Source organism: Vicia villosa, linkage group LG4 (genome assembly GCF_029867415.1).
Source record: "Vicia villosa cultivar HV-30 ecotype Madison, WI linkage group LG4, Vvil1.0, whole genome shotgun sequence".
NCBI classification, from domain to species: domain Eukaryota; kingdom Viridiplantae; phylum Streptophyta; class Magnoliopsida; order Fabales; family Fabaceae; genus Vicia; species Vicia villosa.
Window position 1 is genome coordinate 156,950,682 of NC_081183.1, and position 144,179 is coordinate 157,094,860.

Sequence of the window (144,179 nt, forward strand, 5' to 3'; positions counted from 1 at the left end):
TTTTAATGATAATATGATTCACTCAATTTTTGGTGATACAACATCAATATAATTGGAGTACTAAATATATTTGTAACATATTTATTTTATACCAATTAAGATATTGGTAAGTAATTGATATGATTTTAATGTATTGATTCTATATCAATTAAATTATTCCCAACGTACTGATTTTAAGGTATGGGTCGTTAAAAAGGCTTTTATATCTTACAAAGCTAGATAATTTTAGGTAAATCATACAAAAGTACAATATTTACTCAAAATTATATTATTTTTAGAGAAATCGTACAATATTGTAAAAAGAATATAATTTTGTAAGATATAAAAGTACAATATTTTCTCAAATCTAATAATTTAAATATACATATGGTAAGTACTAAAAGAATAAGAAATCAAAAGTTGCAATCACATGCATTAAATCATAAATTAAAAGTTGCAATCAATCGATCAATGATTACTAAAGATAATTATGATATTTAACTTTTTTATAAGTAAATGATTTATGTCTTTTCATTCTAAACTCTTTATTTACCTAAAAAAAATACTGTCTTTTCATTCTATTTATATATTATAATATCTATAATTTTTATAGCTACTAAGATTTAATATAAATATCACTCAAAGATAAAATCAATTAATCAATGAAATTTATTTATTAAAATTTGCAATAATATACCAATTATTTCCATATCAAGAAAATAGGTGTGCTGCTTCATTATTTAAACAAACCATTCTTTAAAATCACGTTCAATTCGACCATAATGCTTGGATTATTATGGATAAGAAGTTAAAAATTGTAATCACATTAAATCAAAAAATTAAAAATAATAAATCAAAAGTTGCAATCAGATTAAATCAAAAATTAAAGTTGCAATCAAGTAAAATGATTATGATATTTAATTTTTTATAGGTAAATGATTTATGTCTTTTCATTTCAAAACTCTTTATTTACCTAAACAAATATAATGTTTTTTTCTTTACTCTTTGATTCTATTTTCTTATAAACTAGTAAAGGACCCGTGCGCCCGCACGGGTCACGTAAAGTCGGTATAAATATTAAATAAATATAATATGGTTATGGTTAAAGAATTATATTAAAATATATATTAATTAAGCGAAATAATTTCTTCAATGATGATTATCATATCAATATTAATTTAATTTATCAATTTGTAGTTGTTTTCAATGATGATATTTATGTTGGATAAAAATTAAAATAATATTAGAGATAATTAATTATTATTGTTGATTACAATTTCTCTGAAAAAATATAGTTCTTGATAAAAAGTAAAAAAATAAATAAAAATTGAGATAATGTAGTTATTATGTACTATCATTATCAACAATTTTTATGGGCTCCCACCCCTAGTATGTCTACCCGCCTTTTTTTCCGCAGACGCACATTATCAACAATTTTTATGGGCTCACACCCCTAGTATGTCTACCTGCCTTTTTATGAGCATGATTCAAATTGCAAATTTAAATTATCAAAATAAAAAATTACAAAAAAAATTATAACATCTATATAAGTCAAGAAACAAAAAATAATGAAATGACATATTATAATTCAATGCAACACATTATGAGATTTAACTTTAAATATATATTTAATTTGATTTACCAAAGAAAAATTTGTACAAAAGATGTATATTATTAATATTAATGTTACTTATCACATATATGTCGTTAATTTCTCATATTTGTGTTAGCTACTCATACCGAATCAAAAATACTAATGTAATGGAATAAAAACAGCAAAAATATTTAATTCAAATTGCATATCCAATAACAAAAATAAATAAGTTATTAAATAAAAAATAACTTATAATTTTATTTATAATCTTGACAGAAAAAGATTTATATACCAACTTTTTCTTTATATTTGATATATTTAATGAAATGAATATAAATTAGAATTAATGTCAAATATTTTTTTTATAGATATCAAAGAAATGAATATAAATTAGAATTAATGTAAACTATTTTCAATGGGAAAGATACAATAATGCGTATTGAAAGGTGTTATATGCGTTTAATTTTTAATTTTTAATTCTATACAAAATCTTTTTTGTATGTTTATTTACAATTATTTTATACTGATTCCTCTATTTGAATTTGAATTATGTCAAGGTACTATATATTTGTTGATATTGTATGGAAGGTAGAGAGTTATATGAATTTCACTTTTTTATGATTAATTAACCGTAATGATTACTTTTAGATATTGGAATTGATTTGAAAACTTGTAGCATGCAAAAGAAATAATGATTGTTTTTAGATATTGTCAAATATTAAAGACATAAGGCATGCTAATATGAGTTGATGATGAAAAACGACAATTGAAGGCATGAAAATCGGATTAAAATATTTGTTTAAACTTGGACATGAAATTAATTTTGGTAGACATCAATTTTCTTATTATGATAGTAGTTATTATAATAGTAGATCAATTATTTCTTAAAAAATATTAATAATTGCAAATGTTAAAAAAGAAGACTAATTATTATCACCTAAAACTACATATTCCCAATGACATTTTCTTCAAACTTCTAATTAAAAAAAGACTATTAATTATTACCACCTACAACTAAAACCTACTACAACTAAAATCTTCCTCTATTGGTATATCAGATCAGTATATCAGATCAATCTATTTTTTTGTCTAACAGGTTCAGTTTAATCAATGACAAAGGATTGCGATAAAATAAAATAAAACTATTTAATATTTTATTAAATAAATTAGGATTGGAAAACAAAAAAAAAGTTAATCGTGTGAATTTTTTTAGCCATAAATAACTTATAGAGATATTATTATTATTATATATTAATTTTAAAAATATTATTATTTCTATGATTAATAATTTGGGACTGTTAACTCAACATAATATTTTTATTAGGTTGATTAATGTATAATTGTTATTAATAAGCTCTTAATGTTGATTATTATGAAAATTTAATGAAAAATGAGACTGTTCTCCCATCTAACCATCTCCACATTTTTTTTTGTTAATGTCCTTGATGCAGTCAAATTTTTTACTCTTTGTCACTGGAAAAAAAATACATTAATAAATAAAAGGCAAGTAAACCAAACGTAGAGGTTGGTGTGAATCATAAATCTACTATAAATCGAAACAAAAATTTGATGAATGAATAGAGTGGGAATTCAAAAGGTTAATTTTCTGTTTCCAATATGTTAATTTCTTTAACCGAGAAAAATTGTTGGAAGTATAATAGGGTTTGGGAAAAGACTTTAGGTCAAATATGATTAAATATGATTAATATTTAAAGTAATAAATAACATTGTGCGGAAGAAATTAGAAAGGACTGTGGTTCAAAAGCGGTGTTTGTGACTCTTCTTTTTTCACGTGCGACATTTCTGTTAAAAAATAATGCATTTAAGACTTGTTAGCTACAATTAACATTGAGAATCAAAAAAATTAAATTGGAAAAAGAAATGAAGCATGCTTGAATTATTTGAAACATAAATATTTGGCACGTAAAGAGTCACATAATAAAAATGGTAATAATTTAATTGGAAGTTTATATATACAGTATGCTTGTCTAATTTATACTACATATTTTATTCGTTATCATTTGGAACTGTAATTAATGATGGTTAAGAAAAATTAAAGATGAATTCTTATTAGCACTAAAATTGTGTTTTTCATGAAAAACAAAGAAGTATATTTAATGCATTTTATAATTATTTGTGTGTAATTAATTTTTTATTTAGATTGAAATAAATAAATTGAAAAATCATATTTAATTTATGAATTAAATCAAATCCTAATCCTTTTTTAACTCTCCATTGAACTTCAGTGAATCATATATTTAATTTATTGGTATTTAAGATGGTCCTCCGAACTATAAAGACACTTTATTTTTGGTGAAATTTTTATATGAGAGAATCGTAGTCAAACTCTCCCGTGAAATCTTATCCTTCCTTTTGAAATTTTACGTGAGAAAATTGCAATCCCAATTTTAAACTCTCCCGTGAAATTCATGTACCAATTTTAAACTCTCCCGTGAAATTAATGTACCAATTTTTTTTCAATTAAATATATTTAAAGTTTTTTTTAAAGAATTAAATATGAGGATGTACACTACTTATATATATTATTTTTATAAATAGTAAATAAATATATAATAGTTGATATCTTGGCATTTTGTTTTAAATATAAAAAAGAAATAAATTTGTGCCTTTCATAAAAAAAATTGTTTATTCATCAATCATAATTTTCTCATGTTTTTTAATAAAAACAAATATATGTATCAACTTTTAGAATAAATGTTAACATCTTATCATAAATAAATGCTAACATTTTTTCATGTCAATTTTATTTTTATTTGTATCATGTAATAATAATAATATATATATCATTTTTTATCAGGTATATGATATTTTTTATTTAAAAAATTTATAAAAGAAATCATACTTAATTGATTGAAACAATTTTTTATAGAAGCAAATTATTGTTGCCTATAAAATTATAGTGTAATGGAATAAAAACAACAAAAATATTTAATTCAAATTGCAAATCCAATAGAAAAAATAGAATATTTATCAAATAAAAAATAAGTTATAATTTTCTTCATAATCTTGTATTATTAGAAGATAAATTATTATTTTTAGACCAACACTTTCCATTTTTAAAGGTTGAAATATATATTGAGACTAATTTACAATAAAATAGATACTAAATAGGCGAATATTTATTGTATTCGTAATGATTGTGTTTTGGAACCTATTAATTAGGAATTATTATTATATATTAAATATAAATTTAAATTTTAGATGATCCACTCACTATAGAATCTCCATTTTAAATTTCTTCCCTTTGATTTTGATTTTTTAAAAATATATTTCATTAATAATAATAATATTAATTGAATGATGGACATATGATATTCACATTCTCATACATGAACATACAATTAAAAATAGTTAATAAATCTACTATAAAATATACAAAGAATAACAATTTTGTGTTTCATAGAAAAATGGTCAATACCAACTCTTTCTTTGTATTTGATATATTTAATGGAATGAATATAAATTAGAATTAATTTCATCAATTTTTTTATGGATATTAAAGGAATGAATATAAATTAGAATTAATCTCAACTATTTTCAAAGTGGAAGATACAATAATGTGTATTGAAAGATTTTATATGCATTTAATTTTTAATTTTTAATTCTGTAATCTTTTTTGTATGTTTATTTAAAACTATTTTATACTGATTCCTCCCTTTAAATTTGAATTATGTCAAGGTACTGTATATTTGCAAATGTTAAAAAAGACAACTAATTATTACTCGCCTAAAACTACATATTCTCAATGACATTTTCTTTAAACTCTCTAAATAAAAATGATGTTTAATTATTACTATCTACAACTAAAACCTACCTCTATTGGGTCCTTTAGTTTTTCACCATGAATATTTATACAACAATCTATATATGTTAACTTATCTAACGGATTCAGCTTAACTAATATATTATGATAAATTTAAAATTCAATGTATTTTGACTCTTATCTCACTTTATTGAAATCATACGTGTATAATATAAACCGTAAAATATAATATTAAAATATTTTGATAAAATACAATTTTAATAATATTGATTATATTTTAATAGTGTTTGTAATGGAAGTTAATATATTATTTTTTTAAAAGAATATCACAAATAAATCAAATTGATAGATGGTTAAAAAAATACTACTACATCCCATTAATAGAATAATTATTTTACAGGGACTCATTTCCCATTATCCCATATCCACCCATTATGTATTTTTATTATAATAATGAGTCTTTAATATTAAGGTTAGAAAAATATTACTACAATCCTTTCATAAAATCAACGTTTAGAAATTAAGGGAATTTGGTCTATCACTGTCTCTTGAAGCCGCTCTTTAATATTAGATGTGTAATTATTCTCAGGGGTATGCAAAACCATCTTTAATTGATTGTGATTAGGGTAATTAAGGGAATTTGGTGGTAATTGATTTTTATATATTAAAATAGATTTCAAAATTATGTATACATTTTTAATTTGTAATATTTTATCTTTATTTTTTGTTTTGTTCGACCTTATAATAAATAAATATCAATAATATTTTATAAAACTAACTTTGTATATATTGATAACCTTAATTTCTTAATTTGACCTAACTAAAATATTCTTTAGTTCTATGAATTAATATAAAATATTATCTTATTTACATATTATAATATCTACAATTTCTATAATTACTAAGATTTAATATAAATATCACTCAAACATAAAATCAATCAATTAAGATTTATTTATTAATATTTGCACTTAAAATATAAAAAATTAAAGTTCATTCTATGAATTAATATGAAATATCATGTTATTAACATAGTATAATATCTACATTTTTGACAAAACTTGCGCAAGCATAACCCAGTAATTTCAAGCAGATTCTCCATTGTATATTGACACCAGCCAACTTGATTTCTACTTCTACAGCTCAAACTTTCGGGACAGTCAAAGAAGAATATTTATTTCAAACGAATCGTATAGACGATGTTTTCTACTGCCTGCACCAGAAAAAAATCCAAAACACATATTAGGACAATATTTAAATTGTTACTAAAAAAATAGAAAATAGGGATTGGAAACAACCCATGTAAAAAATGAATCATATACTATGGAGTGACGCCAATTGGTACTTCAGAATGATACATTACAAATTCAACCTGCAAATAACATGAAACGCCAATTAGTACTTCAGAATGATACACTACAAATTCAACCTGCAAATAACATGAAAGATATTTTCTATCAAGAAAAGAAAGAAAAAAATGTTAAATTTCGGTTTGTCCATGAATAGTCGTGGGAATGGCTATAATTGCAAAAATAGTATAAACCAAAATTTTCCACATGAATAGTCGTGGGAATGGCTGTAATTGCAAAAATAGTATAAACCAAAAATTTCCACGATTAGGTTTGATGAATATGATAGATACTGTGAAAGTATGATGGTTATATATAGTAATGATAAAAGTGTTTTGAAACGTGGAAGGTGGAGGGCTTGAAAGGCAGAGCTTGGAAGGCAGAAGCATTATATGAGGTCATTGGTGCTGTAAGCAGTTGTGAATGTGAATGGCCAGAGAAAGTAAATAATTTGTAACTGCGAGATCATGAGAGGTTGGAGGTTTAAAGTTCAATCCTACAATGGAAAAGGAATGATGTGGAATTTTGTGAGAAGAGAGGCTGATGTGGCATAGCTAAGAGATGAGGAAATGGTAGACTTTTCTTATATGATAGATAGAGTATTTTGAACAATCAATTATCCACAAAACAATGTGCAAAATATTTTAAGACTAGAATAACACTGAACAATATCTATAGATAGATTTTTTTAATTATTTATAAACAATAATAAATGTATATAAATTTATCAAATTATTTACAAATTTAATAAAATGTAGGTTAAATATTTTTTTTGGTGTGTTTGGTTTGAAGTAGAGCGAGGGGAGGGAATATTTAAAATGAAATGTGTTTGGTTCAATTTTTAGGAGGGGAGAGGAAGGGAGGGGAGGGGAGCAAAATCCCTCCAAATGACACTTTTTGCCTTCTCCGAATTTGGGGGATTCGGAGGGGAATATAGGGGATCTGAGTTTTAATATTAATTAAATTATTATATTTACTAAAATATTCTCAGTTTTATTTTACTATTTTAAAAATATTATTTTCTTTCATGTTCTTATTTTTCTTTTTGTAATTTTTTCTCTATTGCTTCCATCAACTTATTATAATTATTCTTCACCTTCAAATTATTTTTATTTAATAAAAATTATAATTACTATAATTTTTTTTATTATAATTTATTTTATATATTTAAAAGTTGTTATCAACGCATAGTTTATTTTGTGTCGAGAGTTATAATACGAATCAAGTGTACTCAATTTTTTTAATATTATGCGATAAGTTATGACATTTTAATCACTTAGTTATACGAATATTATTTCCAAGAAAATATTTATGAAATATTTACAATTGAATATCATATCACTTATATAAAATTACAAGGATAAAATTGTAAATTATTATTAAAATCCCTCCCATCCCCTCGTGAACCAAACATATTTTTAAACGAAATCCCTTCCTTCCCCTCCCCTCCCCTCGTTTGAACCAAACATATATATAATTACAAAAAATCCCTCATCTCCCCTCCCCTTCCCTTACCTCTGAGTCTATTTCGGTTCTTTAAGTTAAAAAAGTTTTAAATTGATCATTTAATTATTCAAAAAATTCACGTTTGTCTTTTCTGTCCACACCGTTAGTCAAAGTCAATGGATTTAAATAGGTGGCAGACACGTGTTATATTTATTTAATTAAATTGTCACCTGGAATATTTCTCGTTGGCCACCTGGAATACAACACTCTAAAATATAAAAATGAAAAGGGGATTGAAATAGAAACACAAAAGTAAGAAAAGGGGATTGAAGGAAACCCTAGCGCAGCAGCCATTGTAGTATCTCCAAGGTTTGGGTGCGAAGCAAATTCAAGTTGAAGCGAAGACAACTTTACTTTTCAGGTAAGTTATATGTATGTCTTTCAAAAGTTATTGTATTTTGATAGTTTAGGTTTTTTGAAATCCATTTTTCTAAAATACTTGTTACTTTCTTCGCTTCTATTTAGGGCATAGTTTGAAATGGATGAATTATTGAACATTACAATCCATCACAGTGGTGAGTTCGTTGATGAGAAACTTAGTGTGTATGAAGGGGTGAGGTTTCCAAATTGAGAGTAAATGCTGATAAGTGGAGCTATTTTGAGTTGTTAGGTGCTATTAATGAACTAGGTTACGAGGTGCCAACAACTAGTCAAGCATCCCAACAGGCAACAAGTGCCTACTCAAGTATCCCAACAAGTGCCTACTCAAGCATCAAAATCAGTTCCATCACAGGCATCCCAATCAATTTCATCTCAAGCATCCCAACCAATTCCATCACAAGCATCCCAACAACCAAGTCAAGCATCCAAGCAAGTGACACCAAAATCCAAGCAAGTGACTCCAAAATCCAAGAAGTTATCAATTAGAAGGCCAACTACCCCTTTCATACCACCTGGTCCAACAACTAGGTTGAATGCAGTCAGAATTGTTATTGGTCCAACAACAAGAAGGACAACTCCTAGTAAGAGATCCACACTAAACTGGAAATTTTAGATTTATGTTAGAGCTGTTAAGTAGTATTTTGTTTTATGTAAGAAATGTTGTTTGGTTATTAAGCAACTTGTTAAAGTCTGTTGAACCTATGATGTAATGTTAAGGTATTTTGGACCTATAATGTAATGTTAAGGTCTTTTGGACAAGTAATGTTATGAACCTAGGTTATGAATTTATGATTGTTGTTGGTATTGTGAACCTATGTTAATTCTGAATTTTGAACATATGATTGTTGCTGGTATTTTGAACCTATGTTATGTCTGAATTTTGAAAATATGATTGTTGTTGGTATTTTGAAACCAACTAATAAATATTGATCCCTTAATTGAGCATAAATCAAACATATTCTTCATTTGAACCAATACTTTAAGTGAAACACATAATGAAATGGAAACATGTTAATTCATAAGACCTTTTGAAACTGATACAATTGTTGCAACATTTTACATACCAACACATTCTAAAACAAAATGCTAATCTGACTCAAACTAATTCAAACTGATAAACTTGTTACAACATTCTAAAAATAACCACAACTAAAATAATACAAAATAATTTCTTATAATTTTTTTCTAGATTCATCATCATCTTCAATTGAATTTGTAAGTCCCTTATTTTTCTCTTCAGCCTATTATTTGCTGACTTTAAACACTCCACCTCCATTTTTGCAGCCTCAAGATCATGTTAAAGCTTCTCCAACCTATTCTTTTGATTGCTCATAAATTGATCTTTCTCATCCTCTGCGTCATCATAGAACCATTGAAAATATCCATAGTCAACTTGTGTTGCACCCTGTGTATTTCACATTGCATCCCAATCAGAACAAAAACAGTTCAACAAACAGATTAATTTCATTTTCCTCTTATAATGACGACAACCTCGTAACTGTCTTCCATTGTTCGTGACAGTAGAAGCTCTTCGAAGAGTAACTATGTCTCCACAGCTAAATTTAGGTTTCCATTGCAAATTCACGTCCAATTGACCACTGTTCTTTACATTGAATTCGTATGTACATTGTCCATAATTCGTTGTTGACGATGACTTCATTTTCCACGATCAATTTCACCCTTGAATGAACTCAGAAACTATGAATCCTAATATTTGGGGATTTTGGAACGAAGAAGAAACTGAGAGCAAATGGAAGCAAAGAAGAAGAACATATAAAAGAATCCACATCACCTGCCACGTAGACTAAATCTAACGTCTGTTTCACCTTATTTGACAGAAAAAATCAACGTGAACCTTTTTGAACAATTAAAGAATCCATTTGAAATTTTTTAAATTTAAGGGACCAAAATGGACCCCTAGATAAACTTATGGAACAAAAAAATATTTTGCCACAATGTACATAATAAAGGTAAAGAAAATAGAAGATGTAACTATCTAATAGATATACATAATAAGGTTAAAGAAAATAGAAGATGTAAGGTTATAAAAAAATATAGAAATCTCAAGAAAATTCAAATCTAATTTTTTGTTCAACTGAATTATGAAATGTATCATATAAGAAAAGTCTCCCTTTTCTTGATCAATGGGACTGTCCACATCAGCTACTGTCTCCCTAATATTCTACATAAGCAGCCTCAACCTTCTATTCTTCCATCCATAACTTCCAACCCATATGGCTTCCAAACCTTTCCCATTAATTTCATTCAATATGTACTTACAATATGCAGTTACCAAATATTATTCCCACAAACCTTTGTATTCCATATTTTGCAACGGTTCCACGCTTCATTATCCCTCTACTTAAAATTACTAAAGTCAGACCATTTTACAGCGATGGACAGTTTGGAAGTGGTAGATGTGTGATCGAAGAATAACATGAAATCAAAAATGGGAATAGGATACGTGCCTGCAATATTTCATTGGTAAATTGTTTGTTTAATTATTGTTCAAAAATTTTACTTTTGTTAAGAACTATTCATACTAACTTTCTGTAATGTTGGTAAATTCTTTGTTTAATTATTGATCAAATTTTACTTTGTTAAGAACGGATTCATACTGACTTTCTGATTGGCCAGAGAATCACAATTTTCAATTCTTCAAATTGGAAATTGAGAAAATATTAATTGGTTTAGTGGTCCAAAACCTATCACTGTGTAATGGTATTTACATCCTAAATCCTAAAATGTAAGTGGCAATGATATGATATTAAAATTAATCAAATTTTATGGATTTACTTTATTTTTGTTTTCATTTTTTTTCTCACTATTGTTCATAGGAACAATCATGCATTATGATATGATGCACCTACTCAGATGGAGAGGAATTTTGAGATCATATCTTTGGTGTGTTAGCGTATGATATGTGATAGCATGATTTAGTTTCTAAAAACTATTTTTTTAATTTTATAAAATTACAAGATCAAAATGCATATTTTAGTGGGTTATTTTATTCATCATATATTATAGCGACATATTATAGCGACGGTTAAATTTATGTATTTTTAAATTATTAGATTTGAGAAAATTATCTAATTTTGTAAGATATAAAAGCCTTTTTAAGGACCCATACTTAAAATCATTATGTTGAGAATAATTTAATTGATATAGAATCAATACATTATAATCAGATCAATTACTTAGTACTCCAATTATATTGATGTTGTATCACTAAAAATTGAGTGAATCAAATTATCCTTAAAAATTAATAAAAATAATTTATCTCACTTGATTTCCTTCAAAATTATTTAATAGAAACTTTCCAAAATAATGAATTTATCAACATAATTTTGAAACCAAATTCAATATCCTTAGAAGATTTTTGACCTCTCATTTAACAAAAGGATAAATATTATTAGATACATATTTTAATAAAGTGTTTTAGGCATATCATTGCTTTTATAAAAAAATGCATAATTATTATTATAAAAATAAAATGTTTTAGGCATATCATTGCCTTTATATATTGTATAAATTTTCTTCATAAAAAAATACAGAATAACTATTATGAAAAAGTTATCACATTATTGGTATTAAATTAAATTACATAAAAGTCGTAAGTTGTAAGTATTTGTTTAAAGAATTCATATCATGGTGAAGAATAATTCTGGTGCAAAATTTGAAGTAAGGAGGTTACACCAAACAAACAATTTATTCTTTGTAATCTAAATGTAGTGAATTTTACAAAATAATTAAGAATGTTTTATATAAAATAATAATTAACATTAATTGAAATTTAAATAATTATAAAATTACAAATAAATAATTATAAATTTCAAATAAGATATTATACTTTTTAAATATTTTAATATATATTATATGATATAATTATTTTAATTATGTAGATTCATTGTGGTTAATTTATTTATATAATATTTTTGGTTCTTATGTACATTATATTAAATATTTAGTAAAATTAAAAGTATTTAATATATAATACTTTTCTATTTAGATAGTTAATAAAAGTATATTTTCAAAATATTTAAATTACAACATGTGCCATCGTCATTCTCTATATAGAAAAACTAACTACTATTTTCTATTTTCACTTTAATAAGATTTCTTACTAATACTACTAAATTATTTAAAATATAAAATCTGAAAGTTATATATATATATATATATATATATATATATATATATATATATATATATATATATATATATATATATATATATATATATATATATATATTAATGAAATATTTTAGAGATTATTAAATAAAATAAATATATTAGATCTATTGACTATTTTTCTTAAAAACATATTTAAAAATAACTATGGGTGTTAATAAGCATAAGTAATCGAATGAAACATAAGTACTGTATGAATAAATAGTAATAGAATGAAACATAAGGAACGTATGAATAAATAGTAACAGAATGAAACATAAGTAATATATGAATAAATAATATCAAAATTGTATGATATTTTTTATTAATCATACAATTTGTTTGTCATTTATAAAATTTAAAATTTTAACCGGACAAGTTCATCAATAATCAATATATATTTATCTATATATAATATAATATAATTGAAATATTACCATTAAAACTTTAATGGGGTCAATTCCATCCAAATACAAAATAATATATTACGGATACACACAGATAATTATATGGTACGCACATATGATACTGATATTAACACATTTAATTAAATCTACTTTTAATATAATAAAGTAGAAGACATATGAAATCCTATCATTATCCCTCTAATTACCAATTTGAGGGTGATAAACAGGGACATAGATGTAATTGCATCTCCCTTAATACTTTAATTAATAAATACATTTTTTAATCATTTGAAAAGAATGAATTTGCAGAGTCATTATTTTAGCCACCCAAACACTCTTTGGAAAGAATCAAAGAGCTTTTTCATAAACCACATTGGAACTGCAAAATCCTTTTCATTATTTATTTCTTATTTTTCTTCATATTATTTAATTCTTTACACTAAACCATTTAATTGTTTCCACTAAAGCACGTATTGAAAACATCACCTTACACTCAACAATTATGACTTTTTCTTGAAAACATTCAATTTTACTTTCCAATTCTCTTTTAATTTCTCAGAGCATTCATTACATTACTTGAATGTGTTACTTTTATTGGGAACACTGAAAAAACTTTTGGACTCCCCCACTTTCTCTTCTTCCATTTGCAATTATTTATTTCCAACTTCTTTAGTGTTCCTATAGAAAGGAAAAACCGAACAATATGGCTTCAAAATAGTTTTTAGGGAAATGCTAACAAGTGCCCCAGGGGCACTCTTTAATAGCTTTAAAAAGTAAGTTTTTCTTGGAAATATGCGTAATTAATGCATTGAAAATTGAAATGGTGAACTTTTGAAAGAATATTTTCTTTATTTAGAATGCTTAAAGAGTGCCCCTGGGGCACTCGTTAGCATGACCCTAGTTTTTATACACTCTTTCCTTTTCCTCACCGAAAACGCATGAAAGATGTGATCTCCTCACCATTCATTTTTCTTTCAGAACAATAGAATCAAATCAAAAGCAACACAAATCCAAAAATTTCTCAACTATCTAAAAAACCAGAACCAATCGATGTGGTTGTGGTGCAAGTTGACCAGGTCTGAGTGTGCGTGAAAGAGGTGGAGCGCGGTGGTACTCTGGCGAGAGAAGTGGTTTTGTATGATGAATATTGGTGAGGGTGGTTAGGTGAGAGGCGAAGGTCTTCAGAGATTCGTGGTCGACAAATCCAACTTCATCTTCTTCTTGCTACATCTGATTGCATTTTTCAAAATTTGTTTTCAATGATTTGTTGTTGTACGTATGTGTCTGTGATATTTCAGTCACATATCCAATTTACTTTTGATAGTGAGATATTACAAGGCTGAGATTTCTCGAATAAATTACAAAGGGGGATATTTCATCAACTAGATTTGTGAAGGTGTTCTCATGGTTAAGCGACATACCATCTATAAAACTCTACCTTCAAACTGATACATCTAAGATGACTTACGATTGGTTTTTTAGGTCTCTCATTTTCCCAAATCAATCATTTTTAGTTGTTCTGAGAAAATTTTTGAAAACTTACATTTGTTTTCCTTTTGCCTGCAGTTTAGAGAAAAGTTACTGTACGATGATTTCCTTCATACAAAATCATTTTCCAGCTACATTTATTATCTTCCTCCATTAATCGTTTTTTTTCTTTTATTAATCCATGAAATTTTCGACTGAACCAATTTGATATTTATGCTAAAAAATCATACATTCACGAATTCTCAAATTGATTCGTTTCAGTTTTTTTAGCTGTCATACAATCGGATCAAATTTTAAATTTTAAAGGTAAAGCTTTGTTGTTATTCTTTTGTTTGCAGTTATGAAATTGGATTTGTTTTCATTTATGTAACAAACTCATATCTTCTTTATCTTTTGAGATATGTTTTTTATAAATCATAAATTTGCAAATACTTATAAGTTATAATTCACTTAATTTGAAAAAGGTAAAAGAAAATTGTTATTCATAAATTTGCAAATACTTATAAGTTATAATTCACTTAATTTGAAAAAGGTAAAAGAAAATTGTTATTATAGTAATAGATTCGTTTTCAATTCTGAAATTGTTGGTCAGTTCTAAATTTCTAATGTATATTTCTATGATTAATAAAATATAAATTTGTGATTTTCTAACTTAAACAACTTATATATCAGGTTATGGTACTAACCGAATTGAATTACTGGAACCATTACGAGAATTTGGCCTTTATCTCCATTTAAAAAATATTTTTATCATTTATGAGACTGCTTTAATTTATTTTCTATATCTTCCCAATGTATCATTATAGAATCTTAATAATTTCATTTTGTTTCTCTTTGCAATGATGAGTTTATTTTTTTCAATACATTTAAAATAGGTCATTCTATATGCCTTTACATTTATCTATTTTTATTAGTCTTTTCATTAAACACTTTCATCCATATTTTTGTGTAGCATTTTGGTCAATCATAAATAGATTGCAACTATAGCATAGAACAATGTATTATGATCCATCATTTTCCTTGATTTTCTTTTATATAAATGTGTATATGTGATAAATTTCTGTTAGTGATAATTATCGTCTTTTTTTTTTTTGTGATAAATGTTTGTTAATAAAAATATTAATAATGTTACTTATTATGATAAATGTATGGTTATAACAATAAAATAAAAATATATTCTATAATCTATCTTTTAATAGGTTTTTAACATTAAAGAAGACCAAAAATAAAAGTAGGTTTTAAATATTCCGAATTTTTTTGTTATTAGGTTGTTGTAGTTATTAAAGAGTTTAATTATACATTCAAGTTTTTTATTTTACCATTATATAGGAAAATAAATTACAAAGAAAAATAAATTTATTAATATGTTAATTATGAGCTATAATTAATTATTATAATTCAATTTTAGTTTGTTGTGTAAAAGGCATCTACTTTAATATTATGAAGTATACTATCAAATTTACGTAATTAATTATTTAGTACCTCTAAATATCATTTCACGTTAAATATTTAATTAATTAAAAAAGTTTACTATAATCATTATTAATGGCTTTTGAATTTTCTTTCCACATTAAAATACAATTTTTTTGAATTCTACCGTATTTCTAAATAAACCCTATCAGACCTTTAATACACCATATTTGTATTTTTATAATTGTTGTATAATGAATCAAAATATCAAACGTACCATGAAAACTTCCTTTAAACACTATTCCCTTTTTATAATTGTTTTATTACTTTCACTTACAATGTAAAATCTTTGAAAAACTTCCTTTAAACATTATTCCCTTTTTATTATTGGATGTACCTTTTAAGTATTCCAAACATGAAATATTATTGGTAATAATTGATGTGCAATTAATTATTCACGGGGAAAAGGAAAAATCCACTCGATGCAAGACACAAACTTATTTCTTTTTTATATTTAAAACAAAAGGTCAAGATATCAACTATTATATATTTATTTACTATTTATAAAAATATTATATATAAGTAGTGTACATCCTCATATTTAATTCTTTAAAAAAAACTTTTAATATATTTAATTGAAAAAAAAATGGGTATATGAATTTCACGGGGAGAGTTTAAAATTGGGATTGCAATTTTCTCACGTAAAATTTCAAAAGGAAGGATAAGATTTCACGGGAGAGTTTGACTACGATTCTCTCATATAAAAATTTCACCAAAAATAAAGTGTCTTCATGGTTCGGAGGACCATCTTAAATTCCAATAAATTAAATATATGATTCACTGAAGTTCAATGGAGAGTTAAAAAAGGATTAGGATTTGATTTAATTCATAAATTAAATATGATTTTTCAATTTATTTATTTCAATCTAAATTAAAAATTAACTACACAAAATAATTATAAAATGCATTAAATTATTACGTGCCAAATATTTACGTTCCAATTAAATTATTACCATTTTTATTATGTGACTCTTTACGTGCCAAATATTTATGTTTCAAATAATTCAATCATGCTTTGTTTCTTTTTTCAATTTAATTATTTTGATTCTCAATGTTAATGGTAGCTAACAAGTTTTAAATGCATTATTACTTTAAATATTAATCATATATATATATAATCATATTTGACCTAAAGTCTTTTTCCCAAACCTTATTATACTTCCAACAGTTTTTCTCGGTTAAAGAAATTAACATATTGGAAACAGAAAATTAACCTTTTGAATTCCCACTCTATTCATTCATCAAATTTTTGTTTCGATTTATAGTAGATTTATGATTCACACCAACCTCTGCGTTTGGTTTATTTGCCTTTTATTTATTAATGTATTTTTTCAGTGACAAAGAGTAGAAAATTTGACTACATCAAGGACATTAACAAAAAAAAAAAAGTGGAGATGGTTCGATGGGAGAACAGTCTCATTTTTCATAAAATTTTCATAATAATCAACATTAAGAGTTTATTAATAACAATTATACATTAATCAACCTAATAAAAATATTATGTTGAGTTAACAGCCCCAAATTATTAATCATAGAAATAATAATATTTTTAAAATTAATATATAATAATAATAATATCTTTAAAACTTATTTATGGCTAAAAAAATTCACACGATTAACTTTTTTTTTTGTTTTCCAACCCTAATTTATTTAATAAAATATTAAATAGTTTTATTTTATTTTATCGCAATAAAGGACCCAATAGAGGTAGATTTTAGTTGTAGTAGGTTTTAGTTGTAGGCGGTAATAATTAATAGTCTTTTTTAATTAGAAGTTTGAAGAAAATGTCATTGGAAATATGTAGTTTTAAGTGATAATAATTAGTCTTCTTTTTTAACATTTGGAATTATTAATATTTTTTAAGAAATAATTGATCTACTATTATAATAACTACTATCATAATAAGAAAATCGATGTCTACCAAAATTAATTTTATGTCCAAGTTTAAACAAATATTTTAATCCGATTTTCATGCCTTCAATTGTCTTTTTTCATCATCAGCTCATATTAGCATGCCTTATGTCTTTAATATTTGACAATATCTAAAAACAATCATTATTTCTTTTGCATGCTATAAGTTTTCCAATCAATTCCAATATCTAAAAGTAATCATTACGATTAATTAATCATAAAAAAGTGAAATTTATATAATTCTCTACCTTCCATACAATATCAACAAATATATAGTACCTTGACATAATTCAAATTCAAATAGAGGAATCAATATAAAATAAGAGTGAAGACCCATTTTGGTCCCTCACAAAAACTACAGAACCCAAATTAGTCCTCCACAAAAAAAAGGACCCGGTTTAATCCCTTACAAAATATAACCGGGTCATATTAGTCCTTCTGGGGATATTTTTTTCAAACCGGTTTTTTCTTCTACTTTTAAACCGTGACTGGACCGCCAAGTCGTATTTTATTTTTCATTTTTCATATTTTAAATACTAAATTGATTTTTATTTTTAATTTTGATTTTATTTTTAAACAATTCAGATTTTAAAATACAAAAAAAAAGATAAGATTTGTTCTGAAAAGGAATCGAACTTAAGACATTTAGGTCACATCCTATGCCTTTACCACTATGCCAACGTACACTTGTGACAAATAATTCGCATGACTTATAGTAATATTAAAAATTCTAAATTTAAAATATAAAATATAAAATTTGTACCCATGAGGTCTCAAACTCAAGTTCCTTCAAATTTAATGATAGTCACTTCACTGTACTGTAAATATGAAAAGTGATTTAAGAGCGGGTGAATCAGTTAGATTAATCGGTATTAGTGAATTTTTCTCTATTATGAATGTTAGCAATATTGTTCTAATTTTTTAAAAATTGTTATAATAGTTTCAGAAAAATCAAAACATTGTTAACATTCATTATCGAGAAAAATTCACTAATATCAATTAATCTAATTCATGCAACCCCTCTTAGATTACTTTTCATATTTACAATAAAGTGACTACCATTTAATTTGAAGGGACTTGGGTTTGAGACACCGTAGGTATCAAAATTTATATTTTTTGTTTTAAATTCAGAATTGTTTAATATTACTATAAATCATGTCAATTATTTGTCATCAATGTGTGTTGACATAGTGGTAAAGGCATAGGATGTGACCTAAATGTCTTGAGTTCTATTCCTTCTCAAAACAAATCTTATCTTTTTTTTATATTTTAAAATCTGAATTGTTTAAAAATAAAATCAAAATTAAAAATAAAAATCTATTTAGTATTTAAAAAATAAAAATGAAAAATAAAATACGACTTGGCGGTCCAGTCACGGTTTAAAAGTAGAAGAAAAAACCGGTTTGAAAAAAATATCCCCAGAACGACTAATATGACCCGGTTATATTTTGTAAGGGATTAAATCGAGTCCTATTTTTTGTGGAGGACTAATTTGGGTTCTGTAGTTTTTGTGAGGGACCAAAATGGGTCTTCACTCATAAAATAATTGTAAATAAACATACAAAAAAGATTTTGTATAGAATTAAAAATTAAAAATTAAATGCATATAACACCTTTCAATACGCATTATTGTATCTTTCCCATTGAAAATAGTTGACATTACTTCTAATTTATATTCATTTCTTTAATATCTATAAAAAAAATATTTGACATTAATTCTAATTTATATTCATTTCATTAAATATATCAAATATAAAGAAAGAGTTGGTATATAAATCTTTTTCTGTCAAGATTATAAATAAAATTATACGTTATTTTTTATTTAATAAATGTTCTATTTTTGTTATTGGATATGCAATTTGAATTAAATATTTTTGCTGTTTTTATTTCATTACATTAGTATTTTTGATTCGGTATGAGTAGCTAACACAAATATGAGAATTTAACGACATATATGTGATAAGTAACATTAATATTAATAATATACATCTTTTGTACAAATTTTTCTTTGGTAAATCAAATTAAATATATATTTAAAGTTAAATAATGAGATTTAAATGTGTTGCATTGAATTATAATATGTCATTTCATTATTTTTTGTTTCTTGACTTATATAGATGTTATAATTTTTTTTTGCAATTTTTTATTTTGATAATTTGAATTTGCAATTTGAATCATGCTCATAAAAAGGCGGGTAGACATACTAGGGGTGGGAGCCCATAAAAATTGTTGATAATGTGCGTCTGCGGAAAAAAAGGCGGGTAGACATACTAGGGGTGGGAGCAGTGTTTTAAAAACCGGACCAGTCATCGAATCGGTGAGGGTACTGGGTCAATGGTTTATCGGTCGAACCATTGGGTCACTGGTCGAACCGCACGACCAAACCGGATTAAACCGGATAACTCGGTTGAATAGACCTGTCATTATATAGGTATAAAACCGGTCGAACCGGATGATTCAGTCTCTAAAAAAATTTAACTAGCTTTTAAATTTTTTAAAAACATCATATCATAAATTCACAATTTCATAACTTAAATTCAAATTTTAAACAAAGGTATCACACATAACAAAATAGTAAAAAATTACAAAATCTAATTGCAAACAAAGTATAATTACAACAATAATAATAGTACATAATAACTACATTATCTCAATTTTTATTTATTTTTTTTACTTTTTATCAAGAACTATATTTTTTCAGAGTTAAAATTCTAATCAACAATAATAATTAATTATCTCTAATATTATTTTAATTTTTATCCAACATAAATATCATCATTGAAAACAACTACAAATTGATAAATTAAATTAATATTGATATGATAATCATCATTGAAGAAATTATTTCGCTTAATTAATATATATTTTAATATAATTCTTTAACCATAACCATATTATATTTATTTAATATTTATACCGACTTTACGTGACCCGTGCGGGCGCACGGGTCCTTTACTAGTGTTGAATAATAACGAGAATAAGTTTACAATTTATTTAAATAGTTTTATAAATAATTCCAAAACAAAAATATTTATATATAGGAATAATTAACTATTGATTCAAATATTTTTATATATGGAATAATATATTTGATTTGTAAATTGAGTTTAATCAATTATATTAAATAGTTATTATTAATTTTATTATATAATTTGATAGAATATTTCTTTATTATAATTTGTCAATTTAAGATTTTTGTTATTATAAACTATTTTAATTATCATCAAATATTTTTAAACAATGTTAAAATTAATTTATTTTTGTTTTAAAAATATCATCAAAATATTAATATTAACAGAAACGTGAAGTTACTGATAAAAAAATTGAATATTAACGGGAACAAGTAGTTATTAATCAAAATATTGAATATTAATAGAATTTTATTTTGAATATTAATGGGTACATGAAGTTACTAATCAAAATATTGAATATTAAAGGCAATATTAAATTACTGATCAAAATATTAAATGTATTGTCTATTAACGGAAACATGAAGTTATTGATAAAAAATGGAATGTTAACGAGAGCATAAAGTTACTGATCAAAATATTGAATATTAACGAGAACACAAAGTTATTGATCAAACGATTGAATTTTAACGGGAAAACAAAGTTATTGATCAAACTATATTGAATATTAACGGGAACATGAAGTTATTAATCAAAATATTGAATATTAACGAGAACATGAAGTTTGTAATCAAAATATTGAATATTAACGTGAGTATTAAATTACAGAGCAAAGTATATAATATTAACGGGAACATGGAGTTACTGCTAAAAATATTGAATAATAACGGAAACATGGCGTTACTAATCAAACTATTGAATATTAACAGGAGCAAATTTGGAATATTAACGGAAACACGAAGTTAGTGATCAAAATAGTGAATATTAACGGGAACATGAAGTTATTGATCAAAATATTGAATTTTAACAGGAATATGAAGTTACTGAATAAAATATTGAATATCAAAGAGAACACGAAGTTACTGATCAAAATATTTAATATTAAGTGGAACATGAAGTTATTGGTCAAAATATTGAATATTAACAGAAAATGAAGTTTATTGATCAAAATATTGAATATTACTGGGAAAACGGAGTTACTGATCAAAATATTGAATATTAACGGGAGCACGGAGTTATTGATTAAAATATTGAATATTAACAGGAGCACAAAGTTAATGATCAAAATTTTGAATATTATCGGAAACATTAAGTTACTGATCCAATTTTTAAAAATTAACGGGAACAAATTTTGAATATTAAAGGGAACACGAAGTTACTGATCAAAAAATAATAAATGTTGACGGGAACACGGAGTTATTGACAAAATATTGAATATTAACAGGAGCACGGAGTTATTGATTAAAATATTAAATATTAATGGGAGCACAAAGTTAATGATCAAAATTTTGAATATTATCGAAAACATTAAGTTACTATCCAAATTTTAAAAATTAACAGGAACAAATTTTGAATATTAACGGGAACACAAAGTTACTAATCAAAATAATAAATGTTGACGGGAACACGGAGTTATTGACAAAATATTGAATATTAACAGGAACATTAAGTTACTGATAATTTTTTTTAATATTAACGGAAACGAATTTGGAATATTAACGGGAACACGAACTTATTGATCAAAATAATGAATATTAACGGGAACACGGAGTTACTGATCAAAATAATGAATATTAACAAGAACATGAAGTTATTGATCAAAATATTAAAAATTAACGGGAAGAAATTTAAAATATTAACGGGAATACGAAGTTACTTATCAAAATAATGAATATTAGCGGGATTATGAAGTTACTGGTCAAAGTATTTTTCTATTATTATGTATTTTGAATGAATCATTATTATAAATGGAGTTTGTAGTGGTTTCTCATTGGCCTACAAGAGAGAGCTAATAGTTTGAGATTAGGCTGATAGTTTGTAGTTATAATTGAGCCAAAATAATTAATTTTCTCCTTAGCTAGCCAAAAATAATCGATTCTCCTTCGTGGATAGTTTGAGATTGGGCTAATAGTTTGTAGTTTAATCAATTATATTATATAGTTATCACTAATTGAATTATATAATTTGATTGAATATTTCTTCATTATAATATGTGAATTTGCGATTTTAAAACTTTTCCTTCATTTTAATTTGTCAAATAAAATATTATTATTTTTATAACTTTTTCAATTTTACCCAAAACTTAATCTTTTACTAATATCTTCTATTTTTCTCGATCACAATACGCGAAAATGACGGGTACTCATGCGAACGCCCGGGTAAGACACTAGTTAAAGTTCAATAATATTAGCATGTTTTGAGTTCAACACTCGGTAACTTTACTATTTTTTAAACTTGCAGAGTTTCGGTATACTTGATAAAATCGCAATCAGGAGGCAGTGATAAAAGAAGTGGTGAAGGGAACCTATTAAATGGTAAGAAGATGAGATTGTTTATCTCATATCCGATAGTGGACAAGTCATGTGCAATGTGCAATGTGCAATGCATTCTGAAGAATGGTGGCATGACAACAGTGACAAGTGAAAAGAATGAGATTGTTTCCATCAGTTATAATAGGGAAGAGGATATTCATGGATTATAAAAAGCAAAACAATGTAATAAGGAAATATAATTTTTTTATATCCTTATTTGAGTTAAATGTTGGGCAAATTGGTTCTGAAGGATGCTAATTTTTTTTATGGTTATTCTAGATATAATTAAATTGATATTCTCTTGAAAATCAAAATAACTCATCTGTTTTTATCACACATTTACTTTTAGAAGGATGTAATTTGAGCTATGGAATGCATATGCAAATTTCAAAGATCCATGATGTAGCATCAATACAAAGAGTTTTTTTTTTTATTTTTCTCTCTTTTCCATGTCATGTTTTATAACAAGAACCAAAACCAAAATAAAAAATAATTGTAAAAACCAAAATTAAATATTATTTTATAAAAACTAAAAGAAAAAGTGATATAGTTACATGGAAAATTTCATATTTAATCTCATTCTATAACAGTTTATGGAAAACAGTCGACAGTTTTAATGGTTTATCATAAATAAATGAATTATGTCTACCTCTCCTCCAAAAATCTCCACCTATAATACATCCTCCCGCAAAAAAAAAAAAGAAACCACATCGAGTACGATGATGGTCTCATTTTTTCTTTTTCTTTAAAAATGATGCAGCACGCAGGAAAATCCGGTCAACTTCGTCAAACTTAGGCAAGTCAGCATCCTTTTCCATATTTTTGGAGTTGAATGATATTTGTTGCAGATGCTCCTCAAAATCATCGGTGTCTCCATCACTTTGCTCAGGAAAATTATTAAATTCATCCAAATAAAGAGGCTTCTCCTCCTTTACCAAATTCTCTGTATCTGAATCTGTCTGAAAGATGTCTGATAATTTATCAGAATATGAATCCAAATCAGAGTCCAGATCTTCTTCATCCTCTGAGCAACCATTGTTATCATTAAACATAGCACCAATTTTATCGAATTTCTCTGATTGGGAATTTGAAACACTGCTTGGTTCAACACTCGCTTTGTCACTTATTTGAATTCCCTCTGTTGCTTCTATGTTACTTTCACCTGTGCTTTTAAGTTGTGCTCGAAGAATTTCAAGCTCTTGCTCAAGTTTGGGAATATATCTCCTCACAGCTCGGAGGCCATCCCTATATTTTGACTTATCCAATGCCTGCATAAGATGAGAGCAAACAGTTTAGTTTTCGTGGAACAAACAATTATCATGAACAACAAAAATTGCATATATACATCCAAGGACTATAAATGTTAGAACTCAAGCATTACAGTGGTTCCGCAAATGATGTTTAGTGTGGAATTGGAAGAAGCAAGTTTTTATTGTACGGAGGCAAGCAGAGAGTGACTATAAATGATGTTACAGTGGTTCTGAAAATGTTGACAAAGTACCTTCTTTCTTGAGAGAGTGACTCGCGGAGACATTATCTCTGTTGGCGGTTGAGAGTAATTTTTCCCTCTGTACATTATTATTGTGTCATCTTCATGAATGTCAAGCACTATGCCTCCAGTTAATCTTGCCAGCTCAGTGGCAATCTCCCTAACCTCCTCTGCTGAAAATGTCTTCACCACCACTTGCAAAGTTTGATGTTTTTTCCAATGTAGATGCATGTTCAAAATTACACCTTGGTAAATTCCCCTTCTACCAACTGGCACGTAATTTTTGCTTTTCAGACCCATTTTTAAGAAGAAAAAGTGCTCTTCTGGTGTCAATATCTCAGGGTCATGGGTTGTTTCTGATGATTCTGTAGGCTCAATCTTCTTCAAAGCTTCGCGGAGTTTCTCTTCTTTTTTTCGAGCCTAAAATGGCATAGAAAGAACTCTATATTCACCAACTGACATAATAAACATAAAATAAACACACCAGCAAACCCAAAATATAGATGTCTTATCTTATGTCTAATTCAAAACAACGAAACAAAAATTGAATGAGAATGCAAGAGCTTTTGCACCCTTGAGGAAAGCAATAAATGGGAACACAAATTGTTTCATGCCGTAACATTGGAGAACATAAGACATGCCATTAGTACAGATAAATGCCAATTTTGATTAAAAAATAGCAGGAGCAAAAATGAAAATATCATAACAGAATTATAAATGAAATTGGCGTCCCAGGGCAAAACATGGGTGGATTGGAAATTGAAATTTATGCAAGACAGCAATACAGTCTTTCAAACGTTGTTAAGAGGGTGTAAAGCCCTAATATGAGGGTTGTTGTTATCCACATAGGTGTGTTTGGGGTAGCTACAAAGAGGAGGAGACGATTGTAGCGATGAGTCAGAAGCAGGAATTGCAAGGTCCGATACGCATATTCACACAAGTTTTCAAAGAGCCTCAGGGGTTACCCAGTAAGAAAGGAAAGGAGCACAATCTCTGTTCGGTGGAGGGGCAAGGTCTACTGAATGTAAGGCCGCACCCATCATTGAGAAACAAGTCGGAGGCATATTGCAGGCTGATACTATTCGGCCTAGTCAAAGCGCTTTTTCCAACCCCATGATTTCAATGAAGAAGGATGAGTTCTGGAGGATGTGTATTATCGACTCTTGAGCCCTCAACAAGGTAACCATTCCCAACAAATTTCATATTCTGGTGATTGATAAAATACTAGACAAACTACATGGTACGCAGTTTTTTCCAAGCATAACCTTAAGTCAGGGTATACCAAATACGCACGAGAGAAGAGAACATCCACAAGACGAGATTCAAAACACACAATGGGCACTATGAGTACTTTGTAATGCCTTTTGGCCTCATGAAGTCTCTCTCAACGTTTCAATCCTCTCTGTAGGAGCATTGCTCTGTGTCAGTTAGGGATACTATTCCTCTCTTAAACTTCATTTCCGTGAATAATACAAATAATCCCTCATCTATCATTTCATTCTCTAATTTACAATTCTACTATCTGTTATCAAAATACTAATATGAAAAAAAACATACATAAAAACAATCAGATTATTTCAACAAATTGAGGGAAAAAAGAGAAGGGACCTTACCCTTAATAGCTTGTATAAAATTCTTTCCTCTGTAGTCATCCTTAGAAACTCTTTCTTCTTCTTAAACCTAAAGAACTTAAGCCATCTTACAACAGCTCTTTTCCCCTTGAGTTTTTTCCTCATTACTTTCACATCACTATTAGCACCATTAGCAGTTGGGGAATTTGGAGAATCCTGAAGTTCGTCTACAACCTTATGATTGAACTTTAAAAATGGAGATGAATGAAAGGTTTGGCAGCCTAGTGTAGAAGGAAGTTTGAAATCATGTTGATGGCCATAAACCTTGCACATTACATAATTCAAGCTACAACAGTGTAAGTACCTTGTTTTGTGAAATAAGAAGAAGGGAGTGAGATTGTTATTGTACAAGTGAAATTTGTTGAGAAGCGGTGATGTAAAAACCCTCCACGCCATTTTTGTCGTCTCCGATGAACCGTTCAGTTTTGATTTCCTCCTCCGCCTAATGACCACCGCGAGAGCGCGTTATGGGCTTATGGCAATGGTGGAGGCGGAACAATGGGGGTGTTAATGGTTTGGATTTTTTTTTTATCCAGACTAAAAAATGGATTGGTTTTGAAATCCGGTTTAGAAAAGAAGAGATAAAATACAGAGCCGGTTTCACAATTGGAATTATTGCAACAAACTGGTCTTTTCAAATTTAATTGTGCAAATAAATAAGAGTAATGCTATTTAGTAGCAAGCAAATTGAAGAAGAAATGCAAGAATGAATATGTGTCACTATTTAAGTGGTGAATTTTAAATTAATTTTAAATTTAATTTCCTTTTTAATAGGGATCATAATGGATGGTTAGAATTTATTCTTGCATTTTTTGTTTTTCCATTTTCTTACTAATAAGCATTTTCCAATAAATAATAACCTTTTGAAGTAATGTTTTAAAAATCAGACCAGAGATTAAATCGGCAAGACTTTTGGTTTAACGTTCGTTTGATTCAACCGGTTAAACTTATGATTGAACCGTTTATTAAAAAAATTAATAACATAAAGCTAAATTTTATAGATAAGTTACATAATCATATTTTTACAAATTAATAAAATAAATACTTACAAACTTAATAGTTAATACTATAAAATTATTGATAGACATAATTACACAATATAAAAATACGCCTAAATAAACGAAACTATAACAATGTTATAACTTATAAATGTGTGTTGCTCTTTTATATTAAAGAAGAGTTTTTCTTTTTCGTGAAGGTAAAATGCTTTAAATATGGATGCTAACATGTTAATGATTTTCAAAAATTTTATTAAAATTGGTCAATGATAAGCATTTTGTTGAACCAGACGATTTTACAAAATTGGCTCGGGTTCTTTAGTTTGAACGATTTTGAGCAGCTCAATCTATTTTTTTTTACTCCGATTTTAAGCTACTTATATTTTTACAAGACTAACCGGACCGGAGTCACCTCCAGTTCTCGGTCCAACCGGTTAAAACAGACAGTAATGTATAATTTTTAAAACATTGCTTTGAATATTCTCAAGGCTAACACATTTAGGATCACTTTGGTGCCAAATTACTATTATTATCATATTATTATATTAAATAATATTTTTTTCAAATAGACCGGTTTGACATATGCATATAAAGCACAGTGTCCCAGTTCACCTTCATCATCGACCATATCATCTAATGTAATCGCACATTACTTCAGCCTTGCAAGTATGTGTCTTGTTATTTGAGGTCAACTTGTGCTTGCTTGACCTTTGACTTCTTCTTGTCGAACTTCTCTTTCGATTTCACTTGTTGGTTTTTCACATAAATTTCTCACTAAATCTATCTTTACATTTTCGATTTAATCACATTCCTTAAGCTCATTTATGATCACGTCTCTGGTGATCACTACTTGCTTCTTCACTAGGTCTAATTACTTATATCCACCAGTCGAATGATATCCTATTATGACCATTTAACTTGTCATCAAGTTTTCTTCTCAACTGATCATGCACGTGTCCATGTGCTATAGATCCAAATACTTTCAGATGGCTTAAGCTAGGCTTGACACCAAACCAACATTCTTCTAGCGTGATTCCTTCTAGCTTCTTCGTTGGATATTTGTTCAAAATGTGTGTTGGTGTCGACACAGCCTATCCCCATAGTTCTTTGGGTAACTGCTTGTCTTTCAACATATTTCTCCCCATGTTCATGATGGTTTTATTCTTCTTTCAGCAGTTACATTTTGTTGTGGAGTGTAGGGTGGCACAATCCTTTCTTTTCACATAATGTGTTGAAGTCTTTTATACATATTCTTCACCACCATCAATCTCAAAATATTGAGCTTTAGACCACTTTGTCTTTCGACCATAGACTTAAATTTGACAAATACCTCAATCACTTCACTTTTCTTTTTGATCAGGTAAGTCCATAGTTTTCGACTAAAATTATATATCAATGTGACAAAGTATCTATTACCTCTAATTGAATCCACCTGAATAAGACCACACACATCATAGTATATGATTTTAAGAACTTCCTTCGACTTGCTTTTTGTATCCTTGCTGAAGTTATTCTTGTGTTGCTTTGCCTGCACGCATTTCCCACACACTTCATTTGGAATGTCGATTTCTGGTAAACCTGAAACCATATTTCTTCTTTTCAAATTTATGATGTCTTTGAAGTTAAGATGACCAAATCTATGAGGCCATATCCATTCATCTCTACTAGTTGCAGTTGCCAGACACTTGTGCTCAATCACATTAAGTTAAATCCCGAAGGTTCTATTATAAGGCATACAAGCCTACAAGATCAACCTTCCACCTGAGTCGATAACTCTCACCATCTTATCTTCAATCGACACTTTGAAATTATTTTCAACCAACTGCCCTATGTTGAACAAATTATTTTTCATGCCTAATATATACAATACATTGGAAATTACTGACCTTTAGCCATATTTCCTCGTAGTCAGACCATCACCAACACTTTCAAAAACTAAGGAGTTGTCATTTGCAAATTTCACCATTTTCTTCATCGAAGGTTTTATGTTGACAGATCAACCTTTCCTACCAGTCATGTGTGATGAGCATTATGAATCCAAGTACCATTGGTCCTTGAATCTTTCTTCATCTCTTGTTGTGACCATCAACAACATTTCTTCTTCTTCATGCTTTGGAAGCTTTGCATTATTTTCTTGATTCTTTTGTTTTCAGGACAATCACTAAAGTAGTGACCATATTTTTTACAATTGAAACACTGAATGTGACTTTTTTCAGGTTTTCGTCCACCACCTCTTCCTCTACTTGCAACACCATATATGTGGTTGCTTTGGTATAAGGGACTTCTTGGATTTAACAAATTCCCTTCCTGCTAGTTTCCTCGACTAGTCAAATTGTTGTAGTCTCCTCTACCTTTGTTGTCGAGCCATTTTTCCTTGCCTTTCTTTTCTCTTGTTGATTACACCAATAGAGCCACATTACTTTTTGACTTGCCTGTAGCTTTTTCAGTCATTCTTTGTTCATGAGTCCCTTGAAGCTCTTCCTTTTTCAATGTTGACAAATCCTTCAATTCTTTTATGGATACATCACGTGATCGAATTTTGGAGCCAATGACCTCAAGATCTTGCAACAATCGATCTTGATGTCAATGCTTCTCCATATACCTTGATTTGATTCATCAGTTTCACAACCCTAGTGATAATGCTTTCACATTCTTCCACCAGAAGCAATTCATACGTTCTTTTGTGAGTTTGTAACCTCACCTCTTTTACCTTCTCTGCGCCTCCAAACGATTTCTCCATAATTTCACATGCTTCTTTCGTTGATTCAACATCTCTCAGCTTTCAAAGTTATTTGGTTCAATACATTGATGAATTATAAAAAGGGGTTTATAATCTTTCTTCTTCAACTCTTATGTGCAACCTTTTTTTCATCCGTCGTGTTTTTTGCAAGTGGTGTTACTCCTTCCTTCACAAGATCCCAAAGATCTTGATAGCAAAAAACAATCTTCATATGCTTACACCAATTCTCATAATTCTCACTCTTCATAATTGAGAAACTCATCGGAAAATGTGCATTTGAATGATTTATTGGATGATTCACCGCACTATGCTTCAGAAGAATCACACAACCAGTGCGCTGATACCAGATGTTGGAATTACACCCAAAAATCGGAGAATTCTGAAGCAATCTTAATGAACATGAATAAATTCTTCCGATTGATTTCGCCATTTATTCTCCATTCTTTACTCTTCACCTGTTGTAAAATGATTGTGAGAGAAGAAAAGAAAAGACAAATTGAGGAAGAAAGGAGAAATTAGGGTTTAGGAGAAATTAGGGTTTAGGAGAAAAAAAGGAAAGAAGAAGAAAATTCTACAGAGTTTCTGTCTCCTTTCAAAACTGAAAAACTTTATTCGACTTTTCTCCACACACATTACTGAAGGATAGAAAAACACTTAGAAAGGGGGGTGGGGGTTTGAATAAGTGTAGCTTTAAAACTTGTAAAATAAAAACAGTTTGCACAATGATTTTTATCCTGGTTTGTTGTTAACTAAACTACTCCAGTCCACCCCCTTGGAGTGATTTACCTCACCTGAGGATTTAATCCACTAATCACACGAGATTACAATGGTTTTCCACTTAGACAACTTCTAAGTCTTCTAGAGTATACTGATCACAACCTGATCACTCTAGGAACAATCTGCTTAGATACCCGCTAAGACTTTCTAGAGTATACTGATCAACAACCTGATCACTCTAGTTCTTACAACTTAATGTAAACAAATTCTTTTAAGAGTTACAATGCTTCTTATAAAGCTATTATCACAACCGTGATTTTCTCTAAAGTTTAAGCTTAGTCTCACTAAAGTATTACAAAAACAATGTAGTGAGGTTGATGATGAAGTTTGAGAGCTTTTTGAATTTTACAGCGTTTCTGTATATTTGCACAAGTGTTGTATTCAGAATTCGTAACGTAGCTTCTCATCAGAACTTCATATTTATAGGCGTTTGAGAAGATGACCGTTGGGAGCATTTAATGCTTTGCGTATTCCGTACAACATTGCATTTAATGTTTCACTCTTTTGTCAACTACCTCGAGCCTTGCTTTCGCTGTGTCCACTGATATTGCCTTTCATAGCTTTCAACGTTCCTTTTGTCAGTCATCATAGCCTACCAGCTAGTACTTGCTTCTGATCTGATGTTTGTGTGAACAACGTTTAAATATCATCAGAGTCAAACAGCTTGGTGCAGAGCATCTTCTTGTCTTCTGACCTTGAAGTGCTTCTGAGCGTGATACCACGAGAACTTCAGTGCTTCTGCTTCTGATCTCAAGTTCTTCTGATGCTTCCATAGACCCATGTTCTGATTCTGCTTGACCATCTTTTGATGTCTTGCCAGACCATGTTCTGATGTTGCATGCTGAACCTTCTGAGTCAGTGCTTTTTGCGCTGATTTTGTGCATACTCTTTATATAATTCCTGAAATGGAAATTGCATAGTATTAGAGTACCACATTATCTCATACAAAATTCATATACATTGTTATAATCAAAACTAAGAATATTGATCAGAACAAATCTTGTTCTAACAATTACAAATGATAGGGTACCTCCTTTTTATAGGTTGAGATTTCTTACTCACTAAATAATCTCTAATAAACTAACTAAAACATACTACAAAACAATGCTAAGTCGAAATTCTGTCGAGGCTAACTATTTCGACATTTTAAAACTTACTTCGACACACTAAAATTCGACAACAGACTCTAACGAATTACATACTTTGATATAAATAATTACATTCTAAACAATAGTTCAATTAAGTTGAATGTCATAATAAAAATATAAAAATAAAGTATGAAAAAAATATTTTTTTTCTTTTTAATAATAAGTTATCATTTATGGTTTAATTTTAGTGTACTAAAGAAACTAGTGTCTTACCCGTGCGTTCGCACGGGTACCCGTCGTTTCCGCGCATTGTGATTGAGAAAAATAAAAGATATTAGTAAAAGATTAAGTTTTGGGTAAAATTGAAAAAGTTATAAAAATAGTAATATTTTATTTAACAAATTATAATGAAGGAAAAGTTTTAAAATCGCAAATTCACGAATTATAATGAAGAAATATTCAATCAAATTATATAATTCAATTAGTGATAACTATTAGCCCAATCTCAAACTATCAGCTAAGGAGAATCGATTATTTTTTGCTAGCTAAGGAGAAAATTAATTATTTTTGCTCAATTATAACTACAAACTATCAGCCCAATCTCAAACTATCAGCTCTGTCTTGTAGGCCAATGAGAAACCACTACAAACTCCATTTATAATAATGATTCATTCAAAATGCATAATTAATAGAAAAATACTTTGACCAGTTACTTCATGTTCCCGTTAATATTCATTATTTTGATAAGTAACTTCGTATTCCCGTTAACATTTCAAATTTCTTCCCGTTAATTTTCAAAATTTTGATCAGTAACTTCATGTTCTTGTTAATATTCATTATTTTGATCAGTAACTCCTTGTTCCCGTTAATATTCATTATTTTGATCAATAAGTTCGTGTTCCCGTTAATATTCCAAATTCGTTTCCGTTAATATTCAAAAAAATTATCAGTAACTTAATGTTCTTGTTAATATTCAATATTTTGTCAATAACTCCGTGTTCCCGTCAACATTTATTATTTTGATTAGTAACTTTGTGTTCCCGTTAATATTCAAAATTTGTTCCTGTTAATTTTTAAAATTTGGATAGTAACTTAATATTTTCGATAATATTCAAAATTTTGATCATTAACTTTGTGCTCCCATTAATATTTAATATTTTAATCAATAACTCCGTGCTCCCGTTAATATTCAATATTTTGATCAGTAACTCCGTGTTCCCACTAATATTCAATATTTTGATCAATAAACTTCATTTCCCATTAATATTCAATATTTTGACCAGTAACTTCATGTTCCCCTTAATATTTAATATTTTGATCAGTAACTTCGTGTTCTTGTTGATATTCAATATTTTGTTCAGTAACTTCATGTTCCCGTTAAAATTCAATATTTTGATCAATAACTTCAAGTTCCCATTAATATTCATTATTTTGATCACTAACTTCGTGTTTCTGTTAATGTTTCAATTTTGTTCCTGTTAATATTCAATAGTTTGATTAATAACGCCATGTTTCCGTTATTATTCAATATTTTTAGCAGTAACTCCATGTTCCCGTTAATATTATATACTTTGCTCTGTAATTTAATACTCACGTTAATATTCAATATCTTGATTACTAACTTAATGTTCTCGTTAATATTCAATATTTTGATTAATAACTTCATGTTCCCGTTAATATTTAATATAGTTTGATCAATAACTTTGTTTTCCCGTTAATATTCAATAGTTTGATCAATAACGTCGTGTTCTCGTTAATATTCAATATTTTGATCAGTAACTTTATGCTCTCGTTAACATGCCATTTTTTATCAGTAACTTCATGTTTCCGTTAATATTCAATACATTTAATATTTTGATCAGTAATTTAATATTATCTTTAATATTCAATATTTTGATTAGTAACTTCATGTACCCATTAATATTAAAAAAAATTCTATTAATATTCAATATTTTGATTAATAACTACATGTTCCCGTTAATATTCAATTTTTTTATCAGTAACTTCATGTTTCTATTAATATTCAATATTTTGATGATATTTTTGAAACAAAAATAAATTAATTTTAACATTGTTTAAAAATATTTGATGATAATTAATTTTTTTTATAATAACAAAAATCTTAAATTGACAAATTATAATGAAGAAATATTCTATCAAATTATATAATACAATTAATAATAAATATTTAATATAATTGATTAAACTCAATTTACAAATCAAATATATTATTCCATATATAAAATATTTGAATCAATAGTTAATTATTCCTATATATAAATATTTTTGTTTTGGAATTATTTATAAAACTATTTAGGCTTAATTGCAACTTTAATCTTTGTCTTTTTTTTGATTTTGATCCCTCTGTTTTAAAAATCACTATTTTAGTCCCTTTTTTAAGTTTTCTGTGCAATTTTCGTCCCTCTATTTTGTTTTTTTCTGCAAAATTAGTCCCTATTCATGTCTCTTTTTCATTAGAAAACTCAAAAAGGGGACCAAAATCGTGATTTTAAAAATGGGGGGACTAAAATCGAGAAAAAGACAAAATAGGGGGACCAAAGTTGCAATTAAGCCAACTATTTAAATCAATTGTAAACTTATTCTCGTTATTACATTTAATTAAATGTGTTAATATCAGTACCATATGTGCGTACCATATAATTACCCGTGTGTATCCGTAATATATTATTTTGTATTTGAATAGAATTGACCCATTAAAGTTTTAATGGTAATATTTCAATTATATTATATTATATATAGATAAACATATATATATATATATATATATATATATATATATATATATATATATTGATTATTGATGAACCTGTTCAATTAAATTTTAAATTTTATAAATGACAAACAAATTGTATGATTAATAAAAAATATCATACAATTTTGATATTATTTATTCATATATTACTTATGTTTCATTCTATTACTACTTATTCATACATTACTTATGTTTCATTCTATTACTATTTATTCATACAATACTTATGTTTCATTCGATTACTTATGCTTATTAACACCCATAGTTATTTTTAAATATTTTTAAAAAAAAAGTCAATAGATCTAATATATTTATTTTATTTAATAATCTCTAAAAAATTTCATATATATATATATATATATATATATATATATATATATATATATATATATATATATATATATAACTTTCATATTTTATATTTTAAATAATTTAGTAGTATTAGTAAGAAATCTTATTAAAGTGAAAATAGAAAATAGTAGTTAGTTTTTCTATACAGAGAATGACGATGGCACATGTTGTATTTTAAATATTTTGAAAATATACTTTATTTTTATAATAATATCTATGAATTTTTTATCAAAAAACTCCCTACAATATATAAAAGCAATGATATGCCTAAAACATTTTATTAAAATATGTATCTAATAATATTTATCCTTTTGTTAAATGAAAGGTTAAAAATCTTCTAACCATATGAAATTTGGTTTCAAAATTATGTTGATAAATTCATTATTTTGGAAAGTTTCTATTAAATAATTTTGAAGGAAATCAAGTGAGATAAATTATATTTATTAATTTTTAATGATAATATGATTCACTCAATTTTTGGTGATACAACATCAATATAATTGGAGTACTAAATATATTTGTAACATATTTATTTTATACCAATTAAGATATTGGTAAGTAATTGATATGATTTTAATGTATTGATTCTATATCAATTAAATTATTCCCAACGTACTGATTTTAAGATATGGGTCGTCAAAAAGGTTTTTATATCTTACAAAGTTAGATAATTTTAGGTAAATCATACAAAAGTACAATATTTACTCAAAATTATATTATTTTTAGATAAATCATACAATATTGTAAAAACAATATAATTTTGTAAGATATAAAAGTACAATATTTTCTCAAATCTAATAATTTAAATATACATATGGTAAGTACTAAAAGAATAAGAAATCAAAAGTTGCAATCACATGCATTAAATCATAAATTAAAAGTTGCAATCAATCGATCAATGATTACTAAAGATAATTATGATATTTAACTTTTTTTATAAGTAAATGATTTATGTCTTTTCATTCTAAACTCTTTATTTACCTAAAAAAATATACTGTTTTTTTCTTTATTCTTTGATTCTATTTTCTTATACATTTCAAAATTATGTATATGTTTTGAATTTGTAATATTTTATTATATTCTATATTTATTTTTTTTGTTCGACCTTAGAATAAATAAATATCAATAATATATTATAAAACTAACTTTATAAATTATATATATATATATATATATATATATATATATATATATATATATATATATATATATATATATATATATATAGAGAGAGAGAGAGAGAGAGAGAGAGAGAGAGAGAGAGAGAGAGAGAGAGAGAAGGGATCAAATTACACCAATATGTTACACTTATAGTTACACTCATTAATGACCTTTAATTTTATTTTAATCCAATGGATAGAAATATTTAATTAGTGACTCATGATTCTTATTTAAAATAGTTTTATCCTATTTTTGGTAATGAATAATCTTGATTTTAACAAATTATAATTTATTATTTTTCTCATAAAATAAATTATAATCTCTCCTAATTTTGTTTCATAAAAAAAATCAAGATTAAAAAAAAACTTTTATTATTTTAAAATATATCAATTATATATAGAATTTTAAGTAAATAAAATATAAATTTATTTACCTAAAAAATAGAAAAATTTGTCTAAAGTTAAAAAAAATTATATAAAAATAAGTTTTGATATTAATAAATATTAAAAATCATAAATTATTAAGAAATATTAATAATGAAATAATAATAATAATAATAATATTAATAATAATAATAATAAGTGAATATAATATAGTTTTATAATATTATAAAAATTGTGATTTGTTTAAAATTGTTAGTAAGCATTTTTTGATGAAAAATAATGTTCGTTACTAAGAAAAAATTGGTATAAAAATTTTGATTTATTTTATAGAAAAAATAATATTATATTCGCTTAATGTAACTAATAAAACTGTTTTATTTTTAAATACAATATAAAATAATTCTCAAAATATGTATAAAATATACTTAAAAAAACTAAATGATAAATAATTAGAACAAAATAATTTAGATGTGGATCAAATAAAATTTTATTTTAAAAAAGTATTGTAATTTTTTAAATTAAGAATACAAGTTTTTTTAATTAAAAAAATCATAGTTTTATTAAGAAATGATAAAAATAACATATTTTAAGAAATATTAGTAAAAATATCTTCATTTTTATTAATATTTTTTAAAAACGTGAATTTTAATATTTCTTAGTAACAAATATTATTTTTCATCAAATAATGTTTACTAACAATTTTAAACAAACCACAATTTTTATAATAATTTAAAACTATATTCTATAACCATTATTCTTATTTATATTTCTTAAAAATTTATGATTTTTAATATTTATTAATCTCAAAACTTATTTTTATATAAATTTTTTTAACTTAAAACAAATTTTTCTATTTTTTATGTAAATAAATTTATATTTTATTTACTTAAAATTCTATATATGATTGATATATTTTAAAATAAGAAAAGGATTTTCTTTTAATCTTGATTTTTTTATGAAATATTTAGAATCACGTTTTTTATAAAATTGAAGTGTGATTTAATTGTTACAAAATTAGGAGAGATTATATTTATTTTATGAGAAAAATAATAAATTATAATTTGTTAAAACCAAAATTATTAATTACCAAAAATAGAATAAAACTATGAGTCACTAATTAAATATATCTAACCATTATATTAAAATAAAATCAAAGGTTATTAATGAGTGTAACTATAAGTGTACCTAACTAAAATATTCTTTAGTTATATGAATTAATATACAATATTATGTTATTTATATATTATAATATCTATAATTTTTATAGCTACTAAGATTTAATATAAATATCACTCAAAGATAAAATCAATTAATCAATGAAATTTATTTATTAAAATTTGCAATAATATATCAATTATTTCCATATCAAGAAAATAGGTGTGCTGCATCATTATTTCAACAAACCATTCTTTAAAATCACGTTCAATTCGACCATAATGCTTGGATTATTATGGATAAGAAGTTAAAAATTGTAATCACATTAAATCAAAAAATTAAAAATAATAAATCAAAAGTTGCAATCAGATTAAATCAAAAATTAAAGTTGCAATCAAGTAAAATGATTATGATATTTAATTTTTTTATAGGTAAATGATTTATGTCTTTTCATTTCAAAACTCTTTATTTACCTAAACAAATATAATGTTTTTTCTTTACTCTTTGATTCTATTTTCTTATAAATTTCAAAATCATGTATACATTTTTAATTTGTAATATTTTATCTTTATTTTTTGTTTTGTTCGACCTTATAATAAATAAATATGAATAATATTTTATAAAACTAACTTTGTATATCATGTTATTTACATAGTATAATATCATGTATTTTGATTCGTTTGAAATTAAATTTCATTCTATGAATTAATATAAAATATCATGTTATTTACATAGTATTACGTTTTTGACAAAACTTGCGCAAGCATAACCCAGTAATTTCAAAGCAGATTCTCCATTGTATATTGACACCAGCCAACTTGATTTCTACTTCTACAGCTCAAACTTTCGGGACAGTCAAAGAAGAATATTTATTTCAAACGAATCGTATAGACGATGTTTTCTACTGTCTGCACCAGAAAAAAATCCAAAACACATATTAGGACAATATTTAAATTGTTACTAAAAAAGAAAATAGGGATTGGAAACAACCCATGTAAAAAACGAATCATATACTATGCAGTGACGCCAATTGGTACTTCAGAATGATACATTACAAATTCAACCTACAAATAACATGAAACGCCAATTAGTACTTCAGAATGATACACTACAAATTCAACCTGCAAATAACATGAAAGATATTTTCTATCAAGAAAAGAAAGAAAAAAATGTTAAATTTCGGTTTGTAATAGTCGTGGGAATGGCTGTAACTGAAAAATTAGTATAAACCAAAATTTTCCACATGAATAATCTTGGGAATGGCTGTAATTGCAAAAATAGTATAAATCAAAATTTTCCACGATTAGGTTTGATGAATATGATAAGGTTTGATGAATATGATAGATACTGTGAAAGTATGATGATTATATATAGTAATGATAAAAGTGTTTTGGAACGTGGAAGGTGAAGGGCTTGGAAGGCAGAAGGGACTTGGAAGGCAGAAGCATTATATGAGGTCATTAGTGCTGTAAGCAGATCATGAGAGGTTGGAGGTTTAAAGTTCAATCCTACAATGGGAAAGGAATGATGTGGAATTTTGTGAGAAGAGAGGCTGATGTGGCATAGCTAAGAGATGAGAAAATGGTAGACTTTTCTTATATGATAGATTATATAGTCACTAGTCACTACATCACAAATAACAATTTATGAGTAAAATTACAAAGATATTTGTGATAAAAAGTCAAGTAATTAGTAATTGTGGGAATTATATAAATGGTATAAATTGTTTTTTTTTCTAAAAATAATTTATTATTTACATTAAAATAAATGTAAACGACAGCATTTGTTCAAACGACGACAGAAGAGGGAAGAATCAATCGAGGGTTTCATTTCTCCTCCTCCTCCTCACAATCACCCTATCAATCAATCATCCTCACCCTCAAATCCCCAAATTTCGCACTCGTAATTTCCCTCTCTCTCGTTCCCCATTTTCAGTTTTTGTATCCATATTATGCTTCTTTTTCTTCCATCAAACTTGAATGTTTTTGTTTTTCTATGCTGTTGTAACCACAAATTTTGAAATTTTAAAATGAATTTATTCACAAGTTTTGTAACTAGGATTTGTAAATTTAGTCTTCTGCTTCTGGCTCGTGTTGATTCTTTAATTTACTGAGAGTTTTTGCATGATTTTAACTGTTAGTGTTTGCAGGCTTTCTAGGATGGATTCAAACTCACAGTCTCCGCCGCTTGGCGATTCGGACACCAAAAATGTATTTCGCAAGCCGTCTGGGGAGGCAGCTAATAGGAATTATCGGCGTCGATCACCTATTGACGGGTCATCGTCACCTGATGGTTTGAATCTTTTCAACTCTTGGACTTGTTATTTTTTATGGAGCTATAATGGTCTTGTGACGAATGAGTATAATGTTTAGGGTTTTCGTATATTGTTTGGAATTATTGGTTAATAATATGAACTGCATCATATTGTTCATGCTTTCTGCTGAATAGTAGATATGTATTGATGTCTCGAGCCTGTTGTTTGTACTCCCACTTGCTGGAATGGAGTTCTTAAGAAGTCGAAGAGTATATATATATATATATATATATATATATATATATATATATATATATATATATATATATATATATATATATATATATATATATATATATATATATATATATATATATTTTCTGAAGATGCCCCCGTATTTATATTTTGATACCACCCCCTATGCTTTTGTGAGAAAAATTGAACCAATTGAAGTGCATTAGAATAACAAGTCTTAGTCAAAGCTCAGGATATTTAAGATAATATTGAGAAAAGGTTAGCAAGTTACTCTCAAAAGCTATTCATGAAAAAGGCACAAGCTTTATGGATCTTTTTAAGAGACTAATAATAGAGTGGACGACAGAAAACACAAGTTTTTATATGAATTTGAGAACCAGAAGTAAATTTAAAATCATTTAAGAAGATGAATAATGGAATAATAGATGATTAGATACGATACTGTTGAGGTACAGAAAGGTTAGGAAAGAAAATCTAAAGATGTTTCAGAAGATTTTGTTGTAGCATGACAGTCGAGTGTAGGGAAATACTTTAGGGTCTGTTTGGCTTGTGAAAACATTTTTGTTTTCATATCCTGATTTTACTTATAATTACATTTGCAATAATATCACTTGGCTGTATTCTGTTTCCTGATTTTACTGTTTTTTATGTATAATTATCTGTTAGTTCTTAGTGCTTCGCAACCTCTTTGGCCTAGTGAAGCAATTTCAAGTGCCCCTCTTTGATTAAACTTGTCATCACTTTCTTTTGTCATGGTGCATGCGGTTTGTGTTCCAAAATTTGATGTTATCCTTTTAATGTCCAGTAATAAGCATATCTATGTAATCATTTGTGATGTTTGATCATGGAGAGATATTATTCATGACAGGATATTGTGGCATTGTCTGATCCTTGTTGTCCACCCCACTTATTGAGAAAAAGGCTGTCATCATCTTCTAAGCTTAGTTAATGTTAATTAGTTTACTGTTCATATAAAGTTAATTGGTATATTTGCTTTTATAGGTAAAGTGTCATTCATTACATTTTATGGCATTGCTTACTGTTTGATAAGCAATGCCTTCTGGGCATGTGCTATTATCAGTAGCCTTGTGTTCCAATCTGCCACCAAGTACTTTGTTCAGGAATTTGTATTTCGTCTCTTGCCAAATTTTATCTGAGCTATTCTATATATGGAGTAGGGAAAGGATGAAGAGATCTATACCCTTCATTTTATGCAGGTAGTCCCAGGCGAGAACACAGCTCAAGTCCATATCCATCAAGGGAAGATTCTGGGAGAGCCTCTCACCATCATTCAAGGAAGCCTGACGGAAGGGAACAAGACCGAAAATACGGCAGAAATCAGTATGGAAGAAGCAGTGATTCTCTTAGACATTCTGACAGACAGTCATTCCGGAGCTCCTATGGTAACTCAAGACATGACAAGTATGCAGATGAGGATAGAAAACATGAAAGGTTATCATCTCGTTCTGCACGTGAGTCAAGGGGAGATCATATGAGACAAGATAGTGATAGCAGGTCAAAAGACTATGGGCGTAGTATGGATAAGTATTCACGTGAAAAATATGAAAGGTCTGATTATAGAAACAAGGAGAAAGATATGGAAACATTTTTGCAGCATCAGAAATATAAATATTTGTGTTCTCCATGTGACAGGTCTGGATCTGGCAAGAGGTGTGTGGAATATGATGAGGTGGAGAAGGAAAGGCGTACAAGGGACGGAAATGGTCGAGATGAAAGAAAGGATTCTCAAAGAAGTTCTGGAGATCACAAAAGTGACCGTGCTGTTTCCTATTCAGAATCTAGGAGCCAAAAAGATGACATTGAGATTAGTAAAAACAAGGACCAAAACTCTAGAAAGGTAGGCGGGGTGTTTGGTATTGAAGATAAAGAATCTTTTGGGAAGAAACAGAAGTTGTTTGGTGCTGACAAGGATGACAATTCTGGAAAAGATGGTATTGTCTTTGTATTTTTTTTAAGTTAAGCCGGACGCAATTATTCCTCTCAAATTTATTATTGTATTAAGTTGTTTTTTTGTGCTAAAGCAGATGAAAGGAAGACTTCAAGGACAAAGCTTTCTCATGAGAGCAAGCCATATGTAGGGGCTGCTAAGACCAGTGGTTTTGATAGTGGCAATGATATAGATGCTGCAAAAGTGGCAGCCATGAGAGCTGCTGAATTAGGTATAGACTGCATTTTCTAAAAAGCCTTTTATTGAGATGCGGGCTTATATTTTGTTTGTCATTGGTTGGATTTTGATTGTTTGAAGGTTCATGATTACAACTTTTAACCATTTGCCGAATGTAGGTTATTGTGGATTGGATATATATACCATGGGCATGTCTATTGCTTTCAATTTAATAGACACATGTCTCCTATTTCCAGAAATGAATTTTTTCTACTAACTTTTGTTACCAATTCTTTAACTTTAGATTCTAATACTTGTAGATCTCGTATGAGTTTTATTTATTTGGAAATTTTGATGCATAACAGTCAACAAGAACTTAGTAGGGCCTAATTGCTTGACTACGGACCAAAAGAAGAAACTGTTGTGGGGAAGCAAGAAGAGTACACCCACCGAAGAGGTATCTATGATAATTTTTTACATCTTCCCCTTTATTGTCCAAGTTTTTACTGAACTCTTTTATATAACAGTAGGTGTGCTTCATGCTCAATGGGTTATTGAGTCATGTTATACAGTATCACTTTTCTCCCCATTTATATTGGATTCTTCGATAACAGCTGTATTATAGTTGTAGCATTGTAGCAATATAATCTCTTCTAAATTTTGGAGATGCTTGTAAACAAGAGGTTGTTTTTTTGTTTAACATCAACAGAACTTCCTCAGCTGGGCAAGTCATGAAGGCATCCAACCTTTTAAAGTCTATCCCCTGTCATAAAACTCACGCTCTAATGAATTTGGAGTACTCACTTTAGAGGATATAGTAAGAAACGTCAACCATTTGATGAGAAAATCAAATGTTGATATTCTAAGCAACACCCATAATTTGTTATGCACATACACATTATGTCAGCTGTTGATATGTCTAAAAGATTGAGATTACTTTATCTTCTATAAAGTGAATGGCACACTTTAAAGGAGGTAGACTCCACTCTAGGTAATCTCATCCCCCAAAGGTGGGGTCTTTCGTGCTAGATCAGAAACTTATAGTCTGACCTGCTGTGTCCTCTGGTTGAATAATGTTCTCCTTTGATGTTTACTGTTTCATTTCTAGGAAATTATATATATAAATTTTATGGTGCTAGTTGCCCAATTACATTGACCTGACTAGTTAGCTGACTTATCTATTTCATTTTGTACAAATATGATACACCTTCTGTCGAAGTTGCATGTGGTAATAGGAATAGTAGGGGGGTAAATAGTAAATGCCTGGGCCTACAGTTCTGGATAACCTCCACCCTAGGTTTCCGGATTTATTATCGTGCCATTTTTCTTGCTTTCTGCCATGGTTAATCATATATGTAACACTTGTTTTTCTTTTCCTACAACCTACTACCATGCGATTGATGTTCTGTAATGCATTTTCCAAATGATACAGTCTGGCCACCGCTGGGATATGGCAATGTTTGATCGCGAGCGACAGGAAAAATTCAACAAACTCATGGTAAGTTTTGATTGAGTTGGTTGTTATATTCTGACCCAACAATAACAGGAGATTGTTTAGTTGTTCCTGAATGACTGACGTACTCTTTTAGTGTTTCTTCGCTTACTGTTTCTTCGCCTACTAACACATTTTGAGTCTGAGGTTGTACTCGTGCCTATGGCAAATTGTAGGGTGTGAAAGGAGAAGCCAAAGTGGAGCAAAGCTCCGACAATCAAAATGACAACGACGCACTCCGAGCTGAGAAGCAGAAGGAACTCCAGCTGGATCTTGAGAAACAGTACACTGCAGGTCTCCGGCGAAGAGATGGCCGTACGGTTGGATTAGGTCTTTAAACGTTCACCAGAAGAATTTTGCATCCTTTGACTTTGGCAGTTATTTAGAGTATACAAAACATTCACTAGTGTTATTCACTGGATTAGGTCTTTAAACTTATCATGTTTGTTATACATGTTTGGGAGTTTATCACGTGTATGATCTATATATGATCTGATATTTTGAGGAGCTTATCACAGTTACAAAATTTAAATGTGATGTGTGAGAAAACATAGATACTGATGAGACTCCTTCTTCGATATCAACTCAAACAAATTAGAAGTTTTGAAGTATTGTTATTTGGTACTTGCTTGATATGTGGATAATAAGCATAAGATTAGTGATTATGGCATTATGAATATGTTAAATGGCGCATAGGTCAAAGGAATCATAATTGTATTTTTGATCTGATAAATTTAAGCTGGCCACTGAGAATTGTCAAGACAATTAAGAACGTTAACGAGGGTAGTAAAAGAAAATAATGGGGGAGGCAAAACCAGACATTTCGTTAATCTCGGCATTTCGTCGTAAACCAGTCAAAACAATGTATTATGTAATCAAATTTGGTTCAACTCCTTTGGTATTTAAAAGAGGCTGGTTAAATGACTCGGTAGTTCTCGAACTAACATGGGTTCAACCCCTATCTAACACAATATTCTGATCTCTACTCTACATCAATGTGATTCCGAGTGATTTATAAAAGAGATCTGGTTAGGTTGAAAAGTATATTTTGTTTATAAACTACATTTATCCTTGATTTTTAAACAATACCCTTTAATGTACAATAACAAATATGAAGTGATAGAGTGGTTCTCCTTAAAATTTTATCATTAGAGCATGCTTAGAATAAAACACTTTAACAGTACACAACCTAAAACTTATACAAGATAGTTAATCAATAATGATTAATCCAAAATGTTGAAGTAATGAGTAAAGAATATAACAAATTAGTTAAGTTAGCATTCATACGAAAATGTATGCTAATAAATTCTCTCAGCTGTAGATACAGGTCGTAAAAAAACTACAATAACTGTAATGTTATCTTTGCTGCCACGTTCGACAGCTTCAGTAGCCAACCTCTTAGAACACATGCCAGCCTCTTTAACTGTGTCTGTTATTATACTTATCACATCCAAACTGCTCATCACATCCCACAGACCATCGCTAGCCATCACCTAAATCAATTATTTTAGTAATCAATACTTCAAATGACAACTTATCTAAAGATTCATGCAAATAATGGCAATGTAGCTTAAAACTCCTCACCAGAAACTCATCCTCAGCACATAAGGTGTGCTCAGTTATCTCAGGTTCTGCAGTTACAGCAGGCTTCAGATCATCGTCGCCGATAGAACGAGTAACCTGTGCAAAGTGACAGTCAATCTTTACTTGCGTGCAATAAATGGTAAAAGCTCAAATCAAATGCATGTAGAAGAAACATATCCCGGAGTTTCCAAAGATGTGATGATGTGATATAAACTATAGCAACTAATTCGAACAAACCTGAAGCGCAGGAAGACCAACCCTCCAGGTATCAACTTGCCAATGTACTTGGCCCCCGTGACGAATAACACGCTCTCTCTCTTGAAGACAGCTTGCAACATGATCCTAATAACAATGTTAAGATTTGAGAGTTACAAAAAAAAAAAAAAAAAACAAATAAAAGAGCGCCAACAGTTTTTAAAACTTCTCAGGAGCTCACCTTACTTAGAGCAGTGGGATTACCAGCACAACATAAGATTGCCCGGCAATCACCACTATTAGCAACAAACAGCTTGTTGCCACTTACAATAGCAGCAATTGCTGTACAACCAGGATGCATATCCTTCTGGATACATCTGTTGGATTTGCGATAGGAATCAAGCTCTTTTCTGAAGGCAGTATCTGTTCTAACGAAGGCTTCCACTAGTGTATTAGCAGGACTGCACTTAAATGTTAAATAACCAGTTAACTTTTGAGATAAGAGGGAAAAAATAGTAAGGCTGAGGAAGGGGGCATCTAGAGTGCAATATACCTGTCTGTAAAACTTAAAGTTTGCAAAATTGCTGGTACAGCCTTAGAAGAAAACTCGGCAGCTGCTGCGCCTGCATAAGTAACAATCATGCGTCTTAAGCTATATAACATAACATTAAATGGTAATCAAGATTATAATCATGTGTGACAATCATATTTAAGTCTGTCCTGAAAAGCTTTCAAGATCCTAATATCAATGATCTGGTGTTACTTGTTAGTATGTGGTAACAATGAACAAGACAATTGTTTTTCTTAATTTTGAATAAAAACAAAAAATTTAGATACTTATATGACTAATATGTACCTCTGTGGCCATCAAAGATGCCAAAAGCATAGACATCCTTTTCATTGCAAAGATGGGGCAGAATGAAATGTGTGTCTTCCATAGCCTCCCTTCTCCCACAGGTAGCATAAGATCCCCAAGACAATATTGGACGGTATGCTAAAGGCTCGTCATAAGACTCCCACGTTCTGAAACAAGGATCAGTTGCACTAGAGGCATTTCTGACCAAAAGTTCACCTTGAGTAGACCAGTTAATACTCTCTTGATAAGTCTTGTCCACGGGATGGTCAACATGCAAGTTATAAGGCCTAATATGCATATCTTCCACCTTCTTTACCTTCTGTTGTTCCATGATAAAATCAAGCTCCTTCACAATATCATCAAAGGAAGGTCTGCTTTTAGGATTAGCATCCCAGCACTTCTGTATCATCGATATTAATCTCGATGGTATACCCAACTCTTCGCTAGCAAGGACTGGTCGTAATCCATCAGAAACAACTGCTGCTGTTAGTTGTTGTTCAGTATAGTTCATCTCAAGTACTGTGTGAGCCTGCCATGAGGAAACATCGATCAATATCACTTTTACAAAGTATTAAATAAGAAATTGCCATACAAACAAAAAAGAAAGGCTGACCTGTGCTTCTGCACGAAGATCAGTATATGGCACAACACCAGTAAGGAGTTCACTGCAACATATTGAATAAAAGTTTTTGATCGTTCAGTTTTCCTTGAGCCAAAAAAGAATACGAATGGAAGAAAAAAAAAATTCAAATTCTTACTTGATTGATATCCCAAAACTGTATACATCTGACTTTTCTGTGTGTAGCTCCTTTCTTAATATTTCGGGTGCCATGTAAATAAGTGTCCCAACCATATTCTTTTTGTGGAAACCACCTGTAGGTTTTCCAGAAGATTTCCAATTCTCAAGAGAAACTCCTTTAATATCACTCTTGTATTCTGCCAAACCAAAATCGGTGAGGCGTGGACAAAGATTTATGTCAAGCTGCATCAAAGATACATTAGATCAGTAAGGTAATGTAAAAAGAGTATGATACACCAAATATCGCAGGCAATGTTAAATAACTAGAGAATCAAAAGATATGGGAGACATTTACAAGAATATTTGCTGGTTTCACATCTCTATGAAGAATCCCGAGATTATGCAGATATTGCAAGGCCTTTGCTGAAAAAAATAAAGTTCAAGGAAAAGGGAAAACTGTCAATCACTCTGTTGTCTTTTACTCTTTGATAACCTTTCAATCATGTAAATTTCATAATACATGATTGAAGTTGTTAAAATACAAAGGTTAAACAAGTTGAAAGGAAAAAAAAAATCCTAGTCTGATATAATACTGCTACAATTGGCAAATTCTTCATTTGGACAGCTGGACTTTTAACTAAGAATTCTGGCTTGAAAAGGAAGTCTTAATGCTAAAATAAGTTATCATTAAAAAAATTTCTAAATAATTGTGCTAAGTTTTTTTATTTTGATTAAAAAAAAAACTTTGCAAATCACTTTACAATTACAAACGCAATACCATCCGTTGGGGAGAGTCCGGAGAGTGTCAATAGCTAAACGTTCAGAACCCTAAACACCACATACCCACTCAAAACCTAAAAGTTTTAGGTTTATGGGTCGTTTCTCTTATATACCCAACATTTCCTCTATTTCTAGTTGATGTAGCACTTTAACCACTCACACTTGAATCCAACAATCATCAACATCAAAAGAAAAGTAGATAAGATCATAAGTTACTTGGTAAAAATATTCTCAATCCTTCTATTCGTAAATGAACATTTATTTATAGTCCGAAGTCTTGCCATATTGACGAAAATGTAATCATTTATGAATTCTAAATCTAACTTATCTCTACAAAATTAGCTCGTAAAGTGAAGAGTGACAACACTACAGGCTAGCACAATATGCAGGAAAAAAGTTAAAGTAGGCAAAGTATATACAAACTGAAATCAAACTATACCTAACTGCGTTGTGATCATAAGCGCGTCATTGACGGTAGGAACCCATTCTTCGACATGTAACTTGTGGCCAAGATTGGAAGATTCATATAATTTGAAGAAAAACATATAATTGGGTGGTTTTGCATGGGCAGCAATTAGTGTAGCTATTCCCGGGTGATCTAGCTTGCTACATTATTCAAGAAACAATAGCAATTATAGAGATTTGAAACCCTAGGTAAGCATGCAAAAAGTGGTAGTAGGAGAAGAAAGAGAAGAGAGAAACCATAGCAATTGCAATTGTTTATGAAAGTCATTGATGTGTTGAGAAAGTGCCAAAACGGGTTTCTTGATAGCAACCTTGTCTCCATTCAAAGTGCCTTCATAGACAACACTCTCAGCTCCTGTGAATAACAAAAAGTGAGATGAGAATTGAGATATATAGTTGAAGAAATTGGGAAGTGAAATGAAGAAAAAGCAACCTCTGGCAATAGGGGAGAGAAGAGAGTAAGAGGAAGGAGGGAGATGGAGGGGGATAGAGGAACTGGTGCAGCAGCCCCTGATGCAAGTGTTAGGCTCCACAATCGATATCACCATAGTTGGTTCTTGCGATGAAGATGGTGATGATGATATGTTTGATTTAGAAGAGACAGGCGAAGCAATGATATGTGTTTTGTTTTGGGTGGAAGTGGAAATTTCGCGTGGTTGGTTATTGGCTATTGTCGCATAGTACGAATGTTCTAGCCAGTTAGTGAGTTAGATTCGACAAAACCAAATCAAGTCTTTTCGATAAAGAAAAAAAAATGCTTTGTTTTATCTTTAGAAAATTTATTTTTTAATTTTAAAAATGATTTTTATTAAAATATTTTTTAAGATATTAAATTATTTTTAAGAGATTAATTGAAATACACTCCGTGTAAAGTGTAAAGTGTAAAGCAACTTTACACCATCATTCAATTAGAATAAAGCATTTTGATACATGGAAAGAGAAAATTACAAAAAAAATAGTTATTAAAACAATTTAATCATCATTTATTTATTTTAATTTTTAGTTTCATACTAATGTGTCAAAATCATTGATTTTAATTGGTTGATGGTGTAAAGTTGCTCTGTGTATCAAAATTAATTTCAAAATTTAAATTTATTATTTAATAAATTAAATGATTAATTTTGACATTGCATAATATAAATGTATACTATTTAAAATTATAATTTTTCAAAATTAATATTATAAAAAAGATTTTTATAAAAGTTTATTTGAAATAGCTTCAAATTTTTGTAGTTTTTTAAAATTTTAATATTCTAACAAATTATAGCCAAATGATGAAAAAAATTGTTACAAAGTTAAAGAAAAAAAAAAGCAAAAGAAATACTAAATCCTTAAAAAAAAGTTCTGGCTATATCCGCTACAAGGATGTCAGTGCTCGAGGAGGAGATGGATGAATCAGAAGATCGTTGCTACTAGTAGTTTTTACCTTTGCCATAAAATCAATACTTTAGTTGTCTTATCTAACGGTGGAGATGACTCTAAACATGGTATTTTCTAGAATAATCTTTAATACTTTGAATAAACACCGCATATTTAAGATACTTATTCAAATGGTTTTCAATGAGACTAATACTGACAAAAGAGTCAGAGTAGCAAGCTGAGCCGATAATACCCATGCCCTTGGCTAAAGTAAGACGTTGGTAGATGGCCTTCAAAGTTACGCATGAATGATATTTGAAAAATTTAGTATGAATCCAGAGAAACCACATTGGCAAGTTCCATTGAATGTACACAAGATGCAAAACCAATACAAATTGGAGTGTCATTACAATTTAAAAAAATAATAAAATATCTAAAATAATATTTCAAGGATAACTATTTATATAAATTTCTTATTCGAAGTTTTTTTTTAAAAAAAATTCTTTATAAAATTTTTTAAAACAATTTTTTTTGAAATAAACTACCCCAAATTAACCAGTCTAATCATTTATTTTGTTTTGCAGATCCTTAAAATTTAATTCTCTTACATTTCTCTATAGTAATTTACACTAGTGCCACATGTTTGGAAAAAAATCTTTAAATGCTCCTGTTTAAAAAAAAAACTCAATATTTCTTACTTTTTAATATTTATTAATGTTCTGTTCGAGAACTAAAAAAGAATCATCTAATTCCATGAAGGATTAAAAACTGAAGAGAGTTTGATAATAATGGTCTTCAACGACCACTTTGACCTCCTTTACGGCGGTGTGAGGTGGACCTGCATGATTAACACTCTAACGCCTTAGTCAGTTCAAGATTTAAGATGAATATATTGAAATTGGAAATCAGAGGTTATGTACCTTATCATCGCACGTGAACTATTTTTATATTTGGGTCGAATAGAGTGAGTCTTTGATGGATTGGGCTTTTGCCAATTGAACCTTTTGGTCGGCACATAACAGTTGCCCCCCAAGGCTTTACCGAGCACTGAAAGAGTCGGGGTAAGATTTAAGTATCATTGATCGGCCTCCATATCGTAGTCCGTGTGAAGTAGAACTGGATCACTTAGGATCAATTTTAAAAAGTAATGAGGCACAAACAAATTTAATGTGGTTTTATCATCGAGATGCTTCGTCACCCATTTTTTGCACGTACAATGATATGACCAACTAGGGTGTCACCCAGCTTATAGAGTGCTTGAGTGCACTTTAGTTTGGCGTGTTTCCATGAGTGGAATTATAGTCGTTTGATCTTGTGAACCTTGTATGTAGTCCGTCTTGATTCTTCAACTGCCATTGCTTATTAATAAGAGGAGTTGAATATTTGAATGTTTTAACCACCTTTTAACTTTCAAATTTTCAGTTACTTTCCAAGAGAAACATTTTCGTTCCCTTTTCCTGAGAGCATCACCATAAGTGATTCAAAGTCTTCGCTTAAAGCATTTTTCTTTTCTATTCCTCATGCTTAACCAGCATCTTACCACCAGGTACCTTTCTAACTCAAGTTTCTCCTTCAACATTTTCTACTTTTATTTAAGATGAGTGGTAATAATATTGATTTAGTAAGTGATTTTAAAGGGGAAACTTCATCTAGGTCGTCCCATGATTCTCCTCATCCTTCCCTTAACAATGGGCACATAGGATTAGAAATTATATTCGTATATGACGATTCTGGGTCAAAATAGATGCCTGAGACTTCTTCGGAGGAAGACACTTCTTCTGGGTCGTTAGATGCCCTTATCACAAATTTAGGCAGACAAATAAATTGCTCCGAGACCCCCATACCCCTCCCTTTCTTTTGAAATAGGAGGTACAAGCCAATTTTCTAAGGAGGGAATGCGCTAAATATTTTTTTTCAAGTTCTTTTGAGGACTAAAGGTCTCGAGCCTTGTGACACTAAAGTGTTAAAACAGTTGAGTCTCTGGGCCGATGGGATATGTCGATGTATGACTGGATGGATGTAATGATAGTGGATACTCCCTCGACATTAAACACTAAGGCCGCCCTTGGTGATGCTGAAATTGTGGTTGGCGACCCTTCGAAGTGGTCGGTCCTTACAGTTCCAGGATAGTAGAGGATATGCAGTTCTTTTGACGACTGCATGTTCCTATTTTTATGGGTGTTTGTTTACAAAGTTAGGACTTCGACTGCAGTTTTCTAAATTTGAACTATCTGTCCTAAAACATTTGAAGGTTGCACCTTCCTAGCTTCACCTGGGGTCCTGGGCGTATGTGAGGGTCTTCTAACTGTGTGTCGGGCACAAATCTTAAGAGCACTCTTTTAAATTAATTTTTTCGTTTTTTTGTTCAAAGCGCACATCCCTAAATAACTTTCATAACCATGGGCTTCTTCAGCTTCACTTGGTCGTCTCTTGGTTTGACCCCTTTATTCTGGACGAGGATGGATTTTGTAGATGTTTTATATTAGTGAATCCCCTCACCCCTAATGATCACTTTATTTTTTTCATATCTATGCCGACTCCCCCCAATACTGTTAAATTTCGTATCCGAAGTATTGGTCTAAGATCTACTTCAACCGGGATGTTGGCTCCTATTGTACCCAATCAGGCTCTATTTCTCCAAACGAGGTGATAAATCCTGGTTTTAGGGGTTTGTCTATGAGGAAGGGTTCGACTCTGGTGAGGTTCCCCCTACCGAAGTGAGGAAAAAGCGCATTTATACTCATACTATCTTGAGTACAACTAATTTTAAGGAGAGGAAGAAGATTTTTGGTGAGAGCGGAGTCTTCACGGTTTTTTTACTTGCGTAGTTTTCTTTTGCAGATAACATGGATAAAGTGAGCAAATTGAAGATGTTCCACTACCTAACTTCACAAATTTTACTAAACGAAATAGGGTGTGTCCGTAAGTGCATCTCCATAATATCTCCCGAGACATGATCAGGATTCTAAGGTCCATATTGATCTAAAACTTGTATAAATATGGGTATCTATTCTCATCTTTTTAAGAAATTCACATCACACTAGAATGAGTATATATTGGCATGTCGCATTTGTCTACTTCAATGATGCAAAGGCCTCACTTGAACTTAGGGTCGCATAGTACACCTCTCTTGTAGATTTAAAATCTATATTGGAGATTCTCCTATACTACCCATACAATCGAAAAGTTGTGAAACTTGGGCGCCGTTCAACCTCGATTGACAACGAAGGAAAAATTTAGTTCAACAAGTTTGAGCTAAAGACGAATGAAGATTAAGGGTTATGTGAAGTACATTTCACCGTTATGAAACAAAAGGTTCGATCGAGCTGGATGCGAAGATTGCGAAATCGACTGAAGATATTCTAAAGATGTTGAAACGTCCTATTTGATGATGAAATGTATTGTTCGATTTATGTTAATAATTATCTATGTAATGTTTTGTTTTTTATGTATGTCATAACAATTATTAATATTAATTTATCTCCGTTTCTACATCTATTTTGTTTCTCCATTTGTTGGTGGTTCTTTAGAATCCAAAAATACACTTCCGTAAAGAATACCTATATGCATATCCAAATTGAATTTAATCATAGAATTGGAATGTGGCTCAATAACTAAAAATATGTGCATAAATAAGGTGCATTTCAACCATTTCCGAATTTTAAGAATTTTTTTCTTAATAAAAATTATTTAGGGAAGGAATGCGAGAAAAGCAATTCTCAAATTTTAATAGATTGATAATTTTAATCTTCTACTTATCAATTTAATACAAAATTGAGTGAATTTGGGTAACATTCATAAGCTCTTCACAAAATTTAATTTGTATAGACCAAAGACGGGGTTTCATTCGAGAAATAATTTAGACTTGTTTGGTTCAATTTTAGTTTTTAATTTTTAAATCTAATTTCGGGAAGAAATTTTTTAAAAAAAAGTTTGGTAGTTCTAGTTTTAAAAATTGTTTGTAAGAAAGTTGAAAAACTTGTTTAATAAATTTACTTTAAAACATGTTTTGAAAAGTTAACTAAATAATATATTTTTTAGATTAATTATTATGCATAGTTAATGTAAAAAAATTTCCACTGTGAATTCATTACTATCATTGTTTGTATTACTATAGGTAATTAATATAAAAGTCAAACTTTTTTTAATGATTAACTGATAGTATAAACGTGTATTTCAATTAAATACTAGTATTTTTTTACTCATGTTATTTTTTATTAATTATTATATTTTTTTTGTCTTTCAATTTAAATGAAAATTAAAAAAAAATTGAACACGTGTATTTCAATTAAATACTATTTTTTTACTCATGTTATTTTTTATTAATTATAATATTTTAAATTTTTTCTTTCAATTTAAATGAAAATTAAAAAAAAAAAATATTTGAACACGTAGTAATAACTAATAACTAAAAAGCCAAATGGTTTCCATTAGACCATTTACAATGGGCATGTTGAATAAATTATTAAGTAGTTGAATGGGTGCAATGAGGTGTTGAATTGAGTGTTGAAAATGAGGTGGATTAAATTGTGGGAAATAAATTCAACATGTTGAATAAGAGAGAGTGGGGGTCACAAAAAACATTTGCCAAAATATTATTGGTTGTTGTAAGTTATTATATTTTTATTTTATGATAATCATTTAGGGTCAATTATTTCATAATAAATTATTTTTTTTTATTTTTACCAAAATTCATCATTTTTTCTCTATAAATAGAGAATAGTTTCATTAGATTTGAACACTAAAAAAAATCAACTTTCTTCTCTCTAATTTTTCTATTTAGCCTTCTTATTTGTAGCTCTTAAGACATTTTTAGTGAAATGGATCCAAACAACAACCCTTTTAACACTGAAAATTCCACTAATTATTGTCTCTACTACCCAAATCCCAACAACTATATATTTCAAAATCAATCTTCCAACCAACAAGATCCCTAAAATATACCAAATTATGGATTCCCTCATAATTTCATAATTGGAGCATAAAAATCATATTCATAATGCTTATTTATTTTTATTGTCTTACAATTTTAAAACTTAAATAACAATTATTGTAATTTTACATGCATAACCTATTTTTAATAAAAATATATGGTGGGATCTAAGTTTTGTCAAGTCATTGTTAGTATTTGTTTGGAAATTAAGTTTTGTCAAGTCATTGTTTGTATTTGTTTGAAAATTAAGTTTTGTCAAGTCATTGTTTGTATTTCGTCACTTTGTATTTGTTTGAAAATTATGTTTTGTCAAGTCATTGTTTGTATTTGTTTCAAGTCATTGTTTGTATTTGTTTGAAAATTAAGTTTTGTCAAGTCATTGGTTCTATTTTGTCACTTTGTTTGTATTTGTTTGAAAATTAAGTTTTGTCAAATCAAGGTTTGTATTTGTTTGAAAATTAAGTTTTGTCAAGTCATTGTTTGTATTTTGTCACTTTGTTTGTATTTGTTTGAAAATTAAGTTTTGTCAAATCAAGGTTTGTATTTGTTTGAAAAATATGTTTTGTCAAGTCATTGTTTGTATTTTGTCACTTTGTTTGTATTTGTTTGAAAATTAAGTTTTGTCTAATCAAGGTTTGTATTTGTTTGAAAATTAAGTTTTGTCAAGTCATTGTTTGTATTTTTGTCACTTTGTGCCTTTTCTACTATTTAACTTCATCATTCTTCCATTGATGTATCAATACCAAAAATCTCATATTACTAAAAAAAATATCAATGGATCTATTAGAATTTCTTTTTGATATCGAAGCTTACAAAAGGCATGGCCGGCCCAATGAGTTCGGAGGCCCTGCTCTAACTTATAAAATAAGATTAAATTTCAAAAAATATAACTTTAAAAATTATAATTTTATATTTATTATAAAAAAATTATATAAAATATTAAATTTTTGAAAACAAATTATAATTTTACATATTTTTTGAAAAAACAAATATTAAATCTATTGCTTTTGTAATTGAAAAATATTTTTGAATTATGTTTTATTTAAAATGATGATAAATAGACAAATTAAATCTATTTGATTTTTTTAATTAATGTATTATTAGGCTGGAATAAAAATGATGAAAAATTGTTTTAAAATAAAACAAAATTTAATCCTATCTAATAATTAAGATAAAAAGGTGTAATTATTAAATTAAAATATATAAAAAAAAATTTCTTTTCTATTTAAATTATTTTTAAGATGAAGAAATAATCTCACTCCTAAACTTTAGAGTTTAAAGAATATGTACTAATTAATTTATATTTATTTCGCTCTAAACACTAACTTATCTTTTTATCATTGAATTCAATTAAATTGCATTTATACTTTGTTTTAAAACAAATAATCTCTAGCTTTTAAAATTTGAATACATAATATTTAATATAAAGTTGATGTATTTAATTTATTATCAAGTGTTATGACTTTTGATGGTGCACACAAACATTTAACATCCTTTATTATTAAAGCATTCAATGTTAATAATCCTATAAAAAATTATGTATTATTGAAAATCGTAAACAATTGAAAACATAAAAGCTACTAAGTGAAAAGAAAATAAAAAAATGATTGAAAATGATGTGGCCCCCAGGATATGGGGCCCAGCGCTGCAGTACTTGCTGCACTTGGGGATGGCCGGCCCTGACAAAAGGCAGTCTGAAATTGATGAGAGGTATATCGTCAACCGGTTCAGGGAGCGAAGGAACCAAATAGAGGAAGGATATACACCTCGTGTCAAGAGAAAATATCTCAATAGAGATTATGCAGCGGCAAACCAAAGACTAATTGATGACTACTTTGCAGAACAACCTACATATGACGATGCAATGTTTCGTTGACGCTTCCGGATGCGAAAACATATGTTCCTTCGAATCGTTGGGGACCTATCTAGCAGTGACAACTACTTCACCCAAAGATTTGACGCATCCAAAAAAGATGGTATATCTCCATTAGCAAAATGTACCACGACCATGCGAATGTTAGCATATGGTGTGGTGGCCGATGTGGTTGATGAATACATCAAAATAGGAGGTACTACAACATTTGAGTGCTTGCGTAGATTCTATAAAGGAATCATACATTTGTATGAGCCAATGTATCTTTGAGCACCAACTCAAGATGACCTGCAAAGAATACTGCATGTTAACGAAATGCAGTGGTTCTCGGGGATGATTGGGAGTATTGATTGCATGCACTGGGAATGGAAAAATTGTCCTACAACATGGGAAGGTCAATTTACTCGGGGAGATAAGGGAGCCACCACTGTTATTCTTGAAGCAATTGCAACTTATGATCTATGGATTTGGCATGCCTTTTTTGGATGTCCGGGCACATTGAACGATATAAACGTTCACCCGTGTTCGATGATGATGAATAGGGAAATACTCAAAGAGTGAACTTTATTGTGAATCAACGTCCGTATAATATGGCATACTATCTTGCTGACAGTATCTACCCTTCTTATCCAACTTTCGACAAATCAATTAGACTTTCTCAAAGTGAACCAGATAAGTTATTTGCAAAATATCAGGAGGGATGTCGGAAGGACATTGAACGTGCATTTGGGGTGTTGCAGGCTCGATTTAAAATTATTCGTGAACCAGCCCGTTTGTGGGACATAGCCGATTTGGCTCTCATCATGAGGTCTTGTATCATAATGCATAATATGATTGTTGAGGATGAACGAAATACATATGCTCAACATTGGACATTATGATCAATCTGAGGCAAGTGGGTCTAGTACACCGGAGCCATTTTCAACCGAGGTGCTACCTGCATTTGCGAATCATGTGCGTGCTAGATATGTAATGCGTGATTCACATGTACATCACGATTTGCAAGAAGATTTAGTCAAACACATATGGGCAAAGTTCGGAATGTTTCATGATTAAATAGATTGTTTATGAGTTGAGTCTATTGTACTAATTAAGTTATGTGTGTTGTGTGTTTAGTGTATTGTATTGCATTTTAAGTTTTATGCAATTTTATTTGTTTTAATAATGACTATTCCTATATTTTGTATTTATTACTTGCAAGGAAAAAATTAATTAAGAATGTAAAATTTGAAAAATAAAATTAAAATAAATTATTAAATTAGAAAAAAATTAAAATAAATTATTTAACTCTTAATTATTTTAATTTAATTTTAATCGATAATTGTTATTAATTTATAATCACAAAAATAAATACATAAAAGAAAATATTAATATAAAATAAAAGTGGTGGGGTAGGATGTTGAATTTTATTAAACAAAATCATCTACCATATAAGAAAATTAAATGGTCCGGAAAAGACCAAAATACCCTGCTTGTCATATAAACTTCCACGTGGATGAGCTTAGAAGCTTTCTTTCTGTTTTCTAAAATTTTCCTTCTTTTATTTAATTGTTGGAAATTCACACAACTTTTTTGCATGCACATCTTTTGAGATCTATATCAATTTATGCACTAAGACCTATTTCTTTACTTGCTGCTTTTTTCAAACTGCAATGAAAATAATATATTATTTCTTTAGAAACTTTTCCCCCTCTTTATCGTATAATGTGATTATGACACTATTGAATGATTATTGTTTGATTTTTTAATTTAATATTAATAGATTTGATATTTATGATTATTATAAGTATATTGATCTTTATTAAAAAGAAAATACAACAAAATTTTATTAAAACAAATATTTATTAATTAGTGTAAGAATAAAAGAAATAATAGATGTTTTTTTATAATATTAAAACAATATTATAAATACTAAGTTTTAAAGAAAAAAGATAATATATAGAAAGATTGTACAAATATTAAATGTGATTGGACAATTCTATATGAGCCCAAAAAAAAATATAATATTTTATGATAATGATGACTAAAGAAAAATAGTAAAATTGTAGGCAGGAGTAATCATAGACTCATAAATACAAAAGTGACTAAGGAATCATTTTTTTTTTACCAATGGGCATGCAAGGATATTAAACTATATTCAAATATCTTGACTAAAATAATAAATTTTATATGTTGTAACCAAAACTTATTTAATAAAATAATTATTATAATTTAAAACATTTTTTGACAAAGAAATTAAATTTTATTCAAATAATTTAATTAATTAAATTCAAATATTTCTATTACTTTACCTTCTACAATTTATGAGGGGAATAATTAAAAGATTTATTTTAAATACTTAAAACGGTTTGCTTTTATAACATATCGGCGGATAAAAAATTGGATGTTTTATTATTTTATGGCAGTTAATAAATATCAATTAATTTGATCAATTTGATTATTTTTAAATTTTTTATCATTCACGATCATAATAGTCATTTAATGAGTTTGGTAGTAAATGATTTTAAGGCCAATAATTTTTGTGACACAATAAACTTAGCCAACATTCTCATTTAAGCAAATGATTTTATAACAGATCATTTTTAATAAATATTTTTTACATTTTTTGATTTTAAAAAGAAAATAATATATAAGAAAATTTATGCTTCTAAAATGAAATTAATAATATTTTTTAAGTTAGTTTTAGTGTATAAAATGTGATGCAAAAATAAGATTTTAATTTACTAAACCTTTTGTACACGGGAACATGAAGTTATTGATCAAAATATTGATTATTAACGGGACATGAAATTACTGATCAAAATATTGATTATTTTTATCTTATATGAGAATATGACTTGGTTTAAACAACTGAGGATATTAACTGATCAAAATATTTATTATTAATTATATATTTAATTATTATTTTTTCACGGGTAAGACATTGTTCTATTAAAAAAATATACATTTGGAATAAATACGCGGGAACATGAAGTTTCGATCAAAATATTGATTATTAACGGGACATGAAGTTATTGATTAAAATATTGATTATTAACAGGACATGAAGTTACTGATCAAAATATTGATTATTAACGGTACATGAAATCATTGATCAAAATATTTATTATTAACGAGACATGAAGTTACTGGTCAAAATATTGATTATTAACCGGACATGAAGTTACTGATCAAAATATTTTTTAAGGTACACGGGAACATGAAGTTATTGATCAAAATAATATTTGTACACAGGAACATGAATTTATTGATACAAATATTGATTATTTACGGGACATGAAGTTACTGATCAAAATATGTTTTTATTAATTATATATTTATTATTATTTTTTCACGGATAACCAGATATTTTTCTATTAAAAAATATACATCTAAAACAAATGCACGTCCCGTATCAGAACCCGTGCAAACGCACGGATTTGTTACTAGTTGAGAATGAGTGTTGAATAATTAGGTGGAAAAGAGAGATGATGATGTGGAGTGTAAAAAATGAAAAAGTAGGATGTTGAATTTAGAAACCATTGTTGATAGACTTATGCACTTCATCAAACTTCTTCAACCAAAATCAACCACCAACCATGTACAAAGTTTGTGAAACTTTCAAATTCATTATAATTTTAACATTGAGATTATATAACCATAACTTGAATAATCATAATTAACAATGACTTCCTAGATTTACAACCTCCCTTATGCTCGGTTTGTCCTAAAAGAATCAGGAAAAAAAAATTATATTTACTTAAATAACAAACCAATAATTCATCAATGCACAAACTACAAACATTATTTATATAGACAAACATATCAACACTACAAATTAAAACCTGCACCAGTGGCAAACACTACCCATTATTTCAGAGTTCACCTGTCCCAAGAGGTTGTCTTGAGGTATTTCCAGTGGCCCAGGCTTGATAATCTTTCACAAGCTGTTCAAGAAAAATAACTCGCATGAAATAAATCAAGTTTAATAATTTGCTCGGTATCTAAAATTAGTACAAAATTTGAAGTAGCAAGCAATCTATTGTAGAATCATAAACTCTAGCTACTGCAACTGTAGTCACCATGCCAGTGTCAGTAGCCGCAATAAAAACCAAATGACTGAGGAAATAAAAGTTGAACTGAGCATTTTTACTTTGTTATATACAAACGTTGTACATAATACATTATTAGTATAGATTTGTATAATTCTTTAGATATTGTAAAGAATATATTAGAACTAATCAGGTAGAGATTTCTTTAGTTATTTATAAAACATTCGTATGGTTCTGTCCATCGTCCGTATTGGGGGGAAGTTGTAAAGAATGTTGTCTGTATTTTCAATCAAATGTTGCCCCGTGTTCAAGTTAATGCTAGTTATGTAGAGCTTACGTTCTCACATTTTTCTTTTGTTCCAACATTTTGAATCTGGAGCTCTGAGTTATTGGGGTGATGCTTTTGTCCATGTACATAATCGATATCGGACTATGTTGGACACTCAGTGTTATGAGGAGTATCTTTTTGGATTATCCACGTAACAATTTTTTTTTCCAGTCATCGATACCTTTTCTTTCCACAGATGTTACCTTTTATGAACATGTGTCCTTAGTTGTAAAGATGCAATTTAGAATCTGAGCCCAAGTTTCTCCTCCTTGGTTCTTTCTTTTTAGGGTTAACATATGAGTCATGTGTTCCCATTCTTGTTCCTACTTTGCCCTTTATTTTGCCGGAAAAAGTATTTTCAGCATTAGTAGCAGAAGTAATGAATACTAAAGCTAGTGAGCCAACATTGGATAAACAGAGGAGAGAAAAACCTGATCTAATCTAAAAACAACTTCTATCACCTGAGCGAGGTAAGTATTGAAAATAATCCCTCTACATATGATTCTCAGGTTTTTTGTTAATTGTGACTCTGATCTTGATGACTTTTACCAATAGCTTGGAAACGTTATGAGATTTTATGCAAAATATTTTACTTCTCAATTTGTGTCCTCTAAACATATTTCATGTAGCATCAGTTTTACTATAGCTGTTGACTATGCTAAAATCCTAATATCTAGACACTAAAAGATGCAAATTGTATCCAAACTATGTATGATGAGAGGAAAGCCCTTGAAAGCAATGAAACTTGGGAGAATGTTAAGAGGTAAGAGGGCAAGAAATCGGTTGGTTTAAGTGGATCTACATGGTCAAGTACAAATCAAATGACACTCTTGATCGATACAAAGCAATACTGCTAGAAAAAGAACAGACTCACATCTATGTCCGACCCTCCCATATTCCCTTTCTAATTAACCATCCACTTGGCCAGTTTGTAACAAATTTCATCCCATCCTCTCACGGTCTAGACAAAGGGTCTATTAAAGTGATTTTGCTGAGAGATGCGTAGAATAAAATATTACAGCAGGTAATGTGAGCCACAAAAGAGCCAAAATGTATTAATGATGTTTATAATAATAAGTTTTCTAAGGATTATTTTTTCTTTATAAAATCCAAGGATGTTATAGTGTATTTAATAATTTTGGACAACTGGAATAACCACATAGATGTAGGACGAGACCTCGAAACACCTCTCTCTAGTAATAATTTTTTATGGATTTCACATTTTAGGCTGCAGTTAATACACATTGCTACTTTGTTGAAACAAATTATGATATTGCAAAACAAAATCTTCGGTCTCTCGCACTTTCTCTATAAACTCTAATACATGTAGCCCGGCTGAGTTAAACATGTGCAATATGAATACATATATATGGACTGCCCAAGAAATATGATTTTTAAACTTGAATTTGCAGAAATACCCACTCTTTGGTTCATTTAAATATTTGTGGAAAAGCTGACCAAGTAATCTAACTTAATCATTTTTTTCGTATTTTTTCATTTTGCAACTTTGTCTGTGAACAGTTCAACTCTACCAAAATTTTCAATTTGATGCAGGTCAAAATCTGTAAGGAGAGACTACTGGTCATGTACATGAAATCTAAAATATAAAGAAATCGGAGATGCTTTGATAGAACTCGAACTGGGGGTTTATCAAGAAGCAATATCACAGTAGGGAAATTCCCCTTTGTGTAAGTATGAAACTTTATTGATTTTTATTGAGAACACTTAACAGATTTTTGAGGAATCTGAAACCTCCCAAATACAATTCTAATTTATCAAAATGGACTCTTAATATCTACAATGTACTGTCTTATTTAAAGACTGATTTCCTATTAACGGCGTCACTTCTAACTGCTTACTGACAGTTACAAGTGTCAGTTAAACTAACCTCCTAAATACTAACTGCCTAAAGACAGTTATACAGCTGTCAGTTAAAGGATAAATATGTCATGGCTCTTTGTATGGCTTCTTCCTCACATAAACTTGTTTGATAGAAGGCTGCTGTACTCTATCATGCTTCTCAGAGGCGAGGTTTACACTTATTTGTCTTCCTAGATTATGTTATGTTATTCTCAGAGTTGAAGTTGTGTAGATTAGGTTAATAAAGTCGGCATACTAATTACTCTACCCGTTAATTTTTTTAGGTTTATTATGTCAAGGTGGAGATAAATACCTCCCCCTAAGGACGACAGAAATAGCACAGTCAAATTTTGTTGTTCTTTCCAGGATGGTGAGTATTGATATTGCATTATGGTAACTCTATTGGATGGATGAGGATATGATGACTCTACTTATGAGATACGATACCTTGACTGAAGACGAAGTTAGATTTATGTAGGATAAACTGTTTTGGCTATTTAGTCTATGTTAGAACCTGGTCCACAAGGAGAATTCAATCCAAAAGACTAGTCCATCAGCTGGGACGTGGGAGAGCCTCATGTCTTAAGTACCTGTACTTGTAGTGAATACAATAGAGGGTAACTTGCCTGCGGTAAGATATGCAAGAGGACTTTTAGATTCTGATGAGTAAAATATGTGATTCTTTGACCTAACTATGAAGTTTGATATTCATAGTAATGGTTAAGCAAGAGGTCTGTAAGCACAAAGTGGTTAAGAAAGAAACATGATAATTCGAAGTTCTTCAGGCACGAGGCCTGTAAGACCAAAGTGGTTAAGCAAGTGACATGATAGTCCACAATCCATCAAGCACGCGGCTTGTAAGGGAAAAATGCTTAATAAGTCGTCTAGGGGAGGTTTCCCAATTATATAAAATATACTGCATTTATTGTAATTATTAACAGTCTATCCATAAACACAGTTATATACATTGAAATAAAATATTTTATCTATTTTCATTTTTAGAGTAATCATGTTTAACTACTTAAAATACAATTTTTTTGTATGGTGAGTTTCTAATGCAACCTTGCATAACTTTTAGTTAATTTCCAGAAACTACTCTTAGTTCATTTCAAAGGATTGAATGCTGCTAACAGTTTGACGTATGAATAAAAAATAATCTACGCGTAAATTTATCTTTGCGACATTTTATGCTGCAGGGACAACAGCTCTGACAACGTATGTAACTTAATAGAATGGACATTAAGCGGAGATTCACTGTCTAATTTATGATACTAAGTAGTATGATGAATATACTTTAGTATGTGTAGATAAACAGTATTAGGTTATAATACAGTAAAGAAAAATAATAAAATCTACAAGTATTCTGAATTGTTAAATTATGTAACTTCAACTCTCTTTTTTTTATACTTGTAACTTCACAATCACAGCTCACAGACCCTTAAGTGAGTAAAGGTTCAAACTTTTATACTTATTCTGGTTTCTTCTAATACATGTGATAATTTATCAATATTTTGTACTTGGGAAATCTGTAGGATATTGTGCTGTGTCCTTGAGACCAGGACATATTTATGCTGATTAGATTTCATGGCTATGGTTGAGTGAAGATGCAACACTTTGGTGCATTTGGTTAGACCATAAGTTGTTTATGAAGCAAAAAGTTGATTTGGGATAAGATTAGCCTGTTTGTAATGACTTATTTGAACTTATCTAGTGACATAAATTTTGGGACAGTTTGGGAGACCTTATAAAAACAGTTTATGACATTTTTTCTAAACTTTTTTGAACTTATTTTTATAAGTTCTCCAAAATTTCATAAGAAAACAACTAATACAAGCTTATCCATAAGTGCTTATTTTAATAAGCACTTATGCTATAAGCTGCTTATCCAAATAGGTCCCAGGTGTCTCACTTTTGGATTCGTTTTGGGTTAAAGCACATGCCCTTTTAAATGGGGTTTCTAGCATATATGGATTGGGTGCTCTTATTATTTTGGCGAGTATGTTTTTCTCTTATGTTAAGGAGCTGCTAGTCCTTTCTAATATGTGTTTTTGTCGAAGTGAATTTCTTCTTTCATCCAAAAATAGAAACACATCTTAAAATCCCGGTTGAAAATAACATATTAAGCCTCAACAAACCTGTGACATAAAACGGGGAAGCATAATCTTGAGTATCTGTTCAAGGACTTGAGTCCCAGCAGATTCAATCGCTTGCTTTGGAATCGCTTTGAACGCGAAAGGAATCTCAATACTTACCTGAATTCAACATAGCAATGGAAACAAAGTTTCAACCGAACCATCTCAAATTAAAAATCACAAGACAACAATAGGAAACTTAAGCACTACTACCACCTCAATTACAGTGTCTGATGCGAGTTGCTGCACCAGTGACTCATTTGAGTCGCTCTCACACGATATCCGGTTCACCATTATAGCTGCATTACCATTACCATATTAAAGTATTAAAAATGAATTCCTTAAATTGTATCACAATGACAGTTAGCGAAGAAGCAAACATCCTCACCGTCAAATTTATCGTTCTGAGCGGCGACCATGGGCGAGCCTTCGAGCTGTAAAGCAAGAAATGATAAGAAAGGGAAACAATTAAACAAACAAATAAAGGTAACAAAAAAAGTGAAATAAGGAAATGTGAGTGAGAGTGACCTTGCAGGATAAGAGCTTAATGCAACAGCCATTAGATTGCTGTTCAACCTTGACGAGCAAAACTGGACAAACCTCAAAAGTGAAAAACTTAATTGTGTAAACATAACACCTGAATGTATCCTCACTCACACGCACAATTCTCTCCCCGTCCAACACTGAATATTGACTTGCGGGCAACTTCATGTATTCAACTACACAAAAACAATTAAACTATTATTTTATTTATCTATCTATCTATGAATGATTGAAAATCAATTACATTACTTACTTAGGGGACGTTGGAGTTGTTGAACTAAAACGGATTCCTTACGGCGAGCAACGAAGCGGGCTTTCTGAGACGAGGGAAGAGGAGTTGCGGAAGCACGAAGCGGATGAAAACAGGAAACGGAAGGAATGGTACAGGAAGCCATCCAATTCCGAAGTGTCGTGGGAAGGAATGGATAGCTCGCCTGCCTCTTGTGGATGTGGTCAGTCTGGTCATGCGCACGTCACTGCTAACTGTTTCAAATATTATTATTATTATTATTATTATTATTATTATTATTATTATTATTATTATTCAAACGGACACTCCGTTTGTCAGCTTTTTTAATGTGCACACCGTCAAAACACAAATATGTTTTTTAATTCATTTTGATCTTAATTTAAGCTAGGCTTAATTATAACTTTAGTCCCCTATTTTGTCTTTTTTATTTATTTTAATAACTCTATTAAGTTTTCTGTACAATTTTTGTCCTCTATTTTGTATTTACAAAATTAGTTCATATTTTTGTCCATTTTCAACAAAAAACTCAAAAGGTAAGAAAATTGTGGTTTTAAAAATGAGGGGACCAAAATCGAAAAATAAAATAAAATAGGAGACTAAAATTGCAATTAAGTATTTAAAATATTTATTAAATAAATTTTGTGATAAAAATTAAAAATAAAATCGATGGATTTTATAAAAACATCACCTAAAAATGAATCAAATAAATAGGTATTAAAGAGAAGTTAATTATATACATATTTATTTTTAATTATCAAATGTGTTTAAACTAAGATATATTCGTCTAAACCCACTTAAATCCAGTGCCCGTCTAAGTGTTTTTTACTTTATTTCACAAATGTGTGTATGTATTTTATTATGTTTTTCGCATATGTCTTTTTAAATAAATATATTATTTGAACATAGTTATTAAAAATTAAAATAAAATAATAATGTTCAGTTTCAACATATTTAAATAATTTAATAAGTCTGAACAATTAAAACTATTAAAAAAAAAGCTCGCAATACCAATTTAATATAGCAAATGATAGATTGAGATAATTAAACTTTATCAAATATGTTGTACTTCTAAGAACTTAAATACTAAACAAAGTGTTTTATGTTTTGTAACTTAACTCTAATCTTTCATATGTTTTTTTATCTTAACTTCTAATTCATCTCTCTCTCTCTTGGTTGTTTGTTGTTTGCCTGCTTTTTAGTATGCACATGTGTAAAAAATATATAATATATTTTTTGTTTAATTTTAATTTCAATCATGTATGTAATAAAATTTATGATATGTATTTGTATTTAGTATCTAGTAAATGTGAAACAAAACTAACATAATTATGAGAAAAAAATATTATGCATAAGTAGTATAAAATAATTTTATACTGTCAATTAATTACCATCATGTATTATGTCGAATCACAATGATAATTTACTCTCTCCCAGCTACAGACAAAAAGTAACAAATCTCTCTCTCTCACTCTCTCACAACTAAGGACAAAAAATAGTAAATCTCTCTCACTCTCTCACACACACACAAAAAACATCAAATATCTCTCCTTCTCACATAAATAAATAAAAATTATAAAAGTAGCTATGATATTAAAAAAGTAAAATATGTAAGTCCAAATTCCCGTATTTCATATGTAGTAGTTAATCTTACTCTAAAAAATATAAATTTTAAAACTTAATATTTCTCCCTCTCTCCCTCTTTTCCTCTCTATTATTCTAAAATAAAAAATTGTAAATGTAGTTATGTTATTAAAAATAGTAAAATAGGTGATTCCAAATTTTTCGTATATCACGTGTCCGTTTGTCTAAACTTTTTGAAATAGACCGACGAAAAAAATATAAATTGTAATTTTTTTTACTATTTTTATGTTAATTTGACTTATTTGTGTAAAAAAAATTGTGATATGAATTCATATATTTTATAAGTTTTTCTAAGATATTTACTAATTGTTTTAAAAATTAAAATTAAATAATATATAATTGAAACAAATAATATAATAGAAATTCACTTTCTAGATTCATTGAATATTTAATGTATCTGGTCTATATATAGATCAGATACATTACTTATTCAATTAATCAAAAAAGTAAATTTCTCTTATAATTTGGGACAGAGGGAATAAATATAATAGAGATTTGAAAAATAAATTACTTCTAACTCTACTTCAAAATCATGCCAAAAGATGCACTTTGTAACTAATAATTAGTTATATATATATATATATATATATATATATATATATATATATATATATATATATATATATATATATATATATATATATATATATATATATATATATATTTGATGTTAATTATTAACTAATTATTTGATCTTAATTATTTATTTTATCTAATTAACTGACATGCGTGCTATGTGATGAGTTGAAATAGAGAATCGTAAAATTATAGTTAGTTTTTGTGTTAGTTAGTAAATAATTATTTTATTAGTGATAAATATATAGAAATAAAATAATTTGACCTATTAGATGAGAATGTGAAGAATAAAGGTAGGCTATGATGAGTAAGTCCATTAATTACAGAAATAAGTTGTTATAAGGATTTTATATATAAGGAGAAAATAAAGTTAGTAAAGAGAAAAAGAAGAAAGGAGGCAAACCTAAAGAAAAGAAAAAGAGAAAAAAGAGAAAGAAAAAAAAAAAGAGAAGAAAAAAACTCGAGTGCATAAAAAATTGAGGTAAGGATAAGTTATTTGCTTTGTTATAGAATTGTTAATTGTATCGTAATATATGATAGGTAGAAAGATAATTAGAATGATATATATTTTATTGTGGCTATTGATTATTATATTTTTGGATTGTTGGGACAGTTAAAATACAGGAAAGAATTGGATTAATTTCATATATACTATTTACTTACGCAGGTTGTCAAACACAGTAAAACAACGACAAAAATTATGGTTATTAGAATAATATTAAAAAAAAATAAAAAAAAAATAAAAAAATAATAATAATAATAATAATAATAATAATAATAATTTAGTATTATTAGTATAATAATTTTTATGAGTTTTGAGTTAGAGATGAATATTTGTATTATTTGGCTAACATAAGTTATTTTCAATCATGTAAGAATTATTAAAAGGATTGCTAGAGTTGTCAATAGGATTGTCAGAGTTGCTAACGAGTTGTTTAGAGTAAATTCAGATAAACTTTACAATTAAAATTGAATGTATTTGACTTCTTAGAGTTGTTTTATTATTACTTAAGTCAGACCATTAGCCAATTAAATTAACGAGACTTATCCTTATGAAGTATTATTATAAATATTTTTATAATTTTTACGAGTTAGGGGAATAAAATAAATTAATAAAAATACTTTTTAGGATGTTTTGAATTTATAAAAATGTTGAATGACAATGATACTTGTGGACTACTTGCTATGTATTGTGATAAGGTTTTGGTGCAGGAATACTACGTGTAGCAACCTGCCTAAAAATTATAACTTAGAGAGTCGCCACCTATTCTACCAAGGCGAATAGGAAACCTATGCAATTAAGAGATCAGGGTAAGATACTATATTCAGGTCGAGGGAAGGTGTTAAGCACCCTCAACCCTTTCCTAAAGGCTAACATTCAAAGATAAAGGTTTATGGCTAAGGAAGTGAATAGGGGAAAAATTGAGATTTTAGGGAGGGGGACTCGCCTTGTTGCCAAGTGCCTACGTACCTCCTTATGGAGGATCAGAGTCAACGTAGTTCGGGCACAGGATTGTACGCCTTAGAATTGATTATAGAGATTGTGTGAAGTTGTTTTGAAATTGTTTTGAGGCTCTTCGAATTGCCTATCGCAGTTTGAATTTGATTTGAAAGGGCATTTTGAGTTGCCCAGGATAAAAATCCTGTAGTATCGTGGTTTAGTGTATTTTAGATGTTTCGGGCGTACAACCCTGATTTGGCACAATTAACCGCAATGATCAATAGGTTTGATCACCATAGTTAAAAGATTGGGGTTTTGCACCATTACCAATTCAAATCGATTGATTCGATTATCACTAATAATGAATTAACGTATTTTATTATTTTATGAATTTGTATTTTTATACTGTTACCTCTCATAACCGATTAATACGATTACAAATAATAACAAATTGATAAGGTATGCTAATCATCATAACCAATAAGATGGTTAAAACCATTTAGCAAAATAATGTTTATTTTAATTTATAGGATTTGATTAATTAAATTAATCGATTATTAACCATCGCGACCAATGGATTTAATCGGAACGAATAATAATTTGAATCCTAATGTTTTGATATTTTAGCCCAAATGGGAGGGAGCAAACCCAATATATTAATATAGTTCTCTAGGGTTGTTGTGATTTATAATATTAATTAAAATTAATTAGATAAATTAAATCGAAAATAATCGAAATAATCAGGATATAGATCCTAAATTCTAGTATTGGCCTAATCCTAATTTATTAATATTCTAATCCTAATTATGATATTAACTAATAATCTATTAATTAATTTTAAATCAATTCACTTATTATAAAAATAAAAAAAATGGATAATAAATTTTTTAAAGAACCTGGGGAAGAATCCTGTACGAATGATTTCTGAGGCCCCATGGTGAGCCTTCAGATTTGTGTACGTTGGCCTTGATCCTGATATGATCCTAGAGCCCCAGGATGAGGGTACACCATGGACTCCTTCTGGCAACGCACATGGGATCTGCAAGTGGGTTAATTCAATAAAAATATATGTCTCGGCGAAGGGTCGAACCCGTGCCCCTAGCTTCGCTTGGCAGCTTCGTTACCAATTCACCAACGCGCCTCAATTGTCAAGGATATGCACGCAAAGTATAACATAGGAAACCTGGCATTTAAGTAAAAAGACGCGCGCTGATTCAAATGACCGAATGGAGAGAGGCCACGTATTGTCTTCTTCCCTGAGACTGTCGTTTTAGACAAACAACTTTTACCCACGGCCGCCTTCCATAGCCATAGCCCCTGTACACAAGAATCTTGCAAATAATAAGAGAAAATTAACAAGAAGATAATGTTCCGATTCGTTTTTGCACCCTGCATCTAATGGTGACCTCCTTTTTAGCCAATTTTGCCTGCAAGAAGAATCCCCAATACGGAGATATAAACCCTAGCAATGGCATAATTCTACTCTTGCGGTCAATCATAAATTAAACCATCCAGAAACTTTCGCAACATTATGACAATCATAAAAACGCAATCGAAATAGCTTAATAAGGCGTGAATGAATGGATTCAAACTCAAATAAAAGTGTGCAAACAGTGGCTATCTGAAGATGATTCTGACCGCCTCGGTGCTTTGCAATGATTTGGAAGGCTTCAGAGATGTTCAGGGAATATGTTTGGAACCTCAGAGTGCCCTGATTCCTTCTCTAACTCTAAATTCGATCTTCCCCTATTCTTGATATTTTATTCATTCGGTTAGGGTTTTGGAGGCTAGCCAGAACCTCCTTCTGCGTCTGCACTTCTTCAGTATATATGTGAGACTGAATTAGGTCACTAATATTGGACCAAATCTCCTTGAATCAAGCAATTGAATGTGATTGCAAATCACCTTCTAAACTTTCCACTTTTGGCTAAAACTTGGTCTCTTTTCCTCAATCCTCTTTAAAACGAATTTTACATGAAAATAGGATATATTTGATGATTAATTATGATTAAAATTATATCCTTCATATTTCCTTGATTTATTTGATTTAAACTATATTTTTAATAAATAAAAATTCACTAAAAATATAATAAAAGTCAAATAGTTGTGGGCTTGAGTTTGGAGCTTCTCAATACTCTTATAAGCAAGTTTAGGTCATTAAAGAATGGGCCTATTTGGAAAAAATTGATTTTGACAAGTATTTCTCTTCACGCACCCCTTCAAAAAATCTCAACTTTCGCAACTTGTATCTCGCTCAATTTTAATCATATAAATGCGTTCTATGACTTTTTAGAAAGCTTGATGAATCCTTTAAAACCTCCTTTTGGTTTCACCTTACTTGGAGCTTCCATTCTCCAGTCACGAGTCTTGACCTAAAAGGTGTTTTTTCGTTGACTTTTCGGAGGACCTATAATCTCTTGTAGCCCTCAGATGGAATGAGATGGGCAAATTTCGGGGTATGACAGCTGCCCCTGTTCAATATTCTTAAACCTGAAGAGTCAGATAGGCACGTCTGCCTATCGTAGTCTAAAGGTAGAAGATGATTGGACACTGAAATGCCCTGAAATTTGCCTTTGTTGGGAAAGAATTCCCTGGGAGATGGGCTTAAAGATGCCACCCAAAGTGAATACCATTTTCCAGAGTGTGAAGCAAACGCCTTTTGGAGGGTCCCAGGTGATTTTGGTTGTAGCACAGCCTAAAAAGGCAACCTGATTTTTATGCAATGTTTATGATGAATGCGATGCATGATGCAGTGCGCTTCTCAAAATAAATGAGAGCCATGTATGTATATGCGTAATGTATGAATAAAGTATGTTAGTTATATGATGCATGATTGTTAGTTATGTTAGTTGAAAAATGTTAGAAATTCTGAAAAGAAAGATAAAACCTATGTGTGTTATTGATGATGTTTTGGAGAAGATCACTGCCGAGGGACTAACATGATAAACCCAATTGAGAAACTTTTGTAAACCCCTTTGTAAACTCCTTTGTTGTGAAATTCTTTGTGAAACTCCGTTTGCCTGGAAAAGCTCCTAGAAAGGATGGAATACGTCTTAAAGAAGACTGCCTGGAAAGGCTCCTGAAAAGGAATAGCGAGGACCTTCTGTTGGTTGTGTAATTGGCTTGCTATGGTCAGCAAGTTTGTGAACCCCCACTTACTATAGTTCTAGTAAGTTTCCGTAGTTTGTGAACCCTTACTTACTATAGTTCTAGTAAGTTTCCGTAGTTTGTGGACCCCAATAGGATTGCTTGCTATAATTCTAGCAAGTTCACCTGCACCAACAGGGTTATCTGCGAATATTATCGCAGAATTTACCTGTGTCACCAATAGGGTTATTCGCGAGTGTTATCGCGAAATTTACCTATGTCACCAGGGTTATCTGCGAGTGCTATCGCAGAATTTACCTGTACCACCAATAGGGTTATTCGCGAGTGTTATCGCGAAATTTACCTATGTCACCAGGGTTATCTGCGAGTGCTATCGCAGAATTTACCTGTACCACCAATAGGGTTATTCGTGAGTGTTATCGCGAAATTTACCTATGTCACCAGGGTTATCTACGAGTGCTATCGCAGAATTTACCTGTACCACCAATAGGGTTATTCGCGAGTGTTATCGCGAAATTTACCTATACCATTTTAGGCTAATTTGCTCTGCTCATAGCAACTTCGCCTGCACCAAAGGAATTACTTGCCATGGTTCTGACAAGTGTACCTGCATAAGAGTGATCGCCTGCTATAGTTCTAGCGAACTTACCTGCATGAAAAATATTCACCCGTTTTGGAGACTCACGACTATAAGGTCGGAGAAAATACACCTTTCATAACACGAGGGTTGGAGACTAGGCTTTTGTAGTGTGATTTGGATTTTGATGTAATAGTCAGACGGGAACTGACTACCAGACGGGAAACTGGATTTAATGATTTTCCAGGACGAGAACTGGACTTTGAACTGGTTTGGATTGCCAATAAAAATTGGGCTTTTGTGATATGTATATGCTAATGCTAATGCGTATGCATGTATGCTAATGCTGATGCAATCCCATGGTTTTGTCTCCTCAAACCCATTGAACTTGTTTATTCCATGCTTGCACTTATACCCTGACTATGCTTATGCTGGCTTTGTAATGTTTATGTATGCTTATGCTTATGCGTATGTTTGGTTGACGTAATGAGTGGAACGAAGTAATGTCTTCTGTAAGATTACCTAAAAAGGTCTTTTGAATGGATGTGAATGTTTGTCTTAAAGAAGACTGTCTGAAATGATTTTTCGACATGGTAGCAATTTGTCTTAGAGAAGACCACCTGTAAAGGCTCTTAGCGTAGATAGAAATTTGTCTTAAAGAAGATCACTTGAAAAAGTTCTTAGCAAGGGATGAAGAATGTCTTTAAAGATGACTACCTGAAAAGGTTGAAAGATGTCTTAAAGAAGACTACCTGAAGAGGTTCTTGAGAGGGATGACGAATTGTTTTTTTGAAAGGGACTACCTGAAAAGGTGCTTAGGACAAGAATGTCTCGAAGAAGGCTACCTGAAAAGGTGCTTAGAAAAGTAATGTCTTAAAGAAGACTACCTGAAAAGGAACTTAGAAAGAAGGGAACGTCTTGAAAAAGACTACCTGAAAAGGAACTTAGAAAAGTAACGTCTTGAAGAAGACTACCTGAAAAGGTATTTAGAAAAAGAATGTCTTGAAGAAGACTACCTCAAAAGGTACTTAGAAAAAGAATGTCCTGAAGAAGACTACCTGAAAAGGTACTTAGAGAAGGAATGTCTAAAAAAGACTTCCTGAAAAGGTACTTAGAAAAAGGATGTCTTGAAGAAGACTACCTGAAAAGGTACTTAGAATGTCTTAAAGAAGACTACCTGAAGAGGTTCCTGAGAGGATGATAAATGTCTTGGAAAAGACTACCTGAAAAGGTTCCTAGAAAGGATCGTAGGATTTGTCTTAAAGAAGGCTACCTGAAAAGGTTCTTAGAAAGAGAATGTCTTAAAGAAGACTGCCTAAAAAGGGTTCTTGGAATGTCTTAAAGAAGACTACCTGAAGAGGTTCTTAGGAAAGAATGTCTTAAAGAAGACTACCTAAAAAGGTTATCGGAAATGATCATAGGATTTGTCTTAAAGAAGACTACCTAAAAAGGTGTGGTGTAATGTATCAGCCATTGTATGTAATGCATGAGTTATATGTACTTGCATGGTACTCGAATGATGTGTTGTTGATAACCAAAGCGTATGCGAAATGTTGTGAGGTTGTTGGATAAGGTAAGGTGTGATGCTAGCGCGATTTCCCAATACCTGTTTTGTTCAAATTTTGAAGATCGTAGTTAGGAGGAAGATTTGTTCGAAGCTGCAGAGTATGAAAGTGTCTTTTGTTGTGCGCTTTATGGATTTAGTATTCATTGCCCCATTATTTTAGTGGAAGAAGATGCTTATGAGGGAAATGCCCCAGGAAATAACCTTGTCATATGCTTCGACGTTTAGATTGAAGGGTATGCCCTTGACTTCCCAGATATGGAGGGTTACCCATGGTGTTCTATCCTTTTGAATTTGAATTCTTTCCATGTTTGACACGCCCCTGATTGAAATTGCTTCGAGATGTGACCCAGGTCGACTGAACCTTAGGAAGAATGCCCCTAGTGAATAGGATCTTTGATTGTATGCCCCTGCGATCCTTGAAAGTTTGCCCCTGTTTAGGAGAACCCCCTAGATGTGGTTCCCCCGACTCCAGGGTCTTTATTAGAAATGATCACCTTTGATTAACCCATTTCGAGATTTCCTCGATGCTAAGTGTATACTCGTAGATGGTGTTGTACTTTTTGAGAAGTAGCTCCAATGGAATGCGTATGCAAGTTTTGAAATCGAAGTCCGTTATGAATTAGGACTGGATGGTTTTGAAAAGAATGCTTGAAGAAGCATAGTGATTAGAAGTAGTTTTAACAAACATAGGAGTCAGTACAACAAATTCCTGCTTAATATGCTTTCGTAGTTAACCTTGCCTCAATTAGGACTTTTAAATGTTGTAACTTGGCCTGGTTCATGTTTTAAGAAACAATGGATATAAGGCTCAAAATTTTATTTATCCCACCCCTTTCTCCTTGATGTTCTCCAGATCCTAAAAATTCGCCTAATCCAATGGATGTGCTTTGTTTGCAAGAGAATCGTTTCAGTTTCGATGTTGAGCAGAAGCCTTAGTAGAGATCCAAACTTTGATGACATATGTTGTAAAGATCCAAGCATTGATGCGAAGCTTTGATGGTTTAGCAGTCACAAGATTATCCTTTGTATTTCGCCTTTGTTTTTATCCCTTATTTTTGCATGAACCAATTCTTTGGATCGGGATGCCCTAATTTTTGCCTAAGTCTTTTTTTGTTTTCTTTCATGGAATTTTTCATTTTGACTTAGCGGGCATCTTTCTCCTTTTTCTTTTGAAACGCTCTTTTTGAAGTACTTGATCCTTGGATATTGAATGCTGTGACTGCCATGTCGATTTTGATTTGTAAGCTTCGCCTTTGATACTTCCTCGATCTTGAATGATGTAATGAGGAAGAAGATTGTTGTGAATGTTATCTCCATTACTTCCTCAATCTTTGATGAATGCGAGGAAGAAAATATGCTTGAACCTTTGCTTTGCTTGATCCTTTGCTTGGATTGAGTGATTCTCTTGACAACCAAAATACACCATTGAATTAATTGAAATTTACCCCGCCCCTGGTTGAAATCAAGGTTTATTTAAAAAGTAGAAGAAAACTCCAACTCCTGGCTCGAGGGGGTGACGATGGATTAACATCCTTATATCTCCACTGTTTGGGAATGGAAACAATGCCTGTACATCCTCGGCTCGGTCTTACCTTGAAAGCATATATTTAGCTGGACTTAGTTTTGTATTCGTCATTCTCCCTCAAGTTTGTTAATAACCCTAAAAATAGAAGTGTGTGACTGGAAAGTCATGGTAGTGAGTGAATGAATTAACTCCAAAACCTGCATGGTTGTCCCATTAGAATTACTAATCCGAAGGTACAACTTTTATCTTGAGTAACACTTAGCGGTCGTAAGGGTTGAAATTGTGAGCACGGTAAACACCTATTGATCGTAGGGATAATCTCCTTTGTAGATCCACTGTCCTTGTTTCACTCCTTAGATTCTTAAACTTGTAGAAGTGAGGGCAACCTCGAATTTTCTTTGGACATGTCAAACCTGGCGGGAATAAATCGTTAGCGGTGGGTTTTCGTCGTATCGGAACTTCATGAGTTTCCTTTGACTGAACCTCTTTTGCTTTTCCTAAGGATAGTATCACCTATGACCCTTTTTTCTTGGTGTGGGGCTGACATATGTCGAATTCCCTCCATCGTAGTTATGCCTCTTTGTTCAGGATATTGCCCCAGTTGGACTAATCCTTGCCCCCAGGTTATCGTAGAGCGTCCTCGAAAGTTTGATATGTTCTAAGATGAACCCCCTTTATAACTAGATACATCTTGAGTGTATCTATGAGGGAACTCTTTGTTGAACTAATCCTTGCTCGATGACAACCTTCATTGTATTCATAATCCTGTTATGACAAGGCATGGACATGCGGCTGGCATGGCGAAAGGCATCTTTTTTTCTTTAGCAAGACTAAGATTTTTTTATTCTCCTTGCTCCGTAGTCTACGATCCTTTGATTTTTTGGGAGTTTCGGGAAACCGGCTAGCATGGTTGGTATGGATGCGGGCGAAGATAGAAATGCAAATGTGAATGTATGAATGCATGAAAATGCAAATGCACGTGTAAGCGAGAGACTCCTTATATTGTAACTCCGTGTATGCAATGCAGACGTGTAACCTATGATCCTAGGGATAGCCTTAGAGGCGACATTAGACCCTCTTGGCATCTTTGCAGGGTAAATGTTATGACACGCTAAGGGAAATCCCTTGGATTCGAGAGTACGCAGAAGATAGAGGCTAGTGACTGTTCAAGACAGTCACTCAATCTCATGGCCATCGAAAGGCCAATCAACGTGTACCAATGAATTTGTCCCTCGTGGGAAGGTTCTCTATGCGGAACACAACCTATCTAAGGACGATATGGACGAAGAGCAATCCCTACAGGCTAGGGATGTGATGTGTGAATGGAGATCCAAACCCTACAAGTTAGAGGGTGCGCGGGACTGAGCATGGAGTGACCGTTCAGGACGGTCACTAGATTTCATGGCCATCGAGAGGCCAATCAAACACATGCTAATGAAGTTGTCCTTCGGGGAAGGACGCGTCGTCGTGAAAACACACGAGCGTGAAAGAAAATCCCTATAGGCTAGGGAGTGCGTAGGTGTAGGCACGAGGTGACCGTTTGAGACAGTCACTAGATCGCATGGCCATCGAGAGGCCAATTGACGTGCGTTAATGGAAATGTCCTTCGTGGGAAGGACGCGTAGTTGTAAGAATACAAGGATATAAAAATAAAATCCCCACAGGCTAGGGGATGCATAGATGGTGATGTCCTTCGTGGGAAAGACATGGTCTTTAGAAATTAGAGTCCCTACAGGCTAGGGACCACGTGGGGATACCTGCAAAATCGAAACGCATAGATATTCGAAGTATATAAATTGCAAACATATAAAGAGCACAACAGCACAAAAGTCCTAGGTTCATAGGTTCGACGTAGCGGCTCTTGGGAGCCAACCTTTTTATGGGGGTTCTAGAAGGTCTCATGGGGTCGTTCGTAGCCTCCGAGACTTTTTCGTCTCTTCGGATTTTGGAACAACTCATTTTATCCATGAGGTTCGAATTTTTGGGGTAGGTTCCCGGAGAGATCAGCTAAGTATCCAGTCCAGCCCTCCACAAAGTCAAGCTTCGTTTCGGACCTTTCCAAATACCTAACCCACTCCGAGTGGAGTTATCAGTGAGACTCGTAAGGCGATTCATGTCCCCTTTTGGTCTCAAAGTTAACCCCCACACTTAGGTTTAACAACGATCTTATATATCCCAGAATATGAATTCATATATTTTATAAGTTTTTCTAAGATATTTACTAATTGTTTTAAAAATTAAAATTAAATAATATATAATTGAAACAAATAATATAATAGAAATTCACTTTCTAGATTCATTGAATATTTAATGTATCTGGTCTATATATAGATCAGATACATTACTTATTCAATTAATCAAAAAAGTAAATTTCTCTTATAATTTAGGACAGAGGGAATAAATATAATAGAGATTTGAAAAATAAATTACTTCTAACTCTACTTCAAAATCATGCCAAAAGATGCACTTTGTAACTAATAATTAGTTATATATATATATATATATATATATATATATATATATATATATATATATATATATATATATATATATATATATATATATATATATATATATATATATTTGATGTTAATTATTAACTAATTATTTGATCTTAATTATTTATTTTATCTAATTAACTGACATGCGTGCTATGTGATGAGTTGAAATAGAGAATCGTAAAATTATAGTTAGTTTTTGTGTTAGTTAGTAAATAATTATTTTATTAGTGATAAATATATAGAAATAAAATAATTTGACCTATTAGATGAGAATGTGAAGAATAAAGGTAGGCTATGATGAGTAAGTCCATTAATTACAGAAATAAGTTGTTATAAGGATTTTATATATAAGGAGAAAATAAAGTTAGTAAAGAGAAAAAGAAGAAAGGAGGCAAACCTAAAGAAAAGAAAAAGAGAAAAAAGAGAAAGAAAAAAAAAAAGAGAAGAAAAAAACTCGAGTGCATAAAAAATTGAGGTAAGGATAAGTTATTTGCTTTGTTATAGAATTGTTAATTGTATCGTAATATATGATAGGTAGAAAGATAATTAGAATGATATATATTTTATTGTGGCTATTGATTATTATATTTTTGGATTGTTGGGACAGTTAAAATACAGGAAAGAATTGGATTAATTTCATATATACTATTTACTTACGCAGGTTGTCAAACACAGTAAAACAACGACAAAAATTATGGTTATTAGAATAATATTAAAAAAAATAAAAAAAAAATAAAAAAAAATAATAATAATAATAATAATAATAATAATAATAATTTAGTATTATTAGTATAATAATTTTTATGAGTTTTGAGTTAGAGATGAATATTTGTATTATTTGGCTAACATAAGTTATTTTCAATCATGTAAGAATTATTAAAAGGATTGCTAGAGTTGTCAATAGGATTGTCAGAGTTGCTAACGAGTTGTTTAGAGTAAATTCAGATAAACTTTACAATTAAAATTGAATGTATTTGACTTCTTAGAGTTGTTTTATTATTACTTAAGTCAGACCATTAGCCAATTAAATTAACGAGACTTATCCTTATGAAGTATTATTATAAATATTTTTATAATTTTTACGAGTTAGGGGAATAAAATAAATTAATAAAAATACTTTTTAGGATGTTTTGAATTTATAAAAATGTTGAATGACAATGATACTTGTGGACTACTTGCTATGTATTGTGATAAGGTTTTGGTGCAGGAATACTACGTGTAGCAACCTGCCTAAAAATTATAACTTAGAGAGTCGCCACCTATTCTACCAAGGCGAATAGGAAACCTATGCAATTAAGAGATCAGGGTAAGATACTATATTCAGGTCGAGGGAAGGTGTTAAGCACCCTCAACCCTTTCCTAAAGGCTAACATTCAAAGATAAAGGTTTATGGCTAAGGAAGTGAATAGGGGAAAAATTGAGATTTTAGGGAGGGGGACTCGCCTTGTTGCCAAGTGCCTACGTACCTCCTTATGGAGGATCAGAGTCAACGTAGTTCGGGCACAGGATTGTACGCCTTAGAATTGATTATAGAGATTGTGTGAAGTTGTTTTGAAATTGTTTTGAGGCTCTTCGAATTGCCTATCGCAGTTTGAATTTGATTTGAAAGGGCATTTTGAGTTGCCCAGGATAAAAATCCTGTAGTATCGTGGTTTAGTGTATTTTAGATGTTTCGGGCGTACAACCCTGATTTGGCACAATTAACCGCAATGATCAATAGGTTTGATCACCATAGTTAAAAGATTGGGGTTTTGCACCATTACCAATTCAAATCGATTGATTCGATTATCACTAATAATGAATTAACGTATTTTATTATTTTATGAATTTGTATTTTTATACTGTTACCTCTCATAACCGATTAATACGATTACAAATAATAACAAATTGATAAGGTATGCTAATCATCATAACCAATAAGATGGTTAAAACCATTTAGCAAAATAATGTTTATTTTAATTTATAGGATTTGATTAATTAAATTAATCGATTATTAACCATCGCGACCAATGGATTTAATCGGAACGAATAATAATTTGAATCCTAATGTTTTGATATTTTAGCCCAAATGGGAGGGAGCAAACCCTAATATATTAATATAGTTCTCTAGGGTTGTTGTGATTTATAATATTAATTAAAATTAATTAGATAAATTAAATCGAAAATAATCGAAATAATCAGGATATAGATCCTAAATTCTAGTATTGGCCTAATCCTAATTTATTAATATTCTAATCCTAATTATGATATTAACTAATAATCTATTAATTAATTTTAAATCAATTCACTTATTATAAAAATAAAAAAATGGATAAGAAATTTTTTAAAGAACCTGGGGAAGAATCCTGTACGAATGATTTCTGAGGCCCCATGGTGAGCCTTCAGATTTGTGTACGTTGGCCTTGATCCTGATATGATCCTAGAGCCCCAGGATGAGGGTACACCATGGACTCCTTCTGGCAACGCACATGGGATCTGCAAGTGGGTTAATTCAATAAAAATATATGTCTCGGCGAAGGGTCGAACCCGTGCCCCTAGCTTCGCTTGGCAGCTTCGTTACCAATTCACCAACGCGCCTCAATTGTCAAGGATATGCACGCAAAGTATAACATAGGAAACCTGGCATTTAAGTAAAAAGACGCGCGCTGATTCAAATGACCGAATGGAGAGAGGCCACGTATTGTCTTCTTCCCTGAGACTGTCGTTTTAGACAAACAACTTTTACCCACGGCCGCCTTCCATAGCCATAGCCCCTGTACACAAGAATCTTGCAAATAATAAGAGAAAATTAACAAGAAGATAATGTTCCGATTCGTTTTTGCACCCTGCATCTAATGGTGACCTCCTTTTTAGCCAATTTTGCCTGCAAGAAGAATCCCCAATACGGAGATATAAACCCTAGCAATGGCATAATTCTACTCTTGCGGTCAATCATAAATTAAACCATCCAGAAACTTTCGCAACATTATGACAATCATAAAAACGCAATCGAAATAGCTTAATAAGGCGTGAATGAATGGATTCAAACTCAAATAAAAGTGTGCAAACAGTGGCTATCTGAAGATGATTCTGACCGCCTCGGTGCTTTGCAATGATTTGGAAGGCTTCAGAGATGTTCAGGGAATATGTTTGGAACCTCAGAGTGCCCTGATTCCTTCTCTAACTCTAAATTCGATCTTCCCCTATTCTTGATATTTTATTCATTCGGTTAGGGTTTTGGAGGCTAGCCAGAACCTCCTTCTGCGTCTGCACTTCTTCAGTATATATGTGAGACTGAATTAGGTCACTAATATTGGACCAAATCTCCTTGAATCAAGCAATTGAATGTGATTGCAAATCACCTTCTAAACTTTCCACTTTTGGCTAAAACTTGGTCTCTTTTCCTCAATCCTCTTTAAAACGAATTTTACATGAAAATAGGATATATTTGATGATTAATTATGATTAAAATTATATCCTTCATATTTCCTTGATTTATTTGATTTAAACTATATTTTTAATAAATAAAAATTCACTAAAAATATAATAAAAGTCAAATAGTTGTGGGCTTGAGTTTGGAGCTTCTCAATACTCTTATAAGCAAGTTTAGGTCATTAAAGAATGGGCCTATTTGGAAAAAATTGATTTTGACAAGTATTTCTCTTCACGCACCCCTTCAAAAAATCTCAACTTTCGCAACTTGTATCTCGCTCAATTTTAATCATATAAATGCGTTCTATGACTTTTTAGAAAGCTTGATGAATCCTTTAAAACCTCCTTTTGGTTTCACCTTACTTGGAGCTTCCATTCTCCAGTCATGAGTCTTGACCTAAAAGGTGTTTTTTCGTTGACTTTTCGGAGGACCTATAATCTCTTGTAGCCCTCAGATGGAATGAGATGGGCAAATTTCGGGGTATGACACTACGAATATGAATTTTATGTGAATAATTCATGAGTCTGTTGTTGTATGTGCAATTGTGTGATAATTCAAGTGTGATGAATTATGTTGATGTGCATGAATGTTAAGATTGGTGAGTACTCTTAATTGCATGCATCATTGTTGTCAAGAGACAATGTTTGGAAGTTTCGTGGAAGCTATTGACTTGTCCCAAACCTGGAGATGGGGTTTGAAGCTTAAGGGACGGGCTTTTTGGTGGTTATTTGTCTAGAGATGGACCCGGTTTAAATGTAAAAATTGTGTAAGGATAACAATTGGTATCAGATGCATAAGTATTGCATTGTCATGCATCGAGTCACATTGTGTTTATGTGAAATTGTAGAATTGTGAGGAAAGAATGCATTTGTGAAATTGTGAATTGTGATTATATTCTTGAAAATAGTATTATAATTGAGTGATGCTATATATGTTAAATATATGAAGTGTGGTGAATTCGTATTTGTGTATGTATGTTATTCGTTATATATTATTATATAATTTCTATAATGATGTGAATTCAGCCCCCAAGACTTTCTCCTCCTCTGTTTCGTCCTCGATGGTACATGCAACAACCTCTATCTTGGTGACCTGTGCTCGAAGATTATCCCTCTCCTTGGTTATTTCCTCGAGCTTCTTGTTCAGCCGAGTTATCTCCTTGTAGAGCCCGACCTGGATTTTGTGTTTATCCTTGTAATCAACAAAGTTAATCTCTAGCTTGGTCACCTTCACCGTGAGCTTACTATTCTTAACCTTGACCGTGAGCTTACTATTCTAAACCTGCACCTTCACCGCGAAGATGAAAAACGCGAAAGAACAAGGGCAGGGTGGCGCCAATCTCCAGATACTGACAAACGAGCTCGAATGCCCGAAAAAATGCAAGCGCGTGCGCAAGAAGCTAGGAAGATGTCAAGTCCAACCAACTGAAAAATCCTGTTTGAAGGACGGTGAACGACCGTCGCATCCCCGCCTCTTTGAAGGAGAACTCGTACATTGGGATACATGTCCCCGAAAATGTTGAACATATCCTTTGGCTGACCTTCGGAAGCAAGGGCAACCACGACTTGGGCACCTTTTCGTCTTTATTATCGATGACGTTCAAGGCGTTTTGAGCATCAAAGACAAACCGCGAGGCAATCTCCAAAGGCTTGGGTGTGACCCAAATCAAATCATAACCCGCGTCAGGCACCATGTCCTCGTCGGGGATGTCAACTTCCCTTTGATCTTCAACCATCCTACCTGAAAAGTAGAGGAAATCATGAATTCGACGCTAAATAAAATCCACCCTTCCACCGTAAATCAAGTGAAAGGCCGCGGAGAAGCTAGAGAACATGTTCTCAGCAAGCCCTTGTTTGACATACGCGACAAGGAAGCAAACACGACACACTCTAATCTCGCGGGGACATTGCCCCACTGCAAGAAGTTTCAGAAAACCCATGAACTCCATCGGAAAGTTCATGAGCCTCTTCGGAAAACTTATGAACTCCACCGAGAAGTTCATAAACCCGCCGAGAAGTTCATAAATTCCTAAATCTACCCAGATCTTCAAGTAAAAGAGTAAAACCAAAAACTAACATACGATCAAAGGGTAATACTACTTACTTGGAGTGTGAGAATGGGGGGTGATAAGTGCCAAAATGTTGTTATTTTGAGTATATAATTGTGGCACTTATCGATTCTATTCATTCCGTTTTTGTAATAAAATCCCCACTTTTGTGTATATATTCACATTATTTAGTCTTCATATGTTTTATATACCATTTAATAGTTTTTCCTTTGTTTTTATAGGTATTCATGCTTATTGGAGCCTCGAGGAATAAAGTGTCGAAGGCACGGCTCCGATTGCGCGATTTTGGATCAAATAAGCAAGTTTTGTGCAGGGAGCGCCGCTGAGCGGCGTGTAAGCGCGCTTTCCAGGGGCGAACCAAATTTCCCTGGCCGCTAAGCGGCGGGTCTGGCCGCTAAGCGGAGGCCTGTTTACTGTTCTTGATATTTTGTGAATACGTGTAGTCCGCTAAGCGAGATTTGGCCGCTAAGCGGCCGTAGCAGAAATTTTCTTTATATTTCTTCATTTGTAACATTTCTAGGTTATGGTTTTGGAGAGTTTTTGGTTCCAACTCCATCATTTTCATTCTTAGATTAGGATTAGCTTAGAAAACAACACTGGGTCATGCACTTGGAAGATCGGAGGTGGATTTCTCATCAACCGGAGCTGACAACCCGCGAGATGTTTGGTTTATCTCTTCTATTCTCTGTGTATTTCTTTGTGTTGGGTTTGTTTGTATAGTTACTCGAATCTTATGTATATTTACCGATTATAATGTTATATTTAACTTGCTTTACAAATCTGTGTTGATGTTATCCTGGATTTTTGCTCTATGCTGGGGATTTGGGTTGCTTTAGAGATAAACTTCTTGAATCTTTATCTAGGATGATATTCTGTTGGTTCTGAACTCTAGAGATAGATTTAGAGCTAGCATTCACCGATTGTATCTGTTCTTAATGCTTTCGTGTTTGAGCGGCGCGCGAGAGATCGCCGACGCGAGAATACGGATGTTCTCGTGACTTCGCGTTAGAGATAACCTTAGTTGTGAGATGATCTCGTTTGTGCTCCAGAGATGGACGCTTATGTGAGAGATACATGATGACATAGACGAGTATCGTAGGTTGAATATAATGGGTTGGTAAGTGTATGTTTGTGAAGAGTGAATATATTTACATTCCTGATAAGTTCTTTCTCTTCTAAGAATGTGTTTGTTATTCTTTCCTGTCTATATCTTTGTTTACTTTTTGCTCATTCAAACCAGAGCTCGAAACCGTGGAAACTGTTGAATGGCATCTCTCCATCTCTGTGGACGATAATTCCCGGATCAATATTTCCAAATCTTTCTTTTGTTGCTTGCCCTATACTGCATTCAACAAAATGGCGCCGTTGCCGGGGATGGTTGTGATTGCATCGCAATAGTTTTCGTGGTTTTGAGCTTTGTATATATCGTATATATTGTATATGTTTACTTGTATAGTTTCACTTGTATATATACTTACTTGTACATGTTTACTTGTTTATGTCCACCATATAGTTTTACTTGTATATGTTACATACAAGTATACTTTTGTTGGTGAATGTTTATGAAACAAGTTGAATTCGAATTAGCTCTTTAATTACAAATCTCACTTTTCAACTTGTGAATCCAACATTCACCAATTTTTCTCTTTGTGTATGTTAATAGTTATATGTGTTTCATGTTTGTATATATGTGTTTGTTCATGTACATATTTGTATACTTGTATTTTCCTTTATGTTCGTTTAATCGTTGTATATATTTGTACCAGTAACATTTGTTGAGTGGTTGGTTAGGACACTTTCTTTAGGCTTGTGCGGTGAGACATCACCATGGCATGACGGAAGGAAGCTACTTTCCAAACACCGAAACAATGAAGGCGTCGAGCTAACGACGTAAAACAAGCACTTGTTGGGAGGCACCCCAACGGTTGTAAAGTTTTGGTTATTTATATTTATGAGGTATTTAGGTGAAGTGGAGGAAAATTGGAACAGCTATTTCTGTTCTGATTTTTCTGGTTTTTTCTGTCATCGCTAAGCGAGCCTAGCTCCGCTAAGCGATGACAGTAAAATTTTGTTTTCCTTGCTTTGTACTAGTGGGGTTCCCATTCCACTTGGTTCACTCATTTTTCCCCACTTTCACCAAGGCTATTTAGTAGTAGATACTAGTTTTATTTGTCTAATTCTTTTGTTGGTTGTTTGTACTCGAATTTTGTTCGGTAATTCAAAGATTTTTTATGTGATTTTCCAAAGCTTGAGTGTTTCAACTTGCGGATGTATGGTAGGATATTGTTTTTGAAGTCGTATCATTCAAGGTACTCATTTATCGCTTTCTATAGCATAACATGTTTAGGAAACTTTTCATTTGTACAATTACCATACCATTCATTCTTTTGCATTACTTGCTTGTTGATTGAATCACTTTAGTTCCCAAACCATAAATGTGAGGAAGCTTTCCATTGTTTACATATGCTGGAGGCCACAATCTTTGTTTTAACTGGATTTTATTATGCTTAATCTTTTGTTTATGTTGATTTTATGAAAGCATGAAAAGGATCAAGGCATTTTGTTTCATTTTGAGCACAACCACCATAACCAAATAGTCAATTCACCTTGTGAGTGTGTGATCATTTGTTAACCCTTTTGAGCCTTTTTGTCAATGTCCATGTTGTTTTTGCTAAATGCTTATCTTTGAGTGTTTAGTTCTCATTTTTGCATGGATGATTGATTTTTTGTTTTCTTGAACCCTCAACCATGATTTTTGTTATGAATTTTTACCTTGCCTTAGAAAGTAGGGAGTATTCATATGATGGTGTGGTTGAATTCAAGTTGGGGAGAGAAATGGTTGCTACTTATGTGGTTGTTGATATGAGGTTGAAAACAAAGAAGAAAGAAAGAAAAAAAATGAAAAGAAAAGAAAAGAAAAAGAAAAAGAAAGAAAAAAGCAAAAAAGTTTTGAAAAAACAAAAAGAAAAGAGAAGCTAATAATTGTGCTAATAAGTATTGTGATTGGTTTGAGAAACTTGTGGTTAAGGAGTAAGTTTAATCGAGATTTTGTTGTTTGAATCTTTGGTGGATTGATCACTCCCTTTGGTTTAGGCAAGTTTTTGTTTCGATTAGCCTTAGGACTTATCCCTAGTTTGTTTACCAAGCCACATTACAACCTTGAAAAGTCCTTGTGATTCTTGCTTTTGTATCTTCAATGTGATTTTTGGATGAATGCATAATTTAATCTTTTGTTTGCAAGATTGTTGGATGAGTGTTAAAAGTCCTTCACCTTTGTGTGTTCTTCATCCATTGATGAATTTTTGCTAGGTGTGATTCATGATGTGAGCATGTATTGTGTTAGAATGTTTTGTATGCTTTTTGTACTTAGGATTAGTTTCATTTACATGTTGTCGTTGTAGGATAGTGGTAAGTATTTACTTTGTTTATACGTTTTTGTATTGAGCCATACAGTTGTTTTTGGTTTTCAAAACTTGTTGATTCACGATTCTTTGGTTTATTGCTTTTGATTCTTTGATTTATTTGACATTGTTTGAGGACAAACAAAGTTTTAAGTTGGGGAGAGTTTGATAAGTGCCAAAATGTTGTTATTTTGAGTATATAATTGTGGCACTTATCGATTCTATTCATTCCGTTTTTGTAATAAAATCCCCACTTTTGTGTATATATTCACATTATTTAGTCTTCATATGTTTTATATACCATTTAATAGTTTTTCCTTTGTTTTTATAGGTATTCATGCTTATTGGAGCCTCGAGGAATAAAGTGTCGAAGGCACGGCTCCGATTGCGCGATTTTGGATCAAATAAGCAAGTTTTGTGCAGGGAGCGCCGCTGAGCGGCGTGTAAGCGCGCTTTCCAGGGGCGAACCAAATTTCCCTGGCCGCTAAGCGGCGGGTCTGGCCGCTAAGCGGAGGCCTGTTTACTGTTCTTGATATTTTGTGAATACGTGTAGTCCGCTAAGCGAGATTTGGCCGCTAAGCGGCCGTAGCAGAAATTTTCTTTATATTTCTTCATTTGTAACATTTCTAGGTTATGGTTTTGGAGAGTTTTTGGTTCCAACTCCATCATTTTCATTCTTAGATTAGGATTAGCTTAGAAAACAACACTGGGTCATGCACTTGGAAGATCGGAGGTGGATTTCTCATCAACCGGAGCTGACAACCCGCGAGATGTTTGGTTTATCTCTTCTATTCTCTGTGTATTTCTTTGTGTTGGGTTTGTTTGTATAGTTACTCGAATCTTATGTATATTTACCGATTATAATGTTATATTTAACTTGCTTTACAAATCTGTGTTGATGTTATCCTGGATTTTTGCTCTATGCTGGGGATTTGGGTTGCTTTAGAGATAAACTTCTTGAATCTTTATCTAGGATGATATTCTGTTGGTTCTGAACTCTAGAGATAGATTTAGAGCTAGCATTCACCGATTGTATCTGTTCTTAATGCTTTCGTGTTTGAGCGGCGCGCGAGAGATCGCCGACGCGAGAATACGGATGTTCTCGTGACTTCGCGTTAGAGATAACCTTAGTTGTGAGATGATCTCGTTTGTGCTCCAGAGATGGACGCTTATGTGAGAGATACATGATGACATAGACGAGTATCGTAGGTTGAATATAATGGGTTGGTAAGTGTATGTTTGTGAAGAGTGAATATATTTACATTCCTGATAAGTTCTTTCTCTTCTAAGAATGTGTTTGTTATTCTTTCCTGTCTATATCTTTGTTTACTTTTTGCTCATTCAAACCAGAGCTCGAAACCGTGGAAACTGTTGAATGGCATCTCTCCATCTCTGTGGACGATAATTCCCGGATCAATATTTCCAAATCTTTCTTTTGTTGCTTGCCCTATACTGCATTCAACAAAATGGCGCCGTTGCCGGGGATGGTTGTGATTGCATCGCAATAGTTTTCGTGGTTTTGAGCTTTGTATATATCGTATATATTGTATATGTTTACTTGTATAGTTTCACTTGTATATATACTTACTTGTACATGTTTACTTGTTTATGTCCACCATATAGTTTTACTTGTATATGTTACATACAAGTATACTTTTGTTGGTGAATGTTTATGAAACAAGTTGAATTCGAATTAGCTCTTTAATTACAAATCTCACTTTTCAACTTGTGAATCCAACATTCACCAATTTTTCTCTTTGTGTATGTTAATAGTTATATGTGTTTCATGTTTGTATATATGTGTTTGTTCATGTACATATTTGTATACTTGTATTTTCCTTTATGTTCGTTTAATCGTTGTATATATTTGTACCAGTAACATTTGTTGAGTGGTTGGTTAGGACACTTTCTTTAGGCTTGTGCGGTGAGACATCACCATGGCATGACGGAAGGAAGCTACTTTCCAAACACCGAAACAATGAAGGCGTCGAGCTAACGACGTAAAACAAGCACTTGTTGGGAGGCACCCCAACGGTTGTAAAGTTTTGGTTATTTATATTTATGAGGTATTTAGGTGAAGTGGAGGAAAATTGGAACAGCTATTTCTGTTCTGATTTTTCTGGTTTTTTCTGTCATCGCTAAGCGAGCCTAGCTCCGCTAAGCGATGACAGTAAAATTTTGTTTTCCTTGCTTTGTACTAGTGGGGTTCCCATTCCACTTGGTTCACTCATTTTTCCCCACTTTCACCAAGGCTATTTAGTAGTAGATACTAGTTTTATTTGTCTAATTCTTTTGTTGGTTGTTTGTACTCGAATTTTGTTCGGTAATTCAAAGATTTTTTATGTGATTTTCCAAAGCTTGAGTGTTTCAACTTGCGGATGTATGGTAGGATATTGTTTTTGAAGTCGTATCATTCAAGGTACTCATTTATCGCTTTCTATAGCATAACATGTTTAGGAAACTTTTCATTTGTACAATTACCATACCATTCATTCTTTTGCATTACTTGCTTGTTGATTGAATCACTTTAGTTCCCAAACCATAAATGTGAGGAAGCTTTCCATTGTTTACATATGCTGGAGGCCACAATCTTTGTTTTAACTGGATTTTATTATGCTTAATCTTTTGTTTATGTTGATTTTATGAAAGCATGAAAAGGATCAAGGCATTTTGTTTCATTTTGAGCACAACCACCATAACCAAATAGTCAATTCACCTTGTGAGTGTGTGATCATTTGTTAACCCTTTTGAGCCTTTTTGTCAATGTCCATGTTGTTTTTGCTAAATGCTTATCTTTGAGTGTTTAGTTCTCATTTTTGCATGGATGATTGATTTTTTGTTTTCTTGAACCCTCAACCATGATTTTTGTTATGAATTTTTACCTTGCCTTAGAAAGTAGGGAGTATTCATATGATGGTGTGGTTGAATTCAAGTTGGGGAGAGAAATGGTTGCTACTTATGTGGTTGTTGATATGAGGTTGAAAACAAAGAAGAAAGAAAGAAAAAAAATGAAAAGAAAAGAAAAGAAAAAGAAAAAGAAAGAAAAAAGCAAAAAAGTTTTGAAAAAACAAAAAGAAAAGAGAAGCTAATAATTGTGCTAATAAGTATTGTGATTGGTTTGAGAAACTTGTGGTTAAGGAGTAAGTTTAATCGAGATTTTGTTGTTTGAATCTTTGGTGGATTGATCACTCCCTTTGGTTTAGGCAAGTTTTTGTTTCGATTAGCCTTAGGACTTATCCCTAGTTTGTTTACCAAGCCACATTACAACCTTGAAAAGTCCTTGTGATTCTTGCTTTTGTATCTTCAATGTGATTTTTGGATGAATGCATAATTTAATCTTTTGTTTGCAAGATTGTTGGATGAGTGTTAAAAGTCCTTCACCTTTGTGTGTTCTTCATCCATTGATGAATTTTTGCTAGGTGTGATTCATGATGTGAGCATGTATTGTGTTAGAATGTTTTGTATGCTTTTTGTACTTAGGATTAGTTTCATTTACATGTTGTCGTTGTAGGATAGTGGTAAGTATTTACTTTGTTTATACGTTTTTGTATTGAGCCATACAGTTGTTTTTGGTTTTCAAAACTTGTTGATTCACGATTCTTTGGTTTATTGCTTTTGATTCTTTGATTTATTTGACATTGTTTGAGGACAAACAAAGTTTTAAGTTGGGGAGAGTTTGATAAGTGCCAAAATGTTGTTATTTTGAGTATATAATTGTGGCACTTATCGATTCTATTCATTCCGTTTTTGTAATAAAATCCCCACTTTTGTGTATATATTCACATTATTTAGTCTTCATATGTTTTATATACCATTTAATAGTTTTTCCTTTGTTTTTATAGGTATTCATGCTTATTGGAGCCTCGAGGAATAAAGTGTCGAAGGCACGGCTCCGATTGCGCGATTTTGGATCAAATAAGCAAGTTTTGTGCAGGGAGCGCCGCTGAGCGGCGTGTAAGCGCGCTTTCCAGGGGCGAACCAAATTTCCCTGGCCGCTAAGCGGCGGGTCTGGCCGCTAAGCGGAGGCCTGTTTACTGTTCTTGATATTTTGTGAATACGTGTAGTCCGCTAAGCGAGATTTGGCCGCTAAGCGGCCGTAGCAGAAATTTTCTTTATATTTCTTCATTTGTAACATTTCTAGGTTATGGTTTTGGAGAGTTTTTGGTTCCAACTCCATCATTTTCATTCTTAGATTAGGATTAGCTTAGAAAACAACACTGGGTCATGCACTTGGAAGATCGGAGGTGGATTTCTCATCAACCGGAGCTGACAACCCGCGAGATGTTTGGTTTATCTCTTCTATTCTCTGTGTATTTCTTTGTGTTGGGTTTGTTTGTATAGTTACTCGAATCTTATGTATATTTACCGATTATAATGTTATATTTAACTTGCTTTACAAATCTGTGTTGATGTTATCCTGGATTTTTGCTCTATGCTGGGGATTTGGGTTGCTTTAGAGATAAACTTCTTGAATCTTTATCTAGGATGATATTCTGTTGGTTCTGAACTCTAGAGATAGATTTAGAGCTAGCATTCACCGATTGTATCTGTTCTTAATGCTTTCGTGTTTGAGCGGCGCGCGAGAGATCGCCGACGCGAGAATACGGATGTTCTCGTGACTTCGCGTTAGAGATAACCTTAGTTGTGAGATGATCTCGTTTGTGCTCCAGAGATGGACGCTTATGTGAGAGATACATGATGACATAGACGAGTATCGTAGGTTGAATATAATGGGTTGGTAAGTGTATGTTTGTGAAGAGTGAATATATTTACATTCCTGATAAGTTCTTTCTCTTCTAAGAATGTGTTTGTTATTCTTTCCTGTCTATATCTTTGTTTACTTTTTGCTCATTCAAACCAGAGCTCGAAACCGTGGAAACTGTTGAATGGCATCTCTCCATCTCTGTGGACGATAATTCCCGGATCAATATTTCCAAATCTTTCTTTTGTTGCTTGCCCTATACTGCATTCAACAGGGGGTTGGATGAACGACGCCGGTGGTGGTGGAGGCAACGGAAACACAAAGAATATGCAAGCAATTTTGAGTGAGAGAGGAGCAACGAGAAGACATGAACTTGGAAATGTTCCAAATGAGCTTCCTCACTCCCTTTTATAGCCAACCCCATCACACAAGGAAACATGCAGTAGGCAATTATTGCTTAGACTCCTAGGCTGCCCTAGGCTATGATGACGCATTAATTAGCTGTAGGGTGTGGCACATTAATATATGACTTTTGCCTTCGCAAGACACGTTTCGTACTCCCACACGTCGAACTCAAATTCACTTAAACATTTCACATTCCCGTGTCGAGCTTGCATCTGTACTGGCCACACTCCACAGGGCACAATAGTCCCCCGTTATCGACCACACTCTTAAGAATTTGTGTTGCATTTACGTCGAGCATGGTTCACCACTCTGACATAAACTAATCAAGGAAATTCAAGGCGAACTCAGGCACGTCCTCAGGGGCTAGCATGAGGCGACGTGCGAGCAGATCCAAACCATCTCCTCGACGTGGTTTACAACGCCTCCAACTACGACTCGCGAGCAGTGTAACACCCTTCTAAACCCCGCGACAATTTATAAAATAATCAGAGTAAAAACATATAATTAAGGGTGCCACAATTAATTTAAACCAAACATGTGTCAATTGTCATGCCTTATTGGAAACGATTAATCAATTACACCACATCATGTTTAACACAACGGAAAGTATACATCACCAAATTAAAGTAATGGAATAAAACCAAAACCACTAAAACAAAGTACACAACTCAAACTCTAACTAAATCGTTCCCCAGTGTTACATTATCAGAGCGTGACTGACACAACATCGAACTACTGGATGAGCTCTATAAGCTATCCTCACCGATCAATAGGCCACTACTCCTCAATCTGAAAATATCAACATGTAAAGGCGAGTTTCATTCGAAATTAATAAGTATTATACATTCATCAGTAGCAAAACATCATACAATTATTATTCACCCAATTATAACATTTATTTCAGATACACAACAGTTAATCAAACACACAACATTATAACATTTGACAACCTTCTATTCATGTTATAATCAATCATACACCTAATGCAATGCAACTATATGCATGTGGTACCAATCATGGGATTAATCTATCTCACCGATCCACCATCATCAAGGATACGACTACCTCCACTCACTAATTCCACACAATGGGAATTAGCTACCACTGTTCCATCTTCATCGGGATACAACCACCATTATGATTTATGAATGAATGCACACATATCACATACTTACTACATCACCGATCCGATGAACAACATCGTCTCACATAACTCAACATAGTTAATACCAACAAGTATGTACATGTATCATGCATCATTCAAAGCAAATCAATCATCATCATACGATCAAAACAATCACCACATGATCATGTTATACACACATTATCAACATTACAATCATGTTGTCACAACATCACCACTAAATCAAAATGAACAAGGTCATCACCAATAACTCACCAAAAGCAACATCGAACGATATATTCAGTTTCAACACCATCCACAATTATATCACACATAATCATATCAACATGTATTCAATTCTAGCATCATCATTATTAAATCCACATCTCGATACATACACATTTAAATGATCATTATCAACAAGGCACATTCAAATAGTATATATATTCATCCTAACATATCATGGATATCACATCACTTAACACATCTATGAATATTAGTCACAATGAATTCAAAGTGGTTACATCACCATAACAACACAGTGTTACATTCACACATATATGTACACAATGCTACAATTCATCAATTAAATTAAATCAAAATTTAAAATAAAATAGGGCCACTGCCCATTTCACCAATTCATCCTGTAAAGCTTTAAATCAGCTTCAGAACGCTCAAAACGGCGCTCAAAACGGATGTACGGTTTGAAAGTTATGACTTTTATAAAATATTTTATTTTTCAAAAACAAACAGTGGTAACCGGTTACCCAAACTCCAGTAACCGGTTACTGCATTCCAAGTAACCCATAATTCTGTTTTTAATAGGGGTAATCAGTTACTGCCATTTTAGTAACCGGTTACTGCCTCCCAAACAATTTGGTAACTGGTTACCCAAATCCCAGTAACCGGTTACTTCGTACTAGTAACCCCAAAATCCATTTTTTTACAGCAATTCAGCTTCTCTACCAATCCAATTTCTTACCATTACGATATTACACCGAAACAACACCAATTTACATGTTATAACACCATTCTAACATGTTTCAAACATCAATCAACAACAGACATGAACATTATCATCCAAATTCATCAAATTCACATAAAAGTTATAAGATTACTCAAAACCTAACAACCCAAAAAACCCAACACATACAATTGAATCAAACAACAATTCTAATCCATTCTACTATCCTTGATTGCATAATAATCATTAACCCGAAGAGTCCCCCCTTACCTTTGATCGGAGCTTTTGAAGATTCTCTTCTTCCTCTTCTTATCATCTTTCACGTATCTTTCTCTTCTCTTCTCTGGAACTTTGATCGTACAAAATGAATCCCTCTTTTCCTCTTTTCTCTTTTCCAACTTCCTTCTTATTTTATGAAAATAACATTATGTCATACCCCAAAATTTACCCGATACGATTCACGTCTATTAATTTATTGAGGGTATTAAAATTAGGAGTTATGGGGTTTAACATTTGTATAGTTAAACCCAATCTCTTATAAAAAAACTTCTAACTGAATATGAGGGTGTATTTTAGAGGAATTCTTTTGAGCCCAATTTGAGCCCATTTAGAGTTTTGCTTGAGATCCTTTAAGTTTTTAACTAAGTATTAGTCTTTATTAATTTATTTATTTATTTAAAATTTATTAAGTTAATTATTTTGCTTTAGTTAATTAGAGTTATTAGTTAACCAATTATTAAATTAAGTAATATTATTCATTATGGGATAATTTATAGTATTGTTATTTTAAATTATGGTTATTATGTCATTATTATTATTCTAATCAATAGAAACTTATATAATAAAAAATACTCTTTTTATCTAGTAGTTAGGTTTTTAAATAACAAGTTGATTCATCTCTTTGTTAATTTATATTTAATTATTTAAATTATTATTATTATTATTAATTATTATTATTTATTAATTATTATTTTTATTAATTATTATTATTGTTTTTTGAGAATGTTGACCGAAGTCAACTAGGGCAAAATCCTGTTCATCATCTTCTTCTTCCAGCTACGGCCACCATCACTATCTCCCAAACCCTAATTTGTAGAATTCAAGCCCAAGTCCATAAAGATCAAAACAAAATACACACAAAATGAGATATTTTATTTAGTTTATGAATCATTACAACAAATCAAAATTTCTAAACGAAAAATCAAATCAAAACCTAAGACTAAAACAAATCTCTAATTAAATCAAATATATTACAATGATTACAAAGCAACTCTAATTTATAAAAATCAAATCAAAGATTGAATCACATTAAACAAAATCAAATCCAATTTTATTAACAAATCAAATATATTACAATCAAATCTAATTTACAACAAATTGAATCATTCCTAATATGAATTAACCCCAAGGCTATAAATAAGAAACCTAAGTTTACAAAAAAGGGGATGAAGAAGAAACCCTAATCTAAAAGACGGAGAAAGAGAGATCGGAGAAGGGTGTTGAAGCGCGAAGCCTTCAACCTTGCGCCGACACCTGCAAGCAAAAAAGAAGAGGATTAATAAGGAGATTGGAGCTTACACGATCCAGAATTCAAGATAAAAGGTAACCCGAGACACTTAGCTTAGGTTTTTATGTCGAATCCATGTGTGTTTTGATGTTGGTTTCTGGAAATTTAGGGTTAGGGTTCTTTAACTTAGGGTTAGATTAACACCCCTGTGGATTAATATTAAACAAAAAATATACCTCCCGCGTTCTAGTCAAAAGAAAGAATAATTAATTGTTTTAAATTACATGATTAATTTTAAATAATTGTTATTTAGTTCGATTATATTTAATAGTCGCGCTGATTAATAATATTTCTTCGGATTAAAAATATTCAAATTGATATTAATAATTGGATATAATTTTACATGCACACTTAAGGTTTAATACGTTAATTGTTTTAATCGAATCAATCGATTACGATGATTAGCGACAAAAATTAATTTTTGTCAAGCTAATTTATATTAGGGTCGATTTATTAATTGTTTTAATTAAATAAATTATTTATAATGATTAATAATCAATTATTCAAATTTAATTTAATTTATTTAAAGTGGTTCTATTTACTAAAGGTTTTAACCAATTCAATTGGTTACGATAATTAGTAATTCTTTACTAATTTGTTAATTATGTTGATTAAATCAATTGATCAACGTGATTAATAAAATTTCAAAATATTAAAAAGGGTTGTATGTCATATAATAAACTTTTAACATCTTCACAAACTGTGAATTACACAAAACTGCGACAATTACCAAACTGCGTATACGGTAATTTAAAATACACTTCAACATACAAACTTCAAAGGCATACAACCTTTAAAAAAACACCAACATACTACGAACTACGTAGACTCTGATCCTCCCTAAGGAAGTACGCAGGCACTTGGTAACAAGGCGAGTCCCCTTCCCTAAAATTTCAATAAGGCTAATATTTGCCCTATTTAATTGTCTGTCACCTTTCTTTATTAGCCATAAACCTTTGCCTTAGACAAAACCTTAGGAAAGGGTTAAGGGTGCCTAACACCTTCCATTGACCTGATTATAATAACTTATCCAGATCTCTAAACTTCGTAGGGTTTCCTATAAGCCCTGGCAGAATAGGTGGCGACTCTAAAAATCTAAAATTTTTAGGGCAGGTTGCTACACATTATAATTAGTAAAGGGCTTTACTAACATAACACCCCCTTCTTACTAACATCACACGTGGCCCAATAGCTCTATTTCTCAATTTAATCCAATAAAATGCCGAATAATCCAAATAATTAATTTGAATTCTAATTAAATTAATAAATGGAAAATATGGGGCGTTACAAGCAGATCCAACAGTCTCCTCGACATGGTTTACAATGCTTCCAACTATGAGCTTGTGCGTACTCAGACCCTTGTGGCACTGGAAACTTTTCATGGCCAATGAAACTGTCGGGCAATGTCTGTGACAACGCAAGCCCAACACATATTGATTCTTCGACTCTCTTCGACGCGCGAGTTGACTCTAAGTCATTACTCCTTCAACTAGGTGCAACAGCTTGAGGGCTATTGTTCTGGATTGGGCCTATGGCTGACCCACCGTCGGGCAGGGCCCAATTCAGCGCTATAATAAAGGCCCAACAGAATGGCCAAATGGCCATTGGGGAGCTTTCTCACCCACGTGCCCCTATAAAAACACGTGGCCAACTGCCTCCCGAAAGATACAGTCTTCCTCCTTCTGATGTTCATGGGCAGTTGACCCAGGACGAAGAACACACGCTGATCTTGCCCTACCCACATAGGATCCTGATAGTCTTCTGTTGTGGGCTTGATAATTCACAAGAGGGTTAGGTATTCAATTCTTCTCTATTTCGTACTTACTTTCTTCATTCTGAACCCCATTTTGGCATCATAGTGTCTTGCATGTACACCTTCTTCTTTTTTTCTTTCTGGACCGACCACAATCAAGTGTTGCAGGCCATTGGAAATCTTCTGATCCCGGTAAAATCAAAATGTAAGTTAAAAAACGAAAAATCTCATCGATTTTGTATGAAAAAACATGTGAGGTAGATAACCATGTTTAAGTCATTTTACATTTATCAACTAGTTAAACCGCTAATTTTACCAAACATTTTAATTAGTTTATCAGCTATCAGTCACCAGCCATCAACTATAAGCCATAAGCTATCAAATATCAATCATCAGCAATTAGTCATAAGCTATAAACTATCAACTAATTTATCATCCAACCACTAATTTTATCAAATAGAGCCTTAATAATTTTTGGCGTCAAAATTTTAAGATTATTTTTATCATTTTACCCATTTATTTATTATTTATTTTATTTACTTATTTTATAATTTTGCTTTCAATTATTTATTTATTTATTACTATTTACTCCACTAACTATCAATATCATCCTACTAAATTTCCACGTTTTCAATTAATTTATTAATTAAATAAAGAGATTAAAAATAGTATGCACATTATTAACAACCGCCTCTTAGCACTCTCTCCATTTTCTCTTTTCTTCATATATTTCGCTACAGTTGTTTTCTCCATTCTTCTCAAAACTTCATCACATTCAAAGCCAAGGTTCGTCTTCGTCTTTCTTCTCTCTTAGTTATGCACATTTTCTGTTTTTGAACTCACTTCTATAACTCCATCAAAAACTTAGCTTCTTGCTATGTATCGACTAGTTTGTTACAGTTTGTTTCAATATTTCTCAAAGTTTATGTTTTTAGGGTTCTCTGACTGCAAATGTATAACCCCTTTTCTTGTTTCACTACTATGAATGATGAATGATTGCTTTTTCTTGTGTTTTTTCTTCTCCATGCAATAAAAACTGAAACTTTATATACTACTATTCATGACTAATATTTTTTTTTTTGTTGATACAGTGTGTGTTGTTTTTATTTCTTGAAGATGAAGAATGAAGAATGGTCACCATACATTACTTCTTCTGACAAAACATTGAAAGAAAAGACTTTGAAACGGCAAAAGGTGAACAAAGCCTTATCAATTTTTAGGGGCTTGTCTCACAAGCTGTATTGTGAGTACAAGTTAAGTGAAGTTAAGAACTTCAACTTAAAAACAAAAGCTTTGACAGAAGCTGCAATGATTATGAAAGAGAAACATCAATGGGAAAACACTTGGAAGAGATTAGGGCATGTAGATGGAATTGAAGTTGGTGATCACTTTCAGTACAGGGCTGAACTTGTTGTCATTGGTCTTCATCAGCAATTCCGCAATGGTATTGATTTTTTGGGTAAAGGTGAGTTTTCTTTGGCAACTAGTATTGTTGTAACTCATAGGTATGATAATGTTAGGAAGTCTGGTGGTTGTTTGGTTTATGAAGGTCAAGGTAGTAATCCTAATGTGCGGACAAGAGCCGCGGCTCCTCGCGATCAGAAATTGGAAGGGGGAAATCTAGCTTTGAGGAATAGTATGATTGCTAGGAAGCCTGTTAGGGTTATATTGAAGGTTTGTGGGAAATTTAATGGTATGGAAGAATGGAAGAACACCGTTTCTGATTATTCATATGTATATGATGGGCTGTATTCGATTGACAGGATGTCTCAAGATAGGGGACAATTTGGAAAACTTGTGTTCAAGTTTGTACTGAACAAAATTTCGGATAAATCCGCAAGTGTTTTCCCTCGGGATGTTGTTAAGGGAAGAGAAACTTTCTTGAAGAGACAGAATTCTAAATGTCATGCTCTCGACAAGGATGTGATTCGAATAAATGATATTTCAGAGGGGAAAGAAAAACATCCAATTCGAGTGGTGACACCAATAAGTTGTGTGGAGAAACCTAAACCCTTTGGCTACCTAGTCAAAATGAGTTATCCAAAGATGAATCATTCAACACTAGGTGGTGGATGTGATTGTGAAAATGCATGTGTTGATTCTCTTAAATGTGTTTGCATGGCTAAGAATAATGGTGGGACAATAGCTTATGGTGCTAACAAAAGACTGGTTTCTCCTACGAAACCATCCTTTATATACGAGTGTGGCCCTTCTTGCGCGTGTTCATCCTCTTGCATCAACCGAGTGAGTCAATGTGGTATTCAGTTCCAACTAGAAATCTTCAAAACAAATTGGAAGGGGTGGGGTGTTAGAACGCGATCTTTCATTCCATCCGGAAGCTTTGTGTGTGAGCTCATTGGAGAGCTTGTTCATGAAAACAATGAAAAAGCTGGATCAAATCCACATGTTAATGACTACATGTTTAATATAGGTAATAATGCTGTTAATAGGAATATCTAATATCTAGTTCGGATTGTGTTTTGAACTTCATTTAATTGTTGGAGTATGTATGCATTTTGCAGGTGGTGGCAGGTTCATTGATGCAAGTCGACATGGAAACATCGGAAGGTTTATAAATCATAGTTGTTGTCCTAACCTATGCATGAAAGATGTTATGTATGATCACAATGACAAGAGTCAACCACACAAAATGCTGTTTGCTTTAAAGGACATAGCTGCAGGTAGAGAGGTTAGTTATGATTACAATTGCTGCAAGGGGAATATCAAGGGATTGAGTAATATTTGCTACTGTGGTTCATCACAATGCAATGGATGTATCTTCAATTGAAGGTATGATTGGTGTTAAATGAGGGATTTGGATTCTTAGAAATAGAACAGCAATTAAGGAATATATGAAGCTGCTTTAGTATGTAATTGTTGTAGGAATTTTTTTTCTTTGAAACTCCTAGTAGTAGTAGTATGTTAATTTGTTAGGATTTGTAGGTGGGAATCAAATCATACTGGTGACTCACACTGAACTTTTTTTAATCCATTTTTTAGACCAGTAGATGCTTAAGGTGAGCAACAAATTTTGGCACTATGTGCGGCCTTTATAAAAATCACCTAAAAATCACCTAGAAGGGCCTTGTTTGTTTCAACTTTAAAAAAATGGATTTTTTTTTTTATTTTTAAAAATGGATTTTTCAAAACCGTTTTTCAAAATAGTACAAGTTTTTTTATTCGTTTTTCTAAAATGAAACACTAATTTTGACATCTTATAACATAAACATATATTATTGAAGACCAAAACTTAGTCAAAATCGTAACTTTTTCAAAAAGTTGTATTTCAAAAATGAATTTTATGAAAATCTATTTGAAATAGCTTCAAAATTAAGTGATTTTTTTTTTTTAAAATTTTGATATCCAAATGTTTTTTTTCCATAAATAGATGAAATATCTAAAATCACATTTTAAGAATAATTATTCAAATTAAATTTTCATTTGAAACTTTTATAAAAATTTCTTTGTTTTGTAATACTATAAAAAATCATTTAAAAAAAATCCAAAATAAACGGGCCCTAAATGTGACATTTAATCTTAAACGGAAATATACTAAATGTTTCTGACTCCGTCTGTAATATCAATAATAGAACGCAATTAAAAAATATAACAATTAATATACATTGGAAATTATAAACAAGTCTGCCTTTTAAAACCAATTTTTATTCTTCAAACGTAATAGCAACTACTATAGAATATAGTAATTGTTACTCTTATTAATTTTCATATAACCTCCCATACATGATACATATATAAGGGCATACCTTATTTTACATGAAGTGAGATTTACCGTAAAGAAAACATAAGCTTACTAGAATCTGTACTAGAATTTTCCACTTCTGAAGAATATCTATCCATCATTTGAGGCAGGTCCAACCATGTTCTGAGTCACAACCAATTCATGTTCACTATTTCTAGCTTCCTCCCTGAACTTCTTGTATATGTCACCTTTGTAAAACTCTCTAGTCCTAAAAACTAAAGTTAGAGACACAAGTGCTCCAAAGAGGCTAACAGCAGTGACTATAATGAAAGTCAATTTGTAGCACTCACTTCCATTGCAATTCAATTCCTGTCCTTGCTTCCTCTTTAATCCTAATGCCGCCATTTGCTTTGTGGCTTCCTTGTCATACAAATAACCAGCAACCCTCACACTTAACAAGTATGACCCTATTGGACTTGCTATTGACCCAACATTGTACAATGTTGAGTAATATTTAAGACCAAATAGTTCAGATATGATTGAAAATAGTACTGGTGAGTGTACTCCAAAGCAGAAACCAATAATAATTGAAGCTACATAGAGACCATTTGGTACATCAAATGCAATCAGAAGGTGACCAAAACATGACAATATAAGGACTGATGTGAGCATGAGAGGTCTAGGGAATTTTAACTTTGTTATGATAAATTCTGAGATAACTCCTTGTGTAACTTTACCTAGATAAATCCAAATTGCCATTAGTGAAACAAATGTGGTTATACTACGTGCAGGGTATCCTAAAGATAATCCAATCTGACTCAAGTTGTTTGCCACAGTAAAGGTTCCACCAAATCCACAAATTGTGGCTACAAAAAGCGTCATCATGTCAAGGCTGAAAATGGCTTCAAGTATTGTATGATCTTCACCTCTACGTATGGTTTGATTTTTACTACTCTCTTTTCCACTAGCTTGGTGAGTCTGTGTGATTATATTCAAAGGCTTAGGAGGATGGATGTTCTCTTTCTTGCTCTTCCAAATTCTTTGTTCTTCCAAGATAACAACAGCAAGAGGCAGGATAAGCAAGAGAAGCATCACAAAGGTAGTGACATAGTACTCACTCTTAGTAAAGTTGAAACACTTTTGCACTATGATCATTATCATGAGAAATCCTGCGAAGATTAAAGACACGTAAAGGAAATTATAGAAAGCTTTGGAATCATTTGGCTGTTCAGCTCTTTTGTGGTGTTTAATAACAGGCATGAAAACAAAAGTTATAGCAGCTGGTAGCCAAGCCATAAGCAAAATTAAAGATTTAGAGTCATCTCCATAGAAGGCATAGTATAGCTGAGTGATGATAGCTCCACTCAAACTAAGGTAACCACCCAAAAGGCCTATGACAACACCTCTGCTACCAGGAAAGTTCTTCACACTTGTGACTAAAGCACCAGTGTTGGTTGAACAATGAGAGTTGGCTCCAATGAATATGTATAAGCACATATTCCATATTGGAGGTTTGGGGATTTTTCTTGTGACTGCAAGCCAAATCATGAAATAGCCAAAAAAGTTTAGAACACCACCAATTGATAAGACAACCCAAGGAGGTGTGACCTCATTGAGAAGACCTGAAAGAATGCCTATGTTAGCACCTAAGTCCTTGAAGAAGCTTAAAAGAGTGAGAGTAGTTTGGTCATATCCCAAAACTGACTTTATTTCTCTTGAGTAAAGACCAAACATGTAGCTTGCTCCAGACACAGACATGATCATGAATGATGAAAACACCATAAACCACCTCCCTGTTAGGACTTGCAGGGTGAAGCCTTTGGTGTTTTCCCAACCATGCTTACCTGAAAATACCATTTTTTTTCTCACTCTTGCTTCTCACTTGATAGCTTACCTTAGTTACTAGTAACACCCCTTTTCTCACAAACTATATAATAAATTACAAAGATGACTATTTATTTTATAAATTCTCTAAAGTTCCTTTAATAATGAGTCTGCTTGCTTTAACTTTAAAAAAATAGATTTTTATTTTTATTTTTAAAAAAATAATTTTTATAAAGACAATTTTCAAAATATTAAATTAGTTTTTTATAAATTAAAATATTAATTTTGACATCTTATAATATATATATTAAATGTATCTCAAATATGACTTTTAGTCCCTTGTTTTGCTGTTTTGTCATTGTGAAACAGTGTGCTATGTACTGAATTGGGGGATGTCTTATGCCTGAGATTTTATAATGCTTTTTTCTGTTTGAAAACAAAGGATGTGAATTTGGGAATACTTCCATTACTGTATATTGAATACGTGTAACTGTATTTACCTTCCGTTGCCTCCTTCATTCATTGGACAATGTTACATGCAGTTCATCAAGCCAACATACTTGGTTGGTCAATAATACGAGTGCTTCTCTCATTCATTCGATTAATCAATTCACGAATGTTAATATTTGAAGTTGTCAAGGTGTGGCTGTTTCAAAGTCTGATGTTGTAATTCGGTCTAATCCTCGGTTAGGATGGTTTTTGTGAATGCAATTTAGAAAAGTGTCTATGGGCATTGTATTGTGTTGTAGTTTGACAGGAGTATCTGATTCTGATTCTCTTGTGGTGCCTTGTATTGATGTTATTGGCGTTGTGCAACAATGTATTTTGTACTTACTTGAAGCATCTCTTAGATTACAGATTTACAGCACCATTATCGGCTTCTATGCATCCTTCTTACGCTTATACCAAAGTTACTGTGTCAGGAGTTATTGGATGTTTGTGGTAGCATGGCCATCGTGCTTTAGTTTGACATCGTGTCTACATAAAACAACCAAGTAACATATAAATTTATAATATATAGAAATAGTTTTTGTTCGGAAAATCACAAAAATATCTTTTTTTTTATCTTAGTCTAAATTAATTATTTGCAAGTAAAAAAAAGTCTTCTTATTTTTTATTTTTTTCAACTGATTTTTTACTTTTCAACTCATTTTTCACTTTTTACTCTTCATTTTTTATAACTTTTATTATTATTTTTTTTAGAGGAACTTTTATTATTATTTTTAATAAATTATTAATCAAAATATTTAAATAAATTAATTTTTAATAAAAAAATTATTATAATTATTTTAAATAATTGTTAATTTACATTTAAAATAATATTTAATTTTTAGAAATTAACTTTAGTAGTTGAATATTAATAACGAAGAAATATAATATGAAATAATTTTTATTTTAAGATACAATATTTTTTAAGAAAATAATAATAATTTTGATTTTAAAAAATTATTTTATTTAAAACGAATTTAAAAATATACTTAAAAAGTAGTGTTATTGAATAAAATATAAAAATATGTGACACTTATCATTAACTTCAATTTATATAATTTAAAATATTATTATATTAATATATATTATTAAAGAAGTTTATACAATTAAAATAATGTTTGCACAATTAAATATTAGAAAAATTATTTGCTATTGATGTCATTTCACAAATATATGTTATTAATGTAAATAAGAGATATATACTCTCCCCGTCCCAAAATATAAGAAAAAAAAATACAAGATTCAAACATCATGTTTATGTATTAAACATGTTTAGAGAGAAGCTCTCCCCTCTCTCTAAATTTAGGGTTTCTTCTTCTTGGTGAGTATCACCTCCCCTTTAATAGGGGTCTTTCCTCCGGCTGCGGAGCTCTCTACCGCCAATATGGTGGTCTTCCCCTCTCCAATAGAGGTCCATCCCTCACCGTAAGTCTCCCCATTTCCATGCTTGCTTCGACGATGAACCGCTCATCCATTTTTTCCCCAACCCCCATCAAGAAATTCTCCATTCCACCAACAACCACCAGAAGACTATAACTTCAAAGTGGTTCGGACATGAGATTCGACCCCCACCGAAGCCTCCACCATCGGAAGACATCAAATCTCTGATGTTATGTGTTAGGTTTTCTGTTATGTCTTTCTTTTCTGTGTTTGTGTTGCTTAGGTTTCTGTTGTTTCATGTTTGTGTTTATTTGTGGTGTGTGTTGTTCTTAGATTTAGGTTGTTATCATTTCGTGTTTAAGGTGTTTGATAAAATGCCTCAAAGAAGTTTGAATGAGGGAGATGTGTTCTTGAGCAAGAATCTAACAAGGGTTGCTGCAAATCTACATACTCTTTCTAGTCAACAAATGATTTCCCCACAACTTGTGAGTTTAATCTTTCTTGAGAACCTCTATAATCGAACGGTGCGTGAGATAGTCAAAGAAATGATCTGTAACTGGATAGATCTAAAGATTTTGGTTCCAAAATTCACTTGTCTCATGTGGATGATTTCTGTTTGGTTGCTTGGATTGGAGAAGTGGATTGGTAACACTCTTTTGGATTCTAATTTCTCAAAGAATGTCGATGTTCTTAGTTGGAGGGATTATTTTAGTAGTGATCTTGTTAATTTGTGGATGAGAAATGCCCAAACACAATTTATTTATGTCTGTTTGTACTCATCTATTTCCATCTAATGCAAGAGCTTGTTTACTGTAAAAAAAAGCACACTTATTAAGAAAAAGTAAAAAACACAATAATTTGGATGATGATTTTTTTGTAGTTTTCTTGTAATAATTATATTGGAAAGATGTAAAAACAATTCTAATTGGTGGTTGATTATAGAAAAAGTGAAAGAGAAAATAAATTAAATGTAATTTGCATTTAATTCCACTTTGGAAAGATGATCGTTGTTATATCTTGGGACAAGAAAAAAAAAATCCTTTTTCCCCTTATAATTTGAAACAGAGGGATTATAAAAATGTCATTCTCATATAATATGTCCTATATATACGGTAAAAAGTGTACTGCTTATTCAATTGTAACATACTACTATTATTTATAGTTAAATTCTATTAGTATCAAATTCTATTGATCAAATAATATTTTATAAGAGAAAAAATCTATTATTGATCTAAATACTTTGATATAAGAAAAATGGTATTTATGATCCAAAATTTTTTTATTCAAAAAAGGTATACGAGAAAAAAACTATTATTGATCTAAATATTTTTATATACGAAAATTTATAATTGATTCAGGTATTTTTGTAAACGATATCTAAACATAAATAATATTTGTATACGAGAAAAATCTATTAATGATCTAATTTTTTTTCTTCTTTTTAACCTTCTATTTAAAATAAATACATTATGTAAACAAATGCGCGTGCCAAACCAAAACTCATGGGTATGCACAAGTTTGTTACTAGTAAGCTTAAAAAAATAATAAACAATTAAACATCTAGTGTAATGTAGTGTAGTGTAATGTATTGTAGTGTAATGCAGTGTTTAGTGAGACCAATTTTAAAATTGTTGAAGAGTCGTATGAATATTTACAAAATATAGATGAGTTGTTTAAATAATTGAAAAGTGTGTAATAATATAAAAAATGTAGTGGAATTCATTTAAAGAACTCAAATGAATGTGGATGTTCATATGCATGAAGTTTAATATAGTGCTTTTAGCTGTACAAAACCGATGATACTTGCAAGTCATGGTTTAATCAATTCAACCGGTTCAATTAAAGTTGAACCAGAAGTTATATAATCATAATGTTATAAAATTTATTTAACTACTATAATTCATAACTTATAAAATATACTTTAGCGTTTTTAAAAGCGCTTTTAAAGGCCTTGCGTGTTGTAGTGAGGATAAAATTTCAAATAAATACATAATAAATTTATATCAATTTTTTCATACGCTTAAGAGAAATTGGTTAGTTGGGATAAATAAGTGTGAGCGGAAAATTTGATACATGATAAAAAATGATACAGTGAATCAAAGAGATTAGAATAAGACATAAAATAACTATTATCATTACTTCTGTAAAAAAAAAAACTATTATCATTACTCGTTCAGATACTGAAATGCGGAAAAAGAGAAGAAAAAAATTAATGTGATAGAAGAATGCCTATGTTAGAACCTAAGTCCTTGAAGAAGCTTAAAAGAGTTAGCCTAGTTTGATCATATCCCAAAACTGACTTTAGTTCTCTTAAGTAAAGACCAAACATGTAGCTTGCTCCAGACACAGACATGATCATAAATGATGAAAACACTATAAACCACCTCCCTTTTAGGACTTGTAGGTGTTTTCCCAACCATGATTACGTGAAAATACCATTCCCTCCTCTCCCCCTTCTCTTGCTTCTCACTAGATAGCTTAGCTTAGTTAGTAGTGACACTGCTTTTCTCACGAGCTATAAATACAGAAAATTACCACCATTTCTTTTAAATAAAATTACACTCACTTTCTTGACATTGATACCCCTTTTAATTTTAAAAGATACAAACCTTTCCTTTAATTTTTAGTGACAGTCAAAAGTCGTAGAATGATTTATATTTACTTATGGATTTTTGTCAATCACTAAAAACTTATATTGGTATATGGAAGTTTAGGAGAGATTAATATATATATATATATATATATATATATATATATATATATATATATATATATATATATATATATATATATTTTAAAATTAGACAGAGAGTCGGTACATATTGAGTCAGGTAGGGTAATTCAATGAATTTTGAATAAACTTTAATATCATATTAAAATTTGGATTGAGTTAAAACAATCTTAAAAAACGAATGTTAAAATTTGGATTGAGACTCTTCTTACTGCAAATCCTTCGTCCTCACATTCAAGATATGCATTAAAGCTCTGATTATGAATTTGTAAAGGCGGGGGAAGAGAATTTCGGAAGAATGAGATTCTAAAACAAAATAGAATTTTTTAAAATGATGTTTTTGTAATGATAAATATGTTATGAAATTAATCAAAACAATATAGATGAAGGAGAGAAAAGAAGGGAAAAAGTAATATTGTATTATCGTCTTTCAAGTAGATAGTTTTACATTGCAAAGTGGTCTCTATTTATAGGACATTAGAAAGGTGAAAAATCATAACCTTATTATACCAACTTAATAGGGAATATGAAGATGAAAGATAAGAATATATATGGACATCCACAATAATATTTATTCATAACACCCCCCTTGGATGTCCATTGAGGATATGCCTCGTTAAAACCTTACTAGAGAAAACCCATTGGGAAAAAATCTAGTGAAGGAAAAAGAGTACAATATCCTTTGAATGTGAACTGCCTCGTTAAAAACCTTACCAGAAAACCCCAGTGGGACAAAACCATGGTGAAGGGAAAAAGAGTGCAGAAAATATTTATTTCTCCCCCTCATACATACATTTATATGTGAGAAGATATTATTTGTAGTAGTTACTTAAAATGTTTTCTTCGAAGTAACTTGATGTAATGCTAATAGTTATGCGAGACTTTATGAAGTTGTTGCCATGATTTGTTTCATAGATATCCATGAGATGGTTGTACCATCACATGTAAACAAATAACCTCTTTCTGATCTACCATTGTGAGAATCTGACAAGTAACCTGGATCTCTAAGATAACGAAGTATATGTTTGACCGCTTTCCTATTTCTTTGTGTAGTTGAATAATTCTATCTTACTTATAGATTGACAGCAAATGATATATCATGATGTGTATAATTAGCAAGGTGCATTAGTACTCCAATTGCACTAAGATATGGTACTTCAGGACCAAACAATTTTCATCCTTTTCTCGAGGCCTAAAAAGATATTTCTCCACATCTAATGATCTAACATTTTCATCAAAAGATCTTTGTCCATATAGAATCATTTCAACACTTTTCTATATAGCCTTCTTGATGTACAAATATTCTTTTGTCCACATGCTCAATTTGCAAACCTAGACATATTTTATCTTTTCTAGGTCCTCCATCTCAAACTCTTTATTTAAGCAATTTATAGCTTTTGGAAGCTCTTCAGGAGTTCCAATAATACTTATGTCATCCACATAGACAGCTATTATTGAAATTACTTTTCCAAATCATTTTATGAAAATACAAGGTGTCGCTACTGTCGCGTGAAAAAATCTGGATGAGACACCTGATGCCTTCTTTGGGCTCGAGTGCTCAAGAAAATGATTTTTGTTTTTTTGTCACGACCAAACTTTTTATTATTTCCAAAGTAGGAAAAGGAAAAAAGTTGCAATAACCTTAAAAGATATGCAAAGCAAATAACACAAAATTAAAAGCAATGCAAAAGTGGGGGAGAGATCTTGGGTAAGAGGGTTGGTTATACGAAGGGAAGGTATTAGCACCCAACGTATCTATAGTACTCTATAGGTTTCTTTGTTATGTTCATTTCTTTCTATGTTATTGATGAGGTTCTGTGTTGTGAGATAGGTGGGACCTAAGGTGTTTGTTTGATTATGCTCGCAAAGATCATCACAATCTTCTGCATACATATCCCTTAGAGGGAATCAGAGCATCTGTAGCTCGAGGTCTACGGGTGCTAAGGTTTGAGTGGTTTGAGGGAGATAGAAGTTTTGCTCGCCAAGGAATAAGACCTTGTGCCTACGTATTCTCAAAGGGATGTTGAGAAAGTCAGAGCAATCGTAGTTCCCACTTATGCTAGTGGAAGCAAAGGATAAGAGACAAATGTCATCTCAATGTTCGATGTATCTAATCTATGTCATCACATACATATGTTTGTTTTTGTTTGAAATCTTTTCATTATAAGCCCTGGGCTGTGCCACTTATGGCGCTTAGAATGATAAAGATGTTTTTTTTTGTTTAGCCAGCCTTGTGGCAAAAAACAAGTTTGATTAGCCAACCTTGTGGCAAAAACTTTTGATAAGTCAGCCTTGTGACAAAATTTTTTGATTAATCAGCCAGCCTTGTGGCAAAAGTTTTGATAAGCCAGCCTTGTGGCAAAAACTTTGATTAATCAGCCAGCCTTGTGGCAAAAGGTTTGATTGATTAGCCAGCCTTGTGGCAAAAAAAAGAAGTTTGATTGATTGATTGTGATGATATAGAAGAGATACTCCTATCATAGATATGATAAATGTCTAATCTCCTAGGGTATTTGATTTGGATATTGGGGATGCTTTTAAGAAGCCCGTGGGTCCTTGTACGAAGCCCAAGAGGAGGCTATTCGAGGGTCCTTGCATTGTAAGCCCAAGAGGAGGCTATGGGAGAGACAATCGAGGGTCCTTGCATTGTAAGCCCAAGAGGAGGCTATGGGAGGCACAGTCGTTTGTACGAAGCCCAAGAGGAGGCGTGGTATAGTTGGTTTGAGCTCTTAGAGCGATTTCACCGGGAAACCATACTCTATGTCCTAACCTAAACTAGGGAGATTCTTTGCACGAAGCCCAATAGGAGGCTATGGGGAACCTAGTGTTGTACTAAGTTGAACAAGTATATATAACATAATCACAAATATGAACAAGTACGAAAAAATATGAACAAGTACATGAACAAATATGAACAAGTATGAACAATTATATATGACAAGGTGTGTGTGTACAATGGAGTTTATGAAGGAAATATACCTGTAAGGATGATCAGTTATTGTACACGGGGCTCGGGACTTATACTCGGGGAGAGGCCCATGTTTTATTTTATAAAACATGGTTGATTGTTTTGTTAAAACGCGAGGTTCGTCGTTTTGAGAACAGTTTGAAAGTTTTGTTTTGAAAGAAGTTTTCTGTTTAAAGAAAAAATGTACAAAGAAAAAGGAATGGGACTTATACTCTCTAATATTCGAGAGGCCCAGTTGTTTTGAAAATCAATTGATCAATCCAAAAAGATTTGATCAAGAGTTTTTTTGAAAAGAAAACCAAAAAGAAATGGTTTATTGTTTTGAAAACTTTGATCGTTTGTTGAAAACAGTTTGAAATTTGACAAAAAGTCAACTTAATTAAGATAAATACAAAGCTTATGCCTAATTAAGACCTAAGTGATTAGGGTTTGATCACAAAATATTTACAAGTGATTAAGTTTTGAAAATCAAGTAAAAAAACTATTTTTAAAGTATTAAAAACTTTTAAAAACAAGTCAATTTAAACTTAATAAAAACACATCAAATAAATATTTTTTTTGTGATTTTTTTGGATATTCATAAAATATATATGTTAAATGAGAAGTATAAAAAAAATGAAGTTAAAATGAATTGATTTGATTGGTTAATTAATTAAGTGAAGTTGTTAAGAAAAATGAAGAAAATAAGTGGTAAAAAAGAGGTTTTGGTCCCTATGAGTGTTGAACTCGTGACCTGGAGGTTGCTTCTCAAAAACTTAGCCAACTGGACCACGCGCGTGGTCTGTTTAATACTTGCAACGAATTAAATATATTTTGAATCAATTTCCAAAATTCAGTTCAAAAATATGGCGCCAAGAACACAACCCCATTTTGATTTTGAATTTTCCTAAAACTGAACCAATTTGATCAAGTGAATAGCCTATCTTGCTCGATTTTTCACAAGGAACATGATGGTACCATTTAATTTCATTTATTTTCACTCTAAGATCATTAATTTTCTGGAAATCGTGAAGAACCCTAATTCTATGATTCAATCTGAAAATTGTGTATGATTGATGAATTATGAAATTGATTGAGGGTTAATGATCAGTGATAGTGCAGAAACAAGATGGCAACTCAATATTTCATTTATGATGCATGTATGATGGAGTTTGAAGTTCAAAGCACTTACCTTAAAAACTTGCAAAACTGGAGATCGAATTCTGCAAAAGAGGTGTTACAGATGCTGTTTGATGATCTGGATAACTTCAGTGGACCTTATGGAAGGTGTTTGGATGCTTGGAATGGATTGAATTCATCTGGATCACTCCATGGAACCCGATCTGCAGTAGGACCAAGTGTGAATCGAGCTTGATGATTCTGAGGTTACAGGCTATATGTGATGGATTAGATAGTTCATATGTGATATGTGGATGATGTTTGAAGTGTTAGTTTGGACAGAAATGAGCTTGAATGAAATTTGGCATGATAAGGCTCATTTTATGTTCATATGGAAGTGAGGTAGTGATTTTGAGATTTGGGTGTTTTTGGGGTGTGTGAGTGGATCAAACACATCCCATATGATGTTTATGAGATGTTAGAACCATCACTTTGGCCATAACTTCAAGGGTTTGGAGGTTGAGTTTTCTACCTCTTTGAAAACTATGAAACTTGCAATTCAAGAAAGAAAGAGAAAACCTATGCTTTGTGAGGTTTTGGTGTGATTTTGAATGTGATTTGAACCTCTATTTATAGGCCAAAAGTTCTGAATGCAAGACTATACAAGTTGATCTTTCTTTGGTGATTTGGCATTAAGAGATAAAATGGAATCTTTTACATTAAATGCTTAAGGTTAAAAATGGCTAACCATGGTTAAAATCTTCCAAGCTTCTTATCTCTTTCTATTCTGATCTCAAACCAGAAATATCTCCCAATTATTGCTTGTTTATGTCATTGCTTGCATCATAAGGTAAAATAGTTCATAACTTTGTGAAAAATGACTTGAAATTTCAAGTGAAATGATCACTAATGGCAAAATTCAAAACCATAGCTATGCTCCATATTTTTTCATGCTCTTGGACATTTTAGAAAGCTCTTGTTATGTACTTCAAAACCCTAGTTGAAAGTTTCTTCAAGACCTTTAAGGAAATGGGTGAAAAAGATCCATGAACTTTGAAGAAAATGAGGTTTTAAGTGAATTTTTCAAAAGATGCCAACTTTGAAGCTCCATATCTCTTAAATGGTTGATCTTATGGAAAAAAATTATATGTGACAAAGTTGTTCATTGGATCAAAATATACAACTTTCATGTTGGAAGTGTTTTTCAGTTTGTAGGTGAAATTTTGAGATATTCCCTTCCAAAGTTTGGAAAAAACCATTGAAAACACTTAGAAATTTTTCTAAGTATGAAAAGTCAAACTTTTGACTTTTTGATTCTTGATTGATTTTATTGATTTTCCTTGATCAAATGAATTCAAATATCATATATTGATGATTTAAAACTTCAAAAGTCATGGTTGACCAAAATTTCCAAAAAGTCAATGGTGATCTTGTACAGTTGACTTTTTCAGACGAATCGCGTTTCTGGAGATTTCAAATGAACCAAGCTATCCTCACCAAATGAATGGTATGAATGGATCACATTGAGTTATTTGAGGACCTTGAGCCATGTATTAAGTTGTGGCACCATGTCCTGATTAAAAAGTCAGTTGTTTAGATGAATTAGGTCAAAAACCCTAATTGTCGACCAGATGAAATTGATGACTGTGGATCTTGAATTGAGATACAATTTCCATTGGATATTGTCATAGGGATTAGTTAAATATTATTGAACACTTTTATTGATGCCCTGGAGATTTTTAGGGTTTCCCAAATGTGATCCCTGATTTCAGTCCCTGATAGTTCAAAATCCTAGCCTGATGACTTGAAATTTTACTGTTGATCAATCCTTGTGTGGGAGATGTCTTGAGCCAATAAATTAGGTCAAGATGATGCATTTGAGGTCTTGAGGTCATGTCCCAAGCTATTAGGTCAAATTCTGAGCAAAAGTCAGGAGTATGCTGTCTTCAGTCAAAACCCTAATTTGGTTGATTCAAAGCCTTTGAGCTTGTTGAAATGAATCTTTGAGGGCCAAATGTTGATTGTTGATGAAGATAGTTCATTTGAGATGAAGGGAGAACAAAACCCTAATTGGTTGTTGCTTGTACTGATGAGTGATTTCTTGATTAAACCCTGCTGAGCACAAGTAGCAAACACAAGCTATGCAATTTGTTAGAGATGCAAATGATGCATATGCAAATGATATGAGGTGGTATCTTAGGTCAAAAATTGGGGTATGACAGCTACCGTGAAAATTAACAGAGTCGCCACTAACATATTTATTCTGAAAAGGAAGGGAATGCCAGCAAACCACAAAACAAAACAACGGTCTCACGATCAGAGAAAAAGGGTAAGGGAGCCGGTTACGCGAGGGGAAGGTGTTAGCACCCCTCGCGCCCATTGTACTCGATGGTATCCATGCTTGTGTCTAAAACAATGGGTGTGTAACAAATCTACGCCTAAACTGAACTAGTATGCATGCAAAATGTAGGGAAAAGAAAGAGTTATACTCGCACGGGGCCTACCCCGCTGCCTACATATCCTTTTTGAGGAATCAGAGGTACCGTAGCTTGGCTAACTAGTTTCTGTTTGTTTTATGTTTTTTTAGGTGAACGAGTTACAATTCACACTCCGCTGCTCGACCTTTGGAGACTTAGGCTTGGGAATGGACCGGAAATAACAAGCTCTTAAGAAAAGAAAATCAAAGAGTTTGGTTTGTGTTTTAAAGAATGCACGAGGAAAAACCTAAGCCAATGGGGAAAGCTTACTACCTAATGTTATCATACAAAGGGTACAAGTCTAAACTAAGCTATCAACCTATGGAGAAAAGCGGAAACAAAACACAAGAATATCACACAAACGAGCTCCGCTCGTAAAGCAAACAAACCAATGGCACTGGCCGAATGGTAGAAAAGCGGTCCCGCCATAGCCAAGGGGAGCGAATCACCCGAGTCAACCAAGCATCAGACCTCGCGAAAATGATCGGGCCATAGACAAGAGGAGTGGATCCCTCTCAGCAACCAAGCCGTCGCGGATCAGAAAGGAAAACGGTGCGTGCGTACACCGAGCGTCAACGTCGAGCGGCGCGAGCTATAGGAAATGCGGGGGTCCGGTTGCATGAACCCTTTTCCTGACATACTCGATAACAAGATCTTGTGCAGGTTCAGAAGCAAACAATGCGTAGCGTGCACATACTGAACGGACTCGATGAGACTGGGCGGGGGTTGATTGCTAACCCTTTCCGCATGCCTTCCATGAGGACTTAACGGAGTGCCATATAGGACGTATTACACCGTGACTCCCTGCCGCAAAGCACAAATATAAACACACCAACAAAAACATAGCCTCTTTCGAGGGCTTGGCCAGATGCATGTCTAAGTCCTACTTCTCATGTTAAAGGATGATGCGAGAAAGCGATAAAGTGCGAGAAAAATAAAATGAAATGGGATCAATACCAAACAGATGATGATCCGTAAACTGTAGCGAAGAAAAGCAAGGAAACTAAGGATCCCGCGAGCGAGCTAGCAAAGCAAAAACAAATAGTCAGCACACTGATTAGCCATGAAAGCACATAAAGGTCGACATGCGCGTCGAGCATAATCACAATACACCTGCAAGAGGAACAAGCAAACCAAACAAGCAGATATAAAGTAATAGGAACGTGTCTCCAAGACGAGAACACGATGCGAGTGAATGAAACCGTGTCCCGCAAATAAAGCGGAACACTCACGTAATAAGCGTCGATCGGTGACTATCCAAAGGCCTTGCACACTAACACACAAGTTAGAGATAACAACATATCGCAATCGGAATTGCATTATTATACTACAAACTAAACCGAAAATGGATAACGACATAAGAGCGGAAACTTGAGAACAGTAAACCAAAACTCAAACAAAACAGCGATGGCACACGTAGGAAAATATATGAAAACATGTCGGAACACACATCAAAACAAACGATAATCACACACGAGTAAACGCGCACAACAAACATACCGGAAGCGAGCCAAAATACAATCATGAAGGACATAAAATTCAGCAAGATAAACCAATCCATCAGAAAGTATAGTTTACAAGCTTTTCAACGATATAAAGAAAGCGCGAAACGGAATTACGAGTCAAAAGATATGAATTTTTGAAGTTGAAAATAAAGAACACAGTCGTAACCGGTTACGGCTGGGAGCGTAACCGGTTACACTGCAACCAGTAGCACAAACAGGGCAAAACACGGGTTCGTAACCGGTTATGGCCTGGAGCGTAACCGGTTACGCTGTGCACAAAAGCAAAAAGGAGAGGCAAAAACAAGCTCGTAACCGGTTACGGCCAGGAGCGTAACCGATTACGCTGTGCACAAAAACAACGTAACAAGGCAAACACGGGTTCATAACCGGTTACGTCCTGGAGCGTAACCGGTTACACTGTGCGCAGAATAAAAAATAGCAAAAATCAACCTCCAAAGCAATTCAAACATGCATCCATCAAGAGGTATAATCAAGCACGAATTAGTCTCAATTTGCTCAGCATTATGAACATCAAACAACCATAATTAGGCATCAATCCACATAGATTTCAAGTCATCATCATTGATTACCAAGCAACAAATTCATGCAAGCATTATCACAAACACATAGTGCACCAAACTTGTATCAACATGCAATTGCAAGCAAAGTTTCAATCTAGCAACTTGAATCTAACATTTAATCATCATCAACATCAATTAAGCATAATCAACACCTAGATCTAACATTCAAATCATATTAACATCAACAATTAAGCACTTAATTCAAGATTCGAAGGCTTACCAGATGAAGATCTAAACCGATGCGTGAACACGAACACGAACCAAATCGAAAAGCAAATCCGGAGATGAATGAGAGAGTGGCGCGCAAAAATGTAGGAGAGGAGGAGAATTCTAACTTGAGATCTTGATCTTCAATCCATGTTGTTCTTGATTCTTGAAGAAAGTTGATGAATATTGATGAAAGTTTTATGTAATTTGTGATTTTGATCTTTGGAAATTGAGAGAGAATTGAGAGAAAGTGTTTATGAAGATTTTTGGTAGATTGAAGTTATTGAAGTTATGAGAGAATGTGAAGAAAAATAGTTTATATAGTGTGAGTGGTGAAACGTCCAAAACACCCTTAATGATCTCTTTTTGGCTCGTTTTCGAGGAAATGTGATTCAGCGCGAAATTCCGAGACGAGACCAACGCCCACTCGAAGATGACTAAATTTGTGACTCGTAGCCGCGATAATCGTCTCAATCCGATAAGCGATGAAGAAATTACGCACGTTTGAACGATGAGAAATGCCGATTCATCTGGCGCGACCGTGTAGAATTTCGTGCGTACCGCTCAAAGAATTCAATAAAACTCCATCTTCGGCTCAAAATCTGAACAAGCATGTGTGACGAAGAATCGAAGCTAACGAAATTTCCGAGAAAAATGCCACCGGAACGGACTTCATACGATAAAAATCGAAGAAGTTATGAATTTTCAAACTTGGTGCAACATACTCGAAAACACACTTTTACCGAAAGATTACGACGTTCTTCAAAATGATGGGAATTTTCAGTGCATAGTTGGTCGACGGTCCGAACATATGAAATCTTGGTAATAATGGCACGGAGCTCCAGTTAAATTTTCAAGCGAATCCGACTAGCGGATTATGAGATATGAATTTTCTGAGATCCGAAACCCTTCATTCAGCACCTTTTTTCTCTGTAAAAATCCAAGTAATTTGCCAATTCGACCCCTTTCCTCCAAGAACTGGCTTCTGCACCGAACATGAAAGTTGTAGATATCATTGAAACAGTTGGGACTTGTGATTTTTCTCGTATTTCCACTGTTTAAACCATTCTTTACGTCACACTTCCTTAAAACCACAAGAACTCTTTATTGTTTTTCTTCAATTTTTGAATGACGAAATAAACATCGTTGATAACTTATAGCTCAAATAAAGAGGGCAAATTTTGGGGTGCAACACAAGGACAAATTGAGTTATTTGTATATCCATCCTTTAGTAAATATTCACTGTGGTGATTATACCACATGCGTCTAGATTGTTTCAACCCATAGAGAAACTTGTTCAATTTGATGGAGTAGTTTTCTCGAGATCCAAAATTATATGCCTCTAGTATATTGAACCTTTCAATAAGTTGCATGTAAATTTCACTATTAAATGAACCATATAAGTAATATGTCATAACATTCATCATGTTCGAATTAAGCCCTTCATGTGTTACAAGGCTAATTAATTATCAAAAATCGATTGAATCCACTACAGGTGAATATGTTTTATCAAAATCAATCTTGGGTCTTTGAGTAATAAATCAAACTTTATATCATTCTTTTTTTTCTTTCACAAAAACTAATTTATATCCAATTAGTTTCACACCTTGAGGTGTTCGGACTACAGGTCCAAAAGTGAGTCAATTGTAAAGTGAGTTTAATTCCTCTTCAACTGAATATATTTATTTTGGCCAATTCTCACTTAGTCTCTAATCTTTAATAGACTTTGACTCATGATCCTCGTTATCATTGATCACTTTTAGCGTTATATTGTATACAAAGACATTGTCAATATTGACTTTATTTGGTTATCTCAATTTCGGTTCCATTCCATTTCATCCATGACATAATTTATCGAGATCTCTTTATTTCATATTTCAAGTACTTGATTTGTTCTTCTAGAACTGAAAATTAAATTAGATCAAAGTGCTTTTAGCATTTTCATATCCTCACTTGGGTCATCTTTAGTTTCTTTTCTTAGAAGAGGACTTTTAACATTGGAACCGACTTTCATACCACGCTTCAGGCACAGCTACAATTTATTTGCAATATTATATTATCCAATAGGAGAATCCACTTTGGGTGGAGTATTACCAGCTGATAATTTATTTCATAAACTTTGCAAATGAATAATATTTTGAACTTTTGGTTCATATTGATTTGTACGAGGATCAAGACAACAATTTATTTTAACTTGTTCATTTGAACTTCTTGTTCATGATTTCAGCTGTTCATTTTCCTCCCCCTAATATTGGAAAAATTAATATATCAAGTAATAATCAGCCTACTGGGCTGCAATCAAGTATTTGATTATTTTCTCAAATTATATCCTCAAAATTGAGAGTCATATTAATTATATTTTTTCAATATTCTTTCATGACTCATCTTAATGTATTATAATGGAGCAATTGGAATATATACAACACTTCCAAATGTTCACTAAGATGAGAAATATTAGAATAAATTAGGGAGGACTAAGATATAGTATCTTGTTGGCTTAATGTGAATAAATATCTTAATATCATAGTTTGGGTGTTTCAAATATATAATTTAGAATTGATGATCTCATAAGTATCAACCATATAATTAACTTTAGACGTCTAAAGAATGGATCTTCGGGTCCATTTTATTTTTATGAACATATATTACATGATATTCAATATCAATTTTAATAATATATGTGATACTTATACAGGAATTTCTATAAAAAAATCCATAAAACAAGATCTTAGTCTAATTAGTTGAGAAAATAATTTCACAAACTTCTGGTTGTGAGTAGAGACATATGCATGATATTTTAGTCGATGCAACAATTAATGTCATAAAAACGCAATTTCTCAAATTTTTATTTTTCTTTAGAAACACACAAAAATTGACTGGATTGAAGAAGCTTCTGGTTCTTCAATACAAATTATTCGCATCATATTATATCCTAGATGACCCAACCGGTTTTACTAACGACACATTTAAGTGTAATTTGTAAACTGCTGGTTTACAATGACATGTGCTTCAATTGTACTAATATAAGTGTAGTACAAGCCCGAGGAAAAAGCCAATAGCTTTTCCATTATACATTTTATGTCCAAATTCATTTGTGTAATACAAAGATATTCAATACCTTCAATATAATTCATGTGAATTATCTATGACGGAAATATTTGGCAAGACATAAAGAGAACACACAAAAAGAAAATATAAAGGATTAAAGTTCATTCGAATCTCGACTCTATCAAAATATGAGATTACTTTCGTGTGCCTTTAAGATGGACTAACAAATGTCATCCATACATTATACTTGTAAAAAGAAAAGAATAGTATAATTAAGATTTATATGAGAAATCTAAACACTATTATAGCAACTTTAAAATATGTAGCAACTTTAGACTATTGATATATTCTTTAATAGATTGCAATGTCTTAATTCTCTTGTTAAAATATCAATATTTAGAAATAATATGAATAAATAAATTGTATCAGCAAGACTTTGTTTAATATGAGATATTACAATTGAGTACATAAATTAAACACTGATCATCCTAATTTTGGAGCATCAAGAACTATATCTAATTTGTGTAATGATTGGAAATATATTCAAAATCAATATGATAGTATCCCATGATTAATAATTTTAATCATACACACTCATATGAACATATTATCATATAATTATCAAAATTATACAAAATCATATCATAAAAATTATATCATCATATAATTATGTTGTTTTACTATCCTTCAGAGATGTTTGATAAGATCTTCAGTAACTATATAAATAATTTGTTATAAATAATGATCGAAAACATATAACAATCCTGCCGGGATGTGTTAAAATTATTTGTGTTATTCTTCTGGAATGACAATTTTTTTATGAGCATATTACAAATTATAAATTTTTAGATCGATACAACAACAAAAATTTATGAAATCTTCCAGGGATATTTTAATATTACTCTTGCAATATTTTTGGGATGCATGAAGATCATCCTCAAAATCATACCTCAAAATCATCCTTCTGGGATACTTCAATATTATTGATTCAATCATTTTAGAATTCGATAATATTATTGAAGCAATCATTTTGTTAATTTTTAACATAATTGATACAATCCTTCTAGGATTCAATAATATTATAGATGTGGCCTTTTAAAGGTGATTGAACGTTGAATTCTTCTGGAATTCATCAATTATTATAAACACAATAATCGATTAAACTCAATCTTTGAACAATAATTTGGAGATAGTTTAATATTAATCTTTAGTTCTACAAATATCACATCACTAACTATTTCCATAAACAACGGTCAAGAAAAATTATTCTTTGTGCAATCCTTCAGGGATATGTTATTAGTATAGATGCAATCCTTTTGGGATTCATTAATATCATGATGAAATTCTTCTAATGTTATAGATACAATATTTTAATGTGTGAGAAATCCTTATTTTAAAACTTTAACTCTTCGGGAATTATATATCACAAATGATCTTCGTAGTGATAAAAAGTTTTTTTTGTGTGTAGTTCTTCAGGAACTCAATCACAATCACCATTTTTTTATAGTTCTTCAGGAATTATATATCAAACTCAATATTATCCTTCTAGGATATTTGATATGTTCTTCAAGAACTATATAACAAATTTAATACTATCTTTAATGGATATTTGTTAAGTTCTTGAGGAGCTATATAACAAACACGTTGTTTTGTAATCCTTTAGAGATTATTGATAATTTAATAAGATATAATATCAAAATTCAACACGGATAATGAGAAAGTAAAATAATAAAATAATTAACTAATATTACCTCTAACAGTTAGGGCTTCAATTTTTTTTCAAGTTTGGTAGAGCTTCGTGCTGATAACGTGTTATGAAATTAACCAAAACAATAAAGATGAAGGAGAGATGAATGAGAGAAAAGAAGAGAAAAAGTAATATTGTATTATCATCTTTAAAGTAGATAGTTTTACATTGCAAAGTGGTCTCTATTTATAGGACATTAGAAAGGTGAAAAATCATAACCTTACTATACCACTTAATAGGGAATATGAAGATGAAAGATAAGAATATACATGGACATCCACAATAATATTTATTCATAACAAAATACATTTTTTTTTAATTTTTAAAATAAGTAACAACATAAAGCATAGAATTTACCTAAATCCTCCAAAATCTTTTAAGCTACTCTTCCCTTACAATTTTTGAATTCTCATAAATTAGAAAAAAAAATTCTAAATAAAAATTAATCCTCAAAACTCCCTCCAATCCAATCTATTAACTTTTTTACTCAAATCTTTCTTTTTCTCAAATCTCTCCTCTCTCGTTCTCTCCAAACTCTTCAAAAACTTTAGAATTTGACTCCATAATAAAATTTCACTTGAGATAACATCATATTTATAAAGTGGTGAGTAGCCGTCCTTATTTAAGAGTTAGTTTTGTAGATGGTTGGTTGGCAGAGGCGAATTCAGGATTTTTTTCGAGTGGGTGCAAAATATACAATAATTAATAACAAAATGATGATCAAGAAGAATTTTGAACGATCTTAAAATAATCACTTTTTTTATAGACGACTCAAATATTGCACATTTAAAAAAATGTATTGTTTTGCAATACAATTATAAATTAAATTAATTATTTAATACCTATGCTTAAAAATAATAGTTTTATGCAATTCTTAATCAAAACATTTAGCATGTAACACATTTGAAGAAAAAACTATAAAGCAATATTTTAGAATAAAAATCACATATTGAAAATTATTTGTGTGCTGGTCAAAAAGTACAGGTTTGTGTGTCCCCTGCAAAAGGACATGGATACTCAGAGACTTTAGTAGGTATATTACGATGTATGGTTGTTAGGGTTTGTCCACGACGACAATAAGCCTTGTAAGGTGGTGTTTTATGGTTGGTTAGAGATCCCGCTCACGCGAGGTAAGAGACTTTGTTATTGAGTGGTGTGTTTAGGTATAAGCATATGTAGGGTGTGATCTGTATGACTTAAGATTTGTCCCTTCCTTTTCGAGGGAGAGGTATCTATAGAGGCCTTTTGGGTCTAGGGTTCCATTGAGAAAGTTCACCGCCCATCTAGCCAAATAGTGGACCATTGAACCCTTCTTTCTAATGGGATGCAAGTTAGTTAGTTTCCATGAACTCTCTCTGCCCATGAAACGTCTTATCACACATTTCCCATGATGGGGGCGATTGATAGTATCTTGGGGGCGAGGTGTATCTCCCTAAGGGTGACATATTAACGTAGCCTCCTAGGGGATATTTATTGTTGTCGCCCTATACAAGTCTTTTATAAATATAACACTTTATAGTCCCTCAAGTACGAGGCCCTTGATTGAAAACAAAGAGTTTTAAGGTTGTGGATCTAGGAGTACCCCGAGGCCCCGACTTTCCCTATGTGATCTGTTAGGATTGTGGGTTTATTTACGAGAAGTCATATTATTTGGTCCTCCTTAAGAAACTCAAAGTTCTTTAAGAGAGGTTATATGCAGCCTAGTTGATGAGATCATAAGTCCCTCAAATGAGGTGTTAGATCTCTCGGACGAGACTTCTAATAGGACATTAGGCAAGACTTGTGATTATGCCTCTTTGCCTATACTTCAGTCGCGCCTCTTAGGCGTGATTTCAATCGCCCCTCATTTGTATTTCCCTGAGGGGAGGCAAGGATCCTTAATATGAAGTCCTGCGAATGTTGCCTCAAGGGGTGACTAGGATCTTCATTGTGAAGTCCCACCAGTGTTGCCTTAAAGGGAGGCAAGGATCTTCATTTATGAAGTCCAGCAAATATTGCCTCAAATGGGCGGAAAGGATCTTCTCTATGTAGTCCAACATTTATTGCCTCAAAGGGCGGTAAGGATCTTTGCTATGAAGTCTAGCATAAAAACTATTTAGATAAATATGTTTATCATGTGGATCTATATGCTTACAAGTAATGAAGATCAACATCTGATGTTTTGATGATGACAACACATGAGGATATATGTGCTTGCATCAGAGGACTCAAGATAAAAGTGTCTATACAATCAGATACTATCCAACAATAGTCTAGAAGCCTCTTTGGGGAAATATGTGAAAGATCACCAGGTCATGTCTCTCAGACTATTTGAGTGAACCAAGTACTTTAAAAGTAAGATAATAGCTTAAGAGTACTAAGGCAACTCTGACACACTTAAAAATTCTTCTCAAAATGTTTTTATCATAGAAATTGTTTTCTAAGTGAAACCAAGTGATTAAGAAGTCTATTTTCAAAGCCTTTTTGAGCTAACCAGTCGATTGGATACTTAAGCCAATTGATTGGAGATACTTCTAAAAGAAATACATCTCAATAATCCCTTAGTATAGACAACAAGATTCCAAAAGGAGGATAAAAAGAAGTTTTCCAAAAGGCTTCCTAAGACGAAATTATTATCCATTTGAAAGCGTCTAAGAAAGAAAAAGTTGACAACAAGATTCCCTCTCGGTTTAGAAAGCTTAAAAAACTATTGATTTGTGTTTGAGAAAGATTCCAAGGGACGAAGTTATCCAAAACTTACCTATCGATTAATTTCAAAGTCCGACGTTACTTTCCATGGAGAGAAATAATCTTAAATCATATTTATTCCCCTTACTCTGGACTACTCACGTTCATAACTATAAGGTAACTTATTCTTTTTACATGGGATCTATGTGCTTTGATTATTCTACGCCTTTTTAATTATGACAAAGGGGGAGAAAAGTACTGTTAGGGGAAGTATGGTATACTCTATGATTAATTAAGGGGGAGTTTGACCACTCCAAAATACTTATATTTATTCTCTATTACCACCTCCCCCGAGAAATGTGTTGCCATCATAAAAAAAGGGGTGAATGTGGATCAATGTGCTTGCAAGTAATGAATATCTACATCTGAAATTTTAATGACGACAAACATGAGGATCTATGTACTTGCAACAGAGGACTCGAGATCAAAATACTTATACAACCAGATATTATCCAGCAATAGTCTTGAAGCCTCTTTAGGGAAATATGTGAAAACTTGCCATGTCATGTTTGTCGATCTTGAAATTCTGGCTCACAGATACAAGATGTCGAACCAGATTTTTCGGCACTGGGATCAAATCAGTTACAACAATAAGAACAATTATGCAGATAATATAGGTTGTTGAAAGTAAAATAGCACTAATGATTGTTTACCTAGTTCGGCAACATCATCTACATCTAGGGGCTACCAAACCAGGAAAGAAATCCACTGTAATAATATTATTTTGAAACCTGAAACAACACATGTTTACAAGTTTCTCACCTAATCACTACCAATGAAATTTCTACCTAGGACACTCCTAGATATGAGAATCCCCTCTCACTTCCTACCAGTCACAAACTAGTGACAAACTCTCCATAATAACCAAAAGATAGAAGACACTCTTCCAAGACAAAACCAGTTCTTCTTAAAAGCTTTTGATTGATGAACAATAGAAAACTTGACACACAATCCACTCTTGCTTAAAATCTCACGAGTGATTGATAATGAACAATATAAAATCACTCCAACTCTAATTATTAAAGAGATAATCGAGTGGATCACAATGAACAAAGAACACACTAAAACCCTAAACCCTTATCTCATGCACACGACTTCTCCAAGTGCTTTTAGGTCTTGAAAGTGTTTGTAAATAGACTCTTATTGTATGGGCTTAGACTCTTCACGCACAATTTTCCAGTTGTAAATCTTCTGAAAAGTCTTCTCCACAAATTTAGGAACAAATCTACAAAGTTTCCTAAAAAGTCCCCAATATTTAAAAATAACATATTTTAACATATCCTTCCTTGGTTGCAATGTTCCTAACATATCCTTCCTTGGTTGCGACCATATGAGAACTAAAATAATCCAGAATCTCATATTTTAAAAATAAATCTTCCAATATTTAAAAGCCCGAACTGTGCTAATGTTTTGGTATAACATGTTACAACATGTTTCAGAACATCTGTCTTCTGAGATGTCTTACCAACATGTCAAGACATTTGTCACATCGTCTTGTTGTGAACCATATTTTAGCAAAATTGTTGTCAATCATTAAACCAAAGAACTAATAGGTGTGTCTGAGTGAACTAAGCACTGTAAAATTAAGTTAGTAGCTTAAGAGTACTAAGGCAACTCACGCACACACGTGCCTAAAAAATCTTCTTCAAAATTTTTTTATCATGCAAATTTTTTTCTAAGCCAAGTCAAATAATTAAAGAGTTGTCCAATTATTTCCAAAGTCTTTTTGAACTAACCAATTGATTGGATACTTAAGCCAATCGATTGACAAAACTTTTTCTGTTATCTAATGAATTTGAATATTATGTAAATTCATTAGAAAATGGATAATCGATTAACTAAGGGATGGGGACATCACCTTAATGACCTACTAAGTGTATATATCCTAAATTTTCTTTTTGGCCTACAAATCAATTAAAAATGTGTTTTCTAATCGATTAGAACATTTTGCTAACAAATTAAAAAAGTGTTAATCGATTACAAATTTCGCTCAACGAGACTTTAGAGGAGATTTATATTTAAAATGTAATTTCCATCATCTTTAAATATATAAATAAATCTAATAACAAGATTTGAATACGAAACATTTACACTTTTAATACTCAAGCATTCTCCATTAGACAAACTCATAAAAAATTGATCAAGAAATATCTTTAAAACCAATAAATTAGTAATCTTAAAATTTAGCATATTTATGATTAATTGAAATAAATCATAAAATACCAATTGTTAGTTGGTCTAGTGGTGATTGACCCTAGACTTGATAGGGAGAACTAAAGTTCGATCCCCCCGCAACTACGATCGGGAGGGGACTATACGTGCAAGTCTATTTTCGGTATGTGTTGCCTCGTTAATTCATGGGACAATATTAGATGCGGTCCCTCCATTTATCACGCCAACATAATTGGTTGGTCAATAAACACGAGTGATTCTCTCATTCACGAATATTACTATTTGAGGTTGTCATTGTCAAGGTGTGGCTGCGTGAAGTTCTGATGTTGTTTGATTCGGTCTAATCCTCGGTTGGGATGGTTTTCGTGGATGCAATTATGTGAGTGTTCTATCAAGGTGTCTATAGGCTTCAACTTACATATGGAATTGGTTGGATCTTATACATTTTTATAAAGTTTGACAGGAATATCATGCTATTGACATTGTGCAACAATGTATTATGCAGTGACTTGACTTATGCTTGTGATTTACTAGCATATATTGCTTTTAGCTGTTTCAGAAACAAAACAAAACCGATGAATCATGATTTAACTGATTCTACTGGTTGAACCACATGTTAGATAATAATAATGCTTAATTTTTTATATGATTACTACAAATCATGATTTATAAAATAGACTTCATAGAATAAAGTTTACAAATAAAACATTATAAATTCATATTAGTTTTTTTTTACATAAGCTTAATTGATATCGGTTAGTTGAGATAAATAGGTGCGAGCTTTTAATTCAATGAGTTGTTAATATTATTAATTCATACTATTATTATTATTATTATTATTATTATTATTATTATTATTATTATTAGGGTTTAATGGATATGCACGGTCAGTGTAAAATTCTTTACACAGTCAGTGCATCACAATCATTCACATATATTATTTTATAAATAATTAAAATAAAAGTCAAAATTTAATAAATGTTTAACGGCTATGATTCACTGACAGTGTAAAACTGCTTTACACTATCCGTGTATTTCTATTAAATCCTTATTGTTATTATAAATTCATATTATTTCTTTATATTTTAATATTACACTATTTTAAATAAGTTATTAATATTTATGAATATACAACTAAAAAATTTAAAAAACTTAAAATAAATTACTAAATAAGTTCAAAACTAATAATACATTTTTTAGAATATATTTTATGAAACGTAAAAAATAAATAAATAATGAGCCTATGAATGAATAGATGCTAAGGGTTAAGTTACATCCAACATAACAAAATTCATTTTGTACAAATTAGACTCTCAATTGAAAGAAAAAGTGTTTCGTTTTAAAATCAAAATTAGGTGTAAGTTAGGGGTGCAAAATTCTGAGTCGATGGTGCTGATATTCGGTACGGGGGTGTGGAGTGAAACAGTAAGGTTAATACTCCAACGCTCAAGTCAGTTCAAAATTTAAGATGAGTGTAGTAGAAAATGGTGACCAGAAAGTGTACATTTTATTTCGCTTGAGATGATTTTTAAATGTTGGGTCAGGTGGAGTGATTTTGCATTGAATTATGCCTTAGCCACTTGGCCCTTTGGCCGACCCATAATAGTCGCTAAGGTGAAAAAAGAAATGTGAGAGGTAAATCAAGGCACATTAAGGAATTTAATGTTTTTGTGTGAAGTTATGATGTTTATACTAGGATGAAGAATCTTTTCTTGTTCATTGTTGGTTGATGCTTATCAAGCAATAAAAGAGTTTTATTCATACTCCAAGGAAGACTTTGGTGGATCTGATTAAAGGTTGCCACATAATAAAGTTGAGAGTTGTCCTTTCTCGGTGATAGAACAATCGCTCAGACAAGTCTTTGTCAGATCCTAGTAAAGGATGCTGCAGAATTGAAGCTTGAAGCAGGTCAATGGGTCTATCAAGTTTGGTGGATCAAGATCATTGAAAATATTTAATGTTAGCAGTTGCCTAATTTGTATCAATATGAAGAATGATTATTTTAGACCTGTGTTGGCCAAAGCATCGAGTTCTTAGTGTTTGGTTTGATAATAATTTGGTATACCAAAATATTTGTATCTTTAACCTTATTCATAGTGAAAGACGCTACTATTTCTGATGGTAAAAATAATCGAACAATGGAGTAGGTATTGCGAGGACGAAATGCCAAACCATTATATGTCCAGTGTACATCTTTCTATCCCTATCTATTTAATTTTCTGAATCATATCATGTACCCTAGGTACAATTTCATCATTAAAATATCATCTAGAATTAAATCTTGATTATAATATTTTATTATATAAGTTTAGGTTTGTGATGCATGTAATTTTATGAATATTCGCCACTTGAAATGAGTTTGTATTGGTTCTTAGTGTCTAGATTTAAATGGCTTGTTAAAGCAACTTCAAATTTACTTGAGTTAATGGTTTTGTTTGAATCCTTGTCACTATTATAATGAGGAAACATATGATATTGAATCCACTCATTATCTTTTTATTCCAGCTTTAACTTTGATTTTATAAAAAAAAATCGTTTTTGAATTCGATTGTCTTCAAGGGGAACTATCTATTCAACCTGCTCTTCTAGATCTTATCGTATCTACATTATCACCCAACAATTGACCTCAGAGTTGGTCTTTTGACAAAGTCTAAGCGACTTCAAAAGTGGAGTATGTAGATTTCGATCCTAAAAGCCTTTTTGTGAAATAAATTTCAACGAGGACTCAATATGTTTCATAATCATATGAATACATGATTCACAACATTATTTGAATGAGTTATAGTTAACTGAAGTAATCCAATACTAGTTTATCAATCATTCTTAGTTTCAAGGTGATCATTCATTAAAAAAATCCATCAAGGATTGAACCAACAAAGTTTTGAGTTGCGTGCAAGTAAGTATAAACATTGCACCATAGCCTGAAAGTTTGTATGATGATGTCATACCCCAATTTTTGACCTAAGATACCACCTCATATCATTAACATATGCATCATTTGCATCTCTAACAAACTGCATAGCTTGTGTTTGCTACTTGTGACTCAGCAGGATTTAAACAAGAAATCACTCATCAGTACAAGTAACAATCAATCAGGGTTTTGTTCTCCCTTCATTTCAAATGAATCATCTTCATCAATAATCAACATTTGGTCCCCAAAGATTCATTTCAACAAGCTCAAAGGCACTGAACCAACCAGATTAGGGTTTTGACTGAAGATAGCATACTCCTGACCTCTGCTCAGGATTTGACCTAATGACTTGGGACATGACCTCAAGACCCCAAGTGCATCATTTTGATCCAATCCATTGGCTCAGAACATCTCCTACACAAAGATTGATCAACAATGAAATTTCAAATAATCAGAATTAGGGTTTTGAACTATCAGGGACTAAAATCAGGGATCACATTTGGGAAACCCTAAAAATCGCCAGGAAGTCAATCAAAGGTTTCAATCATCCTCAAATAATCCCTATGACAATATACAATGGAAATTGTATCTCAATTCAAGATCCACAGTCATCAATTTCATCTGGTCGACAATTAGGGTTTTTGACCTAATTCACTGAACAACTGACTTTTTAATCAGGACATGGTGCCACAACTCAAACCATGGCTCAATATCCTCTAATGCTTCAATGTGATCCATTTATACCATTCATTTGGTGAGGATAGCCTGTTTCATTTGAAATCTCCAGAAACGCGATTCGTCTGAAAAAGTCAACTGTACAAGATCACCATTGACTTTTGGGGAATTTTGGTCAACCATGACTTTTGAAGTTTTGAATCATCAATATATGATATATGAAGTCATTTGATCAAGAAAAATCAAGAAAATCAATCAAGAGTCAAAAAGTCAAAAGTTTGACTTTCATACTTAGAAAATTTTTCTAAGTGTTTTTCATGGTTTTTTCCAAACTTTGGAAGGGAATTTCTCAAAATTTCACCTACAAACTGAAAAAAACTTCCAACATGAAAGTTGTAGATTTTGATCCAATAAACAACTTTGACACATATAAATTTTTTCCATAAGATCAACCATTTAAGAGATATGGAGCTTCAAAGTTGGCATCTTTGGAAAATTTCACTTGAAACTTCATTTTTCTCAAAGTTCATGGATCTTTTTCACCCACTTCCTTAAAGATCTTGAAGAAACTTTCAACTAAGGTTTTGAAGTGTGTAATATGAGCTTTCCAAAATGTCCAAGAGCATGAAAAAATATGGAGTGTAGCTATGGCTTTGAATTTTGCCATTAGTGACCATTTCACTTGAAATTTCAAGTCATTTTGCCAAAGTTATGAACTATCTTACCAAATAATGCAAGTGATGACACACCAATGCAATAATTTGAAGATATTTTCTGGTTTGGGATCAGATAGGAAAGTGATAAGAAGCTTAGAGAAATAACCATGGTTAAGTCACTTTTAACCATATGCATTTAATGGCAAGATTCCTTTCTATCTCCAAATGCCAAATCACCATTCTTTGGGCAACTTGCAAAGTTCTGAGTTCAGAACTCTTGGCCTATAAATAGAGGTCCTTACCTCATTCAAAATCACACCAAAACCTCACAAAAGATAGGTTTTCTCTTTCTTTCTTGAATTGCAAGTTTCATGAGTTTCAAAGAGGAGAAAGTGCAAGTTCCATCCCTTGCAAGTTCTGAGCAAAATGATGCTTCCCACAACCCATAAACATCATCTGGAAGTTGTCTGATCCATCCATACATCCCAAAAACACCTAAAACTCAAAATCACTACCTCACTTCCATATTTGCATATATTGAACCTTATCATGCCAAAATCCATACCAAGCTATATCTGTCCAAACTAACACTTCCAACACCTCATATATATCACATATGAACTATCCCAACACTCATCATCAATCAAAAACTTCAGAATCACCAAGCTCGATTCATACTTGAAGCAACTGCAGATCGGGTTCCACCAACTGATCCAGATGTTTTCAATCCACTCCAAGCATCCAGACACCTTCCATAAGGTCCATTGAAGCTATCCAGATCATCAAGCAACTTCTGTAACACCTCTATTGCAGAATTCGAATCCCAGCTTGGCCGTTTTTGAAGGTAAGTGCTATGAACTTCAAACTCATACATACATGCATCATAAATGAAAAATTGAGTTGCTATCTTGTTTCTGCACTATCACTGATCAATAGCCCTCAATCAATTTCACAATTCATCAATTATACACAATTTCAGATCGAATCATAAGATTAGGGTTCTTCGTGTTCATCAGAAAACCAATGATCTTAGAGTGAAAATAAATGCAATTAAATGATACCATTGTGTTCCTCGTCCAAAACCGAGCAAGATAGACTATCTACTTGATCAAAACAATCCAGTTTCAAAGATTTTCAAAAATCAGTTGAAGGTGTGTTCTTGGCGCGTTTTTTGGTTCATGAGTTTTAAAATTCAGTTTGAAAATATATTTTACCCAGCGCGTATTACTAACAAGCCACAAGCGTGGCTCAGTTGGCTTTTGTTTTGAGTAGTGACCTCAAGGTCACGAGTTCAAATCCCTATGGGACCAAACCCTTCTTTTTTATCACTTATTTTCTTTGATTTTTCACACAACTTCAACTAATTATTTAACTAACCAAATTAATTCATTTTTCATTCATTTTTTGTACACTCTTTATTTAACACATATATTTTATGAATATCCAAAAAAATCACAAAAATATATTTATTTAATGTATTTTTAATTGGGTTTAAAATGACATGTTTTTAAGTGTTTTTTAATACTTTAAAATATTGTTTTTCATTTGATTTTCAAACTTAATCACTTGTAAATATCTTTTGAGCAAACCCTAATCATCTAAGTGTTAATTAAGTATAATCTTTTTGCTTATCTTGATTAAATTAACTTCTTTCAAAATTCAAATCGTTTTAAGACGAGCGATCGCGATTCTTCTCAAAAACGATAAACCATTTCTTTTTGAAACTATTGATTAAATCTTTTTAATTGATCAATTGATTTTCAAAACGATGTGGGGCCTCTCGAATATTAGAGAGTATAAGACCCACTCCTTTTTTCCTTTTATACAAGTTTTTCTTTATATAGAAAACTCTTTCAAAAACAAAAACTTTCAAACAGTTTTTCAAACAACGCGTCTGTAAATAAACAATCAACCATGTTTTGTAAATAAAACACGGGCCTCCACGTAGGTATAAGTCCCAAGCCCCTTTTGTGCATACCCATTCCTGTACATGAAATTAGGTATTTCATTGTACACACACTTTTGTACATATCTCGATCAATTAAAACTCCAAAAAATACAAAAAAACAAAAATGAAGGTTTCTTTAAATCTTCCCAAAAATACCATGGGCCTCCATGTAGGTATAAGTCCCAAGCCCTTTTGTAAAAACCTGTTTACATAGCTTTGAATAAATTCAAGTGGACCTCTCCTCGAGTATAAGTCCCAAGCCCCGTGTATACAAATGGATCGTGCTTACAAGTATATTTCCTTCATAAACTCCATTATATACACACACTTTGTCATATATATAATTGTTCATACCTGTTCATGTTTGTTCATACTTGTTCATGTTTGTTCATATGTGTGATATGTGTGCTTGTTCAACTTAGTACAACACTAGGTTCCCCATAGCCTCCTATTGGGCTTCGTGCAAAGATTCTCCACTAGTTTAGGTTAGGACATAGAGTATGGTTTCCCGGTGAAATCGCTCTAAGAGCTCAGACCAACTATACCATGCCTCCCCTTGGGCTTTGTACAAACGAGTGACCCTCCCATAGCCTCCTCTTGGGCTTACAATGCAAGGACCCTGGATTTTCCCTCCCATAGCCTCCTCTTGGGCTTACAATGCAAGGACCCTCGGATAGCCTCCTCTTGGGCTTCGTACAAGGACCCACGGGCTTCTTATAAGCATCCCCAATATCCAAATCAAAATACCCTAGGAGATTAGACATTTATCATCTCTATGATAGGAGTATCTCTTCTATATCATCACAAACAATTAAACAATCAATCAATCAATCAATCAAATTTTTTTGCCACAAGGCTGGCTAATCAATCAAACCTTTTTGCCACCGTACTGGCTGATTAATCAAAGTTTTTGTCACAAGGCTGACTTCATTGAAACTTTTGCCACAAGGCTGGCTGATTAATCAAAACTTTTTGTCACAAGGCTGACTTCATTAAAAGTTTTTGCCACAAGGCTGGCTAAAAAACATCTTTATCATTCTAAGCGCCATAAGCGGCATGGCCCAGGGCTTATAATGAAAAGATTTTCAAACAAAAAACAAACAGATGTATGTGATGATATAGATTAGATACATCGAACATTTAGATGACATTTGTCTCTTTTCCTTTGCTTCCACTAGCATAAGTGGGAACTACGATTGCTCTGACTTTCTCAACATCCCTTTGAGAATACGTAGGCACAAGGTCGTATCCTTGGCGAGCAAAACTTTTCCCTCAAACCATTCAAACCTTAGCACCCGTAGACCCCGAGCTACAGATGCTCTGATTCCCTCTAAGGGATATGTATGCAGAGGATCGCGATGATCTTTGCGAGCATAATCAAACAAACACCTTAGGTCCCACCTCTTTCTCACAAAAACCTCTCAATAACATGGAATGAAAAACAAATCAAAGAAACCTATAGAGTACTATAGATACGTTGGGTGCTAACACCTTCCCTTCGTATAACCAACCCTCTTACCCAAGATCTCTCCCCCACTTTTTAGGTTATTGCAGCTTTTTTCCTTTTCCTCCTTTGGAAATAATAAAAAGTTTGGTCGGTACAAAAGAAAAATCATTTTTTGAGCACTCGAGCCCAAAGAAGGCATCAGGTGTCTCATCCCGAAAAAGGACAACGATTTTTCCCCGCGACAGAAAAATGGCGACTTCACTGGGGACCATCTTTTTATTGTTTCCAAAGGAAGGGTTAATTCTATTTGCTTTATTTTTCATTTCATTTTTTGTTATATGTGTGGTTCTGGTTTTGTTACTTGTGTGGTTCTGTTACAAGTGATACATTATGGACAAATCCTAACCCGGATTAAGTACACATAAGAATTAGGTGGAGGGTATAGTCATGTGCAGGCGCACGTGAGAATCCTTCCGCTCAGTGGAGGTTCCTTGTTGGTAATATATGTTTAGCATGTTTCGTAGCGAAGACATTATTACTTTCATTGAACTGTAGAAACTGAGTTGGCCGTAGAACCCCAACCCATCCTGGCCTTATTAGGTTGTGGTGCAGAAACTATTCAGGTGAAGACTTGGATTAGTTGTCATGCGGAGAACCACACTCAGACGAGTTTTTCTTGAGAATATTACTGGCTCATGAGTTTAATTGTGGAAAGCCGGTAATATCCGAAAGAAAAATGTAGACTCTGACGTATCAGTAGAACATGTTGTGTAGGTGATTAACTAGAACTATCCCATTTTTGGTTCTCTGACCTCATGCTCGTGACTTTGGACCTTTGAACCTATGCGTTACCATGTTTGCGTTACCATGCTTGTGTTATCATGTTTGTGTTACCATGTTTGCGCTACCATGTTTGCTTTACCATGTTTGAATATGTGGCATCCATGCATCCATGCATTCATACATTCATTAAAAAACCCATCTTTTTCCATAAAAAAACATGATTTTTCCAAAAAAATTTAGAGAATTTTCTTTGCAAACATTATAGGATTAAGTTATGGAAAAAAGGTATACCAAAAAGTACGGTTTCAAAGCGCTTGATGTGGAAAAACTGAGAGAGTTAGCATCTTCTGTACAAGATCCTTGTAATTTTAGGAAAAGCCATGGAAAGCTTTTGCCTATTTTGAACACTCATGTTGATGAAGGACTTCTCAAAACTCTGGTTCAGTTCTATGATCCCGTCTACCGGTGCTTCACCTTTCCAGACTACCAGTTGGTACCGACCTTGGAAGAATATGCCAATCTTTTAGGTATTCCTGTGTCTGACAAAATACCCTTCAATGGTTTGGAAGCCATTCCTAAGTCACACGTCATTGCAGCAAGTATCCACTTGAAGAAATCTGAAGTAGAGAGTAATTGGACTACCAAAGGAAACCTCCCGGGTTTAACTTCACAGTTTCTAATAAAGAGAGCCTTTGATTTCATCGAGACTGGTAGCATGATAGCTTTTGAAGCTACACTAGCCTTGCTCATCTATGGGTTGGTTCTGTTTCCCAATGTCGACAACTTTGTTGATATCAATGCCATAAAGATCTTTCTGATTGGAAATCCTGTTCCGACTTTACTTGGTGACATGTATTTCTCTGTCCATCATAGGAATCGCCAAGGCGGTGGAATCATTGTTTGTTGTGCACCTCTGTTGTTCAAATGGATTGTTTCACACTTACCTGAGTCTCCTATTTTCACAGAAAACCGAGAAGGTTTGCGTTGGCCTCGAAGACTTATGTCTCTTACTAATAATGATATTCATTGGTATACCTTGGCTCGCTGTGGTACAGAAACCATTGATAGTTGTGGAGAGTTCGCCAACGTACCCCTCATTGGTACACAAGGAGGAATTAACTATAATCCGGTCCTAGCCCGACGACAACTCGGGTATGCAAATTCAGCTAAACCCATTGGTCCTACAGTGGAAGGCTACTTCTACCGAGAAGGGGATAATCCTAAAAGGTTGAAAGCAAGAATGGTGAGAGCTTGGTACGACGTCCGATGGAAAGAAAAAGGCGAGGAAAGAAATTGCATTGCCATGGACGCCTACACCTGCTGGGTAAAGAAAAGAGCAAAGGAGTTTCAAATGCCTTATGCTTATGAAAAACCCATGTTTCCTGCAGTATCTCAACGATCCAACATTCCCGCTATGGAGGAATACCAAGACACTTTAGCCAAGATGAGGATAGAAAAAGACGCTTGGGAAGAAAAGTTTCGTAGAACTGATGTGGAAAATAGAAAGTTGAAGGAAAGAGTGAAAGATCACGAAGAAACTCTCTATTATCAAGATGGATGGCTCATGAGTAAAGATGAGAAGATTCGTCAGAAAGACGCTGCAATCAAGAGGTACATCAAAGAAAGCAAGAAAAAGCTTGAAGGCTCAACAAGCAACGCTCCGATACCTGACAATTGGAAGAATGTGGTTGACAAGCTGAGGACCGAAAAGGCCGAATTGAAAGCTCGCTATGGGAAAGAAATCATGAAGCTCAAGCTGCACAATGCATTTGGTTCTTCGTCTGATGAAGATGTTTAGGATTTGTTTAGCTTTTTTATTTATCATTTGCTTTTGTAAGGAGCTACGCTCCAATGTTGTAACATTTTCCATTATTGCAATAAAAAAAATGAATGAATAAAAGATTTGTTTGTGTTCAAATGTTTGCAAGAAAATAATCTTTAAAAATGTTTGGAAAAATCATAAAATTTCTTTTTGCATATATCATTCTGCATATCGAGTCCGTTGTATAGAGTCTCATCTTTTGGATCTTTCTCCAATAGATCGTCAAGCTGTCGCGTCTCAAAGTTTCTCGACCGCGCTCGCAATCAGATCACAGATACAATACTCGTTCAAGCAGAAGAAGAGTAATGGAACACTCTGAACAAGAGAATATTGAGCTCCGTGGTACGGTGACCACCCTTCAGGAAAAGTGGGAAAGTCTCACTACTCTGGTTGACTCCTTAATGGCCGCACAGAATCAGCCGCCGCCACCTAATAGTCAAGCAGCAGTAACATCTGAAGTCACTACTCCAGTTTCTACAGTTGCATTCAGCATTCCATCTTTCTCCATGCCAGAAGGTTGGGGCACGCCTTTCAGCTTTGGTACAGGTTTCCGCCATAATGTTTCTGGGGTTCAAACAGCTACAACTGAAGCGCCTGCTGCGCAAGGTTCAGCATTTACTCCAAATCAGGGAGTAACTTTTTCTCAAGTCACTATGGCACTTTCTCAGCCCACTATGACAGTTCCGACTCCTATGGTTCACACTGTTCCTTACGGAGACAATGAGATTTATCATGATCAGGGTGATAGCACAAATCAGCGAAGCCTTGTGGGAGATCTCCAAGAACAATTCAACAAGATTCAGCTGGAAAGAATGCCCAGGAGCTATGTTTGGTTCCCAGTGTACAGATACCAGCTAAGTTCAAGGTCCCAGACTTTGAGAAATACAAAGGAAGTTCTTGTCCACAAAGCCATCTCGTGATGTATGCCCGGAAGATGTCTACTTATGCAGATAATCATCAGTTGCTTATCCATTACTTTCAAGACAGTTTGACTGGTGCCGCACTGAAGTGGTACACAGGCTTGGATAGCACTAATATTCGAACATTCAATGACTTAGGCGAGGCCTTTGTCCGACAATACAAGTATAACTCGGATATGGCTCCGGACAGAGATCAGCTTCGATCCATGGCTCAGAAAGACCATGAAGCTTTCAAAGAATATGCCCAACGATGGAGAGAAACTGCCGCTCAGATTAATCCACCGTTAAAAGAGAAAGAGATGACAAAGATCTTCTTGAATACTCTCAGTCCGTTTTATTATGAACGCATGATTGCTAGTGCTCCAAGTGATTTCACCGAAATGGTAAACATGGGGATGCGTCTAGAAGAAGGAGTCCGAACCGGACGTCTAACTAAAGAAGGTGGATCTTCAAGCGGAACCAAAAAGTTCGGAAGTGGTTTCCCAAAGAAGAAGGAACAAAGTGTTGACATGGTATCCCAAGGGAGGCCAAGAGGAAATGTCAATCGTCAACGACAGGTAGCTGCTATCACACCAGTCGTTAATACAACACCGAATCCGGGATTTACCCCGCAGTTTCAACAACAACAGCCCCGACCACAGGCTCAGCAGTTTAACAATAATCAGAATCGTGTACAAAGAGCTCCACAGTTTGATCCGATTCCAATGACCTACACAGAATTGTACCCTGCTTTGATTGAAAGAGGTCTTGTTCAAACTAAAGCACCACCACCAGTACCTGAGAAACTCCCATGGTGGTACAAAGCTGAGGTCTCATGCCCTTATCATCAAGGAGCACCTGGCCATGATCTTGAGCATTGCATAGCTTTGAAACATGAAGTTCAGAGGTTGGTAAGATCTAATCTCCTCTCTTTCAGAAATTTGAATCCAAATGTGCAAGCAAATCCGCTGCCCAATCATGGAGGGCATGTTGTAAACATGGTGTATGGATGTCCTGGTCCATACCGAGTCTATAATATCAACTTCTCAAGAGCCGATTTGGTACAAATGCACGCTACTCTCTGTCGAGGGCAGAATTTTCGCCAGCATCACTATGGTTCCTGTAGCATATGTTGTGTAGATCCTCACGGATGTTCGATTGTGAGAAGAGATCTCCAAGTTCTGTTGGATAATGGTACTATTCAGATCTACAGAAATAGGAATGAAAATGAAGTTAACATGATAGGATGTTATCCGCATGAGCTTTTAGTCTCAGATATCAACTCGGAAATGCCTACAGTTAACGTCATCGTTCCTCATTTTAACATGCCTGAGCGCATAGAAGTTACCTACAACAAGCCGAAGGTTCCTGTTGCTCCTTTGATCATTTGTCTACCTGGACCTATTCCTTATGACTCTGACAAGGCAGTTCCATACAACTACAATGCAACAATGATAAAGGATGGACAAGAAGTTCCTTTGCCTACTCTTTCATCTGTCGTAAATATCGCCGATGTGAGTCGAGTAACAAGAAGTGGACGTGTGTATACTCCACTACCTCCGAAGCAACCTGTCGCTCCTGCTACCGGACAAAATCCTATCAGTACACCAGTGGGGAATCCTGTGGAAACTCCTGTCAGTAATACGAACATGGATGTTGGTCAATCCAGTGATACCAATGTTAATCCTGACTTTGACGAAATTTTGAAGCTTACCAAAAGATGTGAATACAAGATTGTGGATCAGCTTATGCAGACTCCTTCAAATATCTCAATACTTTCATTGCTTTTGAACTCTGAAGCACACAGGGAAGCCCTGATGAGAGTTTTGGATCAAGCTTTTGTAGATCATGATGTGACTGTTGACCACTTTGATGGGATAATAGCCAACATAACAGCTTGCAACAATTTAAGCTTCTGTGATGAAGAACTCCCCGAGGAAGGTAAAAATCACAACCTTGCTCTGCACATTTCTATGAACTGTCAGTCAGACTCTTTGTCCAATGTGTTGGTAGACACCGGATCTTCCTTGAATGTGATGCCAAAGACGACTCTTGCTCGCTTATCTTACCAAGGAATGCCTATGAAGTTCAGTGGTGTAGTAGTCAAAGCATTTGATGGTTCGCGAAAATCTATTATCGGCGAAGTCAACCTTCCCATGACAATTGGTCCACATATATTTCAAATCACCTTCCAGGTCATGGACATTCAAGCTGCTTATAGCTGTCTGTTGGGACGACCATGGATCCATGAAGCAGGGGCAGTAACTTCTACGCTCCATCAAAAGTTAAAGTTTGTAACAAATGGAAAATTGGTAACAATAAGTGGATAACAAGCCTTGATGGTGAGCCATTTATCCAATTTCTCTTTTATAAGTGCAGATGATGTGGAAGGAACTCAGTTCCAAGGTCTCTCTTTAGAAGACGAATCTTCCAAAAAGAAAGCGTCAATGTCTTCTTACAAAGAGGCGATGAAAGTAGTGAAAGATGGAACTACCACTGGCTGGGGGCAAGTTGTGATCCCGACCAAGAATGAAACCAGAACAGGACTCGGATGTTCACCAACATTCTCAAACTGCACTAAGAAGGATGAAACCCTTCGTCCGATCAAAGAAACATTCATTAGTGGAGGGTTCCTTAATCCAATCCCTCAAGAGGTTAATGTCCTTATTGAAGAATGTATCGAAGAAGGTCTCTCCGATACTGAAGAAGAATGGAAGTGTTATCTCAATGACTCGGGATACATATCTCAGGAAGAACCACATCCTCCTTCAGAGAAATCCAAAGGCAATGAAACTGAGCCTGTTCCTACAGAGGTCTAGGACACCTTGGGACAACCAAGTGGAAAATTTGATTACATGGTGAAATACACTGCACCTGAAAGTTACAAGATTGCGATTGAGGATATCCAACCAACTGGATGGGGAGATTCCTTTGAATATAATAGTCAACCAGAAGAGGTTTATCAGCCCTGTCAATTCTCTCAGCAGCCTGAAATTACTGAAGATTTCAGATTCGATGTATCTGCCAAGGTCCATAATCCTGATGATGGTTATTATCACATAAATGCCATCTTTGAAGATGAAGGGGAAGATGGTCCCGCAACTGACTCGGAAAGTGTCGCTGACAATGAGTCTTTTCATCCTGAAGACTGGGAAATACATCCTGGAAATTCTGAAGATTGTGACTCATCTTATGCTCTTCAAGAAGTAGAAGAAGACCGTTTCGACTCTACAAAGAACAAGGTTGACAAACCAGGACCTTCAAATCCTGCTCGACCAGCGGTCAATGTCAATACTGAAGATAATTCTGAGGAGAATTTTCCTGAATACATAATACACAGAGGAGTTTGTTGCTACTGGAAGGCTGTCGACGTTCCGAATGTTGTTCGCCGCTCAAAGTAATCACCTCGCTGTTATTTTGACCTTCTGCCTTTCCCAAAGCAGAGAGATGTTTTATAGGGCTTTGCTTTTAAATGTTCCGCCCTAATAACTTTGTGTATAGGGCTTTGTTTTAAAAGTTTCCCTCTTTGTCCTGCCCAAGACAAATGAGTTTGTGTTTAGGGCTTTGTTTCAAAAATGAATCATAAATAAAGTGTCATTTTGAATTCCCTACACTATGTGTTTTTTATTTTTGCCTTTTTTCTGGAAATGGTAATCCTAAAAAACCAAAAAAAAAAAAACTTTTTCAAAAAAAATCTGCATACACTCTTGCATTCATAAATTTTCTGAAATAAATATAAATCACATGTGCAGATTTACTATTGATAAACCCATTGAATGCAATAATCCTATGCCCTCTCCCAACTTTGAGTTTCCTGTGTTCGAAGCCGAAGAAGAGGAGGAAGAGGAGATCCCGGACGAGATCTCTCGATTACTTAAGCACGAGGAAAGAGCCATTCTGCCTCACAAAGAGTCTTTAGAAAAGATCAACTTGGGTTCTGAAGAAGACAAAAAAGAAGTGACCATTGGATCGCTGCTTGATACTGATATTAAGAGTAAGTTGACAGACCTTCTCAAAGAATATGTTGACGTGTTTGCCTGGTCCTACCAAGACATGCCTGGGTTGGATATCAATATTGTTCAGCATTACTTGCCATTGAAGCCAGAATGTCCGCCAGTTAAGCAGAAATTGCGAAGGACTCACCCTGATATGGCTAACAAGATCAAAGTGGAAGTTCAAAAGCAACTCGATGCAGGTTTTCTTGTCACCTCCGAGTATCCTCAATGGTTGGCCAACATAGTGCCATTTCCGAAGAAAGATGGCAAAGTCAGAATGTGTGTTGACTACCGTGACTTGAACAAGGCCAGTCCAAAAGATGACTTTCCATTACCACATATCGACATGCTGGTTGATAACACCGCTAAGTTCAACGTCTTTTCCTTCATGGACGGGTTCTCCGGTTATAATCAGATCAAGATGGCTCCCGAAGATATGGAGAAGACATCTTTCATCACCCCATGGGGTACCTTTTGCTACAAAGTGATGCCGTTTGGATTGAAGAATGCAGGCGCAACTTACCAAAGGGCAATGACTACTCTCTTTCATGACATGATGCATAAAGAAATTGAAGTTTATGTGGACGACATGATAGCCAAGTCCAGCACAGAAGAAGAACATATTGAATACCTTTTGAAGTTGTTTCAACGATTAAGGAAATATCAGCTTCGCTTGAATCCTAACAAATGTACTTTTGGGGTTAGATCTGGAAAACTCTTGGGTTTCATTGTCAGCCAAAGAGGTATTGAAGTAGATCCCGACAAAGTCAGAGCTATTCAAGAGATGCCTGCACCAAAAACTGAAAAGCAAGTAAGAGGATTTCTCGGACGATTAAACTATATCTCCAGATTTATCTCTCAAATGACTGCTACTTGTGGGCCGATTTTCAAGCTTCTCCGTAAAGATCAAGGGGTTGTATGGACTGAAGATTGCCAGAAAGCGTTTGACAGTATCAAGGAATACCTGTTAGAACCACCAATATTGATTCCTCCAATTGAAGGAAGACCACTAATCATGTACCTTACCGTGTTGGAAGAATCCATGGGCTGTATGCTTGGACAACAAGATGAAACTGGTAAGAAGGAGCATGCCATCTATTACTTGAGTAAGAAATTCACAGACTGTGAGTCTCGTTACTCCATGCTCGAAAAAACGTGTTGTGCTTTGGCTTGGGCTTCAAAACGTCTCCGCCAATACATGATCAACAATACTACTTGGTTAATCTCCAAAATGGATCCGATCAAGTATGTCTTTGAAAAGCCCGCCTTAACAGGAAGGATTGCCCGATGGCAAATGCTGTTATCCGAGTATGACATTGAATACCGTGCTCAAAAAGCGGTCAAAGGAAGCATTCTCGCCGATCATTTGGCGCATCAACCAATTAATGAATATCAATCTCTCAAGTTTGACTTTCCTGATGAAGATGTCTTGTACTTGAAGATGAAAGATTGTGACGAACCGTTACCTGAAGAAGGTCCTGAACCTGGATCAAGATGGGGCCTAATTTTCGATGGAGCAGTAAACGCTTTTGGCAATGGAATTGGGGCAATCATCATCACTCCCAAGGGTACTCATATCCCATTCTCCGCCAGATTGCTATTTGAGTGTACCAACAACATCGCAGAATATGAAGCTTGTATCATGGGTCTCAAAGAAGCCATTGACTTAAGGATCAAGATCCTCGACATATATGGAGATTCAGCTCTCGTGATCAACCAAATCAAAGACAAGTGGGAAACTTACCACCCTGGCTTGATTCCTTACAGAGATTATGCAAGACGTCTGTTGACTTTCTTCAACAAGGTTGAATTGCATCATATACCTCGAGATCAGAATCGAATGGCAGACGCCTTGGCTACTCTATCTTCCATGTTCAAAGTCAATCATTGGAATGATATGCCTACAATCAGAATCACGCGCCTTGAAAGGCCCGCCTATGTGTTTGCAACCGAAGCAGTCACGATGATAAACCGTGGTT

General features: G+C 32.2%; 7 protein-coding genes and 1 pseudogene across 11 annotated transcripts in view; 4 read left to right on the forward strand and 4 right to left on the reverse strand.

Moving 5' to 3' along the window:
* Positions 1–24,039: 24,039 nt before the first annotated feature.
* LOC131600059 (uncharacterized CRM domain-containing protein At3g25440, chloroplastic) lies at positions 24,040–27,172 on the reverse strand. The gene is made up of 3 exons (XM_058872291.1): positions 26,582–27,172; positions 24,981–25,388; positions 24,040–24,747 (listed from the first exon to the last, which is right to left on the reverse strand). Exons 1-3 carry the CDS (start codon positions 26,993–26,995, stop codon positions 24,208–24,210), a joined length of 1,362 nt encoding a protein of 453 aa, XP_058728274.1. The 5' UTR covers positions 26,996–27,172; the 3' UTR covers positions 24,040–24,207.
* Positions 27,173–39,794: 12,622 nt separating this feature from the next.
* On the forward strand, positions 39,795–44,775 carry LOC131595663 (uncharacterized). 5 transcript variants are annotated; one of them, XM_058868080.1, is made up of 8 exons: positions 39,795–39,927; positions 40,166–40,317; positions 41,752–42,103; positions 42,188–42,486; positions 42,577–42,714; positions 43,025–43,116; positions 44,092–44,157; positions 44,328–44,775. In XM_058868080.1, exons 2-8 carry the CDS (start codon positions 40,185–40,187, stop codon positions 44,487–44,489), a joined length of 1,242 nt encoding a protein of 413 aa, XP_058724063.1. In that variant the 5' UTR covers positions 39,795–39,927; positions 40,166–40,184; the 3' UTR covers positions 44,490–44,775. The 5 variants fall into 5 exon arrangements, with proteins under 5 accessions (XP_058724063.1, XP_058724062.1, XP_058724064.1 ...); XM_058868079.1 differs by having other exon boundaries at positions 40,175–40,317; XM_058868081.1 differs by having other exon boundaries at positions 40,175–40,317; positions 42,580–42,714.
* Positions 44,776–45,268: 493 nt separating this feature from the next.
* LOC131595662 (protein kinase and PP2C-like domain-containing protein) lies at positions 45,269–49,460 on the reverse strand. Its single transcript, XM_058868078.1, has 12 exons — positions 49,204–49,460; positions 49,008–49,125; positions 48,745–48,911; positions 47,881–47,948; positions 47,545–47,768; positions 47,400–47,451; positions 46,787–47,315; positions 46,484–46,553; positions 46,172–46,391; positions 45,973–46,077; positions 45,736–45,831; positions 45,269–45,644 (listed from the first exon to the last, which is right to left on the reverse strand). The coding sequence occupies exons 1-12, from the start codon at positions 49,316–49,318 to the stop codon at positions 45,450–45,452; spliced, it is 1,959 nt and encodes a 652-aa protein (XP_058724061.1). The 5' UTR covers positions 49,319–49,460; the 3' UTR covers positions 45,269–45,449.
* Positions 49,461–55,836: 6,376 nt separating this feature from the next.
* Positions 55,837–57,991, forward strand: LOC131598161 (uncharacterized; annotated as a pseudogene).
* A 2,659-nt stretch (positions 57,992–60,650) lies between these two features.
* On the reverse strand, positions 60,651–66,296 carry LOC131595664 (uncharacterized). The gene is made up of 6 exons (XM_058868084.1): positions 66,083–66,296; positions 65,815–66,005; positions 65,675–65,720; positions 65,503–65,585; positions 65,290–65,406; positions 60,651–60,861 (listed from the first exon to the last, which is right to left on the reverse strand). Exons 1-6 carry the CDS (start codon positions 66,222–66,224, stop codon positions 60,790–60,792), a joined length of 651 nt encoding a protein of 216 aa, XP_058724067.1. The 5' UTR covers positions 66,225–66,296; the 3' UTR covers positions 60,651–60,789.
* A 32,837-nt stretch (positions 66,297–99,133) lies between these two features.
* On the forward strand, positions 99,134–101,398 carry LOC131600060 (histone-lysine N-methyltransferase, H3 lysine-9 specific SUVH5-like). Its single transcript, XM_058872292.1, has 3 exons — positions 99,134–99,196; positions 99,502–100,841; positions 100,933–101,398. The coding sequence occupies exons 2-3, from the start codon at positions 99,527–99,529 to the stop codon at positions 101,196–101,198; spliced, it is 1,581 nt and encodes a 526-aa protein (XP_058728275.1). The 5' UTR covers positions 99,134–99,196; positions 99,502–99,526; the 3' UTR covers positions 101,199–101,398.
* A 661-nt stretch (positions 101,399–102,059) lies between these two features.
* Positions 102,060–104,218, reverse strand: LOC131600061 (protein NUCLEAR FUSION DEFECTIVE 4-like). Its single transcript, XM_058872293.1, has one exon. It carries the CDS (start codon positions 103,965–103,967, stop codon positions 102,261–102,263), a length of 1,707 nt encoding a protein of 568 aa, XP_058728276.1. The 5' UTR covers positions 103,968–104,218; the 3' UTR covers positions 102,060–102,260.
* A 37,755-nt stretch (positions 104,219–141,973) lies between these two features.
* The window catches only part of LOC131600062 (uncharacterized), a gene marked incomplete at both ends in the record, with an annotated part of 3,437 nt that continues 1,231 nt past the window's right edge, over positions 141,974–144,179 (forward strand). The window contains one exon of the mRNA XM_058872294.1: positions 141,974–144,173. Coding sequence (XP_058728277.1) covers positions 141,974–144,173 — 2,200 coding nt within the window. The remainder of the gene's footprint in view (positions 144,174–144,179) is intronic.

Bases quoted from the DNA above. Each gene is read 5' to 3' on its own strand.
- LOC131595664 (XM_058868084.1), bottom strand. From the start codon at position 66,224: ATGGCTTCCTGTACCATTCCTTCCGTTTCCTGTTTTCATCCGCTTCGT. The intron at 65,586-65,674 runs GTGAGGATGTTT...ATGGTAATGCAG, and splicing joins TCAGAACGATAAATTTGACG to CTATAATGGTGAACCGGATA. The intron at 60,862-65,289 runs GTTTGTTGAGGC...TTTCTTGAACAG, and splicing joins TTCCCCGTTTTATGTCACAG to CTTGTGAAAGATTATCAAGC.
- LOC131600060 (XM_058872292.1), top strand. From the start codon at position 99,527: ATGAAGAATGAAGAATGGTCACCATACATTACTTCTTCTGACAAAACA. The intron at 100,842-100,932 runs GTAATAATGCTG...TGCATTTTGCAG, and splicing joins TGACTACATGTTTAATATAG to GTGGTGGCAGGTTCATTGAT.
- LOC131595662 (XM_058868078.1), bottom strand. From the start codon at position 49,318: ATGGTGATATCGATTGTGGAGCCTAACACTTGCATCAGGGGCTGCTGC. The intron at 47,949-48,744 runs GTATAGTTTGAT...TATTTTTTTCAG, and splicing joins TATGATCACAACGCAGTTAG to CAAAGGCCTTGCAATATCTG. The intron at 45,645-45,735 runs GTGAGGAGTTTT...TAATTGATTTAG, and splicing joins GTGCTGAGGATGAGTTTCTG to GTGATGGCTAGCGATGGTCT.
- LOC131600059 (XM_058872291.1), bottom strand. From the start codon at position 26,995: ATGGCGTGGAGGGTTTTTACATCACCGCTTCTCAACAAATTTCACTTG. The intron at 25,389-26,581 runs GTAAGGTCCCTT...ATGCCATTTTAG, and splicing joins TTTTATACAAGCTATTAAGG to GCTCGAAAAAAAGAAGAGAA. The intron at 24,748-24,980 runs GTACTTTGTCAA...CATCTTATGCAG, and splicing joins TCACTCTCTCAAGAAAGAAG to GCATTGGATAAGTCAAAATA.
- LOC131595663 (XM_058868080.1), top strand. From the start codon at position 40,185: ATGGATTCAAACTCACAGTCTCCGCCGCTTGGCGATTCGGACACCAAA. The intron at 40,318-41,751 runs GTTTGAATCTTT...CATTTTATGCAG, and splicing joins CGGGTCATCGTCACCTGATG to GTAGTCCCAGGCGAGAACAC. The intron at 44,158-44,327 runs GTAAGTTTTGAT...GGCAAATTGTAG, and splicing joins AAAAATTCAACAAACTCATG to GGTGTGAAAGGAGAAGCCAA.
- LOC131600061 (XM_058872293.1), bottom strand. From the start codon at position 103,967: ATGGTATTTTCAGGTAAGCATGGTTGGGAAAACACCAAAGGCTTCACC.